Source organism: Lissotriton vulgaris, chromosome 12 (assembly GCF_964263255.1).
Source record: "Lissotriton vulgaris chromosome 12, aLisVul1.2, whole genome shotgun sequence".
NCBI lineage: Eukaryota > Metazoa > Chordata > Amphibia > Caudata > Salamandridae > Lissotriton > Lissotriton vulgaris.
The window spans coordinates 79,508,895-79,627,966 of NC_141700.1; the positions used below are offsets into that span (position 1 = coordinate 79,508,895).

At 43.1% G+C, this 119,072-nt stretch overlaps 1 protein-coding gene across 2 annotated transcripts; it reads right to left on the reverse strand.

Annotated features, from left to right (window-relative positions):
- Positions 1 to 29,987: 29,987 nt before the first annotated feature.
- On the reverse strand, positions 29,988 to 118,556 carry LOC147673373 (natural killer cells antigen CD94-like). 2 transcript variants are annotated; one of them, XM_086946348.1, is made up of 7 exons: positions 118,365 to 118,556; positions 96,826 to 96,959; positions 65,641 to 65,757; positions 65,217 to 65,339; positions 57,535 to 57,686; positions 35,263 to 35,372; positions 29,988 to 31,601 (listed from the first exon to the last, which is right to left on the reverse strand). In XM_086946348.1, the coding sequence occupies exons 2-7, from the start codon at positions 96,896 to 96,898 to the stop codon at positions 31,415 to 31,417; spliced, it is 762 nt and encodes a 253-aa protein (XP_086802474.1). In that variant the 5' UTR covers positions 96,899 to 96,959; positions 118,365 to 118,556; the 3' UTR covers positions 29,988 to 31,414. The 2 variants fall into 2 exon arrangements, with proteins under 2 accessions (XP_086802474.1, XP_086802475.1); XM_086946349.1 differs by lacking the exon at positions 65,641 to 65,757.
- Between the last annotated feature and the right edge of the window lie 516 nt (positions 118,557 to 119,072).

The window sequence follows — 119,072 nt, forward strand, 5'->3', positions numbered from 1 at the left end:
TCTCCCCTTCTTTCTCCCTCACTCTGAGGTCTCCCTCGCTCTCTTTCCCTCTCCCTCACTCTGAGGTCTCCCTCTCTCCGAGGTCTCCCTCTCTCTCTTTCCCTCTCCCTCACTCTGAGGTCTACCTCACTCTGTCTCCCTCCCTCTGTCTCTCTCCCTCTCCCTCCCTCCCTCTCTGTCCCTCCCTTTCCCTCCCTCCATCCCTCTCCCTCTGTCTCCCTCTACATCCCTCCCTCTCCCTCTGGCTCCCTCTCCCCCTCCCTCTGTCTCCCTCTCCCTCCCTTTCCCTCGGTCTCCCTCTCCCTCCCTCCCTCTGTCTCCCTCTCCCTCCCTTCCCTCCCTCTGTCTCCCTCCCTTTCCCTCCCCCCTCTCCCTTCCTTTGTCTCCCTCCCTCTCCCTCTGTCTCCCTCTCTCTCCCTTTTCCTCCCTCTGTCTCCCTCCCTTCCCCTCCCTCCTTCTCCCTCTCCCTCCCATTCCCTCCCTCCTTCTCCCTCTCCCTCCCTCTCCCTCCCTCTGTCTCCCTCTTCCTCCCTTTTCCTCCCTCTGTCTCCCTCCCTCTCCCTCTGACTCCCTCTCTCTCCCTGTTCCTCCCTCTGTCTCCCTCCCTCTGTCTCCCTCCTTCTCCCTCTCCCTCCCTCTGTCTCCCTCTCCCTCCCTCCCTCTCCCTCTGTCTCCCTCCCTTTCCTTCCCTTCCCTTCCTCACTCTCCCTCCCTACCTCGCTCTCCCTCCCTCTCCCTCCCTTTCCCTCCCTCCCTCTGTCTCCCACCCTCTAATTCCCTCCTTCACTTGCTCTCCCTCTGTCTGCCTCCCTTTCCCTCCCTCCCTCGCTCTCCCTCCCTCTGCCTCCCTTTCCCTCCCTCCTTCCCTCTCCCTCTGTCTCCCTCCATCTGTCTCCCTCCCTTTCCCTCCCTCCCTCTCCCTCTGTCTGCCTCTGTCACCCTCCCTCCTTCTCCCTCTGTCTCCCTCCCTCTACCTCCCTCTTCATTTCACCCTGCCTGTGTGTGCCCGGGCTGAGACAGATTCCGGGCACACACACACAGCCGCCCCGAGCACTTCACAGGTCTTTAAAAGAAGACCATTCACATGTTAATGAGGCTTTGTTCACCTGTTAGCGCCCCTGCAGCAACACTCTGACTATGGCGGGAATCGCCCGGCTCCCACAGAGCAGCAGAGTCTCTGAGTCGCGCTGCCACAGGGGTGTTTGCTGACACTCTTTAAAAAAAAAGAATTAAAACAAGATTACGATGTCTGCAAGGTCCGCGGGCCGCCAGGGAAGGCTCGCGGGCCGTACTATGAGCACCCGTGGTTTAGAGTAAGGGATGGTGTTACGGTTAGGTTTGAAGTATGGGTTAGTGTAAGGATTGGGGTAAGGAGTAGGGTTTCGAAAAGTGGTGAGATTAATGTTACATTAGATTGAGGCACTGGGTAAGGGTTAGTGTAATCGGAGGTGTAACTAATGGTGCAAAAAGAAAATGCAAAAGAAACATATACAGGAAATGGTCCAGGGACACCCCCTTATTAACGGTAATATGGTGTAAGGGGAACATTTTAAGGTTAGAGCTAAAACGGAGTACCATTTAGGGATTTTGGTGAAGATTAAGGCATATCTGTATACAATTCACATATACATTGGTTAAATTAACCACTGCAGTTTTGTATTTTCCATTGAAATTCTTTTTTTATCTACAATGCTCTTACCTCTACCTTTTTATTGGGCCTGGGTGGAATTTCATTTACGCCAGAGTAATCAGAGTAATGTTGGTACTTCCATGTTCCTCCATGATGCGGAATTACAGATGATTATGCAGTTGCTGCTGCTCATGTAATTTGGTGAAAAGAAATCCTACTGCAAGAGCACATTTATCGAACGACCGCTTGCGCATGCTAATTGTGCTCTGATACATTTGGATCTATTTCTTAGTGCAAAAATGCATCCTCAAGCATTTTTGTGCTTAGAAATAGCATTAAAAGCAGAATTACTCTTCTTGCATAATTCGAGGTAATCTCGCAGAATTCTGAGGTAATTCTATGTGATTATGCTACGCAGAATTATGCGGGTTACGGTCACCTCTACTTTTTATGCCTCTCTTTTTGCCTCTAAATTTTGCAATACTTTTAAAACCAATTACACTCATACAGTTTCAGGAAGTGGCCTGCTGGGTGTATGTGGCGACCCCTTGGCGGCTTGTCTTAATTTCTGGTGAATTGTGAGGAATATGAGCTCAGAACTGGACACTACGGGCCACATTTATCAAAGAGTTGCACCGCTTTTGCATCATGCAGCTGGCTTAAGCGCGATGCAACCCTTGACTGCAATCTATCAAGCCATGCAAGGCCCCCTTCTGTGGCCCTGAGTGGCTTGATAAATCTGTAATAACTCAACGCAGCGCAAACCGCGGCGTTGTGCTACTCGGCTCCAGGGAGGCGTTCCATGGGTGGGGCGTGGGTGTTCCAACACCCATGGATTTTGATGCATTCCAAGATTTACCATTACTGGTAGACCTGGGAATGCTCCAAAATGCTAGGCCTTCCCAGGAAAGGCGTCACAAGGAGAAATATGTTTATTTCTCTTAGTTTTCTCCTCTTTCTATGTGTGCATTATGCAGCACACATAGAAAGAGGGAAATGCCTCTGAGGATTGTTTTTGTGCAGGAAGGTGTTTTTCCTGCACCAAAACAATCTTGCGTGCAAAAGTGCCTGCATTGGCGCCAGGCAGCACATTGTGGCAGTGCTGGGAAAAGGCAGTAATTCTCTTTACTATGTTAAATACAGCACATTCCTGCCATTTCCCTTCCACGCAGCGCAGCAAGGAGGACTGCTGTGCTGCATCACATAATGATAAATATGCCCCTACCTGTGGATGCTGCATAGTAGGCAACAGCCGCAGATAGGAGGTGCAGGGGAACAGTGACGTACGACAGATATGAAGCTAGATATACGGACAGCCCGTGACCAGATGAAAAATATAGAATCAAATACAAACTGCATGTAGGATTCTTTTGTTGTTTCATTGAAACATGGGCAATTGATTCATATTATATGTTGAGTCGTATTGCATTGGTGACTTGATTTGATTCATATTATATGTTGAGTAGTATTGCATTGGTGACTTGATTTGATTCATGTTATATGTTGAGTAGTATTGCATTGGTGACTTGATTTGATTCATGTTATATGTTGAGTAGTATTGCATTGGTGACTTGATTCGATTCATGTTATATGTTGAGTAGTATTGCATTGGTGACTTGATTCGATTCATGTTTTATGTTGAGTAGTATTGCATTGGTGACTTGATTCGATTCATGTTATATGTTGAGTAGTATTGCATTGGTGACTTGATTCGATTCATGTTATATGTTGAGTAGTATTGCATTGATGACTTGATTCGATTCATGTTATATGTTGAGTAGTATTGCATTGGTGACTTGATTCGATTCATGTTATATGTTGAGTAGTATTGCATTGGTGACTTAATTTGATTCATATTATATGTTCTGTAGTATTGCATTGGTGACTTGATTCGATTCATGTTATATGTTGAGTAGTATTGCATTGGTGACTTGATTCGATTCATGTTATATGTTGAGTAGTATTGCATTGGTGACTTGATTCGATTCATGTTATATGTTGAGTAGTATTGCATTGGTGACTTGATTTGATTCATGTTATATGTTGAGTAGTATTGCATTGATGACTTGATTCGATTCATGTTATATGTTGAGTAGTATTGCATTGGTGACTTGATTCGATTGGTGTTATATGTTGAGTAGTATTGCATTGGTGACTTGATTTGATTCATGTTATATGTTGAGTAGTATTGCATTGGAGACTTGATTCATGTTATATGTTGAGTAGTATTGCATTGGTGACTTGATTTGATTCATGTTATATGTTGAGTAGTATTGCATTGGTGACTTGATTCGATTCATGTTATATGTTGAGTAGTATTGTATTGGTGACTTGATTTCATTCATGTTATATGTTGAGTAGTTTTGCATTGGTGACTTGATTTCATTCATGTTATATGTTGAGTAGTATTGCATTGGTGACTTGATTTCATTCATGTTATATGTTGAGTAGTATTGCATTGGTGACTTGATTCGATTCATGTTATATGCTGAGTAGTATTGCATTGGTGACTTGATTCGATTCATGTTATGTGTTGAGTAGTATTAAATTGGTGACTTGATTCGATTCATGTTATATGTTGAGTGGTATTGCATTGGTGACTTGATTTGATTCATGTTATATGTTGAGTGGTATTACATTGGTGACTTGATTCGATTCATGTTATATGTTGAGTGGTATTGCATTGGTGACTTGATTTGATTCATGTTATATGTTGAGTAGTATTACATTGGTGACTTGATTCGATTCATGTTATATTTTGAGAAGTATTGCATTGGTGACTTGATTCGATTCATGTTATATGTTGAGTAGTATTGCATTGGTGACTTGATTTGATTAATGTTATATGCTGAGTAGTATTGCATTGGTGACTTGATTTGATTCATATTATATGTTGAGTAGTATTGCATTGGTGACTTGATTCGATTTATGTTATATGTTGAGTAGTATTGCATTAGTGACTTGATTCGATTCATGTTATATGTTGAGTAGTATTGCATTGGTGACTTGATTTGATTCATGTTATATGTTGAGTAGTATTGCATTGGTGACTTGATTCGATTCATGTTATATGTTGAGTAGTATTGCATCGGTGACTTGATTCGATTCATGTTATATGTTGAGTAGTATTGCATCGGTGACATGATTCGATTCATGTTATATGTTGAGTAGTATTGCATCGGTGACTTGATTTGATTCATGTTATATGTTGAGTAGTATTGCATTGGTGACTTGATTTGATTCATGTTATATGTTGAGTAGTATTGCATTGATGACTCGATTCGATTCATGTTATATGTTGAGTAGTATTGCATTGGTGACTTGATTCGATTCATGTTATATGTTAAGTAGTATTGCATTGGTGACTTGATTTGATTCATGTTATATGTTGAGTAGTATTGCATTGGTGACTTGATTTGATTCATGTTATATGTTGAGTAGTATTGCATTGGTGACTTGATTTGATTCATGTTATATGTTGAGTAGTATTGCATTGATGACTCGATTCGATTCATGTTATATGTTGAGTAGTATTGCATTGGTGACTTGATTCGATTCATGTTATATGTTGAGTAGTATTGCATTGGTGACTTGATTTAATTGATGTTATATGTTGAGTAGTATTGCATTGGTGACTTGATTTGATTCATGTTATATGTTGAGTAGTATTGCATTGGTGACTTGATTTGATTCATGTTATATGTTGAGTAGTATTGCATTGGTGACTTTATTTGATTCATGTTATATGTTGAGTAGTATTGCATTGGTGACTTGATTTGATTCATGTTATATGTTGAGTAGTATTGCATTGGTGACTTGATTCAATTCATGTGATATGTTGAGTAGTATTGCATTGATGACTTGATGCGATTCATGTTATATGTTGAGTAGTATTAAATTGGTGACTTGATTCAATTCATGTTATATGTTGAGTGGTATTGCATTGGTGACTTGATTTGATTCATGTTATATGTTGAGTGGTATTACATTGGTGACTTGATTCGATTCATGTTATATGTTGAGTAGTATTGCATTGGTGACTTGATTCGATTCATGTTATATGTTGAGCAGTATTGCATTGGTGACTTCATTTGATTCATGTTATGTGTTGAGTAGTATTGCATTGGTGACTTGATTCGATTCATGTTATATGTTGAGTAGTATTGCATTGGTGACTTGATTCGATTCATGTTATATGTTGAGTCGTATTGCATTGGCGACTTGATTCGAGTCATATTATATGTTGAGTCGTATTGCATTGGTGACCTAATTTGATTCATGTTATATGTTGAGTAGTATTGCATTGGTGACTTGATTTGATTCATGTTATATGTTGAGTAGTATTGCATTGGTGACTTGATTTGATTCATGTTATATGTTGAGTAGTATTGCATTGGTGACTTGATTCGATTCATGTTATATGTTGAGTAGTATTGCATCGGTGACTTGATTCGATTCATGTTATATGTTTGAGTAGTATTGCATCGGTGACTTGATTCGATTCATGTTATATGTTGAGTAGTATTGCATCGGTGACTTGATTCGATTCATGTTATATGTTGAGTAGTATTGCATCGGTGACTTGATTCGATTCATGTTATATGTTGAGTAGTCTTGCATCGGTGACTTGATTTGATTCATGTTATATGTTAAGTAGTATTGCATTGGTGGCTTCATTTGATTCATGTTATATGTTGAGTAGTATTGCATTGGTGGCTTGATTTGATTCATGTTATATGTTGAGTAGTATTGCATTGATGACTTGATTCGATTCATGTTATATGTTGAGTAGTATTGCATTGGTGACTTGATTCGATTCATGTTATATGTTAAGTAGTATTGCATTGGTGACTTGATTTCATTCATGCTATATGTTGAGTAGTATTGCATTGGTGACTTGATTTGATTCATGTTATTTGTTGAGTAGTATTGCATTGGTGACTTGATTTGATTCATGTTATATGTTGAGTAGTATTGCATTGGTGACTTGATTCGATTCATGTTATATGTTGAGTAGTATTGCATTGGTGACTTTATTCGATTCATGTTATATGTTGAGTAGTATTGCATTGGTGACTTGATTTCATTCATGTTATATGTTGAGTAGTTTTGCATTGGTGACTTGATTTCATTCATGTTATATGTTGAGTAGTATTGCATTGGTGACTTGATTTGATTTATGTTATATGTTGAGTGGTATTGCATTGGTGACTTGATTCGATTCATGTTATATGTTGAGTAGTATTGCATTGGTGACTTCATTTGATTCATGTTATGTGTTGAGTAGTATTGCATTGGTGACATGATTCGATTCATGTTATATGTTGAGTAGTATTGCATTGGTGACTTGATTCGATTCATGTTATATGTTGAGTCGTATTGCATTGGCGACTTGATTCGAGTCATATTATATGTTGAGTCGTATTGCATTGGTGACTTGATTCGATTCATGTTATATGTTGAGTAGTATTAAATTGGTGACTTGATTCGATTCATGTTATATGTTCAGAGGTATTGCATTGGTGACTTGATTTGATTTATGTTATATGTTGAGTGGTATTACATTGGTGACTTGATTCGATTCATGTTATATGTTGAGTAGTATTGCATTGGTGACTTGATTCGATTCATGTTATATGTTGAGTAGTATTGCATTGGTGAGTCATTTGATTCATGTTATGTGTTGAGTAGTATTGCATTGGTGACATGATTCGATTCATGTTATATGTTGAGTAGTATTGCATTGGTGACTTGATTCGATTCATGTTATATGTTGAGTCGTATTGCATTGGCGACTTGATTCGAGTCACATTATTTGTTGAGTCGTATTGCATTGGTGACTTGATTTGATTCATGTTATATGTTGAGTAGTATTGCATTGGTGACTTGATTTGATTCATGTTATATGTTGAGTAGTATTGCATTGGTGACTTAATTTGATTCATGTTATATGTTGATTAGTATTGCATTGGTAACTTGATTTGATTAATGTTATATGCTGAGTAGTATTGCATTGGTGACTTGATTTGATTCATATTATATGTTGAGTAGTATTGCATTGGTGACTTGATTTGATTCATATTATATGTTGAGTAGTATTCCATTGGTGACTTGATTTGATTCATATTATATGTTGAGTAGTATTGCATTGGTGACTTGATTTGATTCATATTATATGTTGAGTCGTATTGCATTGGTGACTTGATTTGATTCATATTATATGTTGATTCGTATTGCATTGGCGACTTGATTTGGAGTGCTGAGTAATGTCGTAATCATTTTATGGGCAAAGTGATTGCCTAATAAAGGGCCACTGGCCCCTCACAATTGTGCAATAGTTTTCTCTTTTGAACTAATTAAATACACTGGGTATTGGCTGCTATAGCCATCCTTAGTTATTTCTTAGGAGGTGCAGGGGAGGCAGGAGTGTGTGATATTGGGTAGATGGAGTTCTTAACCATAGAACAGTGTCTGTTACTGTGTCCTGGTCTTAAATACTCCGCATCTAAGGCCTTGAAGTGGAAATTAATAAGTGAGGTGCATTTGCTTTAAATTTGTACAGTTCAGTGGGTGCCCTAAAAAATATTTTAGTTCTAACAATTATTATTAGTAACCTCTTCGGTGCTCAGGACGGCTGCCGGCCGTCATGAGTCACGGTAGGCGTGTGCTCATGACAGCCGGGAGCCGTCCGAACGTTGTTGCTACTCCCACACTCTGTTAATTCAAATCCTGTGCACGAGAATTAATCAGTGGGTGGAGTTCTGATGGCTCCCAGTCGTCATGAGCACGCGCACACACCAGAATTGAGGACGGCCGGGAGCCGTCATGAGCACCGCAGTGCCATGCCCACCCCCTAGCCACCCCCGCACCGTGGCGGAATTTGCGGGGTTAATGATAACAATAATGACAATAACAACAGCAATAATAATATTAATAACAACAATAATAATAGTACAACTTATCATGATAATAATAATATTAATAATAATAATAATACCATTGTAGTTGGTATCGTTATAATTATTAATGTTATCATTATTATGATTATTGCCGTTATTACGGGTATTATTATTAGCCTCTAAGGTGCTGCGCCTATTCCAATGGCCGACGGCACCACTACCTCAGGAGTGCTACCGTCGGCCGTTGGAGGTTCGAACCTCACCTGCGCAATGGAACGTTCAGCACTGGAGCTGGACGTTCCATAGCTGCTAAGGTGTTAATAATAATAATCATAATCACCATCATCATTAGATTGTTATTGGTAGCAGCAAGATTATTGTTATTATAACTGATTATGATGATGATAATACTACTAATAAAAATAATGTCAGGCGTAACACCATTATTAATATTATTGTTCTTAGTATGATGATGATGATGAATAAGAATGAGAATAGTTTTAGGATGCTACAGCTTCAAGTTTGTAACTTTTTTTAACTCCTTAGACCCATAGGAGAAAAAGTGCTGTCTGAGGAGAAACAAAAATGGGATCGGTGGTGTTAATAGATGATAGCAATCACTTGTTTGTAGTCTAACAAGTACTGGAGATTGCAAGCTAGTTTGTATGATAAATAAAAAATGCAGATCTGCTAGCTGACCGCTAGCTCTGTGGAATGTGGCTGTTTAATGGCCCCCACAAGATGACACAGGACATTAAAGAGCTACTGGCAAAGTTGTATGTTGGTTAAAATGTTATGCAAAAGGTAATGGGATGTTTCCTATTCTGTTCAGATGTGAGTTTTATTTAGACTAGAGGCATACTTCATTTTCCAGGTCGGATAAACACTGTTAGGAAACATCAGCATGAAAAAGCGAGGGCCTCAGGTGCGTATAATGTGTCATAAAGCTATAAAGCAAATGAAAGGCAAATTTAAAACGTCAATGATCTTCATTTGACAGGGTTTCCATTGTGTATTGACTTTTGAAATTGCTTCATGGGCTCTATGTCCGGCTAGCCTACCTCCTGGCAATTTCTACACCCTTCAGCGCCAGAAAACCTATGGTGTCAGTGAGCTCTACAAATTTCACCTAACATAACATAACATAACATAACATATGCCATAATGCCTCAAAAGATCAACATGCAAAAAGGTAACACCCATGATATTGACTACCTATATATTGTCAAAATATGCATATATAGCACAAAGTATAGATTTAATATTCTTACCTCACTACTTCTGACCTAATTGTCACCTTTAGGTACAAGGGGTAAAGCATTAATCACTTTAGAGGAGGACTTAGTTATGCAAATTTAGTTAGACTTCCTGTTGACCAGTGGGACCGTAAAAATGTTCATTTGAGTGCTGGCCATTGGTGAATCCAAATACCATTGAAGTTAGCAATGCTTGTGTCTCTTAGCTAGTGAACTTAGAGAGGTACCTACACATTTCTATGAGACTTAGATGGATTTTATACCAAACATATGTTTAAATTGGAAGTGTTCAGATCATAAAACCTTTTCCCAAACGTTTCATAGGTTGTAAAGATGCTTCTGAAAGGAAGCTTATTAATGCATCCAATGTGCCGACATTTTAGGAGGCTAAAGTGAGCGATTTTCCGGATCTTCAGAATTAGGTTTACCATCAGACACTGCATGGGTCGCAAACATGAAATAATAACAGAAAGATTTCTTATCTGTGCAAAGGAAAACAAACACAATAAGAAATAAGGAGCCCCATGTACTAAAGTCACAAAAGGTGGTCATAAGTTGTGCACCAACGTTTAATGAATGTTGATGAGGCAGGTCTCTATTTCTGATGCCTTGGGGCTGGCTGCAAACAAGGGGATGTTGGCCTGCAGAGACCAGCAAACCACCATCCTTCTGCTTGCATTCCCAAAGAGCAACTCATGTTATTAAAGCAAACTGCCACAGCTAATTTAGAAAAAACAATCTGGGGGCAGATTTACAAGCCCCGAGCGCCACTTTTGCGTCACTTTTCCCATGTTAAAAGTGACTCAAAAGTGGTGCAAGGGGCTTGCAAATCTGCCCACTTATTTGGGAAAACATCTGGGCCAGCATGCAGCGGTCCTCTAGGTGACTGCCCGCTACAAGCGAGGCTGCTCACACTATTCGAAGAGGTAAGGTGTCCACAGAAGCACATTCTCTTTTGAAAATCAGTCATGACCTCCTTTGAGGTGTTGGTAAATGATCAATAGTTTGCAGTTTCAATTGCTTTTGTAAACATTGGTACCTGCCATACCTAATCACAATTAGGAGATGCTGACCCTTTTACGCCCCTACCTAATTGCAATTCAGCACGGGTTGCTAAATGCATTTTCCAAGTCAGGAAGGCTTTTCAGCTCATAGAATGGATTTCATACATACCAAAAAGCCATTAAATTAAAAAATAAATGAATGAAATGGAAGTCAGATGGAGGAACTCTGTGAGACAGAGAGGAAAGTTTGCAGCAGGAGGAGAATTTTAGGGTATTAGAAGTATTTCTGATTTATGGGATGGTTGAAAGGTAACTCTCAGAGTTTGAGTTGGTTGTAACAATGACAGCTGCAAGGCCACCTCCTCTACCTATGGATCGCTTTCTGTACCCAGTTGTACTCAGATGGGACTAGTTAATTTTGTGCGGGCAGATAGACTTGTCTTCTATGCAACCCCCTCTTTGCACACGGGCGACCGCCTCCTCCAGGTGCACAGAAGTCACTGACTACAGCACGCACACCACAGCAAGCTCCCTAGCTTCCGTCAGACCAGGAAAGCAGCTCAAATTCTTGAAATGATCCCAACCCAACCGGATATGGTGTCTCACACTTCATTCACTGGAATCCACTCAGAATATCCCCGCTGTGCCCACTCCCTCCAGGCACTTTCTCCCTCCTCAAAGGGCCCCACTGGTCTTGGCAAACAGATGGACTCTAGGTGCTCTCAACCTCACAGTGTCCGCTGGTCTTGGCAGGCGGGCAAAGGGCTGGTACCCCAGGCTCAGGGCAAGTGGTTTTGACTTCCTAGGTGATGGCCATTCACACAGTAGAAAACCTGGCATACCTTGGTCTCCTGTTCTTGTTCCAGCGGCTAGAAGTCTTGGCTATCTTCCCTCCCGTGATGAGATGGTGCTGTTCAACTAAGTATGAGGCTCATCATCCCATCTTTATTGCCCACACCCAGACACATATGTGAACTCGTGTCTGGCCTTTGAAATTCATGTTGATGCTGTCAGCATCTTTGAAGTGCTCTCTCCTCTGCATAGCACTTTGTCAAAAGGACAGTCTAACACAGCAGGAGTGGCTCAAATTCTGACTGATCCACAACACAGGCCAGGTGAGTATACGGGGATAACACAATGCTGTAATTCTCCACCGAAATATGCCTCACAATGCTCGAAGGACTAAACCTTCCCCTCTTTCAAGATTCCCCGGTAGCGCCAACATTATCAGGCCGACCAACTTCCTGACAATGAGCCCTGGCACTACTGACCAGTAACTCTTGGAATCAAAGAGACCGTTGATGTGCAAAGAGGATCCCATAGTGCCATACTGCACTCCCTTCAGTGTGTATCACCCACTCCAGCCTGAAGGAATGTCAGCAATACGCATCTCCTGTCTTATGTTTGCATTCCTCACCTATCCAGCCTCTTCAGGCCCTGTGTTTCCAAAATGGAGTCCAGAGGCCTCCATGTTATGTATGCACATAACACACAAATGCAACCCAGCACACATAGGCAAGTCTCACATGCTGTCCGGCATGATACATACTCCATGCCGGCCATGGGTGAGTTAAGTGCACCACCATGGAACTTTACACGAGTAGGGCAGTAGCCCCACTCCAGTGCCCAGGTAGGAAAAAGTCTGCTCACACTGCAGATTCTACTGAATACAAAAACTGGTATGCTGCCACCCTTTGATCATCTCACTTAACTCCTCGTAACAGGAGTAGCCCTTTACCTTCGAGAGGGTACCACTTGGTGCGACCCTCCCACTCTAAGCAGACCCGATTATAGTGAAACAGGCCTAGATCATGGTGAAATGAATGAATGAAATGAAATGAAATGAAATGAAATGAATAAGAATTTCTAAAGCGCATGGCTGCCCTTGAGCGTCCCAGCGCTATGGTGCACATGCATGATCTGTGTTCACCCATGACCAAAAATGAGTATCAAGAATCCAGATATCCATGCAGCTGAGACACGAAGGGCAGGGGTCTACCTCTGTCGCAGTGCAGGGGAGTTTTCTATTCTAATAAAGACATACAGGATTTCAAGTTTGAAGCACTGTTGTCTGGAACCTCTTTCTCAGGTATTCAACATCTGATCCAGGCTGCCCAGTGCCTTAAAAACAACTTCATAATCACAGAATAAGTAAATTCATTCACATTCCATGTAACATAGATCATGTCATTATTTGAACTTATATTTTAAATTGAAGGCTGGAATTTTCCTTTGGGTGATCAAGAGAGTGTTGTGTGAAATTCTGTCTGTTCACATTGTCTATATAGGATTCATAATGTTGTCAAAATCTGAAAGGTTGTGCACAATGAGCGGTAGATACTCCAATGTCTTTTGCTGTAACACAGTGTCTTAAGTTACTGAATGTTACAAATCCAGTCCTGATGTCTGATGGATACTGTGTGACACACCTCCTTATACAACTAAAAGCAATACATAAAGGATTTAAAATGTGAGGCATCTTTCTCTGTAACATATAGGGAATTGAGCTTGAAGTAACTAAGAGCATTAGTGAGAGTTGGGCAGATGTGGGACCCCAACCACACATTCTGCCCACTGTATTCAGAGTGCATTGATGTAAGAGGTTCTTTAAATACTGCAGATGGGACATACACCATTTTTCGGTGGCTGTCCCTCATACACCAAACTCTCAATGAAGCGCTTTCTCTGGTGCATTTAAGATTCAAAACTTGATCTACCATTCATTTGTAAAGCTCTAAGCTTTGAGTAACGTTCGACAGGGCTCTAATGTCAAAGTAACATTTACCTGCAGTGATAAATTAATTTTAGATATTTCTTCATCTAACACAGCGGTTCTCAACTTTTTGACTAACATGCCCCCCCCCCCCACTCAATCATTTCGGCAATCAAGGGTCCCCCCCTGACTCATTATTGGAATCTGGGGATCCCGAATGAGTCATTATTGGAATTCCAGGACCCTGGCCAAAGCAATTTCGATGATTTGAACTGCAAAACGATGCACGCAATTAAAGAAACAAGCATTCATCAAACAAATACACAAACTATTAAATATTTTATTTCTTGCACAAACAAATGCAATTAAAAAAATCTACATTTTAATTATAATCGGAAGGTTGGAGGTTTTCAAAATTCATTTGAGGCCAACATTCATCCATATTATATTCTGTGTGATGCACATGCACTGCTTTGAAGAATTAATCTGAGGATATCACCTTAATATCTAGCCTCCACGTTCAAATTTCTTCTCATTAACAAAGTTTAAAAATAATCATGTTTCAATTTTGCTTATTTTTACACACTTTAATAATCTGCTTTTTTTTGGGATTTTTTAAAATATTATTTTTATTTTCTAAGCTCTTGCTGATCCACCTAAGCAGGCATCACAGACCCCAAGTGGTCGCCAGAGGTTAAGAACCATATTCCCCACCTCCTTTTCCACATAGGCCTAGGCCATTGCATTTCACTACACAATTGTTTCAGTTCATTCTCAGGATATCACTTTCCATTGCAATAATTGTGTTTTCCTTTTTCATTTCCTTTCTGGTTGTCACATTTCCTCATAGGCATTTCAGGTCTCTCATAATTCAATACATTTCCTCTCAGTTATTTCTATTCACTCCCACCCTGTTACTTTTCCATCCAAGGCTGTCAATCATTTTCTCATCAAGACTACTGCATACCCCACAATCACTTTTCAATCTGAGTTATGTTACAGACATTTGTATAGAGCACAAGCTCTTGTTAGTATGAACGTGCAGAGCTTCCAGTAATGCAGTGGTAATTTCCTGAGTGATTCAGTTGTATGAAATGCTCCAAGTTGTATGAGTTATGGGTGAATATTCTTGAGACCTGACTCCAAGTTTGTTGTACCAAAATGATGCATGTTTAAATGTTGCTTCACTTCAATATTAAGTTATTTTTTTCCACACCTGGATTTACAAAGTGTGGAAGAACCTGGACTCTTTTTTTCTCTTGCAAGAAAAACAGGGCAGAAAAGATTTCAGAAGACTTTGCCTGCAGAAGTAGCCAAGTCTTGTGATGCTCATTTTCTATCAGATGCAATGCTTCCTTCTGCACAAAACACACCTTTCGCTTCGCTACCCCATTACCCCCACACCACGCTCTCCCCTCACACCCCACACACTGGCCCCTGACTATGTTTACCACTTGCTTAGTGCTGGTGATAACAGTATTCAATGAATCCCATGGAATAGGGGATTCCAAGTAGTTTTACAGCCAGAAAAAGTAGCCCCACGTGGGGTATCCCATTACATTACTCATAATTCCTTAGTTCACAATTTGCTGCACGGAAACTGACACAAATCGTGCGATTCGTGCGGCCCCTAATGAGGGCCTTGGTGGTTGTTGGTGAGATCGCAGGGCTGTACCATAACCCTTCAGCATCCTCATAGAATGGTTTGCATACCTGTTCCCCTGGATATGTTTATATGTGTAAGTCAGTCACCAAGTGATACTGATGCCATTTCTGTCAATTTTCAGTTGCCTCCCAGATTATCACTTTTGCCCACAAATACTCTTTTCTATTTCCCCCTAGGTTGTCCTCTGCAGTTTTTATTGCAGTAGGCCACTCCTGAGGAATTCCTCCTTGCTGACTAGGCTTATCAACAGACTCTATTAAATCTTACCTGAAGAAATTAAAGAAATTAACCACACTAAAAAGAGATCCTGCAGCACATAGCTATCACATTTTGAATGTTCTCACTTTTGTGACGCAAACACAGCACAATATCTTTGCAGCTCCAGTCCTTGGTAACAAGCACAGGGCTAGTCTGGGCTGGATACTGGAGAACTAAGCAATGACAACTAAAAATGACTTAACTTTAGACCCCTCTTTAGAGTGCCTCAATTGCACACTCACTTCCTGGTTCACAGAGCTTCCCAAAAATCAACATTCTAAGTCCATTGCTTATTGACAAGGGTTTGCCGCACCTTACTGGGGAAAGGCCAAGGGTCTACAGACACAAGCATTTTCATATAACCGTGTACTTGTTCTATAATGAAGTTTTTTTTCCAACTTTGTTCTAGAGAAAAAGCAGTATAGTCCTATATTTGGCACACTGTTTTCAACAAACACGTCTCCATTTGGGAAAACACCTTTTTCATCCTGACGGCCTCAAAATGAACATAAAATATAAATTGCGGTCTGAGATTTCTGGGAACATTTACAAACACTCAGCCATGGGCCTTTTAGTTTATCATTTTAGCAGAACCTCTTGATGACAACAACAGAGAATCATTTTATATTGTTATTCATTATCTATCTCTTTCTCTGTCTATTTCTCCAGTGGCGGCTCCTCCGCTAAGGCGGAGGAGTGTCGCCCAACTGCTTTTAAGCAGTATAAAGGAAAAATAAAATGATAATATTTCCAAGTATTTTAATTTTTTTCTTGCTGTGGAAGCTTTATGGGCGGGTTGACAGAGCAGGGAATGGGAGGACTGGTTTGCACTCCCTAAGTGCGCAGGAATGTTTGGTCGGCTGTCTAGGGACGTCCAAACAGCCATGCCCACTTTGCATGTTCTCCACCTAGCCTGCATTATAGCCTGTGTGGAGAACATGCCCAGGCTCCCTGTCCCCTGAGCGCTGAACCATGGCACTCAGACCAATCACAATGCTGCATTACAGCATTGTGATTTGCTATGAGGAGCGTGGGTGCTTCCTGGGTGCTCTGTTCCTGTTCCGGAGACGAGGGTAGAGAGAGCGGCGAGACCGTAAGTTTTATTTCCTTTACTCCCCTCTCCCGCATGCTCTCCCACCCCGATCTGTGCCAGCCACCACGGCATCTCTCTCTTGATATATATATATATATATATATATATATATATATATATATATATATATATATATATATATATATATATATATATATATATATATTTGAAAATGCATGTGACATGTCAGGACATATCCTTTTGGATGAATTCTTCCTTTTGATTAAGTAATCTGTGATGAGCTAATCTTTGATTGACCTTTTATGAATTGCCGAGTTATTCTTATTGTGTTTTTTTGCCTGTATTGGTTTGTGAATAATGCATTGAACACTTTAACATAGGACACTAGCCGATCCACGACTTGATTTTAACGTTAAAACTTACGGATTATATAAACTATATCCCTGTATGGATAGAAACACCTTTCCAAAATGGCGCCCACAGTGGTATACAGGGGTGATGTCCTATGTTTATGTCAATGCCTATTAACAACTATACTTAATTGGCTGTTTGAAAGTGACGCAAACTAAGAAGTGTTTCGAGCGTCATGTTATGCGGTTTACCGCGAGCCGCTAGCAGCACCCGTTCGTGAGTGCACAGTCTCTCGTGGGAGTTGAGCGTTTCCGAGGAGGAGTTACGCTGTGCACCGTTGCAGCCGCTGGACGACAACACTAGGAGTATAACGAGACCGGCAAGGCGCCGACGTAGGGAGAGCGCTGGATTGGTTCCGGAGCCCCTGGCGGAAGACGCGCTTACCGGTGAGCCGATTCCTTTTCATTTCTTCACGCATGAGTGGATAAGCGTATAAGCGGCATTACACAACAGAACGTCAGTATGACCAAGAGTCTCTAGGTGAAAGGGAACTATGCACTGAGGCTGCAAACATTAAATGAGCAACCGTAACCAAAAACAGCGTCTATTAACAGCATGTTTTCCGATACAGAACGCATTAATGCAGCAAAGGATATGTTTAAGCGCAAGGGAATGCCCACGCAGGTGGCGACTAAAACGACGCCCGAAGAAGTACCACAGGATCGCAAATGGAAAGGGGCGACCATTCGGTCCCCCCGAACGTATGGTGGAGTACCACGATCCCCCCGGGAAGCCATCTTGGGCGGGAGGCGAGCCTCGGCTGGTATGCCCGAAGCGGCGTAGCCGGGGCGCGCCTTTTTCCCGCCCTGGAGTGGGCTGGCCTAGACACTGACGCGGCCGGCCACGCCCTTTGGGGCAGGCAGGGGCGGGTGTACGCCCGCCCTGAAGACGGATAAAAGGAGCAACAAGCCAAGAAAGCATTCTCTTGTTCCTGTGCTCTGAAGCTGCACCTCCTCACTGCACGTGAGCTCGAGACGGAACGAAGAGCCAATTTTGAGCGTTGTAATCTTTCTTGTTTATTTTACAGATACTCTGTCGGAAAATGCCTAAGAAGGCGGGAAAGAGAATGACTACCGACCAGATGCTGCGGGTTCTCATGAAGGAGGTGACCGACCTAAAGAAACGAATGGCGGATAAAGAGGAGGAAGGGGGGCCGAAACGTCCTCTGGCAGGAACAGCTCCGGGTGGAAAAGGCAAGAGGCCCAGAAAGGGGGCAGCAGGGGGAGACGTCCCAGTTCCCTGTAACCCAAGTGAGGCACCCATTCCTGTGCCGGAGGAAGGGAATCCGATTCCCGTGGTGGTCACCCCCGTGTCCGGAGAGGATATGCCGCCCGAGCTGGCAGCACAATTAGCAGCATGGTTGGGTAAAGGTAGCAAGGGCGCCACGGCTGACGACGCGCAGGTGTTGATGAAGCAGCTGCGGGAAACAAGGGAAGCGGCGAAGGCGCCATTGCCAGCCGCGGCAGTCGCAGATACAGCTTCCAGTTCAGGTAAGCGGCCTTTGCCGATTGCTAGGGATGAGTCGGCACCCTCTCGAAGGGAAAAGTTGGGTCAACATGTCCCTCTAGCTATCAAGGAGAAGATATGGGCAGGGGAGTATATAAACATCTTCTCGTTGCTTACCGATCATTATGAGATGGAGCATGTTAAGAGCCAGAAGGAGCTCATGCATCCGAGTGTTTGGCGCGCAAAGATGGCCGCCTTCAAGGTAAATGAAAACATTGGCAATTGGGGCAAAGCATGGGGGGTTTTTACATCCATTTTGGGTGAACGGAGGCCCGAATTACTGCCCGAATTGCCGATTTATCAGTCACGAATCATGGGGTATTCTGTATCACACGAGGGCAATCATTGGTTCTGTTACGATAATATTTTCAGAAAAGCGAAAGAGCATGATAGAAACTTAACTTGGGATTGTTATGATTCTGTGTCCTGGTCCAAAATGGAGGACTCTGGTATGTTGAAAGTCCCTTTAGTAGGGAGTAATGTTGGTGAATCCTCCCGCCAATATGCGGGGACGCCCTTTCGATCAGGTACGAGTAACGACAATCACTCAAGGCCAATCGGTAACACAGGTAAAAGGGGGGTATGTTGGAACTTTAACAGGGGAAAATGTACTAGGCCCCAGGGGTCATGCAAATTTAGGCACGAGTGTAGTGGGTGTGGGCAATCATCCCATCCTGAGTCCATGTGCAGAGCCAAGACTGGTGATAACGGGGGTAGAGGAGGCGCCAAACAGGTCTGACATAGTCCGAGGGGCGCCTTTACCTACTCCAATTGATACCATGGCAATGATTCCTTGGCTCAGCGAATACCCGGATCACGCTTCCGCTCGGGTGTTGCGGAACGGGTTTTCATATGGTTTCCGCATCCCAGTGGGGGATTTTCAGGGTATAGCAAAATGTAAAAACCAGATATCGGTCTTGCAGCATACGACCGTGGTACAAGAAAAGATCGGGAAAGAGGTGGCTCGTGGTCGTGTCGCCGGTCCATTTAATGTACCACCAGTGGTTAACTTTGTTTGTTCCCCTTTAGGGGTGGTCCCCAAGAAGGACCCGGGTGAGTTTCGGCTGATACATAATTTATCAGCCCCACGTGGTCTTTCCGTAAACGATGCGATAGACCCGGAAGTGTGTTCGGTGCGGTACGCATCCTTCGATGAGGCCGTAGCCATATTAAATCGCCTGGGGCCCGGGGCGCTGATGGCAAAATCTGATATCGAGTCAGCGTTCCGGTTGCTCCCGGTACATCCAGACGATCAGCGTCTTCTTGGTTTCATGTTTCAGGGTCACTATTACATGGATAAATGTATGCCGATGGGGTGCTCTATATCTTGTGCCTATTTCGAAAAGTTCAGTTGCTTCCTGCAATGGGTCTTCACAAAGAAGACGGGGTTTCACCATGTTATGCATTATCTCGATGACTTTTTGTTTCTGGGGGCAGCCGGGGATCCGGAATGTGGGCAGGCTTTGACTGCATTTTGTGTCTTGATGAATCAGTTTGGCGTGCCACTGGCACCAGGTAAGACTGTGGGTCCCTCGACTTGCCTCGAGTTTCTGGGGATCGAGCTCGATTCCGAAGAAGGTTGTTTTCGTTTACCAGGTGACAAAGTGTTAAGATTCAGGGCATCCCTGCAAATGTGTATAAGTGAGTCTAAAGTTAAGCTACATCAATTACAGCAATTGGTGGGACAATTGAATTTTGCCCTAAGAGTGATACCGATGGCCCGCCCCTTTTCTCGCTCGATCGCTCAAGCCATGGTCGGCCTGAAGGAGGGTCATCATCACACAAGGCTCTCGGCAGAGGTTCGCCAGGATATGCGCATTTGGTTGGCATTTCTGGCGGATTTCAATGGTCGAATTGTCTGGAACAAACCGGCCGTGTCCTCGGAGGAGCTGGGGCTGTGGACAGATTCGGCAGGGAGCATTAGTTTTGGTGCCATATTCGGCACTCAGTGGTCGGCACAAAAATGGCCGTCATGGTGGCATGAGAGTGGACTGACAAGTAACATTGCTTTCCTAGAACTTTTTCCCATTCTGGTGGCCCTGAGAACTTGGCCTGAGGGATTCAGAGATCACTCTGTGGTATTCTGGTCTGATAACATGACCGTTGTTGAGTGTATCAATAGCCAGGCAGCCCGATGCAAATGGATTCTGAGATTGCTCAAGGAAATCGTATTACTATGTATGCAATTGAATGTACTATTTAGGGCAAGACATGTCCCGGGGGTGATGAACAAGGCAGCTGATGCGCTTTCTCGTTTTCGTATGCAGGCCTTCTGGGGTTTTCTGCCCACAGCGGACCCGGTGGCGGCACCCTTTCCCGAAGCTCTCTGGTCTCTCGGTGCCCCGAACTTCGTAACCTCGTGGGAGAGAGTTTAGCACCCAGGACGAAAAAGGCATATGAAGGGGCGTTCCGATCCTATTGGGCCTTTTTGGGGGCTGCTAGGGGGAAGCTTTGGGGCCAGGAAGAGTCTGTAGTAAATTTTCTGCTGTCTTTACATCGGGCAGGCAAATCAGTGGCTACGGCCCAGAGGCATCGGGCCGCCATTTCTTTTGTGGCTAGGGCTCATGGGATTCAGGACCCGACAGCGTCTTTCGTTGTGCAAAAAGCGCTACGTGGGTGGCAACGCCTTGAGGGTCGCAAAGTAGATGAAAGGCGCCCGATAGGTTTGGATAGGTTGGCCCTGTTATTATCCAGACTCCCTGCAACATGTTCGTCCCAATTTGAAACAGTGTTATTCCGAGCCGCTTTTACGCTGGCATTCCACGGGGCTATGCGGGTGAGCGAACTAGTGGCGAGGAACAAGCAGGATGTGATGGGGGGACTGTGCCGAGAGCACGTTCAGATCAGAGGGGAGACAATGACTGTCTCGTTTGTCAGGTCCAAGACCGATCAGGGTGCGATGGGTGATTGCATAATCATACAAAGGATTCCCGGGTCCTCCATGTGCCCGGTGAGTTGTGTAGAGAAATATTTAGCACAAAGGGGGGCATCATGGGGGGGGACCTTGTTGAGACACGCTGACGCCACCCCACTGACGAGGTTTCAGTTTCAGCGGGTGCTTGCGATGTCGATTACTGCTGCGGGCTTGAACCCGGGCGAGTTTGGGACCCATTCCTTTCGGATAGGGGCTGCTACAGAGGCTACAGCCAGGGGTCTGAATGTTGAACAAGTTAAACGTGTGGGGCGTTGGTCCTCCAACTGTTATAAAAGGTATGTGCGGTTGCACATGTTATGAAGCTGTATTGATGTACTCACGCTTCTTGTTTCTGTTTGGTTTCAGTTGCGCGAGCCTACGAGGCAGGGCGAACTATGCAGTCGACCCAACACCGGGCCAGCGGTCAGACTTCACCGGCTGTGAAAAAGGAGGTGTGGGTCGTGGGCCACTCATACGTGAGGCGTGCCGCGGACGTATTCAAAGCAGGTGACATGATTCACGTAGCTGGGGAATACGGGTACAGGATGTCCTTCTACGGAAGGGGCGGACTCTGTATTGACCAGTTTCAATCATTTTTTGAGGGTTTGCTAGGGCGGACGAGGTCACCGCCGTCTATAGTCATAGTACATCTTGGGGGCAATGATTTGGTCACCACTGGTAGACGACTTCTTCTTGAGGCAATGCTTTCCACTGTAAGTTGGTTGGCAAGGAGAGTTCCAGGGTGCACGATTGCATGGTCCCATTTGATCCCACGAAAAGTATGGCGGGGGGCTATTTCTGTTTCTGCTCTGAATCATTCGGTAAGAAAAATTAATAACAAAGTGAGTAGATTGTTCCGTTCCAATACACTGCATTCTATTTCGCATGGTTGTATTACTGGTGACAGTATGTATCTGGGGGATGGTGTTCATTTGTCCCGGGTGGGGAACGAATTACTCATAGGGGACTGTATAGCTTGGCTACAAACTTTAAGACATGACCTTTAGGTAGGAGTTTTGTGGGGGGTCCGGATAGCCGGTCAACTATCCGGCCTGTGGCGGTAAGGTCATGATCGGTGAGCACTAATTGGTAGATCCCTATGAGTGGGCGTCACCCATTACGGATGGGAGCGCTCGAGGGAGGTGGCCATTGGCCCCTCAACGGGGAGGCGGTTCCTTCTAAGGATGGGCCGCCGAAAGGAAAGGAAAGGCGGTCAAGGCCCCTTCCTGGGTAGGAGGGGTTACAGCCCCCTCCTGGAGAATTTCCCGGGGCCATGTCATCTGCGACGGCAGATGTGGTAAGTTGTGTGGGGTTTGGGAGGGGGGTCTACGCTACCTTCTAGATACCTCACACGAGTCCTCGAACGACCTTTAAGTGGCGTCGAGTTTAATGGGGCCCCCGTCAAGTCAAGGGAAATTGGTAGTTGCACTTGAGGTACGCCTCTGTGCGGTCGCCCCTCACAAGTGAGGGGGTCATTTCTGGTTTAGGGATCTTGACACCGGTTACGACCTTGCCGTTGGCCCTTAAACGTTAGGATGTACAATTTCAAATTGCAAGTTAATATTTTGTAGGATGTTAGTTCGGCTAGGAGAACCTTTGTATTAGAGCATATGTTAAGGTTAGCCAAACATCGCAAATGTGGTAATGAAATTGTACATAATATGAAACTGTTATTTTAATGTTTTACTTTTGTTTCATATTTTTAATAAATACGGCCGGGAGGGTCACTCCCTCCCGTCTTCCAAACGTTCAGAACTGTTTCCGGTTTCCCATCCTTGGGGATTGTGTTGCGAGGGGGTGGCGGGTATCTCAGCCATATGGAAAGGGGCGACCATTCGGTCCCCCCGAACGTATGGTGGAGTACCACGATCCCCCCGGGAAGCCATCTTGGGCGGGAGGCGAGCCTCGGCTGGTATGCCCGAAGCGGCGTAGCCGGGGCGCGCCTTTTTCCCGCCCTGGAGTGGGCTGGCCTAGACACTGACGCGGCCGGCCACGCCCTTTGGGGCAGGCAGGGGCGGGTGTACGCCCGCCCTGAAGACGGATAAAAGGAGCAACAAGCCAAGAAAGCATTCTCTTGTTCCTGTGCTCTGAAGCTGCACCTCCTCGCTGCACGTGAGCTCGAGACGGAACGAAGAGCCAATTTTGACCCACCCACCAGCCCCTGAGGACAGCTACTTGTTGTGAATAAAGTTTTTATGTGGTAACTCTATTTTCTTTCAGGTTGTGACGACTGTCGTGATATTTTGAATCTGCAATAAAGATGGTCATGTGTTGGATGTTTTCAAATAAAGTATTTGCACTAGTGTTGATCAATAATCACGCTTATAAGATATGATTCTTTAGTAATTTAGTAATTTAGATAGTTTGTCGTATTTATTGTCGGGCGGTAAGGTCATGATCGGTGAGCACTAATTGGTAGATCCCTATGAGTGGGCGTCACCCATTACGGATGGGAGCGCTCGAGGGAGGTGGCCATTGGCCCCTCAACGGGGAGGCGGTTCCTTCTAAGGATGGGCCGCCGAAAGGAAAGGAAAGGCGGTCAAGGCCCCTTCCTGGGTAGGAGGGGTTACAGCCCCCTCCTGGAGAATTTCCCGGGGCCATGTCATCTGCGACGGCAGATGTGGTAAGTTGTGTGGGGTTTGGGAGGGGGGTCTACGCTACCTTCTAGATACCTCACACGAGTCCTCGAACGACCTTTAAGTGGCGTCGAGTTTAATGGGGCCCCCGTCAAGTCAAGGGAAATTGGTAGTTGCACTTGAGGTACGCCTCTGTGCGGTCGCCCCTCACAAGTGAGGGGGTCATTTCTGGTTTAGGGATCTTGACACCGGTTACGACCTTGCCGTTGGCCCTTAAACGTTAGGATGTACAATTTCAAATTGCAAGTTAATATTTTGTAGGATGTTAGTTCGGCTAGGAGAACCTTTGTATTAGAGCATATGTTAAGGTTAGCCAAACATCGCAAATGTGGTAATGAAATTGTACATAATATGAAACTGTTATTTTAATGTTTTACTTTTGTTTCATATTTTTAATAAATACGGCCGGGAGGGTCACTCCCTCCCGTCTTCCAAACGTTCAGAACTGTTTCCGGTTTCCCATCCTTGGGGATTGTGTTGCGAGGGGGTGGCGGGTATCTCAGCCATACTGAAAGAGACATTTGTGAAATTGGAAAGGCTACATGAGCACGAAGTGCACAAGTGGTGGGAGGCCACAAGTTTAACGAACTATGTGGAAGAGAAGAGAGTGCCTAGGGGTCTGAGAGTCCACACGGTACCCTCCTATGAACACCCGGATCCCCAACTGCTCACAGATTGGTTCGAGCATACTGCCTCCTATTGCGAAGGCACTCTCAAAATTCTTGTAAAGTACGCCTGGAGCGACAGGGGGAAAGCGTTGGTAGAAATTGATTCAATCAATGAGGAGCTAGAGAAAAAAGCAGACACTGGGAAGAAAGCACTAATATCCCAGATGAAAGACCAGATGAAAGCGAGACTCGCAAAATATGAACAGAAAATAAGAACGCGCAAGCAAGAAAAATATGAGCGCGACGCCAACGATAATCAAACTGGACGCGTATTAACATACGCTAAGAAATATGATGCCCCCCGTAAGGCTCTTCAGAAAGGAACCACGACCACCACCGCAGGCATAGCGATTAGCGCCGGAAAGAGAACCTGCCACTTCAGAATCTGACCTCACTGAGAATGAATCTGGGGATGAACAACGAAGACAGAGTGACTCGGAAACTCAAGATGCATTGTTTGCCACACAAGGGGCCCGACCCAAGAAGACTCCTTTTCAGGAGGAATACGAAGTCATCAAAAAGTCCTGGCTAAGGGGCGGCAAAAACAAACCGCCAGATGCAGAGGCCACAACGACAGCAACCAGAGGAGGAGGACGAGGAGGGCAGGCGGCGGGAAGAGGAGGCAGAGGAAATGCGAGAACCTCCCGTTGGTCAAACCGCCAGGCGAACAAGAAACAATAAGCGCAAACTACCGAGATACCAGTGACCAGGCCAGTCTGACAGTAGTCAATCTAACATCTAAGAAATTGACTGATGCAGAAATTGAAGTTCTGAGCCTGGTCTCACATTCTGTCCGACTAATGACCTCGAGTATACTCAGACAAGAATTGATCTGTTCCGTTTTACTAGGAAGTTGAAGCTCCACAAACATTTTAAACTACGTCCCCATATCAAAAGCAGTAACAAAAAAGGCACCAAAACGAATGAAACAGATTCACTCAGTAGCAGAGATTTACCAGCCATTGAGATACTCGAAGACCTGCGACTAGAACAAGAATCTGAACGAGAACATGATATTGAAAATCTGTCTATTGCCCAAAGAGCTATCCTCCAAGGGGTTGAGCAAGAGAGAGAGGAGAGCATGTTCAAACCTGTATCAACCTTTGTGCCACAAACGCCATGGGACGCAGTGGATGTCTTCACAGAGGCCATGAAGAAAGATCTTGTAACTTATAGAAAAGCGGAACATTCAACCTCAGCGAGGAACATCACTGAATGTCAACGCCAAGCACTGAAGGGTTTGATCAATGATAAATCTTTGGTGATCAAGCCCTCTGATAAGGGGGGAAACGTGGTCTTGATGAGCAGAGATCAATACAAAGCAGAAGCATTGAGACAACTTGCAGACAGAAATTTCTATATGGAATGCACTAATGCAGTGTACCAAACCAGTATCACCAAATATGATACACTAATACAAAAGTGGTACAACCTCAATATGCTTGGTAAAGATGAAAATCTCTTCTTAAGAAACCACACCCCCATGATACCCACCTTTTACCATCTCCCCAAATTACATAAGAACTTGGAACATCCCCCTGGCCGTCCAATTATATCTTCCATTGGCAGCTTAACTGAGAACATGTCACGTTTTGTTGATAACGTTTTGTTGGGATCTTTTTAGCGCTGGGATACCCCCGGGTGACTACGCGCTCTATAAAATTTTTTAATAATAATAATAATATCTTGTTCCCTTTGGTGATAAAGTTAAAATCTTACATAAGGGACACCAAAGACTTTTTGACCAAAATCCAGGAGCTAACATGGGACCCTGGATATCTGCTTATGGTTTTAGACATTACTAGTCTATACACTTGCATAGATCAGAGGCAGGGTCTTGAAGCTGTTAAGCATGCTTTGGAGCAACGCCAAATGAAGCTCGCTAGACACAACGAAATGATCTTAGAGTTCATAGAATTCTGTCTGACACATAATATTTTCCTCTTTGAGGATCAGCTATATATACAAACATCAGGGACGGCGATGGGCACCTGCTTCGCCCCCAGCTATGCGAACTTGTTCGTCAGCTGTTGGGAGGAGCGGGTGTCCAGGAGCTGCACTATGGGCACAGACACAGGGCATGTGGTATGCTGGTATCGTTATATCGACGATTTGTTTATCCTCTGGAATGGAGGGATGATTACAGCAGAAGAATTTATCAGAGTTCTTAACATCAATGACCTCAACCTACACTTCTCTGGTTCGGTTAGTCCGGTAGCAGTGGAGTACCTGGATCTGAGAGTGTACGTTGAGGGGGACCATCTCCACACCACCCTGTATAGAAAGGACACTGCTGGCAATTCGACACTTTTTGCCAGCAGTAGCCATCCTACCCAGCTAAAAAACAGCATCCCCTATGGAGAACTATTAAGACTCCGTAGGAACTGTTCTAAGGACTCCGATTTCGAGGCGGCTGCCTCGGAATGTCTAGCCAGATTTTCGATAAGGGGTTATGGGAACACCTTATTGAAAAACACACTCCAAAAGGTGAGGAAGGTACAGAGAGCCACACTCTTGGCCACAGACGATCCTATTGTGGGAAGAAACAGAAGAGTCCACAAAAATAATGGGAAATTCAGACTTATCACCCCCTATTCATCGGGTGCTAAGGATCTGAGAACTATGCTGAATAAGAACTGGCATATACTGAAGACTGACAGTGTACTTAAGGATGATTTACCCACTCATCCTTTAATCACGTTCAGCAGGGCGAGATCACTAGGTGACATGCTGGTTTCTAGCCATTTGGAGAAACCAACTCCCAAAACTAACTCCTTGAAGCACCTAGCGGGGTTTTTTCCTTGTGGGCACTGCAAGGCTTGTACTGGTAGCAGAAGAGTGCTATCATACATTATACCTGACACCGGTAACCAAGTGCCCATCAAGCGGTTCATAACATGCAGCTCCCAGTTTGTATTCTATTGTTTGGTCTGCCCGTGTGGCTTACGCTACATTGGCAGTACCATCAAGGAACTCAAACTGAGGATCCTGGAACATCAGCGGGCAATCCAGAAAGTAGACATCGCATACCCGGTTGCCCGGCATTTTGCCGATGAACATGACAAAGACCGAACCAAACTCCGATTCTTTGGATTAGACATTGTTCCACCCAATGTAAGAGGAGGTGATCGGTTAAGGAGTCTCCGTAGACTGGAATCGAGGTATATTGTAGACCTCTCTACTAGACACCCAGGAGGATTAAATAGTGGTGAGGAACTGTCATGTCATCTGGGCAAATAACATAACAACACATCTATGATACACTTCGTTAGAAGGTCCTGCCTGTAAAACTGTCTCTTAAGTAATAAGAACTGTACACATTGTATACATTGTATATATTGTATCTCTGAAACACTGAATTTCTCTCCATTTGATGTTGAGATGAACTGAGGACACTTACCTGCGCACAATACTTTCTCTCCCCTTCACTCTTTTCCTAATCCCTTTCAGTCTCCCTTCCCCTTCCCACCCTTCATTCGCATTCTTTTTCTTTTCTTTTTTCCTTTTACCCTTCCGTTTATTCCCTATCACTGTACTCTATTTATCACTCATATGGTGCGTGTGGGGTGACATGTAATGGCATACTTGTAATTATGTAGATATATATGTAAATATATGTACATGTATAGACAGAACCAGCTAATAAGGGATCATGATTTGACTAGATATTATCTTTTCCAACAGGGTTTCATATAATCGAAGTTAATTTTGATAAACCTGATGATGAATTTTGATATCCATTTGAGACCTTGGTTAGTCTGTATATTTTGAAAATGGATGTGACATGTCAGGACATATCCTTTTGGATGAATTCTTCCTTTTGGTTAAGTAATCTGTGATGAGCTAATCTTTGATTGACCTTTTATGAATTGCCGAGTTATTCTTATTGTGTTTTTTTTGCCTGTATTGGTTTGTGAATAATGCATTGAACACTTTAACATAGGACACTAGCCGATCCACGGCTTGATTTCAACGTTAAAACTTACGGATTATATAAACTATATCCCTGTATGGATAGAACACCTTTCCAAAATGGCGCCCACAGTGGTATACAGGGGTGATGTCCTATGTTTATGTCAATGCCTATTAACAACTATACTTAATTGGCTGTTTGAAAGTGACGAGTGACACACTGACGAAGGCTTACGCCGAAACACGTCTGTGATTTTTTTGTCCCCTGAATAAATCACCGTGAGTACCCTTGGTATACGAGTGCTGCCTCTTTCTTGCAAACTAAGAAGAGTTTTGAGCGTCATATATATATATATATATATATATATATATATATATATATATATATATATATATTTTTACTAGCAGCCCGCCCCAGCGTTGCCTGGGGCAGAAAGGGGCGGGGGCAGCATTTTAAGCCTCTGTGCCCCCCCCGACATTGCCCAGTCCGCATCCCTCCCGCCTTCTGTCCCGACATTGGCTATACCGCCTCCCGCCTCCCGCCTTGAGCCCGCTGCCCGCCGCCCCCCGCCTCGACATTGAGCATAGTGCATAGCGCATAGCGCCTACCGCCTACCGCCTCCCGCCTCGCACCTCGCACCTCGCGCCTCGTGCCTCGCGCCTCGAGCCTCCCAACCGCCTCCCGCCTCCTGCCCCGGCTTTGTAACCCCCCCCAGGTCCCGACTTACCTCCCCGCGCTGCCACTGCTCCTCCGCTTCTCAACGCTCCGCAGCTCCTCCCGGCGCTCATGTTCTCCCCTATTGCTGTTGCTGGTGCACTCCCCTCCTCCGCTCACGCAGACGCTTCTCATGTCTCGCTCTTCCTGTTGCTGGTGAACGACGCTACTCCCCTCCCGTATTGCTGTTGCTGGTGAACTCCGCTCCTCCCCTCACGCAGACGCTCCTCATGTCTCACTCTTCCTCTTGCTCGTGAACGACGCTACTCCCCACACTCATACTTCGCGGCCGGCGCTACTTGCAAGGGACTACTTTATTTTTATTTGTAAATATTTTAAACAACGTTTTATTTTTATTTTTAAGTAGCCTATGTCCTTCTGCTTGCCCTGAGGTTTTCTAAGATGTCTTGGGTGTTCAGATTGGTGGTGTAGTTTTCGAGTTTACCTGGCTCAAAGGTGCAAGTTCTCTCTTTATAATAGTAGTATATATATATATATATATATATATATATATATATATATATATATATATATATATATATATATATATATATATATATATATATATATATGTGTGTGTGTGTGTGGGTGGGTGTGTGTGTGTGTGTGTGCGTGCGTGAGTGTGTGTATGTGTCTGTGTGTGAGTGTGTGTGTGCGTGCTTTCTTTGCACATAATGTGAGGGGCATAAAAACCCATATTTCACAGGGATCCGTGAAATATAGAAAAGTATGCCAAACGTACCCATGAAATATAGTTTCATCACCATAATGTCCGGCCCCAACCAAACCACTATACAGCACTATGCTACTATCAGGGGTACTAGGATTATGTGTCATTGGACGACCACATTTTGAATCAATATGTTCCACATTCACTGACAGTCTTATTTGATGCATTTTTAACCAGAAAAAAACAGCTTTAAAATCAATCCATCGATAGGCAGGTTTTTTACACTGCAAATCGCGTTTTTCTAAAATTCTATATAAGTTTTGTTTTCTTCTTTTTTCCTCAGATAACCAAACCATATTGTCCAGAAATTATTTGCTGTTTTCAAAAAAAATATTTCCATGGTTGAACAAAATAACCTTTTCAGCTAAATGCCGCATAATAGCATTTGCAATATAAACTTGTTACTTTGAATGTAGCATATATGCGTATGTATATCTTTATGAGTTTAAACATCAACACTTACATAAACACACAAAAGCACACATTTTAATTGGTAAACATGTTAATAAAGGGAATCCATGGTACTGTAATCACAATATCGCAATTAAAATTAAAAGTGTTAAAAAATATTCATGCAAATTCAAAGCAGAAGTTATGATTACAATTCAAAATAAAAAAACTGAAAATTACAATTGTTGGTGAGGCAGGCAACCCCCTTACTCCAGCCCTGCTCATGACCTCACATATAATCAGGGCCTTTGAAATTAAGCGATGTTATGGCTGTGGCATTGTATGCTTAAGTATAAATTTGTCACATTTGCCTAATTATCCATAATCTACTCACTAATCTGCAAACTTTAGAAAACAAAACTTGTTTTGTGCTTAAATGGTTCAAAAGTTACAAAAAATGTTGCAAAATACTTTGCCACTCAGTTGAAGGACCGTCTAAAATGTGACTGGTTACCTTTCTTTGTTTATTGCTATGTTTGGGTGTTAAATTGGTGCTAATGATGTGAAACCTATGCCCGGACTAGTTTAAGAACTGTAAAAATGACAAAATAATTACATAATGATTTCACAAAATGGGCCACATTAAAAAGCATAATTTGCCTTTTCCTGTTGCATAATTTAGTCAACCCTGCCACATAATTTAGCCCTCCACTGCCGCATAATTCCAGTGGCTCTGAATTTAATGTGAAGGTAACAGCAGAGATAAAATGCTATAATTTAAGTCAGAATCGTCTTTTATATTATTGCCAAATAATGTTTGATCTCTTGACAAATCTGTAGTAGATTTTACCTTTAGGTTGATGAACTTAATTGTTTCAAACGTTTGTGTAGATTCATCATATGACACACAAATTATTAGTACATGAAACAGTTATTTTCCTTTGGACTAAGCACTTCAACTATAAGTACAGAGCTGCTACAGCTGAAGCCTGAATGCACATACATACATGTGTGTGTGAGTGTACTGTGCAGCATTTCAGTTGTATTCCTTTCTACAGAACAAATTCCTTTTGGATTTCCATGGCCTTCTTTTTGCAGATGTATCTGTGATCCTCCCAGCACTTCTCATCACTCCAGTTCTGGAGGATTGAATCTCCATCACAAGGTGCACTTCCAAGAGTAGCGCAGTCTCCTTCAGCTCTGTCACCTGCTTTATCTGGTTGATCACATCTCCAGAATCTGTCAGGAAAAGAGTCAGACAAAAGATAGCTTCATTCAGATTGCTCCGATGCACTTACAAACACTTTCTCCATCACTCTCAGCTCACAAGTGTCTCTCTTTACCAAAGCAAATTTTGGTACATTGGCTACAGCTTTTTCTATTTAACATTGAAAATGCCTATCAAAAACTAAAAGACATCTTAGAGGATCAATCGTAACCACAGATCTTCCTTCTTGAACTTTTATTATGTTGAGATACTGCAGACTATTGCAGTGCGAAACACTAAACGTTAGCAGAGAAATATGAGATAACAGAGCAACATTTGGGACGAGAAAGAGATACAGATAACATACAGTAAATATAAACATAAACTATACTCTGCTATTAACGTGCACAGCAAATGAAAGAATTTTTAATTCACTGTTGCATGGACATTGTAGCTTACACTTTTGAGGGTATTCACAAATCATGAACTGACATCTGCACATCCTGGAAAAGGTCAGCAATTTACTCCAGTCAAGGACTAGAATGTTAGGGGTAAGATAACACCTTCCAACATTTGTGAAGGAATAGGTTTCTTCATGAGGGAAATTAACCTAGTGAGTAAATGTGATATTGTGAGAATACATGCATGTATATTCTTGCACGTGATGAGGGAATTCACAAAATATTTTCAGTATTCAATATGAACAACTGTGATTAGTCCACGGTTAAGAGCATAAACTGGAACAGATTTGAGGATTCCTAGGGGTCTCCAACCTTTACAGTGGAGAGCTACTTATGTTCAATGAAAATCACCATGAGCTACTAAGTTTATTAGTGTTGTACACACCATAGAGGATTACATTAGTGCCAACGTATGCAAGATTACTAGCCTCAGTGCAGGGAACATCAGTGCAGGATTACCAGCAGTAATGTAAAAAAGGCTTTTTCAATTTGAAATGTCTCTATAGCGTTACTACATTAAAAACACAGCTGCAGATAATAATACCAAGGTATGTAATAAGCCAATTAGTAATAAGTCTCCCAATGCTGCATGATTTATCATTCAAATTATGGTTTCTGAAAATACACACTTTAAATAGTTTGGTATACATATGTTAATTCAAGCAAGCAAAAGACTCTAAATATTAGGCAGCACACAGGCGAGCTACTTACACATAATTGGAGAGCTACCAGTAGCTCACGAGCTACCTATTGGAGAAGCCAAGTGTAAATGTACAGCTGTGCAAGAATGAGACACATGCTTTGTATGCTTCATTTTCCTTTGCTAGCAGCTTTTGGGAGTTGTTAGTCATGGATATAGCTGCAGGTACATTTATTTGTAGTAACATTCCAAGCCTAAAGGGTTCAGAAGACATCCAAATGTTGTTTAAATTAAAATATTTCAATACTTAGGATTGTATCACATAAAGTAGGCCTGGCAAATGCTAATTTAAGGTATGATCTTTGCCACGGTCTTGGTCTGACCGGTGTCTTAAATAGTGGAAGAGCTGGAGCAGCACTATTTCATAACCCAACATGTTTGTAAACGGCTGCTTGGGACAGGCTTCATAGGCATGTGCTGCTTTGACTGGAAATGTAGCAACATTTGATGGCACATATAAAGTAATCCATAGATCAGAGCTCAATGATATACACAGAGCAACATAACAACACAATCAAAGCATAACAGGTCACAACACAACAAAACAGCCAAAACAGCAGCACAATAATTACAGTGCACCACAACAATATCCCATTTAAATGGTAAAAGAACAGAGCAGAATAAAACAATAACGGAACACATCACCACTACAACAAAATGCTACACAACAAATATGCACAAACATTATTGTCATACATTAACGTCTCGAGAGGCCTGCTTTCAAAGTATGGTATTATAATTTGTTTACTCCATTTTCTACATTAACTTACCAAGGACATGAAATAGCACCAGTCAAAAATGTTTTTGTGATCTGGACCCTAAGCTCTTGGATGTGGATTTCTTCCACGACAAAATGAAAGCTGGAAGTCAGTTGCAAAAGTACTGAGGAACCAGGGTTACTCCTCCTCATGAATTCAGTTTGTCACTTCCAAGAGCAAAACAAAAGGGACTTGACATTGTTCCACGGGAGACACAGAAGAGAACAAAACCCACCATCTGCCAGTTAAATAATACTTCTAAAAGTCAAAATAGCAAGCCATACCTAAGCACAATCCACGACTTAGACTTCCGAGGGACCACTACCTGCCCTTAAAAAATGGAACAAAAACTTTTACATTTTTTCTTTTTAAATGCAGTCCATTTTCCTTAAAGGAAAACGGGCTGCATTTTTAAAAAAAACTGCTTTATTTAAAAGCAGTCCCAGACATGGTGGTCTGGTGAGCCCAGCAGGTCACCATCCTTGGGAGGGCCTGTCATTCCCAATAGGCTCGCAAATTGCGAGAGGCTCATTAATATTCATGAGCCTCACAATTTGCGACCCCATTGGGAATCGCAAACAGTGTTAAACACACTGTTGTACATGCCAAATAGCTCCTCGCAATTTGGGAGGTGCTATTTTGCACCTCGTACATCTGGCTCCTAGTGTTTTATGCCTCATTTACAAGTTCAAAACTCATTATGTATACTTCACCCTGGACTAATGGTGATTTCTAGATGAGGATAATACTCTCCACAGCCAAGAATCGGGGCCTAACTCTCTTTCTCCCTCTTTTGTAAATGTTGTTGTTCCACATTTGAAATAGTACGACACTACGAACAAAACAGGATGGCTGGATGGGAAGACTTGAGATTTCGAACTGAACTGCTAAAGCGGCATGAGGCTCCTTGGTACTTGGCGAGATACCGTAAGATATTAATGAAGCATTTAGGTATTATTACTGCAAAACAATACAGAAGCTTGTAGTGTTTACTTGGTGCAAAATATTGGGATTTGGTTTTAGTCTGGCATGCTGCTGGGTTTGCAGTTGCACTATATAAACAGGCTTATAATTTGCAGTATTTTATTCCCCCCCATTATGATATTATGGGCCCACTGGGCATCTACTCCTACTCCAAAGCTTTCACTGAAAGTATATAAGTTATACTCAATGACTCACACACATATATGAGAGGAAAAAAATGATAACCCTAAACTCTGTAAAATGTGCCTAGAAGGCATCAACCTCATCAAATGCTGCTGTTGTTCGGATAACCACTCAAAAAATTCCTCTTCAGCAAAAGATGACATTTTTAAATCCCCCTAATTGTCCAAACCCACACCAGTCTTAATGGTATATGATAATTTGCTATTAACAGAATCCCTTGATACCACACTTCTAAGATCCATCTTGATGGTGCTTAAAGTCAACCACATTTATGAGGGCCTTTTTGAGAGTATCAGGGAGTGAGTCAATGGTAGAGGGGACAAGCTTCACTTTTGGAGGATGTTCTGCACTCACTAACTGTAAATAACGGGTAACTAATTTCTCACTTTGAGCATCAACTCTACTGGCCACTGTCACTGGGCATGATTTATTCTTGTATGTTTTGCTTGATCCACTCGATTGAAAGTGACAATTGTTGTATGTCTCTATCGCATCGAATTTGTGGCTCTAATATGTTATCATCGTTGTTGTTCTATGTCAAGTGCATGAATGCCTCGGTATTGCAGTTATAGATGAATAAATACAATTTGCATTGTGGTAATATCACCTGTCTTTTTGCAGTGCAGATCCATTCAACCACTGCCAAGTACCTTCTTCGTGAAAATCTGTTAGTCCGATCCAGTACAGGTGAGGACCTTTATTTCCTGTGATGAAGTCCTGTGGGAATCAAGAGGCAGGATGGTGAACAGAACCATCAAAGTGATTAGAATAAGTATATATGGTTAAGTACAGCTGTACTAGTCTTAACTTTACATCTATGAACCCTAAAGCTATCTATACAACTGGGTAGTTATAGCTAGGATGTGTTTCCATAGGAAATTGATTTTTTGGTTTGCTAATGACTTCGCCGCCATTTGATGAATCTTCATGAAACTTTACAAAACAAAACCAGTCCCATTCAGCTTAGCTCCTTTCTTGAAAGTTTCCAAGTGATCTGTCAAATGGAGGTCGAGAATAAATTGAACAGCGATTCAGAAAAAAACAGCTATACAGAATTGCAAAGCATTTCGCAGAAAGCCAGATCTTTACCCAGAAAGTGTGCAATTTCTTATTTGGTGTAAATACTTTCAGTAGTTTTTGTGAAATTAAGGTTCAAAATGTATCTATATTTCAGCCTAGGTACCATCACGGGTCCACTGCGGAGTCTGTGGAGCCACGAGCTCAGACCAAGTGATCGTATTGGCTGACCACAACCTGAAGAAAACGTTGTGGCTGCCATGTTAGGACTTGAAGACTCTGTCCCAGTGTTCTAAACAAAACTGTTTTTAACCCCTTCCAGGCTCATGACGAGCTGGGCTCGTCATGGTGTAGCCTCCTCGCACGCTGATGACGAGCCCAGCTCGTCATGTAACATGGGTTTTTTAAAATCTCAGCATAGACTGAGAATTCCACTAGCGCGCATGTGGTTAAAAGCATATGTAGGTAGGGTAGGGGTACCCTGACCCCCCTGGGTGCAGTTATGGGGTCTCAGATGATCCGCCCTCTGGTGTAAATGAAAAACAAATGTTTGACTCTGCAGCGCAGCAGATCCGGGGAGCCACTGTGTCGATCATTGGAGCTGGGGTGAGATTCTGCAGTGGAACCACAGTCCGTGGTGCCGTAAATAAACGGGTGGTGTTTTTTGTGTGCCCCAAGAGGGGTGGGTTCAGGCAGTGCGCCGAACTCCATCAAGCGCATGGTCCAAGGCCGTGCCCCGGTTGGGCTTGGCCAATCAAGAAAGGATTGCACACATGGTATGGCCTTACACCAGGACTTTCACTCAATGTCACACAGTGCATGACCAAAGGCCATGCCTGGCACAGGGTTGGCCACACACCGGTGTTGGGCAGCCAGGCCCTATGCCCAAACCCCATTTGGCTGGGTTAGTAAAGTTTAGGTTAAAAAAAACTGGAAATTCACTGCAAAAAATCAAAGGTTAAAAGTGATGTTATAGTTCGGTATGATAATATCATCATCATTAGTTTATTTTGGATCTTAAAGGATCCATCAAACCACAACGAAACAGACAATACTTTTCCATTATAAATAAATACAATTAAAACAAAAATCTGTAAAACTGCAAAATGCTATTTTAAAAAGCATAGCCATCATCATGTTATACTAAAGATTCAATGGAAAATTTAATAAACTAGCATCAAATCCAATTCACTAAAAGAAGTCGCATTGCCATCCTATCTGAACCAAAAAGTGTGATTTTTTAGTGAAGATTAACTGATGACTTCTTAAAGACGGTTCTAAGGTACTGTAACGATTATAACATTTCAAATGTGGAACTCCAGTCATTGGAGGACACCTATTTTTACAAGTTCTCCTCTTATATGTTACCTTTGAAGCTGAATGAGCCATGCTGCATAAACATATTTCGATACTGCAATAACAGTTGCTTCTCTAGTATCTGTAAACTAAACCTTGGGTGTGGTGGAATACTGCCGAAAGATCAGGAGCTTGCATATTGGCTTAAGCCATTCCCATGGACGGAAATATGCATTATAGCAAAAGGCAAAATGATGAAGTGTCTCTTTTTCCTTATTAAATGAGGGGCATCTTCCATTGTAGGCTTTATCAACCGCCCAGTTGGCTGTGAAGCTGTTAACCACATCGGTGCAGTACGATTTACCGCCCGGTGCTGACCCCTAATAGAAATGGGTGTGGTCATGACGGAACGGTTCCGTCATGAGCACAGCTCAACCGATGCTCATGACGGAACCGTTCCCTCATGAGCATCGAAGGGGTTAATTGGTAGTACACAATATCTCCACTTCAGAAATAGTTGTTCAGCATGGTCCCCCAGAATGAAATCAATAAATGACTCGTATGCTTGGGCAGTCCCCCAATCTAAAAATGTGTCGGTCAAGTGACCAGGCTTAATACTCCTCATCTCTCGCTCCCAGATATAGTCCCTACAGTGCTCCTTTATCAGTGGACCACAGCCTGTGCTAATAAATCCTGTGTCTGGAGAGCAAGGTGAAGCTAAGCGGAAAAATGCCCATGTCAAAGAGTTGGAGAAGACAGTGTCTTTCTGTGGGAGATTCTTGATTAACTTATTTTCGGCTTTGACAAAAGGTTCAAATCTTGCATGCCCCATAGCTCTGACCTGTACATTGCTGCACCTTTACCTTTTATATTATAGATCTCCATTGCTGGTATAAGGCCTGGCCTGGGTCTTCTTCCATAGCTTTGTCGCAGCACCATTCTTCTGCTGAAATTCCATGGAACCCCTGTTAATCTGTGACCCCCAACTAAGTTTATTTGTTAGGCAGACCCCCAGATAGACCAATTCTTGAATTTGCTCAAGCGGAGCTTCTTTAACCATGGTATTCATCCTCACCTTTCTGTATGGGTTAAAGACCATGAGTTTTGTCTTGCTAACACTCAATTCCAGACCCCTCTCACTGCAGAAAAGCAAAAAACTTGTCCACTAGAGGACGGTTTCTGAGCTGCTAAATCATTCTTTCTAGTAGTAGATGTGCCTTTTGAGTCAGGCACAAGAGAGGCTTTGCAACCAGAGCATCACCATAGTCAGGAGATCTTGACCCAAAGCTTCAGGTTAAGTCCCTTCATGAGTGGGTATAAGTTAACGAGGGGTCGCTTTAGATGTGGGTGGAGGCACAACCTTTGCACACCACATGGCAGTTTAGGAGGCAGGTAACCTGTTGCACGTCAATGGCAGACATCAGCATCTGGTAGAGCTATCCCACCTTGTTTCCCAGTTCTATGGGGGGGGGGGGCATGTTATTTTTAATGTGGCAATACAAATCCTTGATCTTCTCACCTTGAATTCTTGAGACACCGATGAGAGGATATTTGAGGGGCTTTGGCCAGTGAAGGCCTGGCAATACCCACCCCTACCCCTTAGCTTCCATACACCTTGACCACTTTAATAATAATTGATCAATGTATGAACCCCTAATTAATAGCAGCATTCCAGAATCTTGGTACAAGTGGCAAATATTCAATCAGTAAGATTTTCAGGAATATATCCCCCCTTCTCAACAAACTCAAATTCAAATCAAATAACTTTATGTAGTACCAGAATTTTTGTTTGAAAAAAGCTCAACCTTTAATTTGACTGCATCCAATACGGCCCTCTTCAGAGGTTGAATGATACTGCAAGGTGAAGACCATCTGGTTCAATATCGAATGATTTCATGTCGATGATTTTAACTATCCTCGGCCAACATGCCTACCTGCAAGAATCTTGAATAGATTGTTATCATCCACTGTAAACTAAGTGGGGGCTCTACAACATGTTCATGAAGTTTAAATGTTGCTTGTCACTGATGACAGTGCTTCTGAAGCCACACTTTCCATAAAATTTTTTTTTATATGAGACAACAATTAAATGTCCTTAATGTGCATAGTGGGCATTGCATTCCATATTCTTACCTTGGTTCTTACTTTGTGTGCTATTTCTGAACACAGAAAATACACATTATAAGACTCTTCAAAAAAAGGTGGGCCTTCCAACATTCAATAGTCGGTGGCCATGGAGGGATGTGCTCCAGCGAAAGGTTTCTGAAACAAGACTTTGCACCAGAAAACCTAACAGTCTATGCCTTTAAAGGACATGGGAAAACTGAAATTTTAGTGGGCCAGGAGCTCTGTCAGGTCACATCAATGGTTCTGCCCCAGCAATTGCTAAATAAAGCGATATGTGCTATGAAACTGAAATATCTACATATAGTGCTGTAGCACTATGACATTCAAAGATGGCAAATCTGTCTTTCCTCTTCCTGTGATTGCTGTTAAACATAGATGCCTATCTTGCTGGCCTTTCTCCAATTTTTGACTTAATTGGAAAGTGTTAACAGCTGTTTCCCATTCATGGATGGCCGCAGAAACTTTTTAAAAACTTGGCTAGTTTAGTTAGTTCTCGTTAGCCTTATTGTTATTTATTTATTCGAAAAGTTGTATATAGCGCTGGCTAGACCCGGAGGTATCAGAGCGCTTTACATGAGTTACAGTGAGTTACAGGTTACATCAATTGAATCAGAGTCACAGGGGGAGGAGGAGGAGGGGGAGGGAGGGAATACACAATGAGAGAAACTGGGAAAACAATGTCAGATGTCCGAAAGGGTAGATGACGGCTAAGGGGTGAAACCAGGGCCAGACTTCTCTTTAGCTGCATGTGACAACTCCACCGTGCATTGGCCAAGGTTGCTCGTGCATCGAAGTGAGTACAAACAGTTTTGATGCCCATGGGGCGTCGTCAAGGGTCATACAGAAGTTCAGAGGAACGTTATTTATGAGTTATATATAGTCCTGGCTAGACCCGTAGGTATCAGAGCACTTTATATTAGGCTACACAATGTTACAGAGAATGAAAACAAATACACAGTAGGTAAAAAACGTATGCAATAAATTGGGCCTAAAGAAAGGTGAGATAAATAGAGAGGAGAGGGAGTGGGAAGTGTCAAGGGGGAGGATGAGGGAAAAGACGGCAGGAGAGACAAAAAGACGGCTCGAGACACGAAAGGAAGTCTGCCCAAAGACCTCCTGGGTAGGTGATTATTAAGGAAGTGAGCAACCCGGAATACCCTTGAGGGCTTGGGTAATAAAGGTAGAAGGGTAAGAGTGCCTTCAAGGGACTTTATTCAATCTATGTTTGTAAATTAAAATTATTCAGAAAAGAACCAATTGATCGTCCTTGCAGTGAATTAATCCTAACAATCAATTTGTGTTATCAACATATAACATATAAACAAAGACACAAGGTGTATACGAAAAAAATGTTTTTATCAAGTAATTCATTGAAGAAAATCAGCTTCATATACAGATAATTAGGTAAATAAGATTTTAGGACTGTGGGTACACATAAAAATAAATTTACTAGGTGACTCAACAGAACCTAAAAAACACCTATCCCAAAACACATTGAGTAAAACAAAGAAAGGGATGAGGTGTATTGTCGATGTTTCGGTTTCTTAGCAGTTATTTGATGAAACCATCCTCAGGACTGTTATCAGTTCAAATCTGTATAGAAATATTGTAGTCTGCTTACAGACTTCTGTCGCAGTTGCCCGCAGGGAAATAGTGGGTGAATCACAGTATCCCAATAACCTGACTATTAATTGTAGAAAACGCTCATCAAAGCTGATCACTCACAAATTGATTGTTAGGATTAATTCACTGCAAGGACGATCAATTGGTTCTTTTCTGAATAATTTTAATTTACAAACATAGATTGAATAAAGTCCCTTGAAGGCACTCTTACCCTTCTACTGGGTAGGTGACGTCCGAGGAGGGAATCCACAGCCCATCACCCCAATAGCTAAACAGGTAGCTCCATCGGGCATCAGTCAGATAGCTACTGATGAGGGAAAGTTCCCAGAGGAAAGTACAGTGGATAGTCACGGTGGGAATTATGAGCAAGGATGGGTGAGGGCAAAAGTCAATTGCAGGAAAGAGGAGAAGAGTATAAAGGAGGGGGTAGGGGGTATGGTGAAGAGGAGAAGGGAGAAAGGTCCAGTAGAGAGATGCAGGAGAGTTTGCCAAAAGACCGGCTGGGTAGGTGATGGTCAAGGAGGGAAATCCATAGCCCATCTTCCCTTTAGCTCATGAGGTAGCTCCACCGGGCGTCAGTCAAAATGTTGAGGTCTCAGCTGCCGATTGAAAGATCTCCGAGTCAAGTGTCATGGAGGGTGAGCAGGAGCAGGGTCGGGTGAGTGTTGATCCAGAACAGGACGGTGACCAATGACCAAAGCCTTACACTTCAGCTGAAGTGCCAAGATATTCCTACAGGGATGATTTGTTGCACTATACTGAGTTGAAGGACCGGGTTTTAGAACCCAGCGGCGTCCGGGAAACCGCCCAATGCCTTCGAGTTCCCCTGTCTTGCCAAACAGAGACACGGGACACTTCTTGATGACGTCAAAGACCAAAGTTTATTGGCTGCAACCAGGAACAGAGATCTACGAAGAACACACGGGTGGTTCGCTAGAGACTGCACAAATTCAATGAGCGGGGCATTGTCTTTTATGCCAAAAATCAAGCCTCAGGCAACATTCTAAATTAACATTTGGTTCATACAAACTGAGCAATGACAGTGTGACATTTCAAAAGTAGCGTATGACGACAATCCCACTTTCCGTTGTTCAGCCCACCAGAAATGACCAAGCACATTCCAAGTTTCTTGTCGGATCAGGCCGGACAAACCCATCATAAAACCCTCAACCCAAATCAGTGATTATGTAGTAAAGGAAGGGCAGAAACAGATTGGAAGTGAGATAGAAAGGTGGGTGCAGTGTACCGTAAACTCGGGCATGTCCTACTCTTTGATCTTTATCAGACCAGCTGCTTAACAAGGAACTGGCTCAGCGAGGTCGGCCTCGGGCAAGGAGTCAGTTCGGCCAGGTCATTCAAAAGTCAGCTAAGGTATACGTGTCTCAAGGACTCGTTCGGCCGCAGTCATCGGCCTATGTGAGGGCAACCACACAAAATGGCTGCCGTACACAAAATGGAACCCGAAGGTCCAAACAAAATCCTTAAATATGGAGTGTTCCCATTGATCGATTTATGCGAAAACACTCAGACACACTACACTCGTCATTTGCGGTCTGCTGACACCAAAATCGTCTATTTCCGACGACCTTTATTGAACGGGTTCGGAACCATCGAACCTCACTCACGAACCACGGAACTACAGACCTCCTTTTGCCCTTACATAGGCAACAGACCCAAACCCATGTCAATCTGAATCTGGATCTATATTCATCAGATCATCGATATGTTGCTGTAGCATCATCCTATTACTTAGTACCTCTCTCTGGACAGGTCTCCTTGCACACGAAGTAGCACAGAGGCCACAAATAGTAGGAGTACACTGTACACAGAGACAGAACAGGAAAAGGATAGCTAAGACCATCCCAATGACCATCAAAATCTTCCAACCCCAAGTGGATATCAATCCCCATTACCATCCCACCTACGATTAATCTCCTTTGTCCAAATGGACAGAATCAGAGATCTTATGTAACTTGGAAATGGCCTGGAAAACTGACGGAGCGTTGTCTGGAATGAAAACGCAGCAGCTCGATTGAATCAGTTTACAAACTCCACCTCAGTCTGCTAGTATGACATCAAGGGCAACTCTATTTTGGAGTGTCATAAGCCTATCCGACTGGAGCTCAGCAGTCAAGTTACCAAGGGCACTGGTAGTTTCGACTATGGTGGACTCAACCACTCTTGTCAACTAGCGAATATTCCTGCTGTTAGCCATCGGTCCCCAGAACGGCAGAAAACCCTTAAAGAAATCTCCCAACTCTTGCACTGCAGTGTCTTCCTGACTAAAGACACCTCTAGCAACTCTTGTCTTATGGTAATCTGCCGCAGCTGTAAAAGTGGGAGGCAACAGGAAAGAAACAAAACATGTGCCCGAAAAATCAGGGGCAACCATGTATATGCTTTGTCATAGCAAACAAAGTAGGTACCCTTAGCAGCTAAAAATACTGGGGAAGACTGGGACGTAAATACATAGGTGTCAGTACAAACGCTCTTTCCTAGCTGAGCTCTCAGATTCTTGCCATTACCCTGCAGACAATAGCGACCCTAATGGGGCACTATCCAAATCGGTGGAGAACTTTTCGCTCGATGGTTAACACTCAGACTAACTCCATATCCAGTAATATCCCAACCACTATAGGGTTGCTTCTCATCTATCAGAATAGTTTCAATGGCATTAGTCCCTTTGACCATGTCGACTATGCCTCTAGCAACTGCACTATTCTTTGGATTATCCTTCGGTGAACATTGAGGATAAACACTATGGGCATAAATAAACATCGTTCTGTAAGCCCAAATCGAACCATTTAAACTAAAAGGCAAAACTAAGTACGGAATACCATTATCAGTCGTATGGGGCATTAGACCACAAATCCAACAGTTTGTTGTGTTCATCATTAACTGGTGTTGGTGCAAAAGTTGAATAAAGAGTTATTGGCAAATTCCAATCGTCTAACTACCTCATGCTCAGGCAAAGGATGAAAAGAATGAGAAGAAATAGTAGGTGTAGGTTGCACAGTGGGAACACACGTCACTTTAAAAGAGAATGTCACATAACCAATTATGAATATCATTAAACTCAATAGCAAAAATAAACACGGTATCAAAAAACTTTTCTTCGATATGAGTTCACATATCTTCTTTCTAAAAATCATTGTCCGTGCAGGTCTCTCCAACTCGAAGAAATCCATCCTAAACTAAGTATGCTGCTCGCGATGGTAGGGTGTTCTATGCTAAGGAATGCCTCTGTCAACCCAGGGCAACTCCCTTAGGCCAACCAGAACCCTCGACCTAGTGTCTCAGGCTTGCACTCCAAAGACTTTCGGCAACCGCGACCCTACAGCTGAACCAGGATGGCGGTTCGAAAAACAAAAATGAGTAGATCCTCGGTTGAGAGTTAACCTGCAAACAGAAAAATCATAAAAACTTTATTTGTCTTTATTTATTTGTCCATGACTCTTGGTCGCAAATTATAGCGGCTTCTTCCAGGCAATTCTTGATCTTTGAATAAGAGTTCAGGCTCAGTGGTGTTCAATCGATTCAAAGGAGGCACTGCTTCTTGTAAACGATCATCACTTTGTCGCTCAGAGTTCGTACCAATCAAACGAGCATCGCTGAATGGCAAAAATCGTGGAACAGTGTCTGTTTCAGAGTCTGGAAGCCCCTCCTGGACCCACTGACCGTACGGTAAGGGCAATGGTGCACCTGTTGGTGTAAAACACGCAATTTAGTTGTCAGTTTGCGCAAGTAGTCAAGCAACACAGGATGTTCAATCTCACTAAATCTGGTTGGTCTTGGCACACCCCAAATATTTGCTGGGCGACCAAAGACTACTTCATACGGACTCAGACCCATTCTCGAATGTACAGTCATTCTTGTGGACAGAAGCGCTAAAGGCAAAGCATCTGGCCACTGTAGACCAGTGCTCGCTTGGATTTTGGCTAATTTTAGCTTCAAGGTGCCATTATAGCACTCAACTAAACCAGCTGACTGGGGGTGATTTGCAGCGTGGAACTTTTGCCAGATTCCTAGTCCCTCACACACTCTCTTCATGACTTGACCCACAAATTCACTCCCATTGTCACTCCAGATAATTCTCAGCATTCCAAATCTAGGGAAAAATTCCTTGATTAGGGCTTTCGCTGTGGACAAGGCAGTATTGTCCTTAAGGGGATAAGCTTCTACCCATCTAGAAAAGGAGCAAACAACTACTAAAACATATTTCAAGTTGTTGCATCTCTCCATATGGATAAAATCTAGCTGCAAAGCCTCGAACGGACACGTAGGAGGAGCAAAATGACCAGCTGGTGTTGGAGTTCCCTTACCAGGATTATACATCAAACACACCATACAGTTCTTAACCAAATTCTCTGCACATTTTGGAATTCCCGCATTCTGCCAAACCGGAGCCAACAACTTACAAATCCCTTTCACGCTGATATGTGCCATGCCATGAGCCATTGTAACAACCGGAAGCACATACGCGTTAGGCAACAACCATCTCTGATGCTCAGACAAATCAGTCCAACAACCATTCGAATCCAGTGTACCTCTACTTCCTCTCCATTCATTAAACTCTTTCTCAGTAGCTTCAGCTTGAATGGATTACACACTCAATCGTATCTTCACACATACTCTTCTCTGGAACCCATCTCGCCGGACCTGCAACATACATTCGACTCATCACATTTCTCGCAGTTTCTTTCGCAACTTCATCCGCAAACGCATTTCCGCGACCAACATCATCCGTAACTTTCTTATGGACACTGCATTTGACAATCGCTACTTGCAATGGCGAAGTAAGAGATTCAAGAAGCTCATTCACCAACTGTCCATGCTGGATCTTCGTCCCATGCGAAGTCAGGAACCCACGTTCACGCCACAAACGTCCAAAGCTATGAGCCACGCCAAATGCATATTGGCTGTCAGTATACACATTCACTTGTTTTTCCTTTCGCCAACACCCATGCTCTCGTTAATGCAATCAATTCCGCTGCTTGTGCTGAATTATGTAGAATACGTGCAGCTTCAACAATCGTATGCAAAGTCGTAACAGCATATGCCGCAGTCGTATCACCATTCAGCAACTTAAAGCATGAACCATCAACCCACAAAGTACCATCACACTCAGGAAGAGGAGTGTCCCTTTCGTCTCTTCTTCAGTTCTCAGAAAACAGTCATGCTGTTCTTCCCTATCTATCTCAACTGAAATTGGCAACAACGTAGCTGGATTCAACGTGTTGCATCGTTTAATGTGCACATGACTCGCTAACAATTTCAACTCGTAACCTGACAACCGAGCACTAGTTAAATGCTGTGTCTTCGTACGTTCAACAAGGTATCCACTGCATGTGGAACCATCACCACTAACGTGTTGTCCATAACCAAACCAGCAGATTGTCGAATTGAAACAGCAGCTGCCGCCGTAGCTCTCAAGCAACTCGGCAACGCTCTAGCTACAGGATCTAAAGTAGATGAAAAGTAAGCACACGGACGTTGCTTATCGACAAACTGCTGAGTCAACACTGACAAGGCACATCCCTCTCTCTCGTGAACATACAATGTGAAAGGCTTACTGTAGTCGGGAGTACCCAACACAGGAGCCGAACACAACGCATTGCGTAATTCAGAAAAGCTCTTTTGACATTCGTCAGTTCAAGGAATAGGATTTGGAGTATCCTTAACAGTAAGAGCTATCAAAGGCTTCCCTAACAAAGAAAAATTAGGGATCCACTGTCTACAGTACGACGTAATACCCAAAAACGCCCGTACTTCTCTCTGTGTCGTAGGCACACTCATTTTTGCAATAGCTTGAATACTTTCTGGGGTCAGTTTCCTTCCCTCCTTCGATAAGAGGTGACCTAAGTAGGTTACTTCTTGTCGACAATATTGCAACTTGGAGAGAGAAACTTTGTGATGGAAATCAGACAAGTGGCATAACAACGACAAAGTGGCTTCTCTACAAATCTCTTCAGTATCAGTGGCAACTAACAAGTCATCAACATATTGAATAAGGACTGCACCATCAGGTAAAACCAACAGATCAAGTTGGGTCTTCAAAGCTTGACTATAGATCGATGGACTCTCGCAATAGCCTTGAGGAGTGCTCTTAAAGCGGAAACTTCGACCTCCTAAAGAGAATCCAAAGATGTCCCTACTCTCCATGGCAATCGGGATGCTGAAGAAAGCAATCTTCAAGTCGATCACCGAAAACCATGTGACTGTAGCCGGAATCAGAGTCAACAAAGCTGTAATATCAGGCACGACAGGAAACTGTGGAACAACAATCTTGTTCACTTCGCGAAGATCAATGACAAACCTATATACAGGAGGCTGTGAAGAATCAGTTCTCTTCAGGACAGGCAAAACAGGACTATTGCACACATTACCTCTCGTTTCCTCAATGACACCTTTTTCGATCAGATCATAAATAATCGCTAAAAGTGCACGCTCACCATCACTCGAGATACAATACTGTGGAATGCGTGGTAACTTAGCATTCACCTTCAGTGTGACAACATATGGAGGAATTTCCAATAGGCCTACATCATTCGGACCAGTAGCCCACTATAAATCTGGTAAAGAAGACAATTCCGATGGAAGACTATCTTTCGACATGTACATTGGAGAGATCACTCTCTCACCTAAAGTAAGATGTACTCCTGACGGAGAACAATACAGTGTTGCATACAATCTCTTCAATAAATCCAATCCCAACAGATTCTCATTACAACCTGTAGTCAAAAGAAGGGATGCTTCGAACTTACGCGGTCCAACAGAAAGAGTCAATGGAGCAGAAATCGGATTTGTAACGGGGGCGCCAGAAAAACCTACAGAAACATTATCAAAGCCAGACAAAGGTGTGCCAGGGAGTTTAGAATGCATAATAGAACTCTTTGTAGCACCAGTATCTAGCAGAAAAGGTTCTGACACACCTGATGCAATCACTTCAACTTAAGGTCCACTCTGATCTACTGGAACTGAAACAACTCCCGCTCTTTGTCCATGGCTGTCCTAACAATCATTACCATTTGCTTCATCACCTTCAACATAGTAATCATCCATATAGTACTGTGCGGTCCTACCAGACGAACCTTGCTGTTGGTCAAAACTATTCATCAAATTCTGTGGAGGCAAAGGACGTACGTTCTGTCCGCGACCTCTACCTCTAGGCGCTTGTTGAGCACCTCTACCTCGTACACCAGAAGCAACATTCGTACGCTGCAACAAAACTGGACAACTATTCAAGTAATGGCCCTCTTCTTTACAATACGCACACTGATTAGGCCCATACGGGAAAAGTTGTTGGGAAGCCTCGATCCTTTGCGAGTTTCTCGAATATTGCTGAGGTTGCTGATAATCGCGCTGACTATTAGTACGGGGTGGATAAGCTTGTTGTAGAAGAACTTTAGTCTTCAATTCCTTAGTCTTCTTATCCGCTTTCTCTAACTCATCTTTGCGCCTATTCTCATAGTACTGAGCCGTAGCTAAAATCTGCGCTAACGTAGAGACTGCCCAAGCACTCTCGGAATCCTTCAACTTAGTGCACAACTCGGGAAGCAAATTATGCACGAACTTGTCAAACAAACAATCTCTGGCCACCCTCGGTAGCCATATCCTGACCACTATGATCTACAAAAGTCTCTTCAAACCACGTGAAAAAATCAGACACAGTCTCTTCTTTCTTCTGCTTACATGCTGACAACTTGTCCAAATTAACATGCACTTCGGGCATCAAAGGCTTCATGAAATTAATAATCCTACCAGGTAGTTGAGCAATTAGATCTTCAGGCTTAGCACCTCCAACCTGTCTGTCATTCGCAGCAACAATATTAACCCATGTATCACCCAATTCTTGATCATGATCCGTATGTCGAATCACATTCCAGATAGGCTGTGGAACAACATTGCCAAACAACATGTCTATGTCCGCTAAATTCATGACGCACGAACCCACAGTTTGAGTGAGCTCTTTATAATATCCCGCTGGATTTTTGCGCGGATCAGATAAAGTCTGCTTAATTGCTAAGACTTCCACACGCTTCCAAGGAACATGTACCCACACTCACTGAAAGTGCGCAGGCGCAGCTACAATACCCAACCCAGCATCAGCCTGAACTGCTTCTTTCCACACCGGAGGAACCTCACGCATCGGATATTGACGCGCTTTTCTCCTAACTGACGAATCAGGCTCAAACAATCGCTCAGAAGGAGCATTATTACGAAACGACAACAACGTCGACACCGCTCTCTCAATGTCGAGAAGAGTCACAATCGTCCCTTTCGCAAACTCGGAACGCACTCAGTACAATTCTTCAGGCGCTTTACCCACTTCGTCAATCCATTGTTCATGGAGGAACACACACATCATTTCAAAAACGTACCGTTGCTTTGGTGCTTTCCATTGCCGGAAAATATCCATAATATCTTCAAGATCATACTGGGAAGTATACGTAACCCATCTACGTGCCATGTGATCCAAAACTGTCCGCTCATCTGTATCAGGCAATCGACTACGTGATTGTCTACGCTCATTCACAGGAGACATACCCAATTGTCCCAACAAAGGAGAAAAGAAACCAGAAACAGCAGCAGTCATTCAATGTCTAGTAGAAGGAGGAGATGGAAGAATAAGGGAAGACGGAACAATAGTAGAAGAATCCAAAGTCGGAGCAGGAGGAGTATTAAGGACAGACGTAGGAGTAGCAGGCAAAGGGGGAGGCAAAGTTGGCGGCTCCTTAGGAGGCTGCGCCAAAGGAACAGTAGCCAACGGAAGAGGAGCTGGCTGTGGAGGAATCACAGGTGGCACAACAACTGGATGTTGCACAGCCACAACTGGTGGCGGTGGTGCCGTAGCACTCTGTGCATTAGGGGGTGGCGAACTCAATAGATGCGACATTAAAGGATCTTTCGCAAGATCTGTCTTGTCTTCCTACTCTTTAGGCGGCAAAACTGGGTAGCATCTATCTACCGCTAACTTCTTCACCCTAAGCATCTGTTCGCTCTCTTGTTCTTCCTCATTATCCCTAAACGCAATGGCAGCTCGTACCATTGACATACCTCGTTCTCGTTTATTCTTCTTCGCTAATTTAATTTTTTTCTGTTTGGCTTCTTTGCTCCATATGCGGAAAGAGTCAAACATTGCCGGCCGGGCTTTCTTCTTGAATAACTTCGCTTCGAGATTGTCTAAAATCTCTGTTTCAAAACTACCGTAAAGGGGCCACTGTAGGACACCGTCTTTTCTCGTATATTTAACCCAGATCTCATTATAACTAATAGGACCCACACCATGTTTCACGTACAATTCATATGTAGGAGTTCCACTTGGAGGAACCGTACACAAATCCTCTAACCGGGAATCCTTAGAACAACCACAACCAAACAATTTTCCAAGTCTGCTAAGACCAGGCATCTTGCTCACTAGTCTAGCTTCTAACTACAAGGGAAATCTGAAAACGATAGTCTCGTGAATACACGAGTCCCTTGGCTTTGGGGCCTGCAGGTTCCAAATCAAAGCGATCCACTAAAGGGATACCAAAACAAACTAAGGACTAGGAGACGCTCCACTCATACTTAACTGAAATGTCGATGGCGTCACCAGAAGACCCGTCAATCGTCTCGCTCTACAAATTGTCTAAGGCTCCAAGACAAGGCGACAGTCAGGGAAGCAGTCCTTCGTAGCCGTCGGAAAGCGGGGAACCTGGCAGCAAAGACCTTCGGACCACGACGACATACAGGGGTCGATGAAGTGGTTGGCCTTCCTCCAGAATTTCCACACGAAGCTCCTCACGATCTTCGGGCTTGGACCGGTACCGCTGTATCGCCCCACGTTGGGCGCCAACTGAAGGACCGGGTTTTAGAACCCAGCGGCATCAGGGAAACCGCCTGATGCCTTCGAGTTCCCCTGTCTTGGCAAACAGAGACACGGGACACTTCTTGATGACTTCAAAGACCAAAGTTTATTGGCTGCAACCAGGAACAGAGATTTATGAAGCACACACGGGTGGTTCGCTAGAGACTGCACAAAGTTAATGAGCGGAGCATGGTCTTTTATGCCAAAAATCAAGCCTCAGGCAACATTCCAAATTAACATTGGGTTCATACAAACTGACCAAGGACAGTGTGACATTTCAAAAGTAGCGTATGACGACAATCCCACTTTCCGTTGTCCAGCCCACCAGAAATGACCAAGCACATTCCAGGTTTCTTGTCGGATCAGGCTGGACAAACCCATCATAAAACCCTCAACCCAAATCAGTGATTATGTCGTAAAGGAAGGGCAGAAACAGATTGGAAGTGAGATAGAAAGGTGGGTGCAGTGTACCGTAAACTCAGGCATGTCCTACTCTTTGATCTTTATCAGACCAGCTGCTTAACAAGGAACTGGCTCAGCGAGGTCGGCCTCGGGCAAGGAGTCAGTTCGGCCAGGTCATTCAAAAGTCAGCTAATGTATACGTGTCTCAAGGACTCGTTCGGCCGCAGTCATCGGCCTATGTGAGGGCAACCACACAAAATGGCTGCGGTACACAAAATGGAACCCGAAGGTCCAAACGAAATCCTTAAATACGGAGTGTTCCCATTGATCGATTTATGCGAAAACACTCAGACACACTACACTCGTCATTTGCGGTCTGCTGACACCAAAATCGTCTATTTCCGACGACCTTTATTGAACGGGTTCGGAACCATCGAACCTCACTCACGAACCACGGAACTACAGACCTCCTTTTGCCCTTACATAGGCAACAGACCCAAACCCATGTCAATCTGAATCTGGATCTATATTCATCAGATCATCGATATGTTGCTGTAGCATCATCCTATTACTTAGTACCTCTCTCTGGACAGGTCTCCTTGCACACGAAGTAGCACAGAGGCCACAAATAGCAGGAGTACACTGTACACAGAGACAGAACAGGAAAAGGATAGCTAAGACCATCCCAATGACCATCAAAATCTTCCAACCCCAAGTGGATATCAATCCCCATTACCATCCCATCTACGACCAATCTCCTTTGTCCAAATGGACAGAATCAGAGATCTTATGTAACTTGGAAATGGCCTGGAAAACTGACGGAGCGTTGTCTGGAATGAAAACGCAGCAGCTCGATTGATCAGTTTACAAACTCCACCTCAGTCTGCTAGTATGACATCAAGGGCAACTCTATTTTGGAGTGTCATAAGCCTATCCGACTGGAGCTCAGCAGTCAAGTTACCAAGGGCACCGGTAGTTTCGACTATGGTGGACTCAACCACTCTTGTCAACTAGCGAATATTCCTGCTGTTACCCATCGGTCCCCAGAACGGCAGAAAACCCTTAAAGAAATCTCCCAACTCTTGCAATGCAGTGTCTTCCTGACTAAAGACACCTCTAGCAACTCTTGTCTTATGGTAATCTGCCGCAGCTGTAAAAGTGGGAGGCAATAGGAAAGAAACAAAACATGTACCCGAAAAATCAGGGGCAACCATGTATATGCTTTGTCATAGCAAACAAAGTAGGTACCCTTAGCAGCTAAAAATACTGGGGAAGACTGGGACGTAAGTACATAGGTGTCAGTACAAACGCTCTTTCCTAGCTGAGCTCTCAGATTCTTGCCATTACCCTGCAGACAATAGCGACCCTGATAGGGCACTATCCAAATCGGTGGAGAACTTTTGGCTCGATGGTTAACACTCAGACTAACTCCATATCCAGTAATATCCCAACCACTATAGGGTTGCTTCTCATCTATCAGAATAGTTTCAATGGCATTAGTCCCTTTGACCATGTCAACTATGCCTCTAGCAACTGCACTATTCTTTGGATTATCCTTCGGTGAACATTGAGGATAAACACTATGGGCATAAATAAACATCGTTCTGTAAGCCCAAATCGAACCATTTAAACTAAAGGGCAAAACTAAGTACGGAATACCCATATCAGTCGTATGGGGCATTAGACCACAAATCCAACAGTTTGTTGTGTTCATCATTAACTGGTGTTGGTGCAAAAGTTGACATACGTCAACTGTTGTGGGACGGCGGGGCAACCTGCATAGCCCTTCATAAACATACCCAGGGCTGGTATGACGGGGGTATAGCCCTGCCCAACTTGCGTCTCTATTACTGGTCGTCGCAACTGGTGGCCATAAATCATTGGATTCACGGCTCCCCCCTGAATCCGGCCTATCTCCTTGACAAGAGTCAGACCGGGCGGGAAGGTTACCTGGGGGCCCTGTACAGTAAACCAACCAGGCAAAGGTATGTTGGGCCCATGGCACACACGATTGCGATATAGCATAGGACCAACAAGTGTTTGGGATGGTCGCACAAAATCACCGAAGCGACCCCTCTGTGGTCGGAGCAGCAGTTGGGTTCCCTCTGTTTTCTTCAGGGTTTTGATAAATGGGACACAATTGGGCTTTCCACAGTGGGTGACTTGGTACACAGGGGCAAGTTACTGACTTTTGCAGACCTACAATCAAAATACTCCCTCGCACCAACAGAACACTTTCAATATCTTCAAATCAAACATGCCCTTCTCACTGCCATCCCTGACCTCACTTCTATACCTGAGAGTTCCTCCCTAGAGGATAGAATACTGTCAGAACCTCTCCCCGAAAAGGCCATATCCCTCACCTATCGTAAGCTTTGTAACAACCTCCCCGACACCTTCCGACCCCTACGAAATAAATGGGAGGAAGACCTGGGGCTTCTAGAAGAGGAGGAATGGCTGGCGGCCTTAATGTCTCCTAGGGAGACATGACTACATGATGGTGCAGGTCCAGATGTTGCAACTGCCCTCCCCCCGAGTTACGCTATTGTAAGGAGGGACCGTGTTGGCCAAACAGGAGGAGGTATTGCCATTATTCACAGTAGAGATCTTGTATGCAACTTTGAACCTGCAGACATTCCTAACTGTGAAGCGGCATCTCTTCAAATTACCCTCAGTCCTAATTTTACTTTCTCTGGCTTACTTATATATCGACCGCCAGTAAATAGCCCCTCATGGTCAGACAATTTGGTAAATTTCATTCTACCTCACCATTTGAACGCCCAAAATTTTACAGTACTTGGTGATCTGAATCTTCATTTAGAGGACGACAATAACAAGATCTATAAAAATCTAATTGATGACTTTATGGTCCTAGATATGACTTTACGCAACAAGGGTCCCACCCACAAAGCAGGACATTTGTTAGACCCTATCATATCTAACATGAGAGAACTTTTATGGCTGAACACCACCCCTATTTGCTGGTCAGACCATTTCCTCACACTTTTCTCTATCTCACTCAAACCTACCAAACGCCCTTCCACGACCCCCTCTGAAACTTTTAGGAGAAATTGGAAAACTCTAAACATAGAGGATCTCAACAATGCATTGAGGAAAGACCACCCATGTATAGATGGAGATATGGAAAGTATATCAGAGGCCACACAGACATGGCTAAATGGCGCAGTGAATGCCTGCCTGCCCCTATCCTGCTGCAAAGGGAAAGTGCATCGCCCCCCCGCCCCCTGGTACACAGAGGCCCTCAAGAAAGAAAAATCTACATGTAAGACCCTGGAGAGGCAGTGGCGTAAGAACTATGAACTGCATCAAAAAGAGGTTTATCGCAAGGCCAGAAATAGCTACCACTCGGCATGCATGAAAGCCAAAGCATGCTATGTTACTACTACCATTAACACGGCCGTAAACAAATCCCAGACTCTCTTTAACACTGTAAAAGAGTTGGCTGGAGAGAATTCAAGAGCGGAGGCTATCCCTCTCAATACTCAATGGAAACATGCTATGGTCAGTCCTCTGCTCAAAAAGCCAGGCGCCGACCCTACGATATTGGCCAATTATCGACCAATATCGTTACTGCCTGCTTTTTCCAAAATTTTGGAGAGGCACATTCATAAGGCTCTTTCAACTTATGTGAAAAATTATGACCTACTTCATCCGTCCCAGTCCGGTTTCAGGAGTGGTTACTCCACCGAGACTGCCCTGCTCGGGGTTACAGAAAAGATCAGGGAGCTTAGGGACGATGGCCAAATGGTGGCATTGGTCTTGTTGGACCTAAGTGCGGCCTTTGACACCATTTCTCACTCCAGACTGCTTGTCAGGCTGGAGGAGAGTGGTGTCGAGGGCAGGGCATTAGAATGGATTAGATCATACTTATCCCTCCGCACCTTCCAGATCACCTCTTCTGAGGCATGTTCTGATGTATTCTACTCTCCCCATGGTGTACCACAGGGATCTATCCTAAGCCCGCTATTTTTTAACTTGTACCTACGACCACTGGCCAACCTTGCAGAAAATTTCGGTCTCGTCTTAATGACCTATGCAGACGATTCTCAAATTCTGTTTTCACTTTCTAAATCTGACCCGTTTGCTCCATCTGCACTAAAAATAGGCCTTCACGAAATATTTAGTTGGATGTCGGCTAACCAACTTAAATTGAATGGAGAGAAAACAGAGATCCTTCTCCTAGGGAATAGTAAAGATCTTTGGAGCGATCCCCATTGGCCGACGTCGTTAGGTAAGCTCCCGCCACCAGCTTCTCAGGTCAGAAACCTTGGGGTCATCATTAGATGACAGTTTATCTATGACACAGCAAGCCAACAAAGTGGCAGGCATATGCTTTACCATTCTTAGATGGCTACGCAAAATTGTCTGGATGTTACCACCTACCACCCAGAAGACCGTAGTCAATGCCTTAGTGACATCTCGGCTTGCTTTCGGTAACATCCTGTACCTGGGCTCAAACAAAGCAGTAATAAGACGCTTGCAACTCGTGCAAAACGCTGCTGCCAGACTGCTTTGCAGAATCCCCAGATCCGCCAGGATCACCAAACATCTTAGGGACCTGCATTGGCTCAGGGTTGAAAACCGGATTCGCTTTAAAACCCTGAGCTATCTGTTCAAAATCAAAGCTGGTACTGCCCCCAAGTATCTACAAGACCTTGCCAAGCCTTACCTCCCCAATCGCAGTCTCCGTTCATGTACATCAGCGAACTTCGCGGTGCCAAGGTACAAACGGGCTAGAATGGGCGGGAGATCCTTTTCATATTTGGGTCCAACTCTTTGGAACACATTGCCCATTCATATACGCAAGGAAGAAAATTATATGAGATTCAGGAAAAGCGTAAAAGCCTGGTTGTTCGACAAATAATTGCCTTTGGTTTGTTCTCTCTCTAGTTGTGTTTTGTGCTTTGCTAATTCTGGCGCCGGGAAACCCTTTGTGGGTAGCTGCGCGCCCTATAAGTGCTATAAAATAAAAAAATAAATAAATAAATAGGGAGTCGGCCATCAACCATAGACTCTGACTAATCCAACTGAAAGTCCTACATCGATGCATACATGTCTGCTCTCACACTAGCTAAAATTGACAGGCGCCCTGACACATTATGTCTCAGAGGGTGTGGCCAGCCGGGCACCTTCTATCACGTCCTATGGGACTGCCCGAGGGTGCAACAATTTTGGGAGGAAGTCTTACGTAAAAAGAGGGCGTCTTTGGGCAAGCCGATTCCGCTATCCCCAAAAGAGAGTATCCTTAACATATGGGGGGCCACAGACCTGAATGAATTGGAACTGCAGTGGGCAGCGCTAGCCTTCCTGTTGGCCAAACGCTCCATTGCTATAAAGTGGGGCTCCCCGGAGAGGCCACTGGTGGTGGGTTGGCTAGCTGAGCTGGATCGCTGCATGCTTGCTGAAAAAACTGTGTACAAAATTAGAGGTTGCCCCACAAAATGGGATAGGAAATGGGGACACTGGAATTAGTTCCGGGGTCAACTGTGTGACTCTCCAATGCTTGAACTGGCAATGTCCCGGACTGGACCCAATTCTTGAAATGCTTCCCATGTTATAAATGTGACTACGATGTAACTGGATTCAGATATATGCTTTCTATATGTGACTGATTTATTGACTTTGCTTTCTTTGAATAAAATCTTATGTTAAAAAAAAAAAAGAATATGGCACCTGGCAAATGAGTGACAAACTAATTTTTGTCCAGGAATAGCAGAGAGACAGATGGACCACTCCAAATGAACCTATAGTATGTAGTCTTAAGATAACAGGGAGATTCTTTTCTGGTTTTCTGACATGACCTTCCTGCAAACTTACTCCTAACTTGAAGGCACTACCAATAATACTGCATTGCTATTTTTTGTGTATAGGGATTGCCAATAAAAATTAAACTTTTAAGGATTTACTGAAGTAAGCACAGAGAAGTTGCGGTAGTTGGTCTCCCATCTTGGTCATGTCTCACGATAGGCAGCTAAGGAGATGCCAGCTGGTGATGGTCAGCTTAGGGCATCATTTACAGAGCAGAATGAAACATCTGCTTCACCTTTTAACTTGATTTGCATGGGAAATCAACATTATACAATGACTTCCATCAAGGTCCTTTGGGCTGTTGACACCGGCCAGTAATATCTTATATATCCAGGAACTTGACAATTTATACAGATTGATTGACAACTATCCCTCTGAATTAGTGTACAAGATTGCCATATAGGTGGCACTTCTTTTGTTTCAAAGGAACTGTGATATTTGAGCCAAGTGGAATGACATAATTCCAAGAGTAGCACTTTCTTGTAGTGGGCACTCCAAGAGAATGTGTCTTTCTCTGGAGTGGAGAATCAGGGGCGCAACTGGCTGTTCATCTAGGAAGGTCCAGAAATGACTTTGCTATCTGTACCTTATCTGATAGGGTACACTTGTAGAATTGGTGATTGTATAGAGTGAGGCTGACCTAACCCTGCCTATTCTTCAGTGGTAAATGGAAATACCAGATTATTTAAAAGTGTGGGGCATGACACAGAGACCATGTAAAGTGCTAACACTCACCTGTTCTTGTCGATCTAAGATGCTCACCAAAAATGACTCATTCAATATGCAGTTCGCCCTACTTTTTTCATGCCATGACTCTACCACAGAAAAATAATAACAATGGCTGTTGTTCTGCAACCAGTCCTTTGGGCAACTCTTAGTAAAATATTCTGTCAAAGAAAGCATAGGACATTGTTAAAGAGCGTACATAGTATTAATTTAGAAACTCATCATCCACCTGCTGATATCTTATTCCTCAATTGCCTTTCATACTACTCCACTTCAATCTTCACTTCTCACACCTTTCCAAATTCATTTATTTCTTCGACTGTCAATTCACCACCCCCTATTAACAACCTTCTCATTCCATTCTTTTCTTTTGTTTTTTGTGTATTCACTGCCTTGTTTCCCTAGATCTTGGTTCTCTGTGCATGTACACTGTAGAAACCTTGTGACTGGAATCATTTTCTTTCTAACACTTGGTATTCAGTATTTTGTGTAGTGCTTAATTTGATATCTGGTGTGTTGTGGCTACTTCTGCCTGCAGCCATTTGATTGATAATACTTTGGCCCTGATTGTAAGTTGCAGTATCCCAAAGGGAGAGTTACCTATGCTGGCTTAATATCTCGGCCATTACGACTACATTGGTGTCTCTATGCCCAGTAATTCCCAGCACGGAGCAACCAGCCAGATTCAACAGGAGCAGATCCATACTCAAAGTTCAAAAAGTACTTTATTCGGTTAATAGATAATAACCATAAAAGCAACCACATGAAATTTCAATTACACAGAAGTATAAAAAGAAAACAATTAAAGTTCATCCAGACCAATTCATTTCCGCAATTTAAAAACATGTCTAAAAAATTCTAAGACTACTGTAACAACTAAAACTGTGTCCATTCTTTGCAACTCTAAAAATGCTGGGCGACATCTATTTAAATTCCTTTCTTTGAGGATTGGGATAATAAGTTAAAATTTACAAAAAAATAAAACATGGATGTCAGATTGGCACGAGGATTCATCACATGGACACGTAGGCAGATCATGCAACCACAAATTAATTTCTGGGAAAGTCAGAAGTCTAAAAACAATATTTCATCTGAAACGTGTCAAGAGAAATCTATCATAATTAGACATAGGCAGAGTTAAATACGGCTGTACTTTATCGCCAGTTAATAACAGCTGATGCGAGGTAACCGTCTTTTTCTTTACTTCCTCTAACCTTCTTTTCTCCTCAAGATGTTCCATACACAATTTTTTCAGCAACTTTCTGGATATATTTTCCATTGTGGGAGGATCATCATAATATTGTTGGCAATCGATTTCTATGAGAAAACACTTGACATATTCTAGCCATTTTAATCTACTCACATTTTCTAGTTTTAGGACGTCCCACAAAACAGCCCGATTTACGGCACACTCATTTGTTGTCCATACCCTGTGCCACAGAAGGATGGACTGAGTTCTGATTATATCTGTAATGCACGGTTTCCCAAGTTCAGTGTGGCAAATATAGGTCGCAACACTTTCTGGTATTGTCAGAATATGCCTCATGAACTTATTTTCGGCTATTTGTATTGATTTTATGTTAGTATTCCCCCAAAGTCCCGATCCATACAGAGTCACTGGTAAACACGTAGCATTATAAATAGTTAAGACTTCTCTTATTGGTTTCTTACCCAACTTTTTTATAAAGGTCTTTAGGGCCATTATTGTTTTTGAAAACAAGAGAGTTCTAGCCTTTACAGCACTTGTCCAAGAGCCAGTCTCATGAAACAGGATGCCCAGGTAAGGGAAAGTGGAAGTGTTTTCCAGGGGAATATTATTTATCGACACCGTTTTCATTTGTTTCCTAGTTTGTGTACCACAGTTCATGGAAAAGGTTTTACTACAATTAATGTTTAGATCCATACTCAACATGAACTTATCAAAGGATGTTATCAGGTTCTGTAGGGCCAGGGGGGTCCGGGCCATTAGAACCGCATCGTCCGCATACAAGAGTGCAGGGATTGATCTTTTACTAATCCTAGGCATATCCCTGCACTCTTGCAACAGACGAAGCTCAAGTCCGTTTACATAGCCCAAGAATAAAAATGGAGCAAGGACGCACCCCTGGCGTACCCCACGTCCTATCCCAAATGATCTGGTACATTCACCCCCCTTTCCATAACGAACCGATGCTGTCGCCCCTGAGTACAATTCCCGTAAAAAGCACCCAACCTTTCTAATAATGCCCATAGTTTACTATGGGACACACAGTCAAAACCCGATGTGAGATCGACAAACGTAAGGTATAGGCGTTCACCCTTTACCCTGGTGTATTTTTGATGAACAATAAATAAATGTAAACCCTGTTCAATTGTTCCTATGCCCTTCTGGAATCCAAATTGCAGGTCACTTATTATCCCATTATCCTTGACCCAATTTTGGAGTCTAACTAGGATAATTCTGCCAAGGATCTTTATAGATGAATCTAGAAGGGCGATTGGCCTATAACAAGCAAAATTTTGTCTATCACCCTTCTTGTATATTGGGACAATGATCGAGGTGAACCATGAGGGATTTAATCCCCTCGCTAGCGCAGCATTAAAGAGCGGTACCAGCATGGGGCCCCAAATCTCACTGTTTGCTTTAAACAAATCTGCTGGGATCCCATCTGGGCCTGCAGCCTTTCCCCCCTTTGTTGCTTTCAGGCTCATCATAACTTCGTCCAGTGTTACCACCAGCTTCTGGGCCCGTACCCCTTTGTCACACAGTGTGTTAAAACTAATTTTGGATGTTTCATCTAGGCAGCTATAAAGATTAGAAAAATGTTCGACCCAATCGTCCTCCGTGATCGCAATTTCCAAACGCGCTTTGGTATTGTCGTAAAGGAAGGGGGCATTCACGGCCCTCCAAAACGCAGATGGATCTTTGGACTGCGACGCTGCACATAGGACTTCCCAGGCCTCCCTTTTTATAGCATTTTTCCTATTTTTTAATGCCTCGTTATATGTTTTCCTTAAACCCCTTATTAGTAAAGGGTCTTGAGGTGTCATATGAATGGCATATTTCAGGTCAGTAAGTGCCCTTGTACATGCGTTTTCAAACCATCTCCTGTTGCCTTTGGCCCGTTTCTTTGACTCCACCCACAGACTATCTCTAATAGAAGATGCTATAATGTAAAAATGTTCCATTATCCGCTCACTGTCAGAATGTTCACCCAGGCAAATCATCAAGCTATCTAAACAGTTTTTCAATAGTTTGTCTAAGAATTTCTCTGGGACCAGCTTACTCCATTTAAGTGTATAACCATTTTGCCTCCCAAGCGTCACATCTGGGACTGCGCGCATAAGGGACCCATCATTATACTGCTCCCAGAATGGGTTTTCAATCTCCATTATTTGGGGCCGATGGTCGCTCAATGGCAAGTCTAGGGTCTTGAGCCTCTTAATCTTGCGGCCATAACTATTTGAAGAAATAATAAAGTCAATAGTAGTCAGTGCTCCTCTGCCAATAAAGGTCGGGAGAAAGTGAGATGGTTTTTGGGCAATTTCATTTACATATCCCAAATCATAGGTGAACAGTATTTCATTTAATAAGTCCCCGATCATGGAATGATCAAAATGTGTAAGGTTAATGTCCTGTTCTAACATTAAACCACAGATCCCTTGTTGCCCCTTTTTGCAAAGTGGACAATTAAAATCCCCCCCCCCCCCAGAGAATTGTTACTTCCCTTTTATTGCTATCTATTTCATGTTGTATTTGATCACTCAGCATTTTTAAAGTGCTGGGAATATCATTATTCGGGATATTGTTGTAAAAGTTTATGACAATAAATCTAGCTGCCTTCCTGCTATCTATCGTTACTGTCTGATAATAGCTACACTTTGATGAAAAGAGTACCCGATCATACTTAAGCTGATTGGAGAGGAACATAAGCAGCCCACCCTTTGCTCTCCCATGTGTGCCCCCCACTGCTGGAGTGAAGAAACTTTTATAACCGTTTATATGTACTGGGTCAATTGACCAAGTTTCTTGCAAAGCCAAAATATCGTGACTATTTATAGCACTTTCCCAAGAGGGGTTTTTAATTTTCTGTTTCAGACCTGCCACGTTCCAAAACAAAAAGCTGCAGGATTCCCTATTCTGAGTCACTACGGGATCGCCCAGGAACATGTTGCCCAGTTCCCTTCTAGGTATCAGGGAACTGGCTTCCCCGGATTTTTTCCCCATCTTTTGTTCGAGGTTGCTATTAATCTTATAGCCTTCCCCTTTGTTAGGGCTATTAATCTCTACGGACATAGTTTCTATTAGGTTAATGTCCACCTTACCCTGCAATAGCCTCTGCTCTTCTGGATTCTTATTAATTATATCAAAGTTCTCCTGTATTCCTAACATGTTAATGGGAGGAATATCCTTGTCGAGTCAATCAACAAATTCAAGACTCGAAAGAAAATCGAACCGATTGTGGTTTGGTATATTATAGGCGCTTAGTGCACCACCTCTATTACCCAGCAAGTAGTTATTTTCAGAGTTCGAATTTACATTTGGAGGGTAAATCGGTCTAGGATAGGAATCAATAGATATTTTTTGGTGGGTAAAAAATGTTTGATTACGTCCATGATATTCTATTCCAGGCCTTTTTAAAGAATGCATTCCTAATAGACATTCTTTGGGATAAGGGGCTGACGTCTGCGGGTAGAAATAACTAACATAATGTGTAGAGATGGAATCAGTACCTCTCGCATCATACCAGTCCCCAATATGCCTCACAGCTCTATGATCTTTAAAATTTATAAAGACTACCTCCCTCTTCCTATCTTTTAGACGTGAACCGACCCAGGTTGCACGCCTAACACTTAGGCTTTCTCCGTTAATGTGGGCAGGCAAAGGTCTATTGTTACGCACCCAATATACTACTTTATTTCTTAAGACTCGGTGGTCTTCCTTAGTACCCAGAGGGAGCTCAGGGACTCCTGCCATAATGACAGCATAAGGGGCGGATTCTGGCGGTAGGTCTACTCTTCTATTTAATTGTCTGTATATATTTTGTGGGTCCTTTGCCCCATTTTCCTTATCAGCCTTACTTTGTTGGTGTTCCATTTTTTTACCCCCGGATTCGTGTTATCACCCCCTTGAGAGCTCTCTTTTCGTACTGATGCTACTTTAGGAGCAGACGTCTTCTGTGATACCGAAGATGTCTGTGCTTTTTTGGGTGATTTACGAATTAGCTTTTTTCCTACATGATTAGCATTTATGGGGACAGTAGGACAGGGAGGACATTGTTTTGTGGGCGGCATCACCGTTACAGGGTTTGCTGGAGGGTTTCTACTGCTCAGACCCTTTGCCAGATCGGCTAATAAGAGTGTATTCCCTTCAACTTTTTTGTCAATCAGATCTAACTGTGTATTGATCATCCTGGTTCTCTCTAAGAGAGGCAATATCAGGGATTTCAACAAAATTTCAATTTTTCCCAGGAAGCCGCCCTCATCAGTAGGAGAGTGTGGGCGATAAGTAGATATTACGGGAGCCCTAGGAGGGATTAGCGATTGAGCAGCGTCTGATACTATCGAAGTCGAATTCCTCTTTTGTACTTTAGCTTGCCGAGTTTTTAAAGGACCACCCCCTCTTTTTTGGCAATTTTAATCTTAGGTGGTGTTCTCTGACTCATATTGAGGGGAGGTGAAATAGACAGTCTAAGAAAGTTAGATAGATCAGCATCATCACTACTGTTGGACAGGCTCAACAGAAATGGAACACTATTAGAATCACCCAACTCTTCTCCGATAACCTCGGCATCCTCTACATCCACCAACCTAATTTCCTCCACTGTGTGGTTTGTAGACACCGGGGAAGCCACAGTCCCTATTTGCCCCAAAGAAGATCGCTTCCCCGTTATTAAATCTAGAGAAAGATGCTTCTCCACATCAGCAATTTCCTTTTCGAGCACGTTAGAAACTCTTTTGAAAAAATGGTCAAGGGTTCCAGTAGCCACCCCATTTGAAGTAGCTAGAGTGATTTTATAGTTTTTTCCGGCCCGTAAGGACATAGTTACTTACAACTGGTGCCTGCCAACAATTTGCAGTAGATATCACACAATTACAATATGTTATGTGTTCTCAAGCAATGAATAAACACAGGTTCTAAGTGCCAGAATGATGTTAGCAAACACCAGAGATGTTAGGGGGTTGCGCGGCATGGCCTTAAACGTCCTTAGACGGCCCGCCCTTTGCCCGGGCTTAGCCCGGCGCTCACCCGTGCGGGTCCCGCGTGCGCGGTGGAACGTAGGACTAAATAGTAGATGAGGGAAGGGGCAGGAAGAGAACCAGCTGCGGCAGATCCCAGCCGCGCAGCACGCTGGTCCTCGCAGTTCCGGTGGGCGTCTGTAAGGTAGTCTCTGGGCTAGGTTCCGCACTGCCTCTGGTGTAGGTAGTCCAAACTGCACACCCACATAAATGTCTGCACGAGCGGCGCCCGCGAAGCGGGGGCCGCGAGAAGTGGGATTAGATTCAGGCAAGAAGTCCGCCGGTAAGTGTCCAACAAAGCAGCAACACACCCTTGCTGCACCAAACAAAGCACCCCAGATCCATACTCATTAAAACTCTACAGGAACAAGGACAGGGACTGGTTGCAGAGCACAGTATGACTGCTGAGAACCTCTTCATAGCCACAGGAGGAGCAGACAATATTTCCTCAGTCTGCTTCAGCCCTGGCCGCAGACATCGTCCCCACCACACCACCAATTCCACAGGCCCTTCCATAGACACTTTAAACCTTATCTGTTCAGGTGAAAAATGTCAACAGTTCTCTTCCTGAAATCAGGAACAGCTGCATGGAAAAGCAAACATTATTTTTCTTTTCTAGGTGGTTATTCTCCATTCAGGGGTAAAATCTCGAAATCCCTGAATGAGAGCTTCCAACCCTTAGTTACCCCAAAATAAAATCCAGAATCCTTGCAAACAGGGCCCATGTGGGATTCCAAGCATGCTTTCCAAACTGGCCTATTGAGTATCATTCTTATTGATTTATTTGCATATCTTATTATATCATTGTGGGCCCATGCTCATATTTGACACTTAAGAATGTTAACCAGGTGTGTTGTGATTGTCATTCTATTAGCCTCCCCACCTAGGCAACAGAGGATGGACTTCAACCTGCCCTTATAAACTGTGCCTGTGTCTTATTAACCATCTCGCACAATTTCTGATCCAACCCTCCTGCCTTCAAAGTCGAGTTACGTTTGTTTATTAACTGATCAAACAGTATTTATTGTAAATCCACCACCTCCTGCTTTCTGCTCAAACTGTTGTGTGGTGTTAAGGTTGCCTATCATCTCACCTCATGGATATCTCAGTAAATCCTGAGGGACCCTCAGCTCAAGCAGGATTGAATACAGCCCTGGGGGAGGAGGCACACACATTTTATTTTATTTTAAGAAATGTGCAAAATGTGCAGTTGCGTAGAACAATGCCCTTGGGTAGTGTGCCATAACCTTAGATTATGTCATGAGTTCTTCTTCAAAGCTTAAAGGTTTTATGCAATATATTTGGAAAAGTTATCAAGTGGTCCAAGGTCTTTTTATGGATAATCCCAACCCCTGGCTAACTTTGCTTGCTCCCTCAGTGCAATATGAGTATGACATTGTAATCCTTTCCAACAAGCGTTCAGCTCCCAGAACAACTCTGGCACAGTAACAGGTCCATTCCAGAATACTTACGTTCACAATCACTGTCATATGATTTGTCTTTGCAACCGATGTACACGAGTGCCCGGCTGTGATTGATCTTTAGTTGTGCCATCTTCTGCTCAGTTTGCTGGAGTCTGGCAGTCATTAGTGAATCTAGAAAAATTGGAGTAGTGAGTGTGAGTTCCTTGAAAGTTTGGCCTATATTTTAAGTTAATTTGGCTGTGCACCGCCTAGGCCGTTCTGTTTCCAGTGTTCCTTTCCCATGAAAATAGTACACACTTGTTAGAGAATAAGCTCAAAATGAGGGCATTGGTAGGGTGACCTAAATGGTAAATTGGGCGGGCCAAAACATGTAATAAAATGTGCCCATCCCTAGAATCGCTTCAAAGGACCTTTTGGGAAGGTCAGTTCTTTCCAGCCTTGTGAAAGTATTCAAATATGTCATCCCACTTACACATTATTATAAGGGCACTCAGTGTAGCGAGAAGGAGAAAGCAGATCACCAATGCTGAAACAGTCAGACATCTCCATTGCACCGTCTTTTTCTGTGTAGGTGAGGTCTCTGTTAAGGCTAGAAAACGATTCGATTCATAAACTTTATTCGACAGTTAAGTCATAAAAGTGCAGCATAAAAACAACTTTTACATATAAAACCAGATAATAAATATTGAAGATGCAATTAAATCCTACTTATGACTATCGAATCGATTATTAAAAACAGTGAATCTCCCACTATGAGATATATAAAAACAGTCATCATTTCATTGTGCAATAAAATATGGCTCCTGATCTGGAGACAATATCAAAATTAGCAAAGGAGACATAGCATTGTTCCGATTGGCAGGAGTACAATAGCATCGAAACATCATATCGCCAGAAAATGCATAAACACTCAGTCCTTCGCTGCGGGACGGGACGGGTCAGTACTCAAAATCCGCAGGGCTGTAGCATGGCTTCTAATGCCAATCAGCTTGCAGATAGGCTTTATCCACATGTTCCTTGGAGCAGCATATAGTGGGCATGCAAACATAATGTGAGCCACTGTTTCACGATGGATCAAACACTTGCTACATTTATCATTGTTAATCCCCCCTCCCATTTTGAGGTAAATTCTCGTGTTGGGGGAGCACCCGCCCTGAGTTGGAAATATAATTTGCGGTCGTGTGATTTCTCGATCAGATCCCAATATTTCTCAAGTTGTGGGCAGGACTTATAGTCAAGAAATCGACCAGCAAGGTGGGTGGAAAGACCTTGTTGGCTCATTACCGTATATACAAATTCCCAATATCTTTCTTTCAGGATTTTCTTGGATGGGAACTTTGCATTTATGGGGCCTTCCCAGAGTTGTAGCATCCCCAACTTCGCTAACAAAGATCGGATGTCCTTCAGCCATTTTATTTTATGAAAGGAGTTGGCTTTTATGACATCCATGAGACCCTCGGCGTAGTGTGATAATTCCTCAGTACACTATAGCCTGCGCCAGTATAATAATGGGCAAAGATTTGCTAGGTATACCAAGGGTTTTTTTCCAAGGTCCAAGAATAAAGGCCCTAAGGGGTTACTTTTGGGGAGGCTAGTCACTTTACATAGAAAGGCATTTTCCAACACAGTCAAGCAATGTAAGTTTTCAAGTCCCCACAACTCTGCTCCATATAAAGTTGAACTCAGCACCTTCATCTCGTAGATAGCTAATACTGGCTGATTGGTTTAGTTATGGAGGTTTTAGATTTCCCTAGAAGGATACCAGCTTGCTGTCTATGCGTCAAAACAGCCCGGTCGGCTCTTCCAACGCATGTCCTTCTGTAAGGTAACGCCCAAATATGTGAACGATTCAACCTTTTCCAGGGGAGAATTGTTCATATACACGCTGCGTCTATATGGTTTGTTATCGTTAAAAGACATGAACTTGGTCTTGGCAGCATTTATCTCCCGGCCGCGTAGGTGGCAAAATTCTTCAAAACGGTGAAGGGCCTTTTGGAGACCACTCGGAGTCTTTGATATAATCAACGTATCATCCGCAAACATGAGGATAGGGATTCTAGTGCCTGCCAGCACCGGAGCATCCGTGGGGGTTAAGGAGAGATAGTCAGCCGCCCCATTGACAAAAAGTGAGAACAGGGTCGGCGCCAAGACGCATCCCTGCCGCACGCCCCTCCCAACGGGAAAGGCATCCGTAACCTCTCCCCGTACCCCCCACTGTACCCGGGCAAAATTATCCTCATGAAGCTGAACGATAAGTGACAACAGCTCCGGGGCCAACCCCAACTCGACCAAAACCTGCCATCATTTCCTACGCGGAACTTGGTCAAAAGCTGCCTTTAGATCAACGAAGGAGCATGCAAAGCCCCTTTTCCCAGTACCACTGTCCTCCAATACAGATTGATAAAACGGAAGAGTTGGTCGACCGTACTGGTTAGGCAACAGAAGCCAGCCTGCATTGGACTCATAATGTCGTTATCATCAATCCAGGCCTGAACCTTAGATAAGACCATTCTACCAACAATCTTCTGCACTGAGTCTAGTAGGCTGATTGGCCTTAAGTTCCCTGCTTCCGACTTATCTCCCTTTTTAAACACTGGGATATTTTCTGCCCCCTTCCATGATGGGGGGACTCAGGCTCCCTGGGCTATAGCGTTTGCAATATGGGCAATGTATAATCGCCATGATTCTCTGTCGTTTACAAAGAGGTCGGCCGGGATGCAGTCCATTCCCGGTGCTCTACCCCTCGATACTATGTCTAATGCTCTATCTACGTCTGCCGGGGTGAAAACCTCTGCATTGTAGTGAGTATACTCATATAAGCCCTGGGACTCTTCATCACTAGTCGTGGCATACTGCGGTTTAAAGTAATCAACCCAGGCATGCTGGGGCACATTATTCTGGGGGCAGTCCAGGCAAACACCACTGCCCCATTTAAATATGTCCCAGAACTGTTTGGGGTTTTTGGCCACACAGGCTTCCTTAAGTTTCTGTTACTTAGCCTCCTCCCAGGATTTTTTTGCCTCAGCCTGGATCTTCCTGTACCTTCCCCGTGCTTCCCTTACTTTGGTCATTTCTCCTGTTCTTAGGGCTTTGCCTAGGCTAGTCCGTGCATTTCTACAATTCTCGTTGTACCAACAGTCTTGACTTCTTTTGCCCTTTTTGCTCTTGCCCGCACTAGGCTTGCAGAATTTGGCTTTTAGTCGATCAAAAAGAATTGTATGGACCTCAGACACGAAGGAGTGAGAGACTACTCCAGCATTATTGAATTCCAGTGCAGCTATGGCGTTGGTTACATCCCCTTTAATTTCAGCTAGGATTTCGGGGATGTCAGCTATTTTACTCCACCTTAAGTGGCGCATGTCATTTGCTAATACGAGTTCTGATACTATAACCTCATGTTGTACTGCGACACCATTCACTAGTGACAAATTAAACAAGCATTTGCAATGCAAAAGGTCTTGCATTTACACAAGTTTGAGCTATTGACATTGCAAATAATGCCTTTTATTTTTGTTTTTAAAATATAAATAAATGTCATTGTCATTTACAATGCCAATAGCTTACACTTGAGTAATTGTGAGACCTATTGCATTGCAAATGCTTGTTTTTTTTGTCACTGATTCTTTATTTGCTTGAAATATTTCCCACTTCTGCATGTGACATATGTATGTCAGCTTGTTTGTAAAGATGTTTTTGCACTGCACCTTTTTGGAATGTGCCATAACTAGGGCTGCTAGAATTATGCGGCAGGGGAGGGCCAAATTATGCGACAGGACGAGTATTTTTTTTTTCCAAGAAAGGGCAAATTATGCGGCGTAATACTGCAGCACATTTGGTGATAGTGTTATTTAATTATTTTGACATGTTTACACTTAACACTGGCTGGGCATTGGTTGCACCTCCTTGATACCAGTTTAGAACCCAAATATAGCAATAAGCAACAGAAAGGTGGCAAGTAAAGCTTTGCTAAGGGCCTTCCTCAATCCCACAGCATGCGTTGCAATGTGTTTTTGTAACTTTTGATCCACAAACACCTTGTTATCAGCAATCTTCAGATTAGGTAGCAAATGATCAATTATGTGGTAAATACGTCAAGCCCATAGTAATGCGGGAACGTCCACGGCCTCGAAATCGCATAATTTCAGTGGTCCTGGGTATAGATGGGCCACGGTGATGGTTTATTAATGCCTAGGCAGGCTTTACACACACAGGTTCATGCAAAGTGAAAGCAAACCCTCTTTCTCTCCTAACAAGCCATCTGCATTCTCAGTGCAAACTAACATTGTCCATTACAGGAAGTGAGGTTTATTCTCAGAGGACACTCAGTGTGTGAACTAACAGCATGGCCCTCTTTGCTGCAGACAGACGCTGCTGTCGACATGTTGCTGTTATAATTCCCGGAATCGCAGAGCCTGATTTAGGAGGCACCATTGATTCTTGAAACAACCATCGGTGGTGGGTCGGGTGATTGTTATTAAGGGACCCAGAGTCACTGCAGTCCTCAGTGGATCTGAGCTATCTGAGGGCGCTCTCCAAAAGGAATGATCTCTACATAAAGGCATAGTGCCCCCACCGTCATTCACTCCCGCCCGCTTACACATAACACAATTCCCACCCAAATGATACTCTGGAGACGTGTTTGTGGAAAAGAACTGCTGCAGGTTTATTTTCATACAACACACGTATGACGTTTATGGTGGGTATTCTTACGGGCGATCCAAAGCAGGCAGCCCGTCGCTGTCCCACATGCCTAAGGAGCCATCTTGCACGGTGAGTCGATGCTCTGACGGTGCAGCACATTGCCATCTTCGTTATAGTCCCGCCGCTATCTGAGGGCGCTCTCCCAAAGGACTGATCTCTACATAAAGCCATGTCACGGGGCCCAAGGATCCGCGGTCCCCACCAGGGGCCCAACACAGAAGGCAGCCCTAGGTTCTCCATCGTCTCAGCAGCCAGTGGAGCAGGACTGGCGTTTCGGTTTAATACAGATAAGAGTTACACTGAGTTTAGCTTCCGGTCACCGTTGTGCACGGCCTGAGTGTGAGTCACATTACAAGTCACTATCAAGATTCCAAATATTCCAGCCCGCATATGATCGACTTCCAGTTCAGTGTGCAATAAACGTATATATATATAATATATTTACATGTGTTCATAAAGCGCGGAGGAGGCATCCATGGCGTTTGAGCACTATACAGAAAAAGGTCATTACAAATAATGACGGATGAAATATGTCTGGGTATATATATATTTATACACACAAACATACATTCATTCATTCTTTACTAAGGTACAAACGACGAATTCGGGCTCATCGCTGCAGTTCAGCAAAAGTGACACCAGAAAGATGCTGTTTTGCAGTCTCTCCACTACCATTGTTGAGGGAGGGTAGGAGGGCATCTCTTAAGTCATGACCCCTCCCCATATTTGACAAGATAACAAATAACATTACACTCTGTGCATAGACGTGTGCTTGTACCTGTGTGTCTGTAAGTGTGTGTGCATCTGTATGTGTGTGCGTGTGTCTGTAGGTAAATGTGTGTACGTGTGTGCATGTCTGTATGCGTGTGCATCTGTGTCTTGTGTACGTGTGCGTGTCTGTAAGTGTCTACAGAGAGAGTGACAGCGAGACAGAGAGACATGTAAACACAGAAGTGGTGAGTGTGGCCCCGCACATGCGCAAACATCGAAAGGTGTAGATTACAGTCTGATAACACATCGGGGTGTTTCCCTCTGAAGCCCGGGGTGCTTGTGAACGATTGCAGATCCGCACGAACGCAAGGTGAAGCCAAAACACGTCAGCCACAGTGCCAATATCGGCCCAACCCCAGACCTTTCTTCATACAACACACCACTCCACCAATAACCGATACAACACAAGTTTGATGGAGAAAGTTGTTGCAGTTTTATTAGCATATACATTATGCCACCATGTTGGGTTATCTTATGGGTCGATCCAGAGGAGGCCGTCTCTTGCGACCCACCCACCTGATGAGCCATAACCCCCCGGGGTTCATAATTTTGGAACCAACAAATAATTGTTGGAGAAGGAAGCGATACGACTTCCTTTACCAGAATCTCAAAGCACCGGAGCGTAAGACGTCGCCAATAGGGGATTCCACACAACCCTTTTTGTGAGGTTTGTCGAAAGATCTACGAACAATTCTATGTGAAAATAAATAAACCCGAACTTAAAACCACGGAACCAACGTGGCAATTAGGAAACGTAACCATCAGAAGTGAGAGACAATAACTTTCTTCACGAATTTGGAGGATCCGGGCGTGCGCTACCGGTGTAAACTTTAGTCGCCCTGAAGAAACTCCCTGGTAGGGAGTGAAACGCGTTGGCTGATTTTGTTGTGAATTGCACGGTGACTGCTTTTAAAAGAATGAACAATAACAAATGAAGAACTTTTCTATATACTCAGTGACAACTCTTTTGGACTTCTTTTTGGTGCGCCCCCATAGAAAACTAAACAATGTGACAACACTTGTACATTCCAAGATGTAAACTGGCTACCCCCACCCTACTAGTTCCAGTTGTATGCTTCTCCACCCCATCCACCTGATTTACTAAGTTTGTTTATCAATTACTCGCAATACAGCCTGCTTATTATTCAGCACTTAGCATACGACTCGCCATCCTGAGTATCAAGCATAATCAGTCCAAAGAAGTAAGATGTGTGCTAACCATAGGGAACCCACTCCTGAGGACTGTGTAGCAACCAAAATCATTCTAGGAAAGTTGAATACATGCCAATAATAGGTAGCCAACATGAGTTAAATATTTGCCATCGTGTTGTTGGCTATGGAGAAGTTCATACTCATGATAATCTAGTTCTGTGTTGTGAGGAACCGGAATCGATTTTCGGTTATGTAACACCTATAATCGATATCTTAAGATTAGCATGATGTATCTAAATGATTTAGCATATGCACGCAAACATTAGCATAAATTCGTATTGCAGTATTTTAGGTTTCTAGCTTTCACCGCTTTCTGCATTTTACACTCACTTGACTCGACCGACGCCATTTTGTGGCCTCGCTTGAAGTCTTACATTAGCAAACCCCATTCATTCCTTGCACCAAAGTCATTCTCCTGAGAAATAGCCCAACTGTTGCAGAACTGCTGTTTCAGCTTGTTAGGCCCGTCAAGGTTGTAGGTAGCAGGAGAAGGCCTGATAAGCACATTCCGGGAGGGGTGCGGGGCGGACTGTCTCGGAGCTGGCAGAAGGGAGTCACCCGTCCGACCTTGCTAATCTAGGATGAGCTAAACCAAGAGCGCTTTGTCTGCCATATATGGCCTTTCCTTTCTGTACCAACCTGTACCAACTTGTATTTTTCCATCTTGGGCCATGATTCTGCAAGTGCGACTGTATATATGTGATGTCCTGACAGTGTGCCAGCAGTCTTCTTGGCGGACCTCGTGGGGTTAGGTCGCAAGGAGCTCCTCTGGCAGAGTTTGTTTGTTCTAATAAATGCTTGAACCTTCTACACTGCCAACTGACTGATTATTGGTAATGGGAATGGGATTGGTTGTGTATGTAATTATAATTGGGAGGTGGTAAATAATTTTCGGTACTTCAGTTGGCGACTCCGCCGGGACTCCGCGTTGGGGTCGTCCCTCTGTATTTCAGACAACAACCGGGACATTGAAAGGGGTGCTCCCGATCGGGGGGGGTTGCAGAATAGACCAACGAGAATTTGGGGTTTGCTCCGCTCTCCCGATCCCGAGAACCTCAGCTGCTAGTGGCCCCACGCCGGAGTCCTTCGGGTGTGACCCGAGAACCAGCCACGTTGGCCTTATCAAAAGTTGGCAGTGAAGAACGTGCATACAGGCCTGTGTGCACCAGGTGAGTGTTTCGTCTCGTTTTGTGTTGGATTATGTTTTCGAATTCCGGATTTTGGTACTTGGCATTTGGTGACCTATGGTCACAGAGAAACTCTGAGTAGGGGGTCTGACGTTGCAACGTTGAAATTGCACGTGCAGATGCCTCTGGTTTGATTTGTGCGGAAACACTGGAGATAGAGACAATACGCCTTTTGTGGGAACTGCGGTTCTCGCTCGGCCGGACTGTTCTCGGGAACGCCGATAGTTGAGATTGGGTAGCACTCGGACAGATCTGGAGCGGCGCTTGCAAAAGCGGGCTTAGCCAGCATCGTTCGGGAGGTGAACCATGAATACTGTCGGATGGCCTGTAGGTTGGTCTGTGGTTTAGAAACCTGTGTAGCTATCTCCAGGCAGTCTAAGGACAAGACTGTTGTCAGAAGGTGATCTTTGCAGCTTTGGATATTTGAATAAAGAGTTCTCCATAGGTTGGAGTCGACGGGCTCCACCTTCTGTTTGCAAGATATTGGTATTTTCGTTTTGTCGTTTATAAAACCTCTGTGTTTTGTTTTATGTTGAACCGAAAGTTTATTTTACAACGTGGGTATGACTTTGAATGAAAACATGGCCATGCGTATGAGAGAGTTGTGATTGATGAAATTTGACTCTGTTATTGTTGAACAATTATCCTCGATTCCTTTTCAGCTCGAGTACAACAGAGAAAGGGATATGCCGTGCCTTAGTAAATTATGCTTTGGCTGCGTACACCGAGAGAGCGTGAGGTTAGATGAAAGTCAGCCGGCCCCTCCGGAAGGCACACCTAGTCATGATAAGTATTGCAAGCACGGTATTGGCCCTCTTCTTTTTAATTCCTTGTGGCAGAGATATGCAAAAGATAATGTGGAACTACAGTGGCCAAAAACTGGATCTTTTGATCAGAAAAAGATTCAGTATTTACAAGAGCGTCTCTTTGCTAAACGCAGACGACAGGCCATGTTTGACACTCTCAATAAATGGCAGAAAGAGGCAAAGAGAAGACATATTAGGTCAGAAAAACTCCTCAAGATACAGCAAGGGCAAACTATAACACAGAAAGCTATTGCACATGACAAGAATAGAACAGAAACGAGTATTGAGAATGAGGATAGACGGTTTAGGCTGCAAGTGGACAAGAGCTATGTAACGCGGAATGAAACTGAGGACGAGATAGAGGATCTGCTAGACAAAAGGCCTCCCCCGCCATATGCCCCGCACCGCATATATCCTGCGGTCCCCGTTCAAACAACGGCTGCACCGCAAGCCTCCGCACCCGAGGAACGAGGTGCCGTCACCCCCCAACGTGATGCCGGCGCTCCATTCCCCTCTGTAGGGGTCCTGGCCACACTTGTCCCTGAGTCCAGACAGACTCTAACATCCCCACACACGCAATTGAGTGTCCCGAGTCCCGTATGGGCATCTCAATCAGCCAGCACCACACCCGGTATGTCAGAACAAACTCCAAGAGGGGAATCCGGAGGGTTGGAAGGTAAACGGCTATTCACTAGATCATCTGTGGCATATGGTGAGAAGGAAGCATTAGCAGATCAAGCCGTTAAATGGATGCGGAGTGATGTGTATTCCGTGGCTGACATATGGAGTACGGTAAAAGATTTAGAACCGGTAATGCAGCAACACGTGGTATTTCAGATGTCCAATTCCCTCATTGGGTCTTGGGAAGTCAGTTTCGATAATGGGAGTGCTCCTCAGATACTGTATAATATTCGAGACTGGACTCATAGATTTAATATGACGCCAGAGGAAGTATACAAGAATGTAGTCACCCTGGTCCAATATCGAGGCAGAATGTTCTTAAAGAGTCCTCTATGGACTTCACAGCATCCCATGCGAGAGGTGCATCTTATTTATCATCCCGAGGTTCCCGAACTACGCGATGATAACCAACAGATCACACAGGCCCAGATAGACGCTCGGTTTCAGGAGCAATGGGTGTACACTCCATGGAAAAGAAGTGAGGTCCTTGCTTTGAAATCCCAACTGCCCGATCCCCAAAATAATCCCACTGCCTACTATAAAGAACTGACTGAAGCTGCGGCGTCTGCCGTAATGACATTAGCGGACGTCGAGCTATTCTTTGGACTACTTGTGCCTGTCGACATATGGCCGCAGGTACACGAATCTGATCACGCTGAACTAGGGGGGACGTGGTATGAGTTACGAGGGTGGGACCGGGATCGCAAACAAGGAGATAAACCTAAGGGTGAAATAACATCGTTGCCGGAAAAAATTATAGCTTTCATGCACACTCTGATACCGCCAAGAAAGGTGGACTGGGATAAATTGACTGCTTGCCGACAGAAGGACGAAAGTGTGTCCGACTTCTTCACTAGGTTCGAGGGAGTCTTCATTGATTTTAGCCGACAGGATTTGGCTACGGAAGGAGGAACGAGGTTGTTCTTGAACAGGTTTGTTACGAATTTGGCTTCAGAAATTTCCGCACGGTTACAGGCGGCAGAAAGTACCTGGACTACCTCTACCCCTTCTGTAATTTTAAGTATGGCCCAGTACTATGAACATAGGGAGGACGAGAGTAAAGAGAAAGTGGAGAAGAAGGCCAAAGACCTTAAAACACGGGTATTGCTGCAGCAGGTAGTCCAGGGACAAGGAGTTGGAAGAGGAGCCAGAGGGCCCACGTCCAGAGGGGCGGGTACGGGCCGAGGTACGGGCGGGGTTCCGACTGTGGGTTTAAACCAGTGTTCCTATTGTAGAGAGGAGGGACATTGGAAAGCGCAGTGTCCGTTATTGCTTGCCCAGAACGGAGCAGTGCGAGGTCGAGAACGAGGCGGGCCCGACCGGAGTGATATGCGCAGAGAAGAAGGATCAGGCAAGTCTGAGCGAAATCATTTCGACAACCACCAACGGAAGCAGTACTACCATGACGATTACGAATACGAAGATCAAGATGCATATGTACAAGCATAGGACAGCCAGGGACAGAGTAGGGGCCAAGTGTCAATTCCGGTCAATCAAAAGGGACCTTATGTAAAAGGGGAAGTGATGGGGGACTTCTGAGAATTTCCTAATTGACATGGGAGCAATGAATAGTTCTGTTGCTCGATCATTGGTTCAAGGGGCGGATCTGTCCGGGCAAAATAATGTCTCAGTGGGGTTCTCGGGAGTCCCAGTTGTCAGTCCCATCTCCAAACCTCTCCCCTTCTCGATCAGTCCTGCCACTATTGACACTCCTCTTTTGCTGACCTCACATTGTGGGGAGAACCTGCTGGGCTTGGATATGTTAAAGAAACTTAACGCGACAATACATTGCTCTGCTGATGGGGTTTATTTAACAATACAACCCTACGCAGACCACACAAAACAATGTTTTGCTAAAAATGAACCCCTTCTCCCAGAGTTTGATGGCATCCCGCAACTCTTTGGGCAACAGGGGATGCCGATGTGGGTAAGTTGGATATTTCCCCGGTTCACATTACGCTGAAACAAGGCGTGAAAATGCTGCGCATCCCGCAGTACAAAATAGCACCAGCGGGAGAACGGGCTTTGCTGTCGATTATCCAAGACCTGATCGACAAAGGGGTGGTGGAAGAAACGGCTGCTAATATTTGCAATAGCCCAATTCTCCCGATTTTGAAAACAAATTCTGATTCTGGTGAACAGGGCCATGGCGCTGCTTACCGTTTTGTGATCCACCTTAGAGCTGTTAACAAAATTGTGGTACCACAGTATCCATTGGTGACAGACATCACCACGATGCTCATGATGATTCCGCCGACTGCCCAGTACTTTTCGGTCATAGACCTGAAAAACGCCTTCTTCAGCATCCCTATCCATCCTGATAGCAGACAGATCTTCGGATTCTCGTTATCTGGACAAAGCTTCCGCTTCTGTCGCGCACCTCAAGGCTATACTGAAAGTCCGAGCATATATAGCCAAGCCCTTAAGGCCTTACTAGACGATCTGGACTTGCCAGAAGGCAATGTACTTTTGCAGTATGTGGATGACTTGCTTATTGCCTCGGAGACGGAAGAAGGCTGCAAAACAGCCACCGTTAAATTGTTGCACCATTTGGCTGCTAAAGGGAACAAAGTATCCCTGTCTAAATACCAATACTGTCGACAGGAGGTGACCTACCTCGGTCATCTACTATCGAAGGAGGGTAGATGACTAACACCTGAACGTATTGCTACTATTGCTAAAATGTCTGTTCCTTGCACGCAGCGCGAAGTTCGCGCTTTTCTTGGCATTACTTCTTACTGTCGCCAGTGGATACCTAATTTTTCTCTTCTTGCTAAACCTCTGTTGCATCTGACTACTAAGGAAGTGCATGAACCCCTCCCCTGGACGGATAAATGTCAGCACTCTTTTGACTCTTTAAAAACTGCTTTATGTTCTGCCCCAGTCTTGGGCACTCCTGACTACCGCAAACCTTTTGTACTGTACCTGCATGAGGTCGACGGTTGCTCACTTTCGGTGTTGACGCAGGACTTTTGTGGTAAGCAAAGACCTTGCGCTTATCTGTCAGCCACACTGGATAATGTCACCAGAGCACTTCCTAGCTGTCTGAGGGCCACAGCAGCTGTTGCAGTGGCGATCCGGCAGTCGGAAGGACTCGTCCTAAATTCCAATCTGACAGTGATGGTGCCGCATGCTGTGGACACATTACTAAACAAAACGAAAACACAGCATCTTACAAGTGCACGACTCACTGGATATGAACTGACGTTGTTTGCACCACATATCACGATCATTCGATGTACAACACTAAATCCTGCTACATTGTTACCTCTCCCTCCGAGTGAACTTACCAATGACACACACGATTGCATTTATCTCACCGAAGAAGAAACTAAGGGCAGGATTGACCTTAGTGACACTCCTCTATCTGACCCTCAAGGGGAGTTATTTGTGGATGGGTCCTGTTTTAAACTAACAGATGGAACAACAACAGCTGCATATGCAATTACGACTTTGAAGACAGTAGTCGAAACATTCCGAGTACCTCACCGGTCAGCCCAAGCTGCTGAACTTATGGCCTTACTGCGAGCCTGTGAGTTGAGTGAGGGACTCGAAGTCAATATTTACACAGACAGCCAATATGGCTTCGGCGTGGCCCATAGCTTTGGGCGGCTGTGGAGGGAGCGGGGTTTTCTTACTTCCCATGGCCAGAAAATACAGAACGGTCCCTTGGTTTTGCGGCTGCTGCACGCCCTCACCCTGCCCAAGAAACTAGCCATCATCAAATGCAGTGCGCACAAAGCAATAGTGGATGAGGTGGGGGAAGGGAATGCTTTTGCAGACCAAGTAGCCAAACAGACAGCACAATCCCCAATGTCAGCTATGTTTGTGAACTCCTCCGCCAGATGGGTGGAGGAATCTGAACTGTTTGATAACACCATGGAAAGTGTGAGGGTGTTACAGAAGGAAGATACCCCTGCAGAATTAGAGAAATGGTAAAAGGAGGTAGGAAGACTGGATGAAAATAATTGTTGAGTTGATCTGACAGAAAAACAAAGATGGTTGCTGCCCAATGCACTAGTACAGGCCGTTGTGACTATGGCGCACGGTCCTGCACACATAGGAGCAAAAGGTATCTGCGGGCTCCTGGACCCAGTTTGGAACAACCCTAATATTCAAAGGATGGCTGTCCGGTTGGTCCAATACTGCATGATCTGTTTACAACACAATCCGGGGAAGGGAGAAAGTGTCCTGAGTGAAAATTATGCACCCCCAACGCTGCCGTTTGAAGTACTCCAAATGGATTACATTCACATGGAGCGTGTCAACAACTTGAAATACGTCCTGGTGGTGGTTTGCGCTTTCAGCAAATGGGTTGAGGCCTACCCTATTAAGGAAAATACTGCCATGGCCACAGCAAAGGCCCTTCTCAAAGAGTTTGTACCCCGCTTTGGTTTGCCCTGCTTGATCTGGTCGTACAATGGGGGGCACTTCCATGGGGCCCTCGTCAAACATATCTGTGAGGGCCTACAGATTAAGCAAAGATTCCATGCTGCCCGGCATCCACAATCAGCAGGGCTCGTGGAGAAATATAATGGTATCCTCAAGCTCAAAATGGCCAAGATCCAGGAAAGCACAGGGTTGAAATGGCCTGACACGTTGCCTTTAGCCCTTATGTCACTACCCGTTACCCCACACTCCCGCTCTGGCCTTTCCCCATATGAAATTATCTTTGGCAGACCCGCGAATGTATGGGGGGGGTACCCAGGCCACGATCCTTTTCAGACATTGAATATCCTATGTTGATCGATTACCTATATGCTTTGACTAAAGATCTTCATTCTATTCATCAGCAGGTAGCCTCCGTACTGCAGCCTCTGCCAGAGGGCCCCGGACATCGACTACAACCCGGCCAGTGGGTTCTAGTCAAGAAGTTTGGAAAGGGGCGACCACTCGGTCCCCCCGAACGTATGGTGGAGAACCCCGATCCCCCCGGGAAGCCATTTTGGGCGGGAGGCGAGTCCCGGCTGGTATGCCCAAAGCGGCGTAGCCGGGGCGCGCCTTTTCCCGCCCAAGAGGGGGCTGTCCTAGACACCTACGCCGATGGCCACGCCCTGGAGGCGGATTGGAGGAGGGTCCACGCCCGCCCGAAGAAGGATAAAAGGAGCGACAAGCCAAGGAAGCATCCTCTTGTTCCTGTGCTCTGAAGCTGCACCTCCCCGTTGCACGTGAGCTCGAGACGGAACGAAGAGCCAATTTTGAAAATTTGTAATTTTCTGTTTTCTCTTTTAGCGCTTCAAGCTTGGTTCCAGGACCTTTCGGTCGACTATCGTGAGAAAATGCCGGGCAAAAGGGTCGGAAAGAAGGTTAGCACCGACCAAATGCTTCGTATGCTGGTAAAGGACATGGCGAACATGAAGAAGCAGATGGCGGCCATGAACGGTACGGGCCGGCCTAAGAAAGTCATCGGACCAGCATTGCCGGGGATAGTCCCTGCCGGGAGAGGTAAAAGGGCCAGGAACAGGGCAGCTGGGGATGAGGCACCGGTTCCCGAGTCTCCTCCGGCGAGCCCAGTCAGGCCGGTAGAGGCCCCAGTTCCGATCCCGGACGCAGGACAGCCGATCCCTGTCGTAGTTACCCCTGTGAACGAGGGAGATATGCCACCTGAGTTGGCCGCCCAGTTGGCGGCATGGTCCTTATGCGAACCCGCCTGTTCATAATTTTGTTTGTTCACCGTTGGGTGTAGTCCCCAAGAAGGACCCAGGTGACTTTCGGTTAATACATAATTTGTCCGCTCCTAAGGGTCTTTCCGTGAATGATGCGATTGACCCGGGAGTTTGTTCGGTGTGGTATGCTTCCTTTGATGAGGCTGTCGCCATGTTGAATCGCCTGGGGCCCGGAGCGCTGATGGCAAAATCTGATATCGAGTCAGCGTTCCGGTTGCTCCCGGTACACCCGCAGGATCAGCGTCTGTTAGGTTTTGTGTTTCAGAGACGCTATTACATGGATAAATGTATGCCGATGGGTTGCTCCATCTCTTGTGCGTATTTTGAAAAATTCAGTAGTTTTTTGCAATGGGCGTTCTCCAGAGCCACAGGCTTTACGCATGTTATGCATTACCTTGATGATTTTCTGTTTCTTGGGGCAGCCGGGGACACGGAATGTGCGCAGGCTTTGAGTAAATTTTGTGATCTCATGAGAAGATTTGGTGTGCCATTGGCACCAGGCAAGACTGTGGGGCCGTCTACTTCACTCGAGTTTCTGGGAATTGAGCTTGATTCTGAAGAGGGGTGCTTCCGTTTGCCTAAGGAGAAGGTGTTAAAATTTAAGGCCTCGCTTGAGACATGTATTGGCGAGACGAAAGTAACGTTGCATCAGTTGCAGCAGGCTGTGGGTCAGCTTAATTTTGCCCTTAGAGTGATACCAATGGCTCGCCCCTTTTCTCGCTCTATTGCTCAAGCCATGGTGGGCCTCAAGGAAGGGCATCACCGCACAAGACTCTCGGCAGAGGTTCGCCAGGACATGCGCATATGGTTGGCATTTCTGGCGGATTTCAACGGTCGTGTCCTGTGGAACAAACCAGCGGTCTCCTCCGAGGAGCTGGGATTGTGGACCGACTCGGCAGGGAGTGTGGGTTTTGGCGCCATTTTTGGTAATCATTGGTCGGCACGAAAATGGCCGGCATGGTGGCACGAGAGTGGGCTCACGGGTAACATTGGGTTTCTTGAACTGTTCCCTATTCTAGTGGCCCTAAAGACATGGCCAGAGGGGTTTCGTGATCATGCTGTGGTGTTCTGGTCGGATAACATGACCGTGGTAGAATGTGTCAATAATCAGGCAGCACGCTGCAAATTGATCTTAAGATTGATGAAAGAAATTGTCTTGCTATGTATGCAATTGAACGTTCACTTTAGAGCAAAACATGTGCCTGGGGTACTGAACCAGGCGGCTGATGCACTCTCTCGTTCCCACATGCAGGCCTTCCGGGGCCATCTGCCCTCTGCAGACTTGGTGGCGGCACCATTTCCCGAAGTTCTCTGGTCTCTCGGTGCCCCGGATTACAAAACCTCGTGGGAGAGAGTCTAGCCCCAAGGACAAGGAAGGCTTATGAAGGGGCGTTCCGTTCCTATTGGGCATTTTTGGGTCCAGCTAGGGGGGAACATTGGGGGCAGGAAGAGTACGTCCTGAAATTTCTAGTATCATTGCATCAGGCAGGCCGATCAGTGGCAACAGCCAATAGACACCGAGCCGCCATTGCGTTCATGGCGCAGGCTCGTGGCATTCAGGACCCCACAGCGTCCTTTCTGGTAAAAAAGGCGCTGCGCGGGTGGCAACGCCTGGAGGGTCGTAGAGAGGATGAGAGGCGCCCGATAGGGCTAGCAAGGTTGTCCCAGTTAATGTCCGTACTCCCTGCGACTTGTTCATCTCAGTCAGAGACAGTGCTGTTCCGGGCCGCTTTTGCATTAGCATTCCATGGGGCTATGCGGATAAGCGAACTGGTAGCAAGGAACAAGCAGGATACGGGAGGAGGTCTGTGTCGAGAACACATCCAGATTAGGGGTGACACGATGGTAGTCACTATAGTCAAGTCCAAAACCGATCAGGGAGCGATCGGAGACAGTGTGGTTGTTCAGCGCATGCTAGGGTCCCACATGTGCCCAGTGAGATGCGTTGAGGAGTACCTGGCGCAAAGGGCGGCAGCATGGGGGGGGGAGCTTGCTGAGACATACCGACGCCACCCCACTGACCAGGTTTCAGTTTCAGCGGGTGTTGACAATGGCAATCGCGGCAGCGGGCTTGAACCCGAGCGATTTTGGGACTCACTCATTCCGGATAGGTGCTGCTACAGAGGCTACAGCCAGGGGTTTGAGTGTGGATAAAGTGAAACAGTTGGGGCGTTGGTCCTCGAATTGTTATAAGAGGTATGTGCGGTTGCACATGTTGTGAAGCTAATGTCATGCACTCACGCTTCTTGTTTTCTGTTTGGTTTTCAGTTTTGCGAGCAGGATTTGCGGGGCGGACTGTGCAGTTGACCCGACACCTGGGGACCAGCGGTCAAAGATCACCGGCTGAGGCAAGAGTGGTGTGGGTCGTCGGCCACTCATACGTGAGGCGCGCCGCAGACGTATTCAAAGCAGGTGACTCACATGGCTGGGGAATACGGGTACAGGGTGACCTTCTACGGAAGGGGCGGGCTCTGTATTGACCAATTTCAGACTTTTATGGAGGGTTTGTTAGGGCGGACAAGGTCACCGCCATCTGTAATCATAGTGCATCTTGGGGGCAATGATTTGGTGACCACTGGTCGATGAGTACTTCTCGAATTAATACTATCCACATTAAGTTGGTTGGCGACAAGGGTTCCGGGGTGCACGATTGCATGGTCCCACATGATTCCGCGGAAAGTGTGGCGGGGGGCTATTTCTGTGTCAGCTTTAAATCATTCAGTGAAGAAAGTGAATAACAAACTTGGTAGGTTGTTCCGTACAGGTACATTGCACTCTATTCCTCATGGTTGTATCAGGGGGGACCATATGTGTCTGGAGGATGGGGTCCATTTGTCCCGGGAGGGGAATGCTTTACTCATAGGAGACTTCGTAGCTTGGTTAAGGAAGTTGGGCAGCCATGACCTTTAAGTAGGAGTTTTTTGTGGGGGGTCCGGATAGCCGGTCAACTATCCGGCCTGTGGGGGTAAGGTCATGATCGGTGAGCAGTAATTGGAAGATCCCTAGAGGTGGGGCGTCACCCATTATGGATGGGAGCGCCCGGGGGGAGGCGGCCATTGGCCCCTCAAATGGGGAGGCGGTCCCCTTCTAAGGATGGGGACGCCGAAAGGGAAGGCGGTCAAGGCCCCTCCCTGGGGAGGTGGGGCTACGGGCCCCTCCTGGGAATTTCCCGGGGCCAGGACATCTGCGACGGCAGATGTGGTAAGCAGTGTGGGGTGGGAGGGGGGGTCTACGCTACCTTCTAGACACCTCACACGAGTCCTCGGACGACCACTAAAGATGGCGCCGAGTAAACACGGGCCCCCGTTAAGACAAGGGAAATTGGAAGTTGGCACAGAGGTACAGTCCTCTGTGCGCCCGCCCCTCACAAGTGAGGGGGGAGTTCTGGTATTAGGGATCTGACACCGGTTACGACCTTGCCGTTGGCCCGTAATGTTAGGATGTACAATTTCAATTTTGAGAAATGCATTTACAGGATGTTTTAGTATCGGCTAGGAGAACCTTTGTATTAGAGATGTGTTAAGGTTAGCCAAGAACATCGTCATGTGTAAATGAAATTGTACATGATATGAAACTGTTTATTTTAATGTTTTAATTTTGTTTCATATTTTAATAAATACGGCCGGGAGGGTAACTCCCTCCCGCCTTCCAAAAGTTCAGAACCGTTTCCGTCTTCCCATTCTTGGGGATTGTGTTGAGAGGGGGTGTCGGGTATCCCAACCATATGAACGTGACACCAGTTTGGCTCCAAGGTGATCCGAGCCACGGCAGATTCTGCTTGCCACCCGGACGACGGTTAAAGTGGATGGGAGAAAACATTGGATCCACGTCTCCCATCTGAAGAGGCTGCCGCTTCCACTTCCCTATGATCAGCAATGCCCAGGGGGAATTCTGACGCAGGAAACTGAGAGAGCTGCTGCATTCGTACCCTTCTCTGACGCCTGTGAGATTGAACCAAGGCTAGAGGAGGGAGTGACGAGATCAGATGAATTGGTCTCTGCTGAATCTGCAATTGCTTTGAATCCTGTTTTAAGTACCCCGGCAAGCGAAAGTTCTCATGTTCGAAAAGTACCTGGTATACTATTATCTGATCAGGAAGTTCCGGGTCATGTGCGGTATAACCTGCGGCCAAGGAAAATAAACAACGGTGCCTCAGACCCCACCACTAGGAGATAAGGAAAGACTCGATTGAATAGACAGGGTTTGCTAGCTTGTCGGTCTGAGGTGCTGAGCGAGACATTGGACTGAACATGTTGAGAGCTGGAACTTTGATCACTGTGCTCTGTTCAGAAAGAAGATCAGCTATTGTCAACGGCCAGGTTGCACAACAGAATAAAGTTTGACCACCACTCTTTTGTTTGCTTGAGATGAACGATAGGAGTCTACCTGTGAGACTCTGACAGACACAGGGAGAAGAACCCTCTGGCAGGACGGACTTCTAGGCTGAGCTTATTTTTGGACTTTTAGCTAGGAATGTACCCTTTTGGCCGTATTGTCTTAGAAGAAGAATTTCCGATTGCACCACGACACGTACCATTCTATGAGCCTGTTTTCCACATGGACCACGAGGGTCAAAGTAGCATTTGTAGTGGTTATAGCTGTTATAATTGCTGTGTTTATGGGCTTGTTTGTATACCTAGAACATCAATACCCTTTGCAGAATTTTCTACCGTCCACTGCTGCCCCATCTGAGCATTTGCTGTACACTTTAGCACCCCACAAAGAACGACATCGCCAGACTTATGCTAAAAATGTATTTGTTGAAATGCTTCATCAGACAGACAGTGTTACCAACACTACTGATTGCTGGGTTTGTGGGCTTCTGCCATCCGTGGTGCACAATCATGATCTATTTCTCTCACTACCCTTGTCCTATCTAGGAAGCTGTGAGGCCTGCTTCAAACTGTTTTCCGCCATATACCGTCACTGGGGTGATAATCGCAGAGATTACGATATAAATGAATACAATATGAATTTAGCATATATTTACGAGCATGGGGGTTTTGACCGAAAAGGAAATGGGGGATGGGGGTCAATAGACCCACAGGCATGCATGAACAGGTGGTACACAGTCAAAATATCGAGTTGATAATATCGAAGTACCATATTATCGAGTCCTAAAAGTCGATGGTAAGAAATATCGACAACCAAAATATCGTTGTAGAAAATATCGATTTATGTGTGTGTCAATATTATCGAAGACATGAATTTCGAAATATGTAATATCGAAGCTTAAAATATCGATAGGCAAAAATATCGATATTTAAAAGTGATGTATTAAAGTATGTTAAGTAATGATATAGTAAAATGTTGTCTATATATAAGGTAATTTATTGCATATAATTTCAATAATTTTAGTTATAAGTGTAGGAGCGGGATGTAGAGTTTATAGGGGATAAGGGTGGGTAGTGTTTTAAAAAAGTATCGTGTAATTATGGAATAATAAATTTCGAATTTTAAGTTAAATTTTAAATTTTCGAAATTTGAAATAAATATTTGTAAAAGGCGAAATTTTATAGAAATTTATGGAGTATTGTTAAATTTATTGTAGTTTTCTTTTGTGTATGTAGTAAAAATTTTTGTAAATATATATTTATTTTTAAATATTTACGAAATAATTGTATAATAATTTTAGGAGCGGGATGTAGAGTTTATAGGGGATAAGGGTGGGTAGTGTTTTAAAAAAGTATAGTGTAATTATACAATTAAAAATTTCGAATTTTCATTGAAATTTCTAAATTTCGAAAATTGAAATAAATATTTGAACAAGTCGAAATGTTATCGAAATTTATGGAGTATATTGAAACATCTTTTAGTTTGCTTTTGTGTATGTACTAAAAAGTATTGCAAATATAAAATAATTATTATATATTTTATAAATATTTGTATAATAATTTTAGGAGCGGGATGTAGAGTTTGTAGGGGATAAGGGTGGGTAGTGTTTTAAAGTATATAGTGTAATAATAGAATTAAAAATTTCGATTTTTCATTTAAATTTCTAAATTTCGAAAATTGAAATAAATATTTGAACAAGTCGAAATTATATCGAAATTTATGGAGTATAGTACAACATTTTTAAGTTTGCTTTTGTGTATGTACTAAAAAGAATTGTAAATATAAAATTATTATTATATATTTAATAAATATTTGTATAATAATTTTAGGAGTGGGATGTAGAGTTTCTAGGGGATAAGGGTGGGTAGTGTATTAAAAAAGTATACTGTAATTATAGAAAAATACATTTCGTATTTTATTTAATTATTTCTACATTTCGAAATTTTAAATACATATTTGGTAAATGCGAAATTTTATACACAATCATGTGATTTTTTTTATTTTTGGGCTTTTGTGTATGTTGTAAAAAGTATTATAAATATATATTTTCGTAGATATTTAATAAATACATTTATCATAATTTTAGGAGCGGGATGTCGAGTTTATAGTGGATAAGGGTGGGTAGTGTTTTAAAATGGGTATTTTTAGGGTTCAGGGTCATTTTGTAGTTTTTGGGCAAAGGGGTATTTTTAGGGTTCAGGGTCAGTTTTTAGTTTGTGGGTAAAGGGTTATTTTTAGAGTTCAGGGTCAGTTTTTAGTTTGTGGGTAAAGGGGTATTTTTAGGTTTCAGGGTCAGTTTTTAGTTTGTGGGTAAAGGGGTATTTTTAGGTTTCAGGGTCAGTTTTTAGTTTGTGGTTAAAGGGGTATTTTTAGGTTTCAGGGTCAGTTTTTAGTTTGTGGGTAGAGGGGTATTTTTAGGTTTCAGGGTCAGTTTTTAGTTTGTGGGTAAAGGGGTATTTTTGGGTTTCAGGGTCAGTTTTTAGTTTGTGGGTAAAGGGGTATTTTTAGGCTTCAGGGTCAGTTTTTAGTTTGTGGGTAAAGGGGTATTTTTAGGTTTCAGGGTCAGTTTTTAGTTTTTGGGTAAAGGGTTTTTTTTTAGGGTTCAGGGTCAGTTTTTAGTTTGTGGGTAAAGGGGTATTTTTAGGTTTCAGGGTCAGTTTTTAGTTTGTGGGTAAAGGGGTATTTTTAGGTTTCAGGGTCAGTTTTTAGTTTGTGGGTAAAGGGGTATTTTTAGAGTTCAGGGTCAGTTTTTAGTTTTTGGGTAAAGGGGTATTTTTAGGGATCAGGGTCAGTTTTTAGTTTTTGGGCAAAGGGGTATTGTTAGGGTTCAGGGTCAGTTTTTAGTTTGTGGGTAAAGGGGTATTTTTAGAGTTCAGGGTCAGTTTTTAGTTTGTGGGTAAAGGGGTATTTTTAGGTTTCAGGGTCAGTTTTTAGTTTTTGGGTAAAGGGTTTTTTTTTAGGGTTCAGGGTCAGTTTTTAGTTTGTGGGTAAAGGGGTATTTTTAGGTTTCAGGGTCAGTTTTTAGTTTGTGGGTAAAGGGGTATTTTTAGGTTTCAGGGTCAGTTTTTAGTTTGTGGGTAAAGGGGTATTTTTAGGTTTCAGAGTCAGTTTTTAGTTTTTGGGTAAAGGGTTTTTTTTAGGGTTCAGGGTCAGTTTTTAGTTTGTGGGTAAAGGGGTATTTTTAGGTTTCAAGGTCAGTTTTTAGTTTGTGGGTAAAGGGGTTCTGTTAGGGTTCAGGGTCAGTTTTTAGTTTGTGGGTAAAGGGGTATTTTCAGGTTTCAGGGTCAGTTTTTAGTTTTTGGGTAAAGGGGTATTTTGGGGTTCTGGGTCAGTTTTTAGTTTTTGGGGTACAGGGGTACAGGGAAAAAATAAATTAACATTAAATTTAATATAAATTAATTAAATGAAATTTAATTAAATTATATTACATTAATTATTTTTTTTACAATTAATTTACGATAGTAATTTATTATGAATTAATGTCCTGCACTTATTCTAATTAATTGGTGATTGGAGTTGGAATAGTAAATTAAATAGGTTCTGTGTCCAGCACTTACCCTAATTAAATGGTGATTGCAGTTGTAATAGTAAATTATTAAAGTTTTTTGACAAGCAATTACCTAAAGTAAATGGTGATTGGAGTAGGAATATTAAAATTATTAATTCTGTGTCCTTCAAATATTGATATTATATGTATATGGGTGTATGAATAATAACTTTTATAGGTTCAGTGTATAGTATGTACTCTAATTACATGTGGTATATAGAAATAGATAGAACATTACAGTTATAATACATTTGCAAAAAGACATAAAAATGATTTTGTAATAGGTAATAGAAAATAATTACACAATTTTTGTTGACAATAATTGTATTTATTCAACAATTGAAAAATAAGATCACATATACATTTTATCAAGCTATGTTTGGTATAAATATTAACAAAAAGAAGGACAATGTTGTTTTAATAAACAAATTTTTGAGTAGTTTTCTTGAAAAGTACTTTTAATTTGTAGAGAATAAATGGTTAGTTAACATAATGCAATGTATGATATTATACATACATAAAAAAATATTGTTTCATAATAAAACATTAAACATGTGTAATGAAAAACATAAATCACAAAATTTAATAAAATATAGTGTTATACAGATGATGATATTAACATATGAACACTTTTAAATGTATAATATAATATAAAGATCTTGATTAGAACATTTACATCATCATCAATGATTGTTTTAACAATACAATATTGTTATGTATAATTATTATTATTAATAAATAAGTTTTAATAATAATAATTTTCACATATTAGTCATATTGTAAACAAGTAAATAAGAAAAACAAATACAATATTACACATTTAGTTATATAATAATTTTAATAAAAATTACATTAAATATTTCAACATTTTCATACTTAATGTAATAAATATTAAAAGTATGTAAAATATAATTAATATATAGCAAAAAAGATTTTCATTTCACAATGTACTATACAATTTTTTGTACATTACACATAATTTCTAACCATATATATAACAATAATGGACATTTATAGTAGTACTTTTCACAGTTACATATAATTCGGTTCTTTTATTTTGTAACCACTCTTTGTCTTTTTGCGTTATTTTGGGAAAGGGAAAGTCGCGGTTGAAAGCAGGTTCACGTTTGAGTAGGTACGATTCTACTTTTATCTTTTTAAAGTATTGTAACTAAAAATTAAAGGTAGTCCTTTGTTATTTAGGGGTTGGTAATTAAAGTATGACTATTTACATATAATGGAGTGGACTCAATACGTATTTCCGTTATCGAGTTTTTGGGCCATTTGAAGTAGTTGGAGTTAATGAGTATGTTGTATGATTTAATTAAAATTTAAAAAAATAGGAATGTTATGTTTATATATTATGGTGTACTCGTTAGTGTTATGTCGGTGGGATTGTTTTGAATTTTTTTGTCTCGTATTTTGAAACAGCTATTTCCATTTCCGATTACTCTTTTTTTTTGGGAAAGGAAGTGTGTTTCAGTTGTTAGAACGGAGATGTATAACATTCTTCCTTTATTTTTTGAGTTCTCTGAAATATTTATCACAGTTTAAGATAACAGTCGTCATTTTCAATGGCATTTAAAGAGCCGTTTTATTTGGCTGATGGATAGTTTTAGCACAGTTAATAGAAAAATATTTAATGATTTGTTGTATTAAGTCTTTGAGATTTACACACTTTATTGTCGGTAAAGGATTAATCTTCATGAGGTTGTATTTAAAGGTAAGGTATTCATTTTTAATATTTTGTTTGGATGGAAACAGTATTTAAAAAAAAAAATTGATATAATGACATATTTATTTAGTCTTTTTATAATAGTGTAAAAAGATAAATTAGACTAAATAAATATAGATTTATTATATTAGAATATGTGTGTTATCATATTAAGGATATTGTTTGATGTTTACCCATTGATTTACTTATTGCAATTAGTTTAATGTTTTGGCTATCATTTTTAGATATTCCAGTCCTATTGTTGTAGGATATAGTTGGACTTGCTGTTGAAGATATAGATACATTTGAGCAGTTTGTCTAGAGATTTTTGGTTTTAGTTGTATGACAGATTGCGCCATACGTAGTTCCTGAAAGCTTTGCTCTTTTTGTATAGCTGTGAGTAGCTTGTGTAATGTGGGTGTTGTACGTCCAGTAGAAGAGAGGAAGGCATTGTGCCAACCTTCAACAGCATTGTTCGTTTTTGCCTCTTGGTTCAGCGTTGGTAGATATACATTCCACCAGGGAATGAAAAATTTAGGCTGGCGTCTGTGGCCTGACCTATGTAGTCTTCCTACCCAGTTGTCCTCAAAGTAATCTAAAAGTGGGGCAAGTCTTTGTTCATTTTGGGTGTAGAAAGGACTTTCAATTAATAGATTGTAATCTTCTGCCACATCAGTTACTGGTACATATGCCAGAGCAATGAGATGTTTGATTTGGTATGCAAAAGTTATATTTGTTGCATACTCAACACTAAGGGCAGATTTTTGTAAATGTCTCCAGAGACATTGATTGAAATGAAAATAACATCCTTGAATGGATGTGTGTGGGTAACTTTTCAAAATAGAATTAATCATAGCTTGTTCGAAGTCTATGATGATTTTCATTGGGAAGTAGTCAGAAGTTTGTTCTTTTATTTTTTGCAAAATTTCTGAGTAAGTTGTGGCTTGTTTGTTCGGTAATAAACAGTATATGAAGGGGATACAGGTATTATGATATTGCCCATGAATTGTGTATAATTGGTAGAAAGGTTTTGGGCATATAGAAAAAGTTCCATCCATCATCCAAGTAGCACTTTCTGTCAATTTTTTCATATTGTTATTAGTTGCAAACATGATTATTCTTTTGTCCTTGCTATGATTATCATAAAAAATAAATGGCTCGTCATTATGAGTGATTACAAGCTCAGGCGGAATTATGACTTCCTCAAAAGTTCTAGGAGTTGGTATATTGGGTCTACTTGCTTTCTTTGTCCTTGCTATTGTTCTTTTAATGGAAGCAATAGATGGTAGCTGACCTCTTGCTTCTCTGGGAACTTTAGGTAGTAATTCTTTCAGAATTACGTTGGTAGGTAGTTCTGATCTGCTACTTAATTCTTTTGGTGGGTGATTATGTTCAGTGGTATTAATACCACTAGTTTCCCTTGTTGTAGCACGGCCATAGCATTTATTGGAGTAATATTTCGTACATTTCCAATTCACTTTAAGGTCTTTTTGTTTCTCCTGAGTATAAATGTAGCCCATATAGCATAACAAAAATTTGCCTTTTTGAGATGTAATAAATCTTGCATCATCAGTCATTCTTGAGTTCTGGTATCTAGAAAAGTTAATATACAAATATTAACAAAATGTGAAATGTATAAAAGATTTTAAATAAAGCAAGTACTATTTCTAGTAATTTACTTACCAGCAGTAATGTTCTATGTATCGAAAGTAGGTGCTTGTTCAGTCCGATGTTGTGGTCCTATTGCCACGGTCTGTTGAAAAAAAATTAAGTATGTTATAGGAAAAGTTACAATTTTTATTTTGGTTACATTTTTGGTAGTTTATAACGTCTCTAAAAATACTTTAGTTTATTTGGATTTTAAAAGAGACATTTCCAAGATAATACTAACAGAAGCATAAAAAGAGTCATTTTTTGTTCGAGTATATTCTATAGAGTTTATAAAGACTTCTTATGTTTTATTTCTGAACTTACCAAGAGAATTAGAGTAGTAGCAGAATGTTTGTTCTTTGATGTGAATTATCTGTTTTCTGTAGCTTTGAGGTCTGTTTAGAGAGAAAGTTTATGAAAATTACCAATGCGTTTATATGTTCCATAAACAATACACACTTGTTATAAAGCATTGTTACTTATTTGGTGAAAAGAACCTGGGATGACACATGTATTATGAGTTAAAGCAAAAGAAACATATTTAAGAACAGGAATAAATAATTTTTTACACAGCATTGTAACGTTTTTTTCCCTAAACATTCTGGCTTCACAATATGTATTAAGAGTTACAGCTGAAGAAACAAATTAGAGAGTTTGACATTAGGACACTAATTGTCTAATAACGTTAAGTAAATACTAAAAATATGTAGATACCTTTTTTAAATTTAAAGTGTCCAGTATCTTGAAGTTGAAGTATAACTTGATTTGTTTGTAGAGTCTGTTTAAAGGCAAAGTACATAAAGAAACAACACTTTAGGTTAAAAATCTTGGTCTATAAGTAATAGTAAAAAAACATTAGAAATTATTAACAGTGCTATATGATTACTTACTTGTAGTTTCAGGACGAATTTTCTTGCACAGAAGAATATAGATGGTGCTCCCAAAATTGGCAGTATGTGGTCACGAAGAATATTCCCTGCAAGTTGTATGGCTGTTTGTGACTGGTTTATATAGTCTATGTGTAATTAAGTTTGCTATCTGATTGGTCAGATATGTAAAGACGAGTTACTATTGGTTAGTTTTAATTTTTTTTAACTTAAACATTTAAGATATATCTTATTATATTGTTTATCTAGAGGAACTGAAATGATATATTTATGTAATAAAAAACTCTTGTAATAAATATAGAATATGTACAATGAGTACTAAGTATAAAAAAAGTATGTTTACAATGAGTTTATATCCAAATATCGTTAGTGCGCGAAAACACAATTTTTTATAATAAATGTTACTTAATAATTTGAAAATAAATTAGTGAAGTCTTTTAAAATGTGTGTATTACTAAGAGAATGGATTTATTGGTGTTATATATTAAAAATTGAGTATTATTTAGCAATCGATATTTTTATATAGACGAAAATAGTGCTATCGAAATTTTAGTATTCGATATTATTGTAGTGTGCTATATGTAGTATTGAGTGTCGATATTATGGTAGTCGAAAATAATGTTAACGATATTTGTGTAGACGATATTTTTGTGCATCGATATAGTTTGATCGATATTTTTGTCGTTTTCATGTTAAGTATAGGGTGTCGATATTAGTGATATCGATGTTTGAGACTCGATGTTATAGTAGGTCGATTTTTGTGAAATCGAAATTCTGTCAGTGATTAGAACAGGTATATGGTGGCTAGGAAGATTCTTGGTTGCAGGAAAAACTTTATGATTTTAGCAATTTCACTGCTTCTCAATATTTCCAGCTTTTTGTTGCACGAAATGTTACAGGTGATCGTATTGTACCCATTCCTATTTTGAATGTTTCTTCCGAATTTTGTGTGCAAGGAATAGGCCGTGTACGGGTTGGAGACAGTATCTGCAATTATACCTATCGTATGAAGAAACGCATTAGCCCCCCGTGAATTACGCCACCCAATGTGTATTTCGTCTGTGGAGAAAATGCATATACCTGGTTACCACGTAATTGGGCTGGGCACTGTTACTTGTCCTTCCTATACCCACCTGTATACATAGCACCATTTGATTATCACAGGACACACCAACTACACCCTGTAAGCACAGCACCCACCACGGTACCCAATAGACAACGTAGGCAGCTTGTCAAGTCCAAAGTCGATCAGACCGACACCTCTTTACAGCAATTCACTGATTTTAGCAAAGGTTTAGTGCCATTCTGGGGACCCATATTTAATAGCAGAGAAAAAAGGAGATTGTCCAGGATAGTGGAAAATGTCATTAACATAACTACTGACATCCTGGCCAACTTAACTGTTGAGCTTCAGGCGACCAGGCTTGTTGCGGTCCAAAACCGTATGGTTTTGGATGTTATCTTGACTGATCGAGGCAGAGCATGCCGCTTGATCGGCAGCTTTTGCTGCGTGTATATTCCAGACTCCGCCCCCTCCATTCATCTAGCCATTCAAAAGCTGCATCGCATTGCCTCTGAAATTCATACTGATCATGGGTCCTGGACACTGTCGAGTTGGTTCTGGGGGCTCCTGTCCACCTGTGGATGGAAGTTGTTATTGATTTTGGGCGGAGCAGCCGGTATCATCTTTACCTGCTGCGTCCTGATACAATGTGGCCCGGCCTGCTGCTCCTATTGTGGCTCCCGAGTTACAACACTGTGTGTGCCTACCCCAGTCCCCGCCAAAATTCAAATGCTGCAAAAGGAGATTCATGAATTGATGGCCATTAATGAGGAGATTTTTAGAGACTAATGCCTGCCTTCGTATTTAGCTACACCACGCTAAAAGGAGGGTTTGAGGAACCGGAATCGATTTTCGGTTATGTAACACCTATAATCGATATCTTAAGATTACCATGATGTATCTAAATGATTTAGCATACGCACGCAAACATTAGCATAAATTCGTATTGCAGTATTTTAGGTTTCTAGCTTTCAACACTTTCTGCATTTTACACTCACTTGACTCGACCAACGCCATTTTGTGGCCTCGCTCGAAGTCTTACATTAGCAAACCCCATTCATTCCTTGCACTAAAGTCGTTCTCCTGAGAAATAGCCCAACTGTTGCAGAACTGCTGTTTCAGCTCGTTAGGCCCGTCAAGGTTGTAGGTAGCAGGAGAAGGCCTGATAAGCACATTCCGGGAGGGGTGCGGGCGGACTGTCTCAGAGCTGGCAGAAGGGAGTCACCCGTCCGACCTTGCTAATCTAGGATGAGCTAAACCAAGAGCGCTTTGTCTGCCATATATGGCCTTTCCTTTCTGTACCAACCTGTACCAACTTGTATTTTTCCATCTTGGGCCATGATTCTGCAAGTGCAACTGTATATATGTGATGTCCTGACAGTGTGCCAGCAGTCTTCTTGGCGGACCTCGTGGGGTTAGGTCGCAAGGAGCTCCTCTGGCAGAGTTTGTTTGTTATAATAAATCCTTGGACCTTCTACACTGCCAACTGACTGATTATTGGTAATGGGAATAGGATTGGTTGTGAATGCAATTATAATTAGGAGGTGGTAAATAATTTTCGGTACTTCAGTTATGTTTTATTTCGTCAACTGATCCAGTGTACCCCCATTGGTTTTGCGTTGCTCCATCTTACATCGAACTGACCACTGGTCACTGGGAGCAAACTGTAACGTAGGGCGGTGGGATGGAGGAATTTGGTAAAAAAACGTTGAACTTTTGATCTTGTTTTTAAAAATTTTATAATTTAGGATGGCGCAAAGAATCGATTGGAAGAATATGTCCAATGTCTGAATAACAATAGGTTAATTGTGATCCTTACATTTGAAGCCTATCTCTCTACTGAATTCCTGAACCTCCAAATTAAGATTGTAAGTGATAGATTAGAGATGGCTATCATTTGTGAGAACATCGTTATCAACCAGGTGAAAAGTGAACATTTACAGAGCTAGAGTGTCATCTATTGGGAGCTTATCAGTGCGAACAGGAACTGTTTGGGTGTGGTGGATCAGTTGTACAATGTATGCATATGTTTGTGTATTCTTAACCTGGGGTTATTCACCCTGAGTTATTCATAATAATTTATATTAACCTCTTGCTGTGTAAGATTCGTAGAAATTTTATTTCAAATATGTATTCATATAATTATTGAATAGTTGTGTGAAATGTATTGGTCAACTTCTTACAGTTACCCCAAAATATAGCAATGAACAGTGGCTTTTACTTCAAGTTTACCTGAAGGTAAATAAAATAGAGAGCCAACTAGTTGCTTGTAAGAAAGATTCACATATTAAAGAGAAATTAAATGTGAGTTTCTTTTTTGAAAGCTTCTGACCAAAGGACTTAGCCATCCTCCAAATCCCATGGATGCTGCGTCTATGCCATCTGTAAGGATGTCACGTGCAAATTTGTTTTGAACAAGTCCAATCCCTGCTGGAGTCTGGAGATGCACACCAAATTATTTTGCTAAGTTTGATAAGATTAGTCACATTTGAGAAGTGGAAATCAGGAGTTAACACTAGCAAGAAGGGAGCATACAATGATTATCAGGAAGGTCACTGAGAATCTAAAGGATTTTAAAAAGGAGGAAGGGCAAGGAGGATTTGTTTTAATACATGGGCCCAAAGTGTCCTAAACAGTCAGAGGATGGGTCCTTGAAGTCAGATAATGAAATAACAATTAACCGCTGCTGATGTCAGCCCTTATAGAGGATCTGATTTATATCATTTTATCAGTTAATGCATTGATGATTGACAACAGCATGAGTGACGTGGTACCTGAACTGAAAAGCTTAACCTTAATTTTTGCCAATATGAATGAGTTTTTAAATCATAGAATACAATGCCTACATATTACAATGCAACTTGAAACTATTTATTGCTTCTTATGTCAATTAATTTTGGATTTTTGGGTTTTTGCATTGATGAAAGGGGCAAGGCAAACATAATACATAAAAAAGCCTTTAGATAGCGTTGACATTTAGAGTCTGATCTAGACTTTTCTGGACTGGGTACCTCATCACAATGTGAGTTGTGACATAGTACCCTTATATCAAACTTTTGTTCCATGTCTTCCTCATTCACAGATGGGTGGACCCTATGCGTAATGTCGATGGAGCCTTGTTGACTCCATTGATCTTTGATGGAAAACGACCTCAATACGCAAAACCGAGTGTGGACTGTTAGAGGAGGACATTACACCATCTACCACACACACAGACAAGCATGCACACACCCTCACAGTCACACACACCCACACACACCCATGGAACACACCGTGAAACAAACACTATCACACATTCACAAACATCACATCATTTTACACACTGCATAGCATGATGTGATATTTCTATACCCATTTTTCTTTTTCACATGCAGTAACATATCAGGAAACCTCCCCCAGACCTCTGAGCCTCTCCATTTCCCCATGGTGCCCATTACCTGATCTCAACTTAGATGTTTTCCCCACATTTGACATAAATTTCAAATCCACATAGGTCACATCCGACTCCATTGAAGCAGGTCTCTTCTACACCAAGGGTACCGTTTCCAAGGTAATTGTTTCTTCACAACACCTGAAAGTGACAAGGTAAAAACAAAGCAAGGTTTGTGAAAACACTCGTAGGGGGGAATCCCAGACGCTCTGTGACTCACTGGCTAACTTTTTCCAAGAGAAGATCTCTCACATTTATGCAAAATTTTACCTCCCATCCTTGTCAGATGTGGGAACCACTAGTCCCGAGTTAAAGGAGTCACCCTACACCTTAGATAATTTTGGACCCTTCACCCTGGAGGAAATTCGCTGCTCATTGGCGTCAGCTAAGTCAGGCTTCCCTCTGGACATCTGCCCCCCTCCCAAATAATATCTCTGTTGGCCAACCACCTTGCCCCGATGATCCTAGCGATCTTTCATTGCTCTATGAAAACAGGCATCATTCCGCTTAAGTGGAAGAGGGCTTGCATACGCCTAACCTAAAGAAAAACACCCTGGACCAAAAATCTCTGGCCAATTACTGGCTATATCTTTGCTACCTCTTCTGGGCGAACAGCTTGAGAGTCCAATTAACAAACAACTAGTTACTTACCTTGAATCCAATCAAATCCTAAAGACCTCCCAATCTGGCTTCCATCAGGCCACAGCACGGAAACAGCACTTTTGGCCGTAACTGATTTCCTGCGTCGCAGGCTCGGCGTAGGCAACCCAGTAATGCTTGTGCTGTTAGATCTCTGGAGTCAAGCTATCCGTGCTGAAGACAGCTAATAGCCAGAAACCGGTCCTAGGATGCTTGATTCCGGTCCAGAGCAGACATGGCTTGGCAGTTCGGGCTAGACTGTTCCCATGAGGCACAGGGTCAAGACTGATTTGCATATCACCATGTCTGAACTGGGGTGGCTTGGTGAGCAAAATATCGATGGATTGTACCCAGATCTGTGACTGGGGGTGAATGCTTTGCCATTGTGCAACATTCCGTCCATCTTCATGTTTGTTTTGCTGTTCACCCTATGTGGGAAGGGTATGCCCAGACGTGGGTCCCGTGCTCACTAGGCCACTGGAGTCAAGCTATCCTGGTTGAAGACGGCTAATAGCCAGAAACCGGTCCTAGGATGCTTGATTCCGGTCCAGGGAAGACATGGCTTGGCAGTTCGGGCTGGACTGTTCCCATGAGGCACAGGGTCAAGACTGATTTGCATATCACTATGTCTGAACTGGGGTGGCTTGGTGAGCAAAATAACAATGGATTGTACCCAGATCTGTGACGGGGGGTGAATGCTTTGCCATTGTGCAACATTCCGTCCATCTTCTTGTTTGTTTTGCTGTTAGATCTCTCAGCAGCCTTTGATACAGTCTCTTACACAAGGTTGCTGGAAAGGCTGCAAGAGATCAGCATACAAAGCCTTGCACTAAAATGGCTCCACCATTTTTTGGAAGATAGATATAAAACCGTCATCCTTGGCCCAGACTCTTCGTGTATGTCAATCCTGGACAGGGATGTTCCACAGGGCTCCTGTCTGAGCCTGACTTTATTTAACATCTACATGGCCCCCCTGACCAGGATTGCTGAGCATTTTGGCTTTGAAATAATCTCATATGAGAATGACACCCAGTTGAAGTTTACATTTGACCCCGACCTGACAGCTGCAAACGACCGTTTTACCCTGGGCATGCTAGCCATCTCTGATTGGATGAACAGGAACTATCTCCAATTAAACGCAGACAATACGGAGATCATGCTGTTTGGGAAAGCTGCCTCTATATGGATGGACGATTGGTGGCCGCACCAACTGGGGTCCATCCTGATACCCAAACAAGTAGAAAAAGATTTTGGCATGAAAATAGACAAAGCACTAACAATTAGGCCTGGGCGGTGAACTTTGCGGAGTTTGCGGAGTTTTCTGCACGTTGCACTCCACAGAGTTCGCACAGTGCAGAAAACTCCACTGCACGGTGTGCAGCTGAGTTTTTTTCCCGCTTGCGATCGCGAACGGTAAGTTCGCGAGCGTGAGCTGCCACTCGGGTAGAATACCAGGACAAACTGCAGTTTGCACTGCACTCCGCCACTCTCTGAACTTTGCAAAGTCTTTTTTTAACTGCGCAGAGTTTCGCGTAGCAAAACTACACAAACTACGCCCAGGCCTGCTAACAATGAGACAGTACATACTGGCCACCTACGGAGTATGCTGTATTGTATTGTATTGTATTGTATTGTGATTTGTAAAGCGCGATTGCTGCCCAATGGGCGTCCAAGCGCTGAGGCATAAAAAACAGAACTGATGAGTGATGGAAGCGAGCTTAGGTGGATATAGCAAACAAGTACGTTTTCAGCTGCTTTCGGAATGAGAGTAAGTTGGGATTGGACCTGATTTGTAGCGGGAGTGTGTTCCACATCTTCGCAGCGTTTAAGGAGAACATCCTTCCTCCGGTCCTGGCTCTCGGCACTCTTGGGACTACGGCTAGAAAGGCTTCCGTAGATCGGAGGTTTCTGTTAGGATGGTATCGAGTAACCAGTTTGTTGAGGATCCTTGGGCCAGACCCCCAGAAAGCTCGATGGGCGATGCATAGTGCCTTAAATGCCACTCTGCTTTACTGGGAGCCAGTGTAGGGCGACCAGGGCAGGTTTTGCAGACTGCGTCCTCGGAATCTGCAGCAACGTGCGGGCTGCGCAGTTTTGGACGACCTGCAGTTTCCGCATGGACAGCTCTGGGGCCCCCACATACAGAGCGTTATTTGAGTCCAGCCGGGACTGGATCAGGCCCTGAACTGCCACTTGTTTTGCTTCCATTGGGAGGAGGGGGAGGACCTTCCTTAGTGTTCTAAGTAAGCCAAAACAGATGGCGGAAAGTTTAGTCGCCTGGGTGGAGAAGGAGAGGTTTTTATCCAGCCATACTCCCAGGCTTTTTACACTCTCTTTGGGGATGGGAGGTGTGCCCAAACATCCAGGCCACATGGAGGGGAGTAAAGTGGGTGAAACAGTGCCTAGGAGCATGAGCTCCGTTTTATCTCCATTCAGCTTTAATGAAGAACTGTCATCCACTTTTTTATATCCTCTAGGCAGTTCATCAGGTTTCCTGAGGTGTGGCCGGTGCTTTCCTGCGTCAGTGAAACCACTAGCTGGGTATCGTCGGCATATGATACAATTTTTATGCCTGATGGTTCGACGAGCCCAGCCAATGGTTTCATATAGACATTGAAGAGCACAGGGCTCAGAGAGGAGCCCTGTGGTACTCCACAGTCTAGGGGTTTTCTGACTGATGTTATGTCCCCATCAAAGATTTGGAAGGATCTGTTATGCAGGAATGATTCCAGCCATTTTAGAGCGTCGCCTCCGACACCGATGTTATGCAGACGGTTCAGCAGAGTGGCATGGCTGACCGTGTCGAAGGCTGCACTTAGAACAAGGAGGATCACTGCCACTGATCCCCCTTGATCCAGTATCCTTCGAGACTCTTCGACGACTGCCAGCAAAGCAGTTTCAGTACCATGTTTTGGCCTGAAACCTGTCTGGGATGGGTCCAGGAGTGCATGGCTTTCCAGAAATTGTGTCAACTGGGTATTTATGTGTTTCTCTAGCACTTTACTTACCCAGGGGAGTAATGAAATTGGACGGTAGCTAGAGTGATCTTCTGGGTTGAGGGTGGGTTTCTTTAGCAGAGCCCGTACCATGGCTCTTTTCCACCCGGTTGGTACTGTGCAGGAGGAAATGGATGAATTAAGGAGCTCTAGCACCACTGGAAAGATGGCTTGGCCTGCCTGGAGCAGTATTTCTGGTGGGGCAGGGTCAAGGGGAGACCCAGATTTGACTTGGGCTGCCAGTTGTTGCAGTGTCTCCAGGTTTAGTGGGGAAAAGTGGTCCAGCATAGGTTGTCCTTGCAGGGGGGAATTATTCAGGGGGCTTTGGTTAGTTGAATTGTTAGCTGTTACCGGGAAAGCGGAATAAATCTGCGTGACTTTATTGTGGAAAAAGTCTGCAAGTTCATTGCATTGCTCTAGTGATTTCGGGACTGGGGGGCAGTATTGACAGTAATGCATTTTTTGACCAGATGGAAGATCTCCTTGGGTTTTGATTTTGCTGCCATTATTTGGTCTGCAAAGTAGGCGGACTGAGCTGTTCTCACCCCATTTCTGTAGGCCTTAATAGCCTCTTTGTAGTGTTTTTTGTTTTCTGGGAGGAAGTCTATTCTCCAGGCTCTCTCTTTTTTCCTGCAGAGGCGTTTCAGGTCTCTCAGGGAGTCTGAAAACCAGGGAGCAGACTTGTGTACTCTCTTGGGAGCGGATTTCCGTAGAGGAAGGATCGTGTCCAGTGATTTCCTGATCCAACCCTCATAGTTGTTATTTGCTTGGTTGGGGTTAGTACAGGGAGGTGGACGGGAGTCTTCAAGGATAGTTGTCCATGGCTCTATGGAAAGTTTTTTCCAATTCCTCCTAGTTATAGGACGGGGAGGCAATGAGGGAAGTTTGATGGTAGGCCAGGTAAATGGGATGAGGAAATGGTCTGTCCATGGGAGGCGAGTGGGTTGCCCGACCGCTAGTCCGGTGCAGTTACTAAAGATTGGGTCGAGCAGGTTTCCCTTTTCATGGGTGGGGGACCTAACCAACTGAGTCAATTGCAGAGCTGCCAGGCCCTCTGTTAATTCCCTAGCAACGAGGTCTGTGGGGGAGTCAAAATGGAAGTTAAAATCTCCTAGAACTGTATAGTTAGCCGGGGTTAGAAGCCGATTCGCGATGATATCTGGTAGAGACCTAGTGAACAGTTTTCCTGAATCTGGGGGGCGGTATATCAGGGTACCAGAAAGGGAGCTGTTCGCAGAGAAGTCTATTCTGAATGCAATGCTTTCGCATTCGGGAATAGCTTCGGTCGAAATACGGCAGCAGTATTTCTCTTTTAGAATGATAGCCAGGCCTCCCCCTCTTCCCTTGGTCCGGTCCATTCTATGGATTTGGAACCCAGGGGGAAGGGCGGTGACTATGTCTGGCTCTGAATGGGGCGTGAGCCATGTCTCCGTCAAGAAGATGGCATCCGGGTTGTGATTCTCTAGGAGAAGGCATATCTGCATGCTATGCCGAGGAAGAGATCGGCAGTTTAACAGGTACATCTGGTAGTCCTGTGGCGTGGCTGGTGCCTCGCTGATGTCAAAGGAGTGTTTGCAGCCAGGGCATTGAATAGGGAGGTCGGCTGGAGGAAAGGAGTGCGGGCATTGCGCCATAATAGGAGGTCTTATCTTTTTTTATGGCGGCTGAGCTGTATGTCCTGACCTGGATGGTGTGGGGGGCAGGGGTTGTGGCCCCTGGCCCCGTCAGGTCGCGGACGGGCGCAGACGGGCTTGCCTTTGGCGCGCCTTCGGCGCACCGCCGGCGCGCCCGCTGCGCCCGTCCGCTGTGCCTCCGGAAACAGCACATTCTTAAATGAGGGGGAAGGGGGGGGGGGGGGGGGTGTGGCCTAACTCGGTGGGCGTGTCCCTGTGGTTTCACGGCGGCTGTCCTCAACCCTCCTCAGCGCCTAGCTCAGCTGCGCGAGGGGTCGATTGTCAGGGGGCAGTGGTTAGGCTTTAGGGGAATACAGTTGTAACACACTCAAACAGTTTTAAAAACAATCTTTAAAATGAAGAGCCAACAGTATTCACACACAATAGTTAAAAAGTCGTCTTAAAAATAGCGTTTCCCTGCTCTCGGCTTCCGCCTCAAGAGCTCAGTCTTTTATCAAGCGCTGACAGGAGAGCGCGCGCTTTTATAACGAGGGTAGCGGGGGGCGTGGCCTAACTCAGTGGGCGTGCCCTTGTGGTTTCACGGCGGCTGTCCTCAACCCTCCTCAGCGCCTAGCTCAGCTGCGCGAGGGGTCGATTGTCAGGGGGCAGTGGTTAGGCTTTAGGGGAATACAGTTGTAACACACTCAAACAGTTTTAAAAACAATCTTTAAAATGAAGAGCCAACAGTATTCACACACACAATAGTTAAAAAGTCGTCTTAAAAATAGCGTTTCCCTGCTCTCGGCTTCCGCCTCAAGAGCTCAGTCTTTTATCAAGCGCTGACAGGAGAGCGTGCGCTTTTATAACGAGGGTAGCGGGGGGCGTGGCCTAACTCGGTGGGCGTGTCCCTGTGGTTTCACGGCGGCTGTCCTCAACCCTCCTCAGCGCCTAGCTCAGCTGCGCGAGGGGTCGATTGTCAGGGGGCAGTGGTTAGGCTTTAGGGGAATACAGTTGTAACACACTCAAACAGTTTTAAAAACAATCTTTAAAATGAAGAGCCAACAGTATTCACACACACAATAGTTAAAAAGTCGTCTTAAAAATAGCGTTTCCCTGCTCTCGGCTTCCGCCTCAAGAGCTCAGTCTTTTATCAACTATCACAAAATGCGCCTTCTGTGCAGCATCTTCCTCTACCTTCCAACTTCTGCCCACAATAATGTGGTCCAAGCCTTAGTAATGAGCAGGTTGGACTACGGCAATGCCCTCCTAGAAGATGTAAATGAGACCCTCATTGCCAAACTCCAGTCAGTTCAAAACACTGCAGCCAGACTTGTTCTTAACCTTCCATCAGGCACGGCCTTGGGTCCATTGCTGAGGGAACTGCACTGGCTACTGGTGAAGAAAAGATTGTGTTTTAAGATCTGCTGCCTTACCTATAATGCCCTCAAAGGGAAAGGTCCGCTATATCTGCAACAAAGAATCAAAACTTATATTCCGAGTCGTTGCCTAAGATCTCTGAATAAAGCCCTACTGTGTGTTCCTTGCATTCGTCAGACCTGCAGTGGTGGAAAAACCTTCTCCTATCTTGACCCCCACAACTGTAAGAAGCTTCGACTGTATGTTCGCACATCTTCGAACTTCTGCAAATTTAGGAAACTCCTCAAATCCCACCTGTTCTGACCTTCCTCTTTCTCTTGATCCCTGCTTCCGCAGCAGCGCCGAGATGCACCCGGGTGAGTTGTGCGCTATATTAAATATGACTTAACATAACATAACACGGGTGAGGGGAAACCAGTAAATGGCTTGCTGTTCCAACAGGTATAATAGATAGCAAAAATTCAGTGTCAAAAACACAGATTCAAGACATGAGTGACAACACAATGTTTTTTTAAAAAGATAAGCTACATGCAAATAATATGGTAACTCCAATAATGTATTCACTTCAAAATAAATGTGCACAATGTGAAACTCCTGCATAGGTTTTCCAAATAAGACTATTAAAATGTGTTTTCCCTGTTCTAGCAAAATTCAGTGTTTTGAAAGTCTTTTTTTTTATAACATCCCTTCAACTTATGTTTTATGGAAATTTCAGTGTTTTATCCTCTGAAATGTAAAGTATGTTTCTTTATGCAGATAAAAATGTTTGCGATGATAAAAAAATCTACAAAAAACTGTAATTTTGGTACTTCTACTTAATCTCAGATATATATCTGTCTAATGTCCGTGTATGTGTACATACAGCCTTTTTATGCACATATACACATGACATCGCAATCGGCAATACCAATGCAATGGTTCGCAATTTAATTGTTGTGCATCAAAGATGGTCATGATAATACGTTGAAATATTTGAATAGTCATTAGTGCCAATAATATTGGCTCGTAAAGGTAATAGATCCTTATGCATGTTCACAAAGGTAAATATACATGTTTATATCACATCTATAAATAGTTGTAACTATAGACAGTTTTGCCAGTCACCATCTCACAGTGCAAATTTACACCTAGGTGAGACTTACATATCTCCAGACCCTCAAATCTAGTGGTATAGCATACTAGATCAGAATGTTTCAGTATGTGGTTACTATTTGTATCTTTCTATACATATATTGGTATGTTTATTATTCTTTAAAGAAACTTTAATCTAAAATATAAATAGCATTTAGTTTGAACTATTTATTGTTAGCAAATACCTAGTAACATTAAATCTTACAACACAGCGCAACAAATAAAACATGTGTATTAAAATTTAATTAATTTAAATATATTAATTTAATTTATAAATTACAATTTTACCCAATATTATTTTTTAGAATTCACACAATACATTTTTTATTTTTATTTACTAATTACAAAATGTTGTTAAAATGTATGTGTTAAATTCATTCAAATTATTTCTGGTTTTTTAATAAATGTGCATTTAACCATTTGAATTCTGATTATTATGACATTTTTAAATAAAATAATTTATTGATCACATATATATATATACACATACATGTATAATTTAAATGTTGAAATAATTTAATTTATTTAACATCATTACACTATTTTGTTAGAGATTTTATTTTATTTCTCTTTCTCTGTTATTTACTAATGGAGTGTGTTGCAGTTCATATGATCATGTGAGTAGCTATGTGTGGTGCTTGACATTCTCCACGGCTGTGTCAGAGTATATTTACTGTTTTGTCGCCTTTAGACTGCAGTAACTTTAAACGTTATTTTTTGAATAGCAATAGTCCCACTATTTTGTGGATGTAGGTCCCTCCATAAATGTGCCTCCCTTAAGTAGTAATAAGTATTCCCCTTGTCCATCTCACCTTTTTTACTGAATTATAGATCTCTGTGAACGGGGATCTCCACCACCATGGTGGAAATCATCACACAGAAAAGATAGGGGAGCCAGTGACAAATGTCTCCAAATGTATGTTTGTAGAAAGAATTTTGTAGTAACTGGGTGGTACACTTTATATGAATACACTAAGGGCCATATGTAGGTGGGGCAATACCGGTCGGTAATGGTGAAATTCTGTAAATTTCACCGTTTCCGACAGGTATTTACGGTTTTGAGATGTAGGAGGCTGCAAATAAGGAATCTGTCATTTACTGATTCGTTATTTTAAGGAATCGGTAAAATTCCAATTCCTTATTTTAAGGAATCGGTAAAATACCAATTCCTTATTTTAAGGAATCGGTAATTTACTAATTCCTTAAAGCCTATGTAGGGAGCACTCATTTTAGCCTTAAGAATTTGTTATTTACCACCAACTACAAGTTGTTGGTAAATACTTAGGGCCCGATGTAGGTACCAAATACCGGTCGGAAACGGCCGATTTCGGCCGTTTCCGACCGGTATTTGGCCTACTGAGATGTAGGGGACCTTTTTTTGTCCGATTCAGTATTTTACCAATTTGGTAAAATTACCGAATCGCAAAAATACCGAATCGGTAATTTTACCAATTTTTTTAATTTGGGATGTAGGTGGGACTACTTTCAGTCCCACAGACCCTTCAGATTCGGTATTTTAACACCCAATCCAATTGGGTGTTAAAATACCGAATCCAGGTGTGCATGCACATGTGTGCATGCACATCTATGCCATGTGACAGACAGACATGCCCTTAGGGCATGTCTGTGTGCCACATGGCTCACATGCCTTTTTTTGGGGTGCTGGAGGGTGTCAAAGTGACACCCCCTGCACCCTTGCACAAATCGGTAATTACCGAATCGGTAATTACCGATTCGGTAATGCCCATTGATTCCTATGGGCTTCAAGGCCCACGGAAGCAATGGGGGATACCAAATCGGTATTTACAGAATCGGTAAATACCGAATCTTACAGATTCGGTATTTACCGAATCTGAAATACCTACATCTCCCCCCCTCTAATTTACCACTTCATAAATACCGATTCGGTATGATTCGGTATTTATGAAGTGGTAAATGTAGATTTACCTACATCGGGCCCCAAATACCTTAAATAAAGCAATTTTTTGCTTTTTTCTCAGTGCCATGTGGCAGACATACATGCCCTTAGGACATGTATGTGCGCCACATGTGCACACATGCACGATTCAGGGGTGCAACAGGGTGTCAATATGACACCCTGCCACCCTTGAATATGCTTCCCCTTTTACCGATTCGGTAAATACCGAATCGGTAATAGTGAATGGCTTCCCATTCATTCCTATGGGCCTCCAGGCCCATAGGAATGAATGGGAAGGTATTTCTTATTACCGAATCGGTATTTACCAAATCAGTAATAAGAAATGTTACCGAATCTGTAAATTTTACCGATTCATTACCTACATCACATTTACCGATTCCTAAATACCGAATTGGTAAAATGCAGTATTTAGGAATCGGTAACATGTGATTACCTTAATCTTCTTTGATAATTAATAATGTAAGATAATGGTGTGCTTTCTTATTATATTAGGACATTGGTGTGCGTGGGAGACTGAATTATCCACCCACACCAATTGGCATTGTTAGCACCTAGGTTTCTAAAGGTCATTGAATGGTTCTTGTATTGTACAACTATTACTCCCTGTGCTACAATGGACTAAGCTACGTTCCGCTCGCATAGTTTGCGAAGTTTGCGCTACTCCGCACTACGTGAATTGCACGTAGCACACTGCGAACACGAGTAGCGTAGTGTAGCGCAGCAGTATTTTTTTGCTTGCTTGCGGTCCTCAACGTCAAGTTGGCGACTACGAGCAAGCAAAAAGACAATCCGGCGAAACTTTTTCCATGTTCGCGATCAGCAACATCAAGATGGCGATCGCGAGCGTGGAAAATAAACCTCCCGGCGAGATTCTCAACGTGGGGAGGTCAGGTTTCTCATTGCGAGTGGTCGCGACCGCTCACGATGAGAAACTACCAGTCCGCGTTGAGAAAGCTGCCGCTCGAGTAAAAATCTACTCGAGCGGCAGAAAACGACAGCTCGCACTGTGATGATTGCACAGTGCGGATGAGCATCCGGCACTTTGCAATCATCGTGAACAGCGCACTACGCAGTTCACGTAGCACTAGCTTGCGTAGTGTGAAGTGCACTTTGCGTGGCTACGTGTAGCGCTACTCCGCGAACTACGCCCAGGGTTACAATGGGCTTGATGTGGATGTTCAACAGCACTTTTACCACTGCTATCAATGTGATACTTTATACATTGATAATACAGTACATGGCACAAAGCACAGTGGGGAAAACTGAGCAGACCGTCTTTTACGCCAAAAGGAAGTACTGTCCACCTGGGGCTTCAGCACTAGTATTCCCAGTTGAAATGAAATGAATGAAATGAAATGAAATGAAATGAATGAATGAAATGAAAATTACACTTGTATAGCGCATAACTACCCGGAGGCCTCGCAGCGCTTGTGACTGAATGCTTGTGGTGAGCACGGGGTAGTTCAGCAGGCTTTAGCGAACAAGTGAGTTTTTAACGCTTTTCTGAAAGACCTAAGGTTGTTATTCTCTCGAAGAGGGAGCGGAAGAGAGTTCCAATACTTGGCCGCAGTATGGGAGAAGGAGCGACCGCCCCAGCGAGCTTTGTTGACTTTGGAGGTAGTTGCAAGCTGTAAGGAGCTAGAACGGAAGGATCTGGACGGGGCATAGGGCGTAACTATAGGGTGTCGGATTGAGGGCCTGTCCGGTGAAAGGATTTGTGCAAGATACACATAGCCTTGAACTGTACTCTGGCCGCAACTGGGAGCCAGTGAAGTTCCTTTAGGGCTTTTTTCGCTGACTGCCAGCGGGGGATGTTAACCCCTTCGATGTTGATGACGAGCTCAGCTCGTCATCAGCCACGGGTGGCGTGTGCAGATGACGAGCTGAGCTCGTCATCTAACGCGGCTTTTCGAAAAAAGCCGCGTAGCGCAAAAATCGCTGCAGCAGCGATGCGGTTAAACAGTAGACGAGCAGCACAGTTTTGCGTAACTTGGAGCCTATAGGTCACTGATACCGGGGCTCCCATGTATAGGGCATTGCCATAATCCAGGCGGGAGAGTATCAGGGCCTGGACCATGATCCTCCTCGCCTGGAATGGGAGCAAAGGGAGCACTTTGCGCAGCATTTTCATCAGCCCGATACATGTAGAGGCAGTCTCGGTGGCCTGAACCGAAAAATCAAGTGATTTGTCAAGCCAGATCCCAAGGCTCTTTATCTGAGGTTTGGGGGTGGGAGGCGGGCCAAGACATGGAGGCCAGATGGATGCTAGGGTAGACGGGGGAGGGTTGCCCAGCAGAATAATGTCTGTCTTCTCCCCGTTTAGTTTCAAACAGGAAGATTGCATCCACCTGGCAACGGCCTCTAGACAGGGACCTAAGGTGGTAGACGATCCCTCAGAGTGGTCCAATGAGACTACCAGTTGGGTGTCGTCGGCGTAGGTAACAATACGCACACCAAAGGGATGGACTATCCTGTCTAGGGGTTCCATATAGGCATTAAAAAGAGTGGGACTCAGGGAGGAGCCCTGGGGGACCCCACACCTGAGTGGATGTTTGGGGGAGACTGCCTCACCCTCAAACACCTGGAAGAATCGATCGTCCAGGAAGGAGGTCAGCCATTCCAGGGCCGCGCCCGACACGCCCAAGCCACTCAGTCGTTGTAATAGTGTGGCATGGTTGACCGTGTCGAACGCGGCACTGAGGTCAAGTAGAATGATGGCGACTTTTCCTCCCCGGTCCAGCACAGCTCTGGCTTCTTAAGAGGGCAGTTTCAGTTCCGTGTTGAGGACGGAACCCTGTCTGAGAGGCACGTAGCAGACTGTTGGACTCTAAATAGTCTACTAAGATGTTATTGACGTGCCTCTCAAGCAGTTTACTCATCCACGGAAGTAAAGAAATAGGGCGATAGTTAGCCAAGTTATTCTGGTCCAATGTGGGCTTTTTCAACAGGGCTTTCACCATCGCACACTTCCACGAGGATGGGACGGATTTGGAGATGATGAAGGCATTAAGGACATCCAAGATGACCGGTCGAATGACATCCATGACCTTAATGAGAGTCTGGGGAGGAGCTTGATCATTGGGAGATCCAGAGGTGATCTTAGGGATCAGTCTGTCTAAAGCAGTGGGGTCAAGGGTGGGAAATTTGTCAAGCATACATGGGACAGAGGAATCGAAGGTTATGGGAGAGGTGAGTTCCGTATCATCCTTGGCATTGCTAAATGAGGAATAAATGGCCTGGATTTTTTGGGAAAAAAAAGTAGCCAGGTCGTTACAGCGGGTTTGTGCGCCGTCAGCTGAAGGACGCTCAGGGGAGGGGGAGATTAGGGATTTAGCTATTTTGAAAATTTCCTTGGGGGGCATTAGCAGCCGAATTGATTTTCGAATCATAAAAAATAACTTGTGCAGCTTTTATCTCATTTTTGTAAAGCTTTATTGCGGCTCTGTATTCGACCTTCCTGAGTTGGGAGTGGTCCTGCCTCCAGGCTCTCGAGAGTTTACGGCAGGCTTGCTTCATTGTTCTAAGGGCGGTTGTGTACCACGGAGCAACTTTGGGTCTTAATATTGTTTTAAGAGGGTGCCTTGGGAGAACCTCATCGAGGGTACTAGAGATCCAGTTGTCAAAATTAGTTGTAGCAGTATTAGGATTAGTTGCCCTATTAGGTGGATCTTTGGCGAGGGCCAATTCCCAATCAGGGAGCGGAAGCGAGGCCCATTTCGTTCCCAAATGCTTGTTAGGGTTTTGAGGGGTGGAGGGGGGATTTGTAGACCATATAAAAGGTAATAAAAAGTGATCAGTCCAGGGTAACGGGATAGGTGACTCAACCGTTAGATTGTCTAAGTTGCTATAGATATGGTCCAGGAGGTGTCCCCTGATATGTGTCGCATGAAAGCCATTTTGGCATAAGTCAATGGCCTGAAGGTAAAGCGGAAATTAATGGCTGATATGTCATGGGGGTTGTCCAGATGTAGGTTGAAATCCCCTAGCAAAGTGAAATTAGACAAGGTGAGCACAGCATTGGCGGCGATATCTGTCATGTTAGCGACAAAATTGTTAAGAGCGCCGGGTGGTCGATAGGCTAGGATGCCAGAGAAAGTGGTGGTAGGAGAGAATTCTAAAGTAAAATGTAGGCTCTAACAAGCTGGTGTGGTGGATGAAATGACGCAACATTTATAGCTATCTCTATAAATGATGGCCAGTCCACCGCCTCTCCAAGTCTGGCGATCCAATCGTTTGAGAGTGTAGCCTTGGGGAGTGGCCCATACTGTGGTCGGGACACAGTATGGGTGTGGTTAACATCACACTTAAAATCAGATGCTAATGGGCATATTTACTAACTTTTCATGTAATGCAGCACCAGCTTAAGAATTTTTGGGGCCCCGGACAAATGTATTTTGGAGGGTCCCTGTTCGGAAACAGATTTGAATTTATGATCTAATTACGGCTCGTTCATGCCCTCTTTGGTCAGGTTCATGACACACTGACAGGCACACTGGTCCAAATTACTTTGAGGGTATTTTGTCTTTGGGTGTGTGCCTCAGAATGCAGAATAAATGCAAAGAGGAAATAACAAGTAGAGCTAAAGCTATTTCCCTTAGTTACGCCAGCCTCAAGCAGGCACACCATTTTGGGACAAACCCAAGTCTTTATTAATATGGGTCTGTGTCAAAATACATATGTGGATGCATGTGAATGGCCAGATCACACCTACCTGAAACAAAGCTACACAAGGCAGTACTGTGCACTGCCTTGTGCTACTTTTGCTTTTTGCAAAAGTCAAGTAAATCATGATTTGAATGGCTTTGTAAATCCCAAAATAGATTTTGCATCAGTGCTGCATCATAAAAGTGATGCAAATCAAGGCAAATTCTCATAAAATCTGGGCCTAAGTACCTGATCCTTACAGGAATGGAGCCTATTTTACCAGATTAAAGAGAGAGCCATCTTAACTTCTAAAGTTATAGATCTATATTAGAATTCAGTAGGACCGCCACATGGGCTCATGTCAACATTTTGCAGAGTGTATCCCCATTACTTGAATAGCCTAAAGACCTATGATCAGAGAAAGGGGAGGTGAGAAGGCAGATAGGTGCTCGAGCTTTAACTCCCATTTTCAACTTAAACCCTTAAGCACTTTAAGAGCAACATTGTCTTGTCTGGACCCCTGATCAGATGGATGCCAACAAGGGAAGAAGAGAGAGCAAAGTCCATCAGAATCAGTATTTTGTTATAATTATTCCCCACAAATTGTTGTAAATGATCTGATATTTAATTACAGGAGAGAAGAGGGGGTACATGGGTAAATTGAGCTTTAGGATTCCTCTTTAAGGAAAGAAATAATAAAGATAAAACACGTTTATTTATTTAATTACTTATTAAGGAGTTTTTTAAAGCGCTGTGTGAATCATTGCAGTTACATCAGAGCACTAGGTTGTATCAGGAAAAGAACAACTGGGGTGGTGGAGACTTAGAGTCCAAATAGAGAGGTAGGGCCGCCTGATATTCTTTGTGGCGAAGGAATTATATTATAGACGCTTTCAAACTTAGTACCCATTTTAGTTCATGTCAAACAAATGCTTGTTGGCAGCTTATTAAAAGTTCAGCAACGTCCTGTAGTTATTATCCTTCTAAGGTTCATTTTAGTTTAAAATTAAGAAAACAACAGATACAAAGCAACTAAGGCTTCCATTAAGAAGTGGAGATTGCAACAAAGAAACTAACCCTATGAAGAGACCTGATCATTTGCAACAGAGTAACTATTCCTGGACGGTACACAGACAAAATATCGATTTTTAAATATCGATATACAAAAATATCGAAGTTTAAATATCGATGGGACAAAATATCGAAGGTAAGTAATATCGACAGTCTTAATATCGATATTAGTATGATATCAGTAATATCGAAGTTTTAAATATCGATGTCAATAATATCGAAATAAATAACTTCGATGTTATTAATATCAATTTTTTAATAAATTTAGTGTATATTATATTGTATTTATTATGTTTTATTATTTATTTTTAATGTAATTTAATTAAATATTGTCTTTTACTACTGTAGCGGGTTGTGGGTTTATAGGGGAATAGGGTGGGAAGTAATTTAATTATGTTAAATTAATTAATAATTAGTAGGAATTATTAATTAATTAATTGAGAAATAATTTGTAATTAATTTTAATTAATTGATTAATTGATAAATATGTTCTGTAGCGGGTTATGGGTTTATAGGGGAATAGGGTGGGAAGTAATTTATTAATAATTAATTAATTAATATATGTTTGTACATATTTTAATTAATCATTAATTGGTAATTAATTTATATCAATTAGTTAATTAATTAATATAATTTTGTACATATTTATAATTATTAATTAGTTGGTAATTAATCAATATTAATTATTTAATTACATTAATTATAGTAATTTTTTTATATATAATTTTTTGTTATTCTTAATTAATTAATTATGAAAAATAATATTAATCATTAAATTAAATTAATTACAGCTAATGTGCTAATATATTTACTTTATTGTTATTGTTAATTAATAATTAATTGGTAATTAAATAATATTAATAAATTTTGGGTAAAGGAGTATTTTTAGGGTTCAGGGTCAGTTTTCAGTTTTTGGGTAAAGGGGTATTTTTAGGGTTCAGGGTCAGTTTTCAGTTTTTGGGTAAAGGGGTATTTTTAGGGTTCTGGGTCAGTTTTCAGTTTTTGGGTAAAGGGGTATTTTTAGGGTTCAGGGTCAGTTTTCAGTTCATGGGTAAAGGGGTATTTTTAGGGTTCAGGGTCAGTTTTCAGTTTTTGGGTAAAGGAGTATTTTTAGGGTTCAGGGTCAGTTTTCAGTTTTTGGGTAAAGGGGTATTTTTAGGGTTCAGGGTCAGTTTTCAGTTTTTGGGTAAAGGGGTATTTTTAGGGATAAGGGTCAGTTTTCAGTTCATGGGTAAAGGGGTATTTTTAGGGTTCAGGGTCAGTTTTTAGTTTTTGGGTAAAGGGGTATTTTTAGGGTTCAGGGTCAGTTTTCAGTTTTTGGGTAAAGGGGTATTTTTAGGGTTCAGGGTCAGTTTTGGGTTTTTGGGGTACAGGGATATTTTTAGGGTTCAGGGTCAGTTTTGGGTTTTTGGGGTACAGGCGCACAGGGTAAAAAAAAAAAATATTACATTAAAATAAATAAATAACATTAAAAAAAATATTACATTAAATTATTAGGTGTTTTATTTATTTTAAATGTATATGTATTAGTTTTAATTTTGTTTTAATATTTATATTTAATATTTGTAAAATTATATGTATTTAAAAATTATTTTTACATTATTATTAATACATTTAAAAAAAGGATATTTTTGATTCCGATATTTTTGTACTACGATATTATTTTTTCGATATTTTTGTACTTACCTTTATGAAGATAGGATTCCGATATTTTTGATGTTGATATTTTTGCTCCGATATTTTTGTATTTCGATATTCTGCCTGTCGATATTATGTCAGACATTCTTCCTGGACACAGACTTAAAGCAACTCACAGTTTTAGAAAGTGTGAATATTGATACAAAGAAGCAATCCTGAAAAAGAAACGTGGACAGTGGCAGAAGGTAATTGGTCCCAGAGAGTAACTCCAGGTAAATGTAACCATGAACACAAAGAGATCAGAGGAGTAAATGTGAACATTGATACAAGGCAGCGCAGCCCTGAAGAAAATGTGAACATTCAAAAAATGTTAAATCTGTGACATTTATTAAAATAACGAGGTAAACTGCGATTAAGTGTTTAGCAATAAATTGTGCAGACGGTTCAGCCGGTGCAGCGGCACCAGCACTGGAGAGTAAAGTCCTGCTGCACTTGAATTATAATTCTTTATTGCAACTAAACAACTGGATTGGGAGGGTATATTCCTTGCTTGCGTTGGAGCCAATGGAATCATCGGTACACCCGCGATTACCGAAGGTCTGGGTGCCGAACACGAAGGCTGCGCAGTTTTGATTCCACCTCAGGCCTCTTTAATCCCCCACCAGACACTCCCTCCCCTTTATCGTGCTCTTGCAGGTTCTTGGTTTTTCCCATTGTGACTGTTGTTCTGTCTTTCTCTTTTTCCCTTCTTTCCACCTTTGTGTTTTGTTGTGCACAATGAGTTAAAATAAGCACCTTACACCAAAAATGAGTACCAGTGGGCCCCACCTGCAACCACCGGCTCAAATTAAGCACAGCCTGCACCACTAAATGGGATATCTGTGTGCAGAGAATACATGAAGTAAGATTGTCATGGTCTGGAGTGTTGAGGACGACTGCAGAAATGACCTAGGAACTGAGCATTGAATATTGCTGCTCGTGGTGTAGCGCCTTCCTGAGTACTGGCCCTGTACCTGCCTATCTAGCTATGAAGCTAACTTCTGCCTTGTGCCTCATTTCTATAATTTCACTTTGTCACGTTTGTTCGTAAGGAAATGAAGATGCTGATAGCAAATCATTGGGAAGATTTGGTCATGAAGGCACTTCAGAGCGCCCCATTAGTATTTGCCCTCTGTCCTCCCATGAGTCCGAAGGTGCAACACCACCTCTGAAGACCAGCCTCACACCTCTGGGTTAGAAAGGGTGGAAGCAAGAAATTGGGCAGTTCTGATGGGGCAGCGGCACATGCCTGGCCCAGTAGATGTGTCCATTTGATCTCTTTAAACCACTCATGCGCAACAACCTGATGCTAATCCTAAGGTGTGAACTTGTGTCCCTCAACTATACATTGGCGCTCAAAAGACCAATGGATACCGTGTTTGGCACTTACTGTGGGACTAACAGTTTAGGGGCTGTATCAGTCGAAAGAAACTAAGGATTGACACTTAAGCACCAGATTTTGATACGAGTCGACAAACCTAACCCAGTGGCATTCCAGCCTCACCAAAGGATGATACTTTGTCCTTGGGCCTACATTTAGACTAAAACCTACTTTCTTTTCCTGATTTTTCTCCATCCTTCCAGAACAAACTACAAGTAGCACTGACCCTATCGAAATTGATACACAATAAAGGCGTACTCTTCCACCACACCCCTTCGCGTGGCCTTGTGAAAGTGTAAGATTGACCAATCACTACGACTTTAATCCCTCACAATAAAGGGCTTCTTATCACACCCTTCAATGCTGAGTGACAATGTGAGCAATCTGGAAACCCGCAGTCTTTCTTCCCTCACTACCAGCCTGACTTTGATATGTCCCGGTGTCTATTATCCAACTTTATGATAAGCTTACAATTAGGGATCGCTAAATAAAACTTGTCACGTTTAAAGGAAATAGTGTTAGTGCTTGATTACAACTGATTTAATACTCTTTACTTAGACAGTGTTCCAATCACCTTTCCACAATAGAACTCTTGGCCTTAACAATAGCTGAAAGGTAAAGCCCCTTTGCCTGACCTTGGAATACCAATGTATCTGGCCCGCCCTTGCCAGCATAGTTTATGTTATTTTTTAATTGTATTTGTCACAAGAAATTCCCTAAATTATGCCATTATGTCACGTCACTTAAGTACATGCCGTTCACAGTAAGATTTTACTGCAAGCACGTGGAATAAAGTGAGCGGCCAGAATAAAAGCCGCAGTTGCTCATGCCACTTGCTTTTTTTGTTATTTTGTTTTTATTTTTACTGCAAAATGTCCAAAACTGTTATGAGGATGCACTTTGCACTAAAATACAGTACAAGATGACAGATTCGCATTTCATGTGTCTACACGTAATTTTCTGGAAATTATGCGTAATTACTCCAGAGTAAATTACACAAATTTCGCCAACACCTAATGACAGCCTCAAAAGGACTCCTCCACAATCAACCATGATACCACATCTCCTCCTTTTACACATGGTGCTAGGTCCCCGTAGCCCAAAGGGCTCTTTCATGACTTCACACATAGGCACTCAACGGTGAAGGCCCCATCTTCTTGTAACAAAAGGTCGCCGTCTAGTAACTACAGAATGTCAGAACAAAGGAAGTGCTACTTTTTGTTGTGTCTAGTTTCAAGAAACACCACAATGGAAGCTGTTTCCTCTCTTCAAACCACTAAACATTGCAACACTCAACAGATAGGGAAACACTCGGACCAACTTGCATTCAAGAAAGCAAAACAAATCAGGCGTTCTTGCTTCCAGTTTGAACCCCAGACTCAATCACTATACTGTAATTTGCATTGCATTATTATCATGCAATTACATCGAAAGAACTATGGCTGATTTCACCAATTTGTTGGCTTGCAATGTTCATTATAATGGCGTGTATGGTCTGTGCGTCCACACTGTAACGTGCGGCTAGGAAACCCCACTCTGAACTATGACTGTGTCGGGGCGTAATTTGAGCCAGTGGTTGCAGGAGGACTCATTTTTTGTCCCTGCCTCGTATCTTTCCTCATCAGTCTTTGCCCCAGAGCAAGACAGGAATATACAAAAATGGTGGAAGAGAAGGACAAAAAAACAGTGATAAAGAAAGATAAGAAAGGATGGGAGGGATTAAAAAGTACCTGAAAAGAAAGAGTGAAATAGGAAGGCAGGTAGTGTCAGCTGGTGATTCAAAGAGGCATGAGGTGGAATCAAGCCTTTGAGGCTTTGGTATTTGGTAGCCCTGAATTTCAATAGTATCAGCTATGGCTTCTGAGCAGCAGTTGGGGCTCCAGCACTTATTCTTTTACAAGTTAAGCACTGGGAAGTGCACATGTCTGTGGTTGGTGTATCATAATTAAAGACATATCTAAATTGAACAGGCCAAGTGCCTCCAAATCAAAGGAAGAAACCACCCACAGAAGCTTAATGCACACATTTACAGACAAGGCAACCAAGCGCTCAAAGTCTAAAGAGCACAACTTCAGACAAAACAACCAAATTAGCATCAGTCCGGTACACCTCACACACGAAAAGACATTGAATTTTAAGCATCCATAAAATGCTGAAGTACCTTTTGCTCTTATTCATGACACAATCGTACATACATGCACAAGACAATTTAAGACACCACTTAGCACCTCACACCCAACTATACTTGCTACATGTGCCAGACTACAAATTTACACTGTGCTGTCTAGACTGCAAGATCTGGCTTTTTTTTGTTTGTTGCAGATTTATAAAGCAAACTTGACCCGAAGGTATTGGAGCGCTTTACATGAGCACCGGTTATGTTCCACAAGGACACATTCATTTTTTTGGTGGGCACATGGAGATTAAGTAATTTGCCCAGAATCACAGGATGTGGAGTCGACTCCGAGACTCGAACCTTGGTTTCCAGCACCAAAGTCGCAGTCTAGACGTGAGACCACATCCTCTCCCCAGACTTGCATCAAAGCAGTCAAGGTTTCCTGCAAGTAAAGCCCTGGCTTGAAATGAATAGTACATGCATGTTACATGGATTCTATGTACAACAGGGACACATATCAACAGCAAGCTCTACAAAAACACGGATACGAATCAACAGGCATACCAATCAAGGTTTAATATCTACTGTGAATTATTATATTCATAGCTACTGTTTTTTAATTCTGACATTTCTGAACCATTTTCTAAAATCTTTTAGTCTTCCAATGGACATGAAATCATGGTGTTGAAAAACTGCACACTCAGTCCTCTCTTGCGACCAAACACACAGCCCAAAGTTTTCCTTTACAGACCACCCTAGAACCATGTACTCTTCCAACCACGAATGCACTTTCCAGCTCACAATGGTGATCAATGCAACCCGCAAAGAAACTCTTGCTTGCACCAAAATAGAAAAAGCAAGTGCACATGCAACAGACGGCTTGCACCATATGGGACAAAGCTTCCTGGTGCACAAGCCAATCAAGCTGTGGTATGCAAATACATACCTAATAGGGTACTTACTTTAATACTCCATTCATTTAGCGCTTGTGCTACGCACGAAACCAAATCCTCTGTTAGTGCAAATCTACACACTAGTCTAGCAATTTGTCAATGGCATCACCCGGGATCAGTGACCGTGAAAATCCAGTTCTTCTCAGTAAAAGTGCGTGACAAGTCTTCAAGACGGTAGCGCTCTAGTCGATACACCCTTGTGAAGTGATGCCCACATCTAGGACAGAGTATTTTTGTGACTTCTCCAAAATGGTTTGTGGCTTCCAACTCCTTCCTCTTATCTAGAAAGTCTACAGGATGTTTGCAAATTAAGCATAATAAATGCCCAATTCTCAGAAAAAGTCACAATTCTGCAGACATAGCTCTACACCCTCACATGGGTTGAGTCAAAACTTTCTGGAATTCACAAAACTTTTCCATATTATGTCTAGAACCTGCACCAGTCTCAATTTCTCTGTGTTATTTATCAGACAGTTTCTTCAAGTCTTTGTTCCCAATCTATATCTTTGCGTCTTGTGCAATTCGGCACGGCGAAATGCTAGCTCTTTGTGCCACGGCACAATTTTCGATCCCTTTTTTTCTCCACTGGAAAAATATTTTTCTAGGTGGAAAAACTGCTACCCCTACACCTCACCCAAGTTTTGTGGGTGTTCCCTACCACTTCCACTTTATGAATATTTTAACTCCTTTTGCCAGTTGTAATATTTCGACAGTGGG

What these genes read in the sequence shown, in the direction of transcription:
- LOC147673373 (XM_086946348.1), bottom strand. Translation starts at nt 96,898, where the DNA reads ATGGAGTCGGATGTGACCTATGTGGATTTGAAATTTATGTCAAATGTG. An exon ending in AACATCTAAGTTGAGATCAG is followed by an intron (nt 65,758 to 96,825) that starts GTAATGGGCACC and finishes ATCGTTTTCTAG; the next exon opens with CCTTAACAGAGACCTCACCT. An exon ending in TCTGCACTGCAAAAAGACAG is followed by an intron (nt 31,602 to 35,262) that starts GTGATATTACCA and finishes TTTTCCTGACAG; the next exon opens with ATTCTGGAGATGTGATCAAC.